Source organism: Piliocolobus tephrosceles, chromosome X (assembly GCF_002776525.5).
Source record: "Piliocolobus tephrosceles isolate RC106 chromosome X, ASM277652v3, whole genome shotgun sequence".
NCBI lineage: Eukaryota > Metazoa > Chordata > Mammalia > Primates > Cercopithecidae > Piliocolobus > Piliocolobus tephrosceles.
In genome coordinates, this window is record NC_045455.1 from 85725764 (window position 1) to 85869942 (window position 144179).

Genomic DNA, 144179 nt, shown 5'->3' on the forward strand with positions numbered 1-144179 from the left:
TCTATAAATAGTGTGTAGGTTTTCTCTGACTGTTTTAATAATTTTGGGGGGCTGTTTTTAGTTCTTATCAGTTTGATTAGAATGTGTTTGGGCATAGGTTCCTCTGGGTTTGTCCTGTATGGAGTTCACTGAATTTCTATAGGTTTGTGCTTTTTGCCACACTTGGGAAGTTTCCAGTCTTTATTTTTTGAGTATTTTTATGTACCACACTTTTTCCTGTCCTTTTGGGGCTCTGATGACACAAATATTAGGCTTTTGGGGAATTGTTTCACAGGACCCTGAAGTTCTGGGTGTTTTTTTTTTTTTTTTAATCAATCTTTATTCTCTTTGCTAAAGCTTTCTAGAGTATTGGTTCTTACTTCTCAGAGCATTTTTATAATAGGTGCTTTAATTTCTTGTCAAATAACTGTCACATTTGTGTTTTCTTCATATTGACATCCATTGATTCTTTTCTTTCATGAGTTGAGATTTTCCTGGTTCATATGCAGAGTACTTTTGGAGCATATCATGAACATTTAAAATATATTATGAGACACTAGGTCTTGTTTAAATCCTGTACAGGTTTGTTCATTTACTTTTTTAGCAGGCAACTGACACAATTGGTTTAGACTCCAAGTTCTGATCAGCTTTCTGTGGTTGTGGTTGCAATGTCAGTTCTATTTTCAAAGTCACTGTGTCCTCTTCACAGTTCTCCTGGGTGCCTATTATTTCACAGTCAGGATGGGACCTAGATAGTGATGTAGCTGTTAATTCAGTTCTCAAAGTCTCTGTTATGATGTTTGTGATCAAATCCAAGCATGCATAGGTCAAGGGTGTGCCCAAAAGCCAGCAAGTAACTGTCTAGGTTTGTTTTCCCAAGCTCCTTTCTCTCTACCATCTCCCTTGCACTTTCTAGTTTCCCAGGATTCACCTTTTTGGTTATCCATCCAGAAAGCTGGAGCCTTATCACCCTGCTCTTCTGTGCACTTCTTGTGACTCTGCCCCTGTCCAGGACCAAGTGGTGGGAGCCCAGAGAAAAGAAAAAGCATGCTCTTGGGGCCATGGTTCCTTTGATTGAAGAGGAAGGTCCCGCTTTGACAACAAATTCTGTGCTGCAGGCCTTCCATGCTGTGGCTGCCACTGCCAGAAGACTCTTCTCTCACCTTGAGCCTGGACTAGAAGGTTTATGTTGGAACTCTCCCTGTCACACTGATGCTGACTTCTGGGTTTCAGGCTGCCTTGAGTCCTGTCCAGGGAATACAGAGGGTAAACATGGTAAATCCACAGTCAATTGGTGATACTTTTGAATTCTGGTTTTCTTCCACAATCTACGTGCTACTGTTTACTTTTTCAAGAGTTGTCAAGCAGCTGCCCTAAGCATTCTGTCCAGGTGTTATAGATATATTCAATGGGAGAACCAGAACCAAAACCCATTCCTGGATTTTTGCAGAGCCATTTCCCCAGTATCTCCTTGGTCTGAGATTTGGCGACATTTTCCAGGCTACAAAGGTAGAATGGATACATCACCTTGAGAGTTTATGATGGCAATGGTTAAATATGTGAGTTTGTATGTTTATGTGTATATGAAAAACAGACATTGCAGGTGAATTCAGGCACTATGAAAGCTACAAGGGGGAACCAAATCCTTGTTCCCAAACTGGAGTGGTGGTCACCTCCTCATATTCCTAAACCACTGCAGAGGGGAAGAGAGCTTTTTCTACCTGTTCAGCAGATACCGTATTGTAGGTAACAGCTTGCCAGCTGACCTATTGTCCTATTGGGCAAATATAATATTCTAGACATGGAGCTGTTGGCCCTGCATCAACTTGCAGGTACCATCTAAACCTTTTTTTCTTTTCCTTTTATTCATTTCTTCTTCCTGCCCCTTGTTATGGAGTTATGTGACAGTAGGACATACATGATTTGATCTAGATAACAGAAGGGGATGGGTGGAGTGCTGATGAAAAGGAATGAGGTTCTCACATGTTGTAACTATTGTGATCCAGACTGGGTCAATCATTACGGGGAAAAAAAGTTGTAGTGCAGAAAACCCTTGATTGATTAAGATATAGAAGTGCTCGCCAACGCCACCATCACCCAAGGGATAAACAGCTTGCCTGCCATAAAATCTCATTAGTCCCGCCAGGAGAATGGAGAAATGTAAAGATTTGTGGCCCCAGTCTAACTAAAGCCATTATCTCAAGAATATCTCAGCAATGTGTTACTGGTCTGTTTGAAGATTTCAATTTACCTGTAGTAGGTTTGCTTTCTTTGCTTCCACTAGAGGAAAACATTCAGCTTGTTTTATTGTTTTGGATTCATTTTCAGAGGACCAAAAATATCATAGCCCTCTCTCCAAAAAAAAAAAAAAAAAAGTAAAAATACCAACCGTTTGGCTGTCCTCCCCCAGCACACACAATCTTAAAGGACATTTCAGTTTGTGCAACAATGGGTCACTTTTGTGGGTGTACAAATTGAATGATATAGTTGACACAGTTGTGAATTCATTTGTGGTGGAAAAACATGCTGAGAATCTAAAAATGTCTCTGAAAAAGGACATTGTATTATATTTTCCTTTTTGACATATTTGACATCGTCAGTTCTTTCAACAAACGTTTACTAGGAACCTCTGAATGCACGGTCAGGGTTAGGAGCTGCAAGAGATGTAGAGGATACACCAAGAGCAAGGGCCTTGCTCTCTCAGAGCTTGCAATCTGCTTGTGAAGATGATACACGCGTAGGTGGTGTTGTCTGAGCGTTCACTCAGTTGCCAGGTCAGAAAGCTTGGCCAAGCTTCAGCTTCACTGGTTCCTCACTTCCCACATTCAACTGGTTGCCAAGTCATCTTGATCCTATTTCCAAAATGCTTCTCAAATTTACTTGGTTTTCCTCCTCCTACTGTGGCTGCAACTCTATCAGGCTTTCACTTACTGCAATTGCCCAGATCACAGCAAATTCCTTCTAACCAATCTCCAATCAAGTCACGTATCTGGTCATGTCTCTTCCCTACTCAAAATTGTTTCGTGATTCTTTATTATGTCCAGAATAAGGCCCACAGCTCCTCAGCACATACATTACTCTGGTGCAAATGTCCTCTTTCATGTCTGTCTTCCACTGGACCTGTAACATGAGGTGCTCTCTGAGAAGACCACGGATTTGCCCACTCCTATGCCTTTGTTATTCTTCTGCTTATAGCCTTCTCCTTTTTGTTTTTCTGCCAAGCAAAATCAAACTTGTTCTTCAATACGAGGTCAAATGTTGCTTCTTCAGTGTGGCCAGTCACTGGTTATAGTTCCCATTTCTAGGCTCCTGTGGAACTTTGTTTGGGTATCATTTATTCATACATTCATTCATTTGATGTATTCATTGAGTAATACTTTATTACTGGACAACAGACTAGCTGCTGAGAATGCAAAGGTAAGAAATCATTCCTGGCCTCAAGGGACTCAGTCTAGTGGGGAGATGAATTTGAGCATAATAAGCATATGCAGTGAGAGAAGATAGTGGTTATAATGGATGTGTGTACAAAGTTGTGTGTGTGTCTATGGGAGGTCCAGGAGAAGAAGCCATTAAATCTGCCTGGAGGAGCTTCCATAGGATACAGCATTTGAGCTGAGACTTGGTGGTCGGGTAGGGTTTTCCTGGTAGATAAGTAGAGGCAGGAAATTTCAAGTAGAAGAGCACATTTGAAGGCACTGAACCATGCAGAGCAAGGCACCCAAAGAAGGAGAGTCCCCACTGACAGATGCAAAGCATGAGAGTGGCTGTAAGGTTTGTAAGGCAGCACACAGGACGCCGAAGCAGAGGCTGTGTGACTCCTTCCGGAGACAATGACCAGGGGTTCCTGCAATGTGTGGGAGGTTAGACTAACCGCTGGGATTAGATTCCAGGAACAAATGCACTTCAGAAATATGTGTGCTTACAAAAATGTAGATAAGGGCTGGGCGCCATGGCTCACACCTGTAATCCCAGCACTTTGAGAGGCCAAGGTGGGAGGATCACCTGAAGTCAGGAGTTCAAGACCAGCCTGGCCAACATGGTGAAACCCCATCTCTACAAAAATTAACAGGGCATGGTGGCAAGCGCCTGTAATCCCAGCTACTTGGGAGGCTGAGGCAGGGAGAATTGCTTGAACCTGGGAGATGGAGGTTGCAGTGAGCTGAGATTGCACCACTGCATTCCAGCCTGGGTGTCAGAGAGAGACTCCATCTCAGAGAGAGAAAAAAAAAGTCGATAAGTCTGTTGGAACCATTTTTAATTTAAAGGGTACTCTCACTCCCCCAAATGATAGCAGTATTAATCATAGAGTAACATATTTGTTTCTGAGTGCTTAGACCAATATGTCAATTAAATTAATTCTTCCCACTCTTTTTCACTACCTTCTCTTTATCTTCTTTCTTCCTTTCCCGGGAATTACTGTAAGACAGTACTTATGGTATATATTTAACTGTTGTTGGATTTCGACTGGAAATAGTAAGTCTAAAACCTAAAAATAATTAGAGGAATATTCCATACCTATTACTATAAAAATCAACTAAATCTATCTTATTTTTAGCCATGTGACTCTTCATTATGTTTCTGCTTCCCACCCCGTGTGGACTATGGCTCACACACAGGCGTGCACACACAGAGCTTCCCCACTGCTGATATAAAACACAATTGCTAGATTCGTAGCCCCATCCCCACTGATTTGGGAGGAGGCAGGTGAAGCTGAAGACTGTCTAACACAGGCTCCCAGGTGACGCCCACGCTGCCGATATGGAGACCACTCTTTAAATCACATTTCTCTGCGTGCTGCTATCTCCATTATTAAACTCTAAACATATGGATTAGAGAACACTAATCCATATGTTACTTGCTGAGTTGAAAAGCATTTTAAGAGGTTATCTAGACTAATCATCACTTTGAGCTACCATCCAAGGCTACTCCAATGAGGTGCCAAGTAAAAGCAGTTATATGTAGTTTCAAGTCCCCGTCCTCATAAAAATAGAACTTGGTTGTTCTGGGTATTACATTTTGTTAATCTTGCATAAGAAACGATCCCGTGACACAGAATATGTTATCACGCATGTAACAAATGAACTTCCAAACCACAGTAGTTAATGCCTGGGGACGAAGGTAACTGGCTAATGGAGCTTCTTTAACTTGACTTTCAAATAATTGCCACCTGTCTGTATCCTCAATCATTAAACCTATTTTTTTCTCATGAACTTTACTGAGGACTGATTTAGGTACAATAAGCTGCACCCAGTTAAAGTGTACACCAGTCTAACTTTTAAAACTACATTACTAATGACTTATTAATTTAAAATTATTCATCACTATGAATACAAATATTTTTAGAAAGCCTACACAACTGGAAAGTCCTACATGCTTTTAGAAGGAGAGAGACATATGATTTTCTATTTTTGGAATCTATTGGGTACACATGATAGAAAGGCAAGCGGGAGTAAATGGGAATCAGGATGAGACTGTCCACAAGGACGCTGGAAAACCTTGGAGGTGCATCTGGCATCTGGCGCTCCTGAACTTGGCTTGGTGTGCTCAGATAGCAATGCTGCTCTGGGAGGATTTGGGCTGTGAGAATGGAATGAAGGGGATGAGTCTCTGTCATGCTTTCACAGCTGTCTGTCACTTCCTTTGTATTCTCAATGTCCCCACCCTGGTAGGCTGTGTCTGAGTTATACCTAGATTGTTGTTAAAAACCATCAGCGTGTCTGCTTGCTTCCTGTCTCTCCCCATATAAACCTATCTTGCACGCATCTGGGTTTATGCCACTTTCCAACTAACAAAACTTCAGAGACTCTCAGGGTGAAGTCAGAATCTTCCCTCTGACATTGGAAGCCCTCAACCTGTGTCATCCACCGATCTCACCTAATTTCAGAGGCAAATCACCTGTGGTCAATGAACGGCTCTGTTGACTTGCTCTTACCTTCATGTCTTCCTGCCTGCTGGAAAATCCCTTCATTTTCCTTACCTTTATTTCATGGTCCAAATGTAGTTCTCTATCAACTTCATGCACACAATGGAGACTTGACTCCCTCAGAATTCCCTCTCCCTATGTTTGTAGTTTTTACAATCTGAACTACTCATTTTATACATAATCATGAACTGCTTTGGATTTGTGTTTAATAGTTCATGGGCATATGTTCTGTCTCTCAAGTGGAATATAAACTGCTTGAGGTCAGGGACCATGCTGTGGAATACTTCTTGGATTTTAGGATTGTAAGTAATTATAGTAATAAAAAAGATACCTTAATGTATAACTAAATGTCTTATTGAGACTTTCCACATAAATCCATGCATCTGAAAACCATCTTTTGTTAGACCAGGTATCTTGTTTTTTATTTTAAAAATAGGCTATTTTTATAGGCACTAAGGAAATGCAGAGCAGTGATAATAAAGACGAACATTTATTGTGTTTTTACTGTGTGTTGTGTACTTTCCTCAGTGCCATGCTGTGTAGTAACTGCCTTAATCCTCCTGACAACATACAGAGACTGGTGCTATTATAATCCCCATTCTACAGCCACAGAAACTAAGGCACAAAGAGGTGAAGTCACTGGCAAGGTCAGAAAGCCAGACTTGAGGGGAGCTGGGCCTGGTGCCCACCAGCTTAACCACAGCACACACTGCAACTCATTCATACGAGAAACACATGAAATGTAGGCTGTGTTGAGAAATACATAGCAGGATCGTAATTAGAGGCCAGAGGAAAAGGTTGTGACGACCACGTCAAGATTTATGCCTGCAAGATGGTGAGTAAGAACGTGTCCTCTGCGTAACGAAGGTGTTAATTCTAACAAATGCAGGAGAAAGAAGAGCTCATTATCTGTAGGATCTATTTCTAGATCCTTTTTCTTAGGTCATTATAAGGAAAATGTAAAGCCTCCAGTTTGATTGCTCTGTATATGATAGGTCCAGTCTTATTATTATTTTTTAAGATGCTCTATCTAAACTGTATTTTGCTGAGTTTTTCCATTAAAAATCTCCTTTTCAAGCCCAGCAAATGTTTAATCTTTTCTACTTTAATAGTTGGAAATTCTCCCTTGGGGGTCGTAAGCTCTTTAAATATTTTTAGGTTGCCAGATTTCTTCTGTCGGCTCTCCAGGAAGCCAATTTTGTTCCTAAGAGTAGTCCGGCTCTGTCTTTTGCACACTCACTGCATCACAATAAAATGCTGCCTAATTACCACCTTTGTGGGATCCCAGAGGTGTGAGTATTTGTCTCCAGGCTATTGCTGTGGACTATAAACTCTTCTCAGATGAGAGATAAACCTCTTCATTATTTAAGCCTCCAGGTCTGGTAACAGGAGTTTACTCCATTCAAATTGTTTCCAGTCTTGTAAAAGAAGTGATCAAATGAGACATGCAATTCACCTTGAGATAATTTCTAAAGGGAGTAGTTAAGGGAATGTTCCTTCTGGGTGGTGCCCAGTTCGAAAGGGGATACTGAAAAGTCAAATCCTTTTATTCTCTTGTGTCTTCATTTCTGGTTGGAGAAGGGAGTTCCGAGGTAAACAGATGAGGACAGATGAGGAAGTGTTACTTCCGCGAAGACACAAAGTCTAGTGTACTCTAGCGGAAATTTTCTTCTGACAATGGCTTCTTTAAGAAATTTGAGTCAAACAGCTAAACCTATGTTTTCACTAGAAACTATTTCAATAGATATTTATATTTATAAAATAAATGTATGCTTATTTGGGTTAACCCTAAAGTGAAACATCATATGAAACACGTATAATTTGTAAACACATCGGAATTCAATGGAAAAATACATTATTAAATAATGTATGATTGTTTCCTTATTATCCATGGGGAAAATTAAAGAATCGGCCACTCATCGGCTATGTGCTTATCCTCTGAGATTTTTTTCTTTTAAAATAGGAGGTATTCAATTTTCTAACCACTGTGAATAGGAAGTCCTGTGGAATGTTTTCAAGGGGAGCTTAGTGGAGGAACAGTGATGGGGCTGGGAGGCTCTGGGCTGCTCAGATTCTCTCGCTGTGTGCACCATTTTATCTGTCAACAGTGGCAGTGCAGGAAAAAAGCCAGCTACCTACGTGATGGTGGCATTTAGAATCTTTGTGGTTTGAGCTCTCTTGGATTTCTTTCCCAAGTGACCTCAGACCTATTTGACTTACGTACTTCATTTCTGGAACTAGCAGATGGATTTTTCCAGAACCATAAGCTGTGTTCTTTTAAAGCTGTGATCACTTTCAGCAGCCACTGAGATGTACAAATAGTCTCAAATAGCAGTGGTTCCCAACCTTGGCTGCATATAAGAATCACTTGGAAAACTTTAAAAGAATACTGGTGCCCAGTTCCTCCCCACCAGATTCAGTTTTAATTGGTCAGGGTGGGACCTAGACACCTGCATGTGTGAGGCTCCCCAGGGGATTCCAGTGCGCTACAATTTAGAGAATCAGCGCTCTAAAGACATGCTGAGAAGAAAGAGCTTCCCCTTCCCTCACTGGCTGGCTGCTTGTGTACCTGTAGACATGGCAGCAACAGGGGTGTTATATAGGTGATAATAAGCTGCAAAATTACTGAATGGCTGCAATGAAAGGCACTGTCAAAGTAAAGAGGTTATGACAAATATTACTCTTATTATTTTATTAGAAAACATTGCTAATACCAGACATCTATGGATTACCAGCTCAGTTATGAAGCACTTTCACACATACCACCTGTTTTGTCCTCATAGGCACCCTGTGAGGCAGAGAGGCAAGGAATGATTATGTACTTTTTTTTTTTTTTTTGAGACGGAGTCTTGCCCTGTCACCAGGCTGGAATGCAGTGGCCTGATTCTGGCTCACTGCAACCTCCGCCTCCTGGGTTCAAGCGATTCTCCTGCCTCAGCCTCCTAAGTAGCTGAGACTACAGGCATGAGCCACCATGCCCAGCTATTTTTTTTTTTTTGTATGTTTAGTAGAGACAGGGTTTCACCATGTTGGCCAGGATGGTCTCAATCTCCTGACCTCGTGATCCGCCCTCCTCGGCCTCCCAAAGTGCTGGGATTACAGGCGTGAGTCACCACACCCAGCTGATAATGTACATTTTTTATAAGTGAGGAAATGAAGGTCAGAAGGTTGAATGGGGCCAAATGTGGTGGCTCATGCCTGTAATCCCAGCACTTTGGGAGGATCCCCTCAGCCTAGGTGTTGAAGACCAGTCTGGGCAACACCGCAAGACCCCTCTCTCTACAGTAAATTAAAAAATCTAGCCAGGTGTGGTTGGCACATACCTATGTAGTCCCAGCTATTCAAGAGGCTAAGGCTGGAGGATCGCTTCAGCCCAGGAGTTCAAGGCTGCAGTGAGCTATGATTGTACCACTGCACTCGAAACTGGGTGACAGAGTGAGACCCTGTCTTTTTTTCCCTTTTTTTCAAAGAAAAAAAAAAAGGTAAACGACAGGTCCAAGATCATACATCTTAATAGCTGGCAGCCTTGGGGTTAGAGTCCAAGTGTTTTTGTTGCTATTCTCTTGCAACAGTTGGTACTCTTATACCTTAGAATCCTGAGCAGTTCTACTCAGTTGCTGCGTGACCTACGGTTGTATAACCTCTGTGAACTTCAGTTTCCTCACCTACAAAATGGTTATAATACTTGTACCTACTTCACAGGGCTGCTCTTACCTCAAACAAGCTGAAAAAAGATAAAGCATGTCACAGACTACAAAAAATAGGTACAAATATAAGCTGTTGCTATTATTATAACTAGCAGGAGAAGGCAATAGTTTGAGAGAGGTAAGGTTATTTATAATGCTGTCATCCTGCTCTTAGGATTTTAAGTTAAGCCCAAAACAAGGAGGACATATCATATTCTTTTTAATACAGTCTGCATTTGTTTTTGACCTAGTTTGTTTTTTCATTAATTCAACATCCAGGGTTGCAGAATTGACCTGAGCAGACCAGGCTTCCGAGGGTCAAAAAAAGCGCCTGAAGGAGAGACACTGAGTACATTCTGGGTTCACATTCCCCTCCTCTACTGCATTCCTGAATTTTCTGCCTCATAGCGGCATCTGAAGCTGTGGCTGTATGTGTGCTTAACCACCCTTCAAATCCACAGCATGTCATATTACCTTGTTTTTGGCTCCCTGGGACTATTTTGGAGGACCTGAATTAGTCATGTGGGATACTTGATTAAAAACCACTTGAACGGCCCTTTTCTTCTGCTCAACACTGGGCCTCTCTGTTTGAGAACAGACCTGGGCCAGGAGAGCAATGTCTGAGGTTTCTCTCCTAAGACATGAAAATAGGGAATCAGTTAAGAAAAAGAGATGAAAGAAATGGGTTCTTTAATTCTCACTTTCATCATTCAATCCACTGTCAGTGAGACATCTGATGGTACTTAGTTGTAGATACAAAGAATCCTCATTTATAAGTACAGGTCATTTTATACCTATCTTTTTTCATTTAGCACTGTCAAGTTCCACTATTTTTTTCATAATTTTCTCCAGCACAGTGCTCTATGTATAATAGATTTTCAATAAATGTTGTCAGGAACTTCTTTCTCTATCCTTAATCTCTACGACATTCATTCAATCGTTCATATAAGAAACATCTATTAGGTTTTGATTTTATGTCAGGCACTATGCTAGGGCTGGGGATACGAAACTGTAGAGACCTACTCCCCATTCTCAAGGAACTTGTCTAGTGGGAAAACAGAGAAGTGAACAGATGATTCAATTCAGAGTAAGTGCGGTCGTGGTGGCGGCACAGGGTTCTATGGGGCACACGGAAAGAAGACCAGGGTCAGGGAATGGGTTCCAGAGGCAATGCCTGAGCTGATTCCTGAGAGGCAAAGAGGAGCTGGGAAGGTGACAGGTACAGTAGGGGAAGGTAAGTATAGGCAGAAGGAGGACATGTGCGGGCACAGAGGTCTGGGAGCATGAGGAGGCAGACAATGAGGAAGAGCGAGCAGGCCAGGTCACCATGTACTCTGCACTGCATCCTGCACGCTGTGTTTGCTACACCTACCAGTAGTTCATGAATTAAATGTAAATGAAATAGGATAGAGAACATGAGAGCACAGGACAGTAACCGAGGCCCTCAGTCCGACCACCTGCAAGGAACTGAATTCTGGCAACCACCACGAGAGCCTGGAAACAGATCCTTCCCATGTCAAGTCTTCAGAAGAGATCCCAGCCCTGGAGGATACCTTGAATGCAGCCTCATGAGACACCCTGGAGCAGAGAACCCACTAAGCTGTGGCTGGATTCCCGACCCACAGAAACTGTGAAATAAATATGCGTTGTTTTGAGCAAGTTTGGGGTAATTTGTTATGCAGCAACAGAGAACTAATAATAGGCTGCCTAATTTATATCTGATTTCCTCTGCTTCCTTAGCTCCAGCCTCACATTCCTGACATGACAACCCTCATGCAGTGACACCTACATCAAACCCAAATCCACTTTCAAACATTCACACTCATCAGACCAGCAAAAACAGAAATGTCAGATAATTCCAAGATGGGATGAAGTGGGAATTCTCTTACATTGCTGTTCTGAGAGTACATGAATACAGTCACTTTAGGGAACACTGGTGAAATCTAGGAAAACTGAAGATGAACCGCCTTTGCTATCTATCATTCTGCTTCTTGGATGAATTCTCCAAAACCTTTCACACATACGTATATGGAAATATTCAAGAATGTTTATTGTACAACCTTTAGTATTAGTGAAGGATAAACTAGTCATCCATAGGAAATAGATGAATGGTATTACATGGTTACAGCAATTAAAATGAGTGAACTAAATCTATTAACATGTATAAATCTCAGAAATACATTGTTGAATTTAAAAAGGCAACCTCAAGAAAGCATAGTATAACGACATTTATAGAAAGCTTGAAAATATGCAAAATGGTATTATGTAATGCCTATAATATACAGATATGTAATAATAGTAAAAGAACATGAATCCAAAAATAACATCAAAATCAGGATGTGGTGAGTACCAGGGTTTCTTTTTTGTTATGCAACTCTATAATTTTTTTGTGTTTTAAATTTAAAAAAACTAAAATGCTTTTCTGTCATGAAGGTGTAAATCCTAGAACAGATCAAGAAGGAAGAAACATATGTTTCTTCCCAATCTTATGTAATTGCCATACTTACTTTATTTCATCTTAACTTCACTTTCAGACAGTAAGAACAGGTAGCCAGTAATTTGGGAAAAAGGGATCGAGATGAGGTTGAGTAAGTGCTGTTAGAATCCTTGTCAGTGAGGATTTTTTGGAAATGTGAAAATTGAGGTGAGACTTGAGAAAGGAGTGAGGCAGGCCAGCGAACATAAGGAGAGAATATCAGGGAGAATAAGATGATGAACAGTTTGCTTGAATCGTTAACCATTTAGGAACGATTCATGTAAGCCAACGTTTATGATTTTGTATCATTTGTGCACATAAATCACAAAAACTACCTAAAATGCATGAGAAACAGGAGGGAAGAAAGGAAATGGAATTTTCCTCCAAAACTCATCACTCTCAATTCTCTATAGTGGAAGTAAACAGACTTAAGAAAAATAGGAAAAGAAAGGATTTCAGACATGGGAGGGGCCCTGGAGAGGGTTTGCATCTCCTTAGAAGGGGAAACGGGATCCCAGCTGTACTGCTCCTTTTTCATTCATACTTGAAATGTTCTGTGGTTGGGGTTGCCTGGCACAACACTGTATTCCATGAATAGAAAACCTGATCACAAGCTGCTCTTTCTCGGTGACATGCCACCTACATTGTAACATACTTCAGTGGGTAAATCAGAAGGTGACATGCTTTTCAATTCACTAGAAGATTCTTTGCATGGCACAAATGAAGTAACTCTTGCCAACATTTGCCTGAGTAATTCACTCTGAGTTATGTATTCTTCTATCAAATGCAAAGTCCTAAAACAGTTAGGTGAAAAAAGTGCGGCTAATGTATTAGTATCTAGCACGGTATCTGCAATGACTTACTGCAGTGCTCAATGAAAATACTATTCCTCCAGCTATCACAGATGACTATATATTCATTCATTGAGTTATGTGCCCACAACACTCCAAGTGTTACAAATCCACTTAACAGCCACAAGTCCTGGGTTTTCTGTTCATATTTCTGAATTAGCATAAAGAAATGCAAAATCATAAGCAAGGAGAATCCTCATAAATTGCTGCCAAGAGGTTTTGTGTTTATCTTGGCATACGTAAGAAATATTTTGAGTTCCTGAAATGTGGAGCAGTTCTTCTTATTAGGAATATGTGATTAAGTGAGTCTCACTTCTAATGGGAGACTGAGGCATAAGTATAGTAAGTTCATGAATAAAATAGAGCAAAAACCTCATTTTGACTGGATAAGGCAGAAACATAGGTATTAGGTATTACTATAAGGTTCTTAATTTCCTCCTCTTGTCTACTGTCTCTTCGGATTACATGCGAGAAAAGGCAGCAACAGAGAAAATTCACACCTTGAAAATCTACCTTTTAAATCCTTCCCTTCCACTCAATCGAGTTCCATTTCACTGCATGAGGTCTATGGTACTAGTTCCTGGCTTTCTTCGTCATTAACTTTCTGCTTCCTCTCACTTGCTAATAACGAGTAAAACTGTAGCAAGTAAAGAAGCTGAGTTTCTGCATGTTTAAGAGAGGTCAAATTCCATATGGGTTCAGGCCAAACTCTGATGGACGACTGCAGGCTCACCGCTAGTGATCCCTACAGGCCAGGCTGGGCCTGGGGTCCGACGGTGACTACACCTGCTGTAGTGGAACAGGATCTTTGCTTTTCATGGACCTGAAATCCAGAGTACCTCTGCATGTTAGGACTGGCCCCTTAGCTGCATCTCAGGTCATCTGGCTATTTAAGAACTCCCAATCCTCTAAAGCAGTGTTTCTTAAACCCTTTTGATGGACACTTACGGCAGGAGGTACATTTTACTTAACAATCCATATAAGTCAGGGTCCAGTCAGGAAAAAAGAAACTTAAGTAGGTATTTTAAGAGCGAGAATTTAGCACAGGGAATTGCTTGGACAGATGTTCAAGGACTGAAAACTTGAAAAAGGAACACTGGTGTAACACATAGTTTGTAACTGCAAAAAGCCGCTCCTGGCTATAGGGCTGGAGATCAAAGGGAGGAGAGGAGGTTGGGGTTTGCAGGAAAGGCCCATTGAAGCTGGGCACAGGCTCCTGAAGAAGGACACTGGCTGGCTGCTGCTGCAGGTAATGCTCTGGGGCGCAGGAAGAAGACACACGATGAGGCTGGTTGAGATACAAGAAGAAGCTGGAGACAAGTAGAAATGCCACCGGGCTGAACGTCTGTGGCAGGAGTGATGCTGCCAAGCATAGCAGGCCATCAGGAAGAAGCAAGTTGCTTCCCTCTCCTCCAGCCTTGTGCTCTTCCTCTGGTCCTGCTGTGCTGCCCCCGCCTCTCCACGCAGATGACAAAGGAGGAATGTGGTTTGCACAATTCCAGCCCCACCTCCAAAAATCAGAGGACAGAGGGTAGGTTTGAAGCTGAAAGATGACAGCTCAGGAACTGCCATACAATACTTGACCCTAACCATGCACATCCCCTCTGGATTTCATTTTCTACTGCCTTCGACTTTACCCCACACTACCTTGCCTTATCACATTTTAAATATTACAAAGCTGGAAGAGACTCATCACACTGACTTCATGACCTACTGATAGGCTGTGACCCACAGTGAGGAAAACTCTGTTCCAGATCTTCACGGGTAAGAGGGCCTGAGCGTTGGAATTCAGTGCTACTTACATATTGCGTTCCTTCCACAGCAACAGCGACTTAAGGAATGACCTCCCAAGGTACTCTCCTCCACTGAACATGTATGGGGACCCACAGTTCTATAGGCTTCAGGGAAATTTATATCAAGAGGCTGTAAAAGTCCGGTATGGTAGTAGAAGAGGGACAGCTACCAGATAAAGGAGGTTTTGCTAAGGGGAAAGGTTAAAAGAACTACCAATCAAAAACATTTATTGTGCCCTTATTATATGTAGGGTATTATGAAGGTGTTTTTGAGAATACCCAGAAACGCACATTGGAGGAGCTTGAAATATAGTGAGGAAAGACAAAAAGCCAGTGAGTAAGTAATAGATGAGCAGCCACTCGGCAGTATGGTCAGCTGTCGAGGGAGTGAGATTGACAGGAAATATTCTGAGCACAGAGCAGGGTGATATGACTACTGAGCAGGAATGATCTAGAAAGGCTTCATGTGAAGGTCTGTTTTCAGAATACGTAGACCTTAGAGGGGTAAGGGGCTGGCATCTCAGGAGAAGAGAACAGAAGTAACAGAACAAGTTAAGGAAGAGTAGGCCTGCTTGTGCAGTGCTGGAACTTGTGGATCAGAACTAGCAAGAGAAATTGGAGCGTCAACCATGGCCGAGGCAGAAGCTTGCAAATGGAGAAGGTGTAATGACTGAACCTTGGCAACTATCCTCACATTTAAGGAGCAGGTAAAAGAGCTGGTGAGTAACACAGTGAAGTCTGGTTGGAAAGCTCTGGAGAGATCCAAGGTCAAGGACTACCAAGGAGGGTGGTCAGCAAAGTCAAATGCTAGAGAGGCCAAGAACTCCAAGAACTGAGGAAAGACCTCAACTGTAAACCAGATGCGCTGGAAATGAGGGTGGTGGCTCTTGATCACACTGCCTGTGTGGATTAATGTGCTACTACTTTCAGCTCCATCTTTTGGATTTGCATAGGGTGTTTAACTATGACTTGAACAGGTCCAAAGTCTCTGGTGAAAACAATAAACTATGGTTTACCATCGGTCCTTATTCCTTCCTACCTGTCCACAGCCATGTGAGGCATTTTAAGGCTGTGCTTCGGTGGCTTGTGGTCTTCCCTCCCGCGACTGCCCACCTCCAACTCACTGCAAAGCAACTTTTGTTTGTGCTGCTGTCATCCATTCTCAAGTGGCCTGTCCTGCTGAGCTGATTTTCTGGGATCCTGGCTTCACAAAACAAGGAGCGTTATGCACTGGGACCTTGCCTTTGGAGACTTCATCATGGCTACAGGCTGCACTACAACTCTGGCCCACTGCCTTGCAAAGAAAGACAAGCGACTGGTCACAAGGAAAACCAGATCAGGGATAGATGGATCCGGTGAACCTATTATCCCTACTACAAACATGTGTTCATCTGGTATAGCAGATCCGTAACATCTTCTCCAGGAGTAAAGGAGAATTTATTTACATGCTCATTACATGTGCAGAGTTGTGACCAAACTGCTGCAGGTGACAGGCTCAAGTTCCTATAAGGATGTCCTCTGGCTGAATACCCAGACTTTGTTCCGGACTTCATCTCTTAAGTGCTGTCATTTCTTCTGTACAAGCTATGGTTACTTTGGTTTCTTTTCTTCGACAGCAGATTCCAGCTATTATCACACAGCTTCCTCATTTATACTAAATAGAGTAAACCATCATTATGGATGTAAGAAAATGGGTTTCATAAGTGAACCCACTGTGAAGGTAGCAAGCACAGGTGTATTAGTCCGTTTTCATGCTGCTAATAAAGACATACACAAGACAGGGTAATTTATGAAGGAAAGAGGTTTAATGGACTCGCTTCCACATGGCTGGGGAGGCCTCACAATCATGGAAGAAGATGAAGAGCAAAGAGACTTCCCACACAGTGGTAGGCAAAAGAGCTTGTGCAGGGGAACTCCCATTTATAAAGCCATCAGCTCTCATGAGACTTATTCACTACCACGAGAATGGGAGGGGTGAAACCGCCCCCACGATTCAATTATCTCCACCTGGCCCTGCCCTTGACAGGTGGGAATTATTACAATACAAAGTGAGAGGTGGGTGGGGACACAGCCAAACCATATCAACAGGTCATGTACCTAAGCTGCTTAATATTGATTGAGCAGTGACACTGTGGACTGAATCAAATAGAGTATGAGGATACATATGTAAAAAAAATTATTTTAATAGCTGGCTCCAGAGTTTCTCTTGGGAAGTTACTTTATATAGGAAAATACTTTCGTAAACAGTTTAGGAATGGTAGGTAGCTATAAAGGCACAGATTAGGAGATAAAAATAAAAGTATTGTATAAACAGAGAAGAAAGGAGGGGAGAGATGGGACCAGAGAGATAGTACGATAGTGGGAGGTTACAGGTAATGATGAAAAAATGGGGGTAGGTGGTAGGTGGATAAAACTATCACGGGAGGAACTGAAGGACTTTTAAGAGCAGGAATTTCTAATTTTAGGTTTTTTACATCCTTAATTTAAAACCACTCATCTGCTCCAAACCTTCCAGAGTTGGCTATAGAAACAACCAAAGAAAAGGCGCTGATTTCGACATTATGTGTCAGTAGGAGTAGAGAGAAAAGAGTTATAAGAGGTGATATGTGGAGAAGTCTAAGTGTTCAGAAAAAGCAAGAACTGAGAGCCAGAAGTGACGGTGCAATCCTTGAGAGGACACTGTCCGTGGGGAACAACAAAAGGTGGATAAGCGACTCAGTTAAGTTCAAGAAAATCTCTGTGGTACGATGACTCAGCTGAATTACAGGCATAGTGCCTTGTTATTTTCAACCATAATTTTTCAGGAGATATTCATTACCAGAAAACGACAAGGTCACGAATTCACTCCCCTTCCTCTTTTTTTCTATTGAATCTCTGGGCTTCAGTTTTCTCATCTATAAAATCTAGAGATTGGGCTTAGAATATCTCTGTGGTTTCTATTACAGTCTATAGCTCTAATAATAATAATAACACATTTTTATGTTCTGTTTTGAGGTAAATTTACATGCAGTGAAATTGACAAATCTTAAATGTTCCATTCCAAGAGTTCTGACAAATGCATATACTTCTGTAACCGAAACCCTTAGCTATACAATGTTTTCATCACTACAAAAAATTCTCTCAAACGCCTCCCCGACGGCTACTATTCTGACTTTTATCACTATTGATTAAATAATTAATATTTAATAGCTATTGTTAAATGCTAAGCTTTGTTTTATAGAGCTTCATCAGTATTAATGCATGTATTTCTTACAAGAGTTGCAAGATGGATATCTCCATTTTTGCAGATCAAAGCGTTAAGAGGTGAGAAAGGCGCCCCTGGTCATCAGCTACCAAGTATAGGGGCAGGACGTGAACTAAGAATTTGTTTTAGAAGCCCACACTCTTAATCTGTATATCCTAGAGTACACAAACGATTGCCCAAGAAACAGCATAAATCCAAATTCAGTCGAAAGCAATGCCATTTGCAAGTTCTAAAACCTCCTGAATAATCCTAAAGGCCATATGCATTCCATCTTATCGAAGGATTCCTTTCCATCCCACTCCCCAGAGAATGGAAAAAGCGGGTGCGAAGGACTTCAATTCGGTTTGACTGCAGAAAAATACAGAGGTGGCGTAGGATCCACACATCCCATGGGGGCAGACCCAGCGGCGGAAGCTGGACAGACGGCGGGGGAAGGGCGCTGAGACGCCCCTGGGTGCCCCCACTCTCGACGCCACTGGCATCCCCTCCGAAAACAGCAGGCACGAAGGTGCCCCGCCACGGGGGCTGGACGCAGTGGAGGCGGGCTCATCAGGCACGACCAGAGCTCAGTCGGCCACACGTCCTCCTCAATGTCACCGTCTCCCTGCTCTCCCACCCCGCGCCGCTGCACCTCCCTCCCCCGGCAACCTGGGCTAGAGTCCCAAGCTCCGCCCCAGAGCGGACTCACAGCCCCCGCGCTCCCTTCCGCGCTGCACCCACCGCGCGGCCGGGGCTGCCATGGCAACCCTACGCCGCCGCCGCCTCTTCACGCACGTCGCGAACTAACGGACTCGGCGGCGGCGGCGGCCTGCGCCCCACCCCCAACCCATCTGGACCGCATCGCCGGCTGTGCCCGGACCTGCGCCTTCTAGGTAATGAATCCGAGGGACAGGGGCTCAAGCGATACAGCAGGTGGTGCGAGGCTCTAGCCGATAGCCCCTCCCAGGCCTCCCACCGCCGGAGACGCCAGAGAAGTGGGCTGCGGGGTTCCTCGGGCCCTGGCTCCCGTGCGGGGACTGGGAGGGGCGCGGGAGCGCCTGGCTCACGGTGCATCATGGGGATTGTAGTTCAGTGACTCCTCGGGCTCGCGGCCTTGGCGGGGTAGCTCGGACTGGCGAACTACAAAGCCCGGCGGCCCCAACCGCCGGGAAAGACTGATAAACTTTGAGCGGACCGGGACAGAAAAAAAAAATCTCTCTTTGTTTTGAGAGGGCTGTTGGGTGGTCGCGGACCAGGGCTCTGTGCATTGGGAAAGGGAAGTGGAGGTGAGCCTCGGGCTTCTAGCCCAGTCGTTGGGCCCGCCCCAGCTACAGCGCTCAGCCCCACCCCGGCTGGGCCACCGCCCTGCGCAGTCTCAGGGATGAGCAGCCGCCCAAGCTGCAGGGCCTCGGGTCTTCGGCGCCTCTGACCCTCGCAGGTTGCTGCCTCTCGGTGCAGAACCGTATGTATGTCATACATTAGATGTGAGACCCGAGAAACCGTGTTTTAACAGGCTTTTCTCCTTTCCTGGATACGTTTATTTCTGGGTTAGTCATGTTTGTTTTAAAGTAGCTCAGAGGTATTTGCATATTAAACCCATCAATTGGTAATTACTCAAAGGGCGTAATGTTTAAAGGTTAAGTGTGGAAATAGATAAAAAGATGTCATTGCTATTATATGGTGGGATCTGCCATTTTTAACTTTTAGCATTTTTGCATTTTATTTCTTGAGGTTCAAGGTTGTGAAATGGGTGCTCCACCTCACCCTCTCCTTGCCAGCCTGAACACTGCCTACACATACTTTGATTAGTTCAGTTTTAAATTACTAGTAACTTTTAAAAACATACTTTTTTTAGCAGTAGGAAGCAATAATTATTTTCTTTGATTATTCCAGTGTTATTCAGAATTTCTCAGCATGTTTTCGGAAGGAAAAATACCATGTTTTAATTATTTAATTATTTATATATTTTTTATGTTCAGGAGTACACTTGAGTCCTTAGAGTTGACTCAAGACTTGGTGGTAAAGGAAGCTGACACAGATTTAGAAAACCTTCCTTGACGACCCTTTAAAATTTTTCAATAGGTAGATAACCATCCTAGAAATGTGCTGCTTTATGGAGTAAGTTGGAGAATTGTTGCTATTATTGTGAGTTTGTGTGTGTGTGTGTTTAAAAACAAACAAAAAGACCACAAATCCTATAAAACTTTCTCAATTAAAATGAAGTTGACCTGTGTAAATTTTACTTGAGGTAGCAATTTTGTACAAGGAGGAGATGGAAAGTAGGTTTGTAAGACAGGTAGAAAACAAAGTTGAGGCCTTATGTGATACAGTATAAGGTTTGAAGTATTTTATTTATTCATTCAAAATTTGTGAAGAACCTATGTGCCAGGCATTATGCCAGGTGGTGAGAATAAAGAGATGAAAAAAGATAGTCTTTGTCCTGCATGGGCAGTCATGTCATCACAATAGCGTGGTAGAGATACGTGCAAGTAGCTATAGGAGCCCAGAGGAAATCATCACCTAACAGTAACATTTATTGAATATGTCAGGTGCTGTGCGGAGTATTTTGCATGCAGCCCGTTAGTAAATCCCCAAAACAGTTGGTGAAGTAGTTACTGATGTTTAGAGATAAGGAAACAGGCTTTAGAGGCCCTGCACAAAATCCTAGTCAGTCAAGTGTGAACCTGTGATTTCAGCCCAGGTGGGTCTGGTCATGATCTCAAGCACTGACCATTTTCTCTGTCAATTAGTAGAAAGATCCTGACTCTGTCTAAGGAGGTCAGGGGAGGCCTTCAGTATGATTTGACTTTTAACTTGTGTTAAAATAGCTGAATAAGCTTTCACTGGAGTGATGAAGAGGAAAGTCATTCTAGGACAAATGGATGGCACAACACGAACAAAGGATAGATTGAAGAATGAGTATTTTGTTTTTGGGGAACGCTAGGTAGTTCTGAATGACAGGATCCCAGAATGCTCACCATTAGTGGATGAGGCCAGATCTTAAAGTACTTGGCACCATATTCAGAGTTTAGAATTTTTCTTGACGTGGGGCAGCCATTGAAGAATTTTAGCTAGAGTGGTGGTGTCGTTAGGTTTGTATTTTAGAAAGATAATTCCAGCTCCAGTGTAGAGAATGGACCTGGGAGGGGAAAGATTATAGGCAGTGGAAAAGCCAGTTGTATAATAGAAAAAAACACCAAGTCCAGTAGAGAAATAAAGAGAGTCTGAACTAAGCCATTGGAGTTACAGAAAGACATGGATTCAAGGAATATTTAAGAGATAAAATTGTTATGACTTAATAGAGTTTGGATGTTGGGAGTTAGAGAGATTTGGAGCTCTCAGCTGATTGATTCCTCAGTTTCTGGCTAGCTCGACTGAGGTAATAGTGACCCACTGATTGAGATGAGCAGCAGCTGGGTTTTGTTAGGGTGAAAGAGATATTAGTTCAGTTTTAAGCATTTGTTTGAGGTTCCTGTGGGATATTCAGGTGGAGATGCATTTGAGTCTGGAGTTCAGAGAGAGCAGGCTGGAGTTAGAAGTTTGCGTATAGATAAGTAGTTAAAGCGACAGGGGAGAATGGACCAGCTCACATTGGAGTAATGAGTAGGAAAGAAAAAGGAAGAGGTTTGGATATGGATCTCTCACTTAAGAGATGTGTGTAGGCTGGGCGCAGTGGCTCACGCTTGTAATCCCAGCACATTGGAAGGCTGAGGCAGCAGATCAGGAGATCGAGAGATTGAGACCATCCTGGCCAACATGGTGAAACCCCATTTCTACTAAAAATACAAAAATTAGCTGGGCGTGGTGGCGCTCGCCTGTAGTCCCAGCTACTCAGGAGGCTGAGGCAGGAGAATCGCTTGAACCCAGGAGGCAGAGGTTGCAGTGAGCCAAGATCGTACCACTGCACTCCAGCCTGGCGACAGAGCAAGATTCCGGGTCAGAAAAAAACAAAACAAAACAAAACAACCAAACAGAGTTGTGTGTATGTGTTTGCGGGAAGAATCTACAAATGAGACCCTGGTTAGGAGGCAGAGAGGAAGAAGAACTGGGAGAGAGCATAACAAAGGAGGGGACAATAAGGAGAGCAAGTAAGTTGTCTAATTTTGTTTCTACAACTTATTTTCTGTATGATCATAGGCAGGTCTCCAAATCTGTACCCTTATTTCATATGAGGTGTTAATGCTATTTTATTTGATTTTGGGAAGTTGAAACAGTTTAGTGGAGGTAAACCCGAAAGTGCTCAACAACTGACAGCAGTTCTCCTTCTCCCGCTTCCTTACTAACAGTGGGGCAGGACTGCCAGTTCTATCTGATTGAAAGGCCCTGTTCCGTGACTTGACTTGACCATATTAAGCAGGTGGATCAGGTAGTAGTTATATTACAAAGTGATGATTTGAGTCTGAGGACTAATTGTGTTTTTTTTTTAAATAAAGCTTCCTTTAATGCTATAAAATGTTATTGTGTAGGGCATTAATACTAATGTGTTTTTGCCTTGTTTTCATCTTCAAAGAAACAGGAGGTTCCACTAGATAATTTGAGAGCCCAGTGGCTCTAAAATTCTTCAATTCTGACAATATTTCATGTCTGGACTGATTTGTGATTTCACTGATAGTTGAACATCAGTAAATGAAAATATGTTTATATTTTAATGTGCTCAAGAATATTTCATTTTATTGGATTTTTTTTAGAGACAGGATCTGACTCTTGTCACCTAGGCTGGAGTGCAGTGGTGCAGTCATAGCTCACGGCAGCCTTGAACTCCTGGGCTCAAGCAGCCTTCCTGTCTCAGCCTCCCCAGTGGCGGGGATTTCAGGCATGTGCCCACACCCGGCTCAACATTATTTTAAACGTTTTTCTCTTCAGTGATAACTATACTTATATATGGTAGTCCCAGGGAAATTGTGCCCTAGAATACCTGATAAAAGTGAGATATCGGCATTTGCCAGATGAACTCAAGGCGTAGATTGTGAGAGTAGTTTTTAAAAAAAAAATGAAATAGTTTTTCAAGGTGGTCTAATCTACACTGGATGTCTTTAGATATGTTTTTCCTGCTGGGGTATGGTTTGATTGTGGTCCTAATTGAACGGAGGGCAAGGGAGTAAATGACCTTCTGAGTCCTTTTGTAACTTTGTTCTGTCCATTAGTAATTGTAAAAGCTCCTATTAAGCAGTCTACTAAAAAGTGAGCTTTGGTTTGAAATCTTATTCTTTTTAATATTTTGCTATGATGCTGTTTTAGTAAACATTTTTTTATAATTTTTAATCATGTTTGAGTATTGTTTTGCATTTTGTAAAGAAGTTAATGCTCAGTTGCTGACCCCCAATTGTATTTCTTTCCAGGGTATCATAGAACTCTTTAGAAGGGTGATTTTACGGACATTTATCAAACACATGTGTCTTGCATTTCAGTTCAAGAAACATTATTGCGTGTCTTTATGTCAAACAGTGCACCAAACGATACACCATATATGACTAAGATCTGGCCCCTCTCTCAAAGGATGTTACATTTCAATCAGTGCTCAGACTAGTTTTGGTATACTCTTGTGTTTTTTAAGGAAATCGTCTCCAAAAAACAATGTATTTTATTTCTGATTTTCTTAGCTTTTATGTGTTTTGAGGGACAAACAATATAACTTCGTTTGCTGTATTTCAATAACTTGTTCCTTTATTCTCGTTTATTCCTGTGTCTCTGTGAGTGTCTTTATATGTTAGTATTCTGTTCTTTCTGATGTTTTCCTCTTTCCATTTTTCCTGGTGATTTTGGCAGTAGGAAGAGAAATGAACGAGAGAGAATCAGTAGTGACTGTTTTTTTTTTTCCTTACCTACTTATGTGAGAATATGCATGACTGGTATTTAACACATAATTCCTGGTATTTTTATACTAGTATTTTCTCTGCATTGTTAGATGTTTGAAGTCAAGCATTTTATGTTAGTAAACTCCACGTGGCCTCACATTGTTTCTTATGTATACATAGGTTATTTGCTTAATGTGGTAGGTGCCTACTATTTAGATTGGATAATGAATGGATGAGTAAGTAAATATGATAATAAAATTACTTGTTCAAAGACTACTTGAGTCTGGGTGTGGTGGCTCTTGCTTGTTATCCCAGCACTTTGGGAGACTGAGGGGGCAGAATGCTTGAGTCCAGGAGTTTGAGACAAGTTGCTTGAGCACCATGGCGAGACCTCATCTCTGCAAAAAATACGAAAATTAGCCAGGCATGGCTGCACACACCCATTGTCCCAGCTACTCAGGAGGCTGAGGTGGGAGGATTGGTTGAGACTAGGAGGTTGGGAGGTCGAGGTTGCAGTGAGCCAAGATTGAACCATTGCCCTCCAGCCTGGGTGACAGAGCAAGACCTTGTTTCAAAAATAAATAAGTACATACATACATACTTCATAAAATAACGTAATATGAAGCAGATGGCTTTGAAAGGTTTTATGGTTCAAAGCACTATGAAATTAAAAAACAAGTAGTATTTATATAGGCAACAGCAACAAAATATCTTTATTTCTGTTAATAAGCCTTTTATATTTTTAGATTAGTTGCGTAACTTTAAAGGAATTTGAGGCAGTAAATTGTAATGAGCTAGGAGGACAGGCTCTGAGTGAGACACATCTGGGTTCAAATCCAGCTCTATGGGCAAATTGTTTAAATTCTTTAAAGCCTCAGTCACCTGTTCTGTTAAATCGTGAGTAACTGTTATTGTTTTGTAGTGTTATAAGGATTAGATGAGATAATGCCTAGAAAAACATTTTTATCATATTACTTGGTGGGGAGTTAGCATTCAATAAACGTCGCTACTATTACTTTTGGTGCTAAAAAGGGTATTTACGCACTTAAGATAAAGTTTATAAAGGTTTTTTTTTTTTTTTTTTTTTGAGACAGAGTCTCACTCTTGTTACCCAGATTGAAGTGCAGTGGTGCCATCTCGGCTCACTGCAGCCTCCGCCTCCTGGGTTCAAGCTTCTCCCACCTCAGCCTCCTGAGAAGCTGGGACCACAGACGCTTATCACCACGCCTGGCTAATTTTTGTACTTTTTTTTTAGTGGAGACAGGGTTTCGCCATGTTGGCCAGGCTGGTCTCGAACTCCCGACCTCAGGAGATCCGCTGGTGTCTGCCTCCCAAAGTGCTGGGATTACAGGCCTGAAGCACCACACCTGGCCAAATTTATGGTTTAAGCTGTCATCTTGAGACACGGTAACAGATGATCCACATTTTCTGTCCTTTGTAATATTTTAAAGTTGCCAGTAGAATTTGGAACATGAGCAGAAATTACTGTAATGGTTACACTTCTGAGAAACATTTAAGCTCTTAGAATCCGATATTAATATATTAGATTCTTTTATGTTTGTGAACAGTATTTTTTGTTTCTAAATATTTGAGAAGTGATTTCTATATGTGTAAAACATAAATGAAAAGGCTTCATTACTACATACATTCTTCTGTAGTGTCTGCGTTTGTGATTAAGTTGTTTTCTCTATTATTCATGGCAAACTGTAGTCCTTGAGACTGTTACCCAACATAAAGAGATGGGAGCTATTGTGGTTTTCAAAATTAACTATTTTGTTGATTAGTACTCACATAGTAGCTTCATTTATTACCCTTGAAACGCACTTCAAGATGCATTAATTTGAGAAGTCGTGGTTTTGTGTTTGCTTAATTGCTTTTATTTATAGCAGCCATTGTATGACGTAAACTGAACTTCGGTGATTTGGAGAAGCATTTTTTTTTTCCCATTAAACATGTAAAGCCTAGACAGATTGATAAAATTCATTGTGGTACAAAATATTGAAAATAAAACTTGTTTTGTTGTTTTGCTTACCACTGTTCTAGTGTTATTTAGTTCACATTGCTATAGTTCAGGTTACTTAGGTGTTTCTGAAATAGGCATCTACTTTCAGGAATTTATAACTTTTAGGAGGAAAAGGAACAATATGAGAAAAATATGGAAGTGTCAGAATAAAAATAGTTTAAAGCAGACATTATTTTCTTAGTCTCATATGTATTGTAAGTATAACTGAATTAGATTGACATCATTCACATAAAATTAGTTTAAAAAATGTTTGTTTCCTCTTTAAAAACCATTACTGTGGAGACAAAAGAATGGTAAATATGATTCCATTTGTAATAGGAATTATGAGTGATGTCCCTGGTGGAGTTGGGTTCTGGATACAAGCTAGCTTTTCATTTTTTCAATTAGGTGTCTTAGTCTTGGCATGAGATAAAAAATTCAAGTGTGTTGGGAGAGAAGGTTTGCGTGTGTGTTGTGGGTGATGGTAGATTTAAAGGAGAGAACAGAAAGGTTGGAGATGTAGCTGAGGAGTTGACTTTATGTGTTCTGTTTAGATCTGAGTCATGAAACAGTTACAAAAATAATTGTCTGGGACCAGATAAAGCAGTATTCCTTCTTGGTCTGAGCGTGAACTTGGACTGAGCTCTTCTCAGTCTGAGCCTAGGACTCTCCTTGAAGATATTACCTGGAGCATTCTGTATAGGGCAGCATTGCTGCATCAGTTTAGCAGTAAATACTGTAAGAAGATGCCTAATTTATTTTTGAATATATAATAAACTCAAAATAAGAGACATATTGTCAAATATTAGACATTGCTAAAATATTTTGTCTTTAGATTTAACCTGACATTTTAAAAAGTCCTGGCCGGGCGCGGTGGCTCAAGCCTGTAATCCCAGCACTTTGGGAGGCCGAGACGGGCGGATCACGAGGTCAGGAGATCGAGACCATCCTGGCTGGCACTGTGAAACCCCGTCTCTACTGAAAATACAAAAAAACTGGCCGGGCGAGGTGGCGGGCACCTGTAGTCCCAGCTACTCGGGAGGCTGAGGCAGGAGAATGGCGTAAACCCGGGAGGCGGAGCTTGCAGGGAGCTGAGATCCGGCCACTGCACTCCAGTCCGGGTGACGGAGCGAGACTCCGCCTCAAAAAAAAAAAAAAAAAAATCTAAAGTCCTAGAAATTCTTCTAATTTATAGTAAAGGAGATTTAAAAAAACTGTGTATTTCAAGATTGTGACTAAAAGTAATTATAGTATAGCTTCTAGAAATTTATAATGAAAATTGAATCAGTTGATTTCTTTTTTCAGAGGAAAAATGAACTGCTTCAATTATCTGTATTGACGTTGAGTGGAGAGTAAAAATACTCCTTACATTGATTCAGTGTTGTATGTGAGGAGTGATGTTAACATATGATCACATTTGATTTTTAAAATAACCTTATGATCAATATTATTTTTCCTATTTTGTAGACAGAACTGAGGCCTATTGAAATTATATGATTTGTCTGAGGTCACAACTAAACATTTATGGTGCCTGGATTCATACCCAGGTTTTTCTGTGTGAAATTTTTATGTGGCCTTTATCAAACATAAACTTGAATGGTTTGGTAACAGTTCTAGATTGTCAACCCCCTACCCGCTTACCCCCTGGAACATATTATTTCACTGTCTCCAGCCTCCCGATGTTCCTCTTGAAAAGTTACCTACCAATATAATTTCTTTCCTTTGTATATAATTTGTCATTTCTTTCCATTTTAAATGTTCTTCAGTCTTACTACCTTGTCTCTAGGTGTGAACTTTGATTTGCTTTTAAACTGAAAATTACTGTCTTCTGCTAGTTTTGGAAAATTCTCAGCCATTATATTTTTGAATTTTGCCTTTTTTCTCCCTCTGGAATTCATAAGAGACATATATGATGGATCTTCTCTTTCTGCTCTGCTGCATTTCTTAATCTTATTGACTTATTCTCTCTGTATATACAGCATTCTGGTCAGTTTCTACAGCTCTGTCTTCTGGTTTATTGATTCTCCTTTCATCTGTGTCTAAGCTCTTGCTTCCTCAGTCCACTGAGGTTTTTTTTTTTTTATTTCAGTGACTATATATTTTAATGCCAGAAGTTCTTTTTGATTATTTTTCAAATAAGCTTATTTTAAGATCTCTTGTCCCTATGTCTTTAAATGTACTTATTTTACAGTAGCTATCTAATGGATTATCAAGGACTTTAGATAAAGGCCTTAGTTTTGCTCTATGTTGTATTCTCCCTCATAGTGGATTGTTTTCTTTGTATCTTGTAATTTTAGATGTAAACTCAGTGGAAATAAAGCCTGGGTAAATGATATGTCCTGTACTTTTGTGATTTGTTTCTGTGAAGTGCCCTATGGAGAAATGATAAGTGAATAAACAAATTTTAGTGTGTCTATATAATAGGATACTACTCAGCAATAAAAAGTAATTACGGATACATACAAGGGCGTAGTTGAATCTCAAAAGCATTATTCTAAATGAAGGAAATGAGAGTACATACTGTATGAGTTTATTTATTTTGCATTCTAGAACTGACAAAACTACAGGCATACTTTGGAGATGCTGTGGGCTTTGTTCCAGACCATTTTGGTAAAGCAAATATTGCGATAAAGCTAGTCACACAAACTTTCTGGTTTCCCAACGTGAATAAAAGTTACGTTTACACTATACTATAATTTATTAAGTATGTAATAGCAGTACATCTAAAAAATGTACATGTCTCAATTTAAAAAGACAAACGTTTTTTAACTTTTATTTTAGGTTTAGGGGGTACGTCTGCAGGTTTGTTACATGGCTATATTGCATGATGCTGAGGTTTGGGATATGAATGATCAAGTCACCCAGACGGTGGGTGTAGTAGCCAAAAGAGTTTTCCAACCCTTGCCTGCCTCCCTCCCACCTCTATTAGTTTCCAGTATCTGTTGTTTTCATCTTTATAACTAGGAGTACCCAATGTTTAGCTCCCACTTGTGTATAAGAATATGTAGGCCGGGCACGGTGGCTCAAGCCTGTAATCCCAGCACTTTGGGAGGCCGAGATGGGCGGATCACGAGGTCAGGAGATCGAGACCATCCTGGCTAACACGGTGAAACCCCGTCTCTACTAAAAAAAACACAAAAAACTAGCTGGGCGAGGTGGCGGGTGCCTGTAGTCTCAGCTACTCGGGAGGCTGAGGCAGGAGAATGGTGTAAACCCGGGAGGCGGAGCTTGCAGTGAGCTGAGATACGGCCACTGCACCCCAGCCTGGGCGACAGAGCAAGACTCCACCTCAAAAAAAAAAAGAATATGTAGTATTTGGTTTTCTCTTCCTGCATTAATTTGCTAAGGATAATGACCTCCAGCTACATCCGTGTTGCTGCGAAGGACGTGATTTTGTTCTTTTTTAAGAGCATGTAGTATTCCATGGTATATATGTACCACGTTTTCTTTATCCAATCCACTGTTGATGGATACCAAGATTGATTCCATGGCTTTGCTATTGTGAATAGCGCTGCAGTGAACATATGAGTGCATGTGTCTTTATGGTAGAATGATTGGTTTTCTTTTGGGTATATACCCAGTAATGGGACTGCTGGGTCAAATGGTAGTTCTGTTTTAAGTTCTTTGAGAAATCTCGAAACTGCTTTCCATACCATGTGCATAAGTATTCCCTTTTCGCTGCAGCCTTGCCAGCATCTGTTGTTAAAAAAGACTATATTGCTAAAAAATGCTAAAAATGCTAACAGTTATCTGAGCCTCAGGAAGTCTTAAAGTTTCTACTGGTGGGGGGTCTTTTGATGGCTGCTGACAGATGAGGGTAGTGGTTCCTGAAGGTTGAGGTGGCTGTGGCAATTTCTTCTTCCTCCTTGTTCTTCTTCTTCTCTCTTCTTCCTCTCTTCCTCCTCGTCCTTCTTCCTTCCTCCTCCTCCTTCCTCTTCTTTCTTTTTCTCCTTCTCCTCCTCCTTCCTTCCTCCTCCTTTTCTTTTCTTTTTTTTTTTTTTATTGACAGGGCCTTACTCTGTCACCCAGGCTGGAGGGCTGGAGTGTAGTGGTGCCATCATAACTTACTGCAGCCTCAAACTCTCAGACTCAGGTGATCTTCCTGCCCCAGCCTCTTGAGTAGCTAGGACCACATGTGACTAATTTTTTTTTCCCATCCCTATTGCTTCATTGGTCACCTCTAGTCCTGTGTGCGGTGGGCTCTGGGGAGGGCGTCACTATTCAGCTCCCAGGTGGAAGCATGAGAAGGCTTTGGCCTGGCCCTCCAGGGTCCCACTCTGTGGTGTTTGGAGGGGCAGGTCTGGCCTTTCCTGGGTCAGCACAGGGCACCTAGGTGGGGGCACAGGTGGGTACCCAGCACAGGCACCTAGGTAGGGGCACAAGCTCACTACCCATTGGCCAGCCTAATGGTGTTTGGAGAAATTATTCCTTGCTGTCATCCACGTTGGGCTTAATCTTGTCACTGCCAAGCTTCCAGCCAGCAGGACAAAGTTCCTTGTGTTCATCCATATATTGAATGGCCCGGATCAGCTGCAGAGCCTCGTCCAATGAGTGTCCCACAGGCAAATCATTAACGGTGATCTGGCGAAGGACACCCTTCCATCAATGTAAAAGAGGCCCCTGTAGGCAATGCCCTTATCTGTTTTCAGCACGCCGTATTCCTCAGACAAGCGTCTTGTCTCATCAACACGCAGGGGGATGTTCAGGGGGCCCAAGCGTACCTCCTTCTGGGGGGTATTGATCCAAGCCAGGTGGGTGAACTGAGAGTCCACCAAGATGCCCAGCGCTTCGCAGCCCAGCTTGCGGAAGTCCTCGGTGTGGTTGCTGAATGCGATGATCTCTGGGGCACACAAAAGTGAAGTCCAGAGGGTAGAAAAAGAGGACCATGTACTTCCCTCTGTAGTCTGACAGCTTCACCTCTTTGAAGGCGCCGTCCACCATGGCTGTGGCCTTGAAGTCAGGGGCGGGCTTTTCCACGTGCGCGTTACCGGAGGCCATGACTGAAAGCTGTGTGGGCAAAGGCTAGATGCACGGATGATCACACGCGTGGACCCGCGTTCTCTGCCCATGTGACTAATTTTTAATTTTAATTTTTTTTTGTAGAATTGGCATCTTCTCTGTTGCCCAGGCTGGTCTTGAACGTCTAGCCTCAAGTGATACTCCTGCCTCTGCCTCCCAAAGCGTTGGGATTACTGCCATGACCCAATGTGCCTGGCCCAGGGCAATTCTTAAAATAAGACAACAACAGTGTTTGGTGGATGTATTGACTCTTCTTTTCGTGAAAACTTTCTCCATAGCATGCAATTATACTGTTTGATAGCATTTTACCCACAGTAGCAGTTCTTTCACAGTTGGAGTCAATCCTCTCCAAATCCTGCTGCTGCTTTATCAACTAGGATAATGTAGTAATCTAAATTCTTCATTGTTATTTCAACAGTGTTCACAAGCATCTTCACCAGGAGTAGATTCCAGCTCAACAAACCGCTTTCTTTGCTTATACATAAGAAACAACTTCTCATCTGTTCCATTTTTTTTTTTTTAATTTTTTGTAGAGATGGGGTCTTGCTGTGTTACCCAGGCTGGTCTTCAACTCCTGGTCTTAAGCTGTCCTCTTGCCTTTGCCTCCCGAAATGTTGAGATTACAGGTGTGAGTCACTGTGCCCTACCCCGTTTATGGTTTATTATGAGATTGCAGCAATTCAGTCACATCTATAAGCTCCACTTCTAATTCTAGTTCTCTTGCTATTTCTACCACATCTGCAGTGACTTCCTCCACTAAAGTCTTGAAACTCTCAGAGTCATCCATGAGGATTGGAATCAATTTCTGTAACACTCCTGTTAGTGTTCATGTTTTGACATCCTCCCATGAATCACAAATGTTCTTCTTGGCATCTAGAAGGGTGAGTCTGTTCCAGAAAGTGTTCAGTTTACTTTGCCCAGTTTCATCAAAGGAGTTCACTATCTGTGGCACCTATAGCCTTACAAAATGTATTTCTTAAATAATAAGATTTGAAAGTTGAAATAACTCCTTTATCCATGGGCTGTGGAATGGATAAGCAAGCACGAAAACAGCATTTATCTCTTTGTACATCTCCATCAGAGCTCTTCGGTGACCAGGTGCATTGTCAGTGAGCAGCAGTATTTTTAAAGGAATCTTTTTTTCTGAGCCATAACTCTCAAAGTTGGGCTTAAAATATTCAATAAGCCATACTGTAAACAGATGTGCTGTCATCTAGACTTTGCTATTCCATTTACAGAGCACAGGCAGAGTAGATTTAGCATAATTCTTAACGGCCCTAGGATCTTCATACTAGTAAATGAGCATTGGCTTCAACTTCAACTCGTCAGCTAAATCAGCCCCTAGCAAGAGAGCCAGCCTGTCCTTTAAGGCTTTGAACCCAGGCGTTCACTCCTCCTCTCTAGATAAGAAAGTCTTAGATGAAATCTTTTTCCAATAGAAGGCTGTTTTGTCTGCATTGAAAATCTGTTGTTTAGTGTAGCCACCTTCATCAATGATCTTAGCTAGTTCTAGACAACTTGCTGCAGCCTCTGCATTAGCACTTGCTGCAGCTTCTGCATTAGCGTTTGCTGGTTCACCTTGCACTTTTGTGTTATGGAAAAGTCTTCTTTCCTTAAACCTCATAAACCAGTCTCTACTTGCTTCGTACTTCTGCAGCATCCTCACCTCTCTCAGCCTTCATAGAATTGAAGACAATTAGGGTCTTGTTCTGGATTTGGCTTTGGCTTAAGGGAATAGTGTGGCTGGTTTGATCTTCTGTTCAGACCACTCACACTTTCTCCGTATCAGCAATAAGGCTGTTTTGCTTTCTCATCATTCATATGTTCACTGGAATAGCACTTTTAATTTCTTTCAGGAACTTTTTCTTTGCGTTTACAGCTTGGCTCTTCGGCACGAGGGATCTACATTTCGGCCTGTCTTAGCTTTCAACATGCCTTGCTCGCTAAGCTTAGTCATTTCTAGCTCTTGATTTCAAGTGAGAGACATGCAACTATTCCCTTTCACTTGAACACTTAGAGGCTATTGTAGGGTTCTTCACTGGCCTAATTTCAGTATTGTGTCTCCCGGAAAAGGGAGGCCCGAGGAGAAGAGAGACAGGACAACAGCCTATTGGCAGAGCAGTGAGAACACAGTATTTATCAGTGATACTCACCTTGCTATAGGGCATGGTTTCTGGTGCCCCAATACAATTACCACGGTAACATTGTGTATTAACAGATATAATAAAAATGGAGAAGTTTGGAATATTGTGAGAATTACCAAAATGTGACATAGAGACAAAAGTGAACACATGCTGTTAGAAAAATGGCACCGGTAGACTTGCTGGATGCACGGTTGCCACGAATCTTCAAATTGTAAAATGCAGTGTCTGCGAAGTGCAGTAAAATGAGGCGCGGTAAAGTGAGGTGGGCCTGTGTAGGGAGAAGGAAACAGGAGAGGACATGGTGAGAGTTGGAGGTCGAGTGTAAAGTTTTCTGGGGTGATAGAAATGTTCTTTACGTTTGTTGTGGTGGTTATGTGGTTTATAAAGTTTTCAAAACTCATCAACTTGTACACTTAAAATTAGTGGATTTAATTTTATGAAAATTACACCTCAAAGCTGATTTTTAAAAAGCAGGCAAAACTCATCTGTGGTATCAGAATAGTGATTAAAGTACTGACTGGGAGGGGTGAAGGATCCTTCTGGGGAGTTAGAAGTGTTCTGTATTTTGAAGTGGGTGTTGCCTGGGTGTACACAGTGTATGTGCACAGTGTAAAAGGTCATTGAGCTGCACACTTAAGACTTGTGCACTTTATATACGTCAGCAAAAATGGAGAAGGTTCTAAAGAAGGATTATAATATGAGGTTGAGAAAATCTCCAAGAAAGTAGAGCAAAAGGACAGAGAGATGGAAAAAAGGAGAGAAAAACTAAGAAAATTAGAGGACCAGCCTAGGAAGTCTAATTCCTGGATAAAAGGCATTTCATAACAGGAAAAAAAAAAAAAAAAAATGGAAAGAAATTTTCAGTGAAATAATTCAGAATATTTCCTAAAATGGAAACACATTAATTTCTACATTGAAAGAACCCCAAATAGACCCATTTCAAAGCGCATCATCAAAAATTTTAGAAAACTCATGTCAAAGAGAAGATCCTACCAGTTTCCAGAAAAGGGGAAAAACAAGTGATATATAACAGATTAGGAATTTAAATGACTTCAGTCTTCTTAACCTAATATTGAAATCTAAAAGGTATTAGGGAAATGCCATAAAAATCCTCAAGGAAAATTATTTCCAAGCTAAGCTTCAGTAGCCAGGCAAATTCTCATGGAAGTATGAGGGTAGAATAAAGGTATTTACAGATATGCACAGTTGCAAAAATTTTATCTCCCATCTGTAGAAAATGTGCTCCATAAAGGTAAGAGAGTGAACCAAGAAAGACAAAGACATGTGATACGTGAAAAAAGGACAACATAGGAGAGGCCGAAGGGCTCCCTAGGATGAAGGGAGGTACCAAGTTGAACAGCCTTGGAGGGTAGAAAGAGATAGTGTCTTTCTCCAGAGCAAAGGTCAGGTTTGCTTATAGCCTTGGAAGATACAGTATCTCCCTTTGGAACAAGGGATAGAGAAGCATAAAACTTAATAGATGCAGGTTCTCTAAGCTTAGGCCTCCTCTCCTGTAATTCAGACTACTTCATTTGCAGATGTTACATGGCCCTTTTCAAATTGCCCCATGGGAATTGGGGCTTGGGGAACTGGTGGGAAAAAAAAATACCTTGGGTTAGGTTGTCTTCTGGAAGCTTTATAGTTTTAACTCTTACATGTAGGTCAGTAATCCATTTGAGTCAGTAATAGTTTTAACTCTTACATTTAGATCAGTCATCCATTAATCTATAATTCATTTTTGTGTGTGATGTGAAAGAAGGGTTGAGATTCAGTTTTTGTTTTGCATATGGATAGCCCATTTCTTTCAGGACCTTTTTGCTGGAAAAAATTGTCCTTCCCTCGTTGAATTTTTTTGGGCACTTTGGTTGAAATTTAGTTGGCTTTGTATGTATGAATCTGTTTCTTGACTCTCTAGTTTCTTTCACTGATCTTTGTGTCTGTCTTTATGTCAATTCCATACTGTCTTGATTACCGTAGCTTTATTATTAATTTTTTTTTGAGGTGGAATTTCACTCTTGTTGCCTAGGCTGGAGTGCAGTGGCGGGATCTCGGCTCACCCCAGCCTTCACCTCCCAGGTCAAAGTGATTCTCCTGCCTCAGCCTCCCAAGTAACTGGGATTACGGGCATGCCCCACTGCGCCTGGCTAATTTTGTATTTTTAGTAGGGACGGGGTTTCTTCATGTTGGTCAGGCTGGTCTCAAACTCTCAACCTCAGGTGATCCACCCACCTCGGCCTCCCAAAGTGCTGGGATTACAGGCATGAACTACTTGCACCCGGCCATGATTACTGTAGCTTTATAGTAAATTCTAAAATCATGTAGTTGACATCGACCCCCAACAGGCATTTTTCCCCTCAGCCCCTTAGAAGTACCCCACCTGAATATATCTGTGTTAGTAAGTCCTCCTACTTTACCGTTTTTCAGAACTTTTGTCTGTTTTGTGTTCTTTCATTTCCATTGAAGTTTTAGAATCAACTTGTCAGTTTTCCCAAAAAAGGCTTCTGGGGTTTTGATTGGGATTCCATTGACTCTATGGGTTACTTTCAAGATAATTTGACATCTTATCCATATTGAGTGTTTTTATTCATAAACAAATACACACGTATCTATTAATTTAGGTCATGTTTAATTCTCTTAGGTTTTCATAGTTCTCAGGTTACAAGTCTTGCACATATTTTGTTAAATTTATCCCAGAATATTTAATAGTTTTGGATAATTTGACTGTTTTTAGATTCTGGTTATTTCTTGTATGTGGAAATAAGATTGGTTTTTGTATACTGACTTTGTGTGCTGCAACCTTACACAACTCATTTATTAGTTCTGGAGCTATTTGCAGAGTCCCTAGGATTTTCTCCACTGACAGTCATGTTTTCTGTAAATAAAAGCAGCTTTACTTCTTTTCCAATTTGCATGCCTTTTATTTTTGTATTGCCTTATTGCACTGGCTAGAACCTCAGTTCTAATATGGAATAGAAGGGGTGAGAGCAAATATCCTTGTCTTGTTCTTGATCTTGGAGAGCATTTAGTCCTTCACAATACATACGCCTGCTGTACGTATTTCACAGATGTCCATTACTTGGTTGAGGAAATTGTCTTTTATTCTTAGTTTGCTAAGTGTTCTTATGAATTATGTTGAATTCTGTCAAATACATTTTCTGTATCTATTGAGATGATTTATAGTATTTCATTTTTATTTTCTTAAAATTATATTGATTGGTTTTGAAATGAACCATCTTGTATTCTTAGGATAAACCTCACTGGGTCATAATACATTATCCATTTTACATATTGCTGGATTTGATTAGCTAAAATTTAAAGATATTTTTGTATCTGTGTTTGTGAGGGATACTGATAAGTAATTTTCTGATAAGATCTTTGTCTGATTTTGGTGTAAGGCTAACACTGGCTTTAAAATATGAGTTGGCTACCCAAAAGAACTCTGGCAAAAAAGAAAAAACAAATTGGAAATATTTCTACCTCTTCTGTATTCAATTTCATTAATTGATATAGGACTTTTCAGATTAAGTACTCTTATCTCTTCTTGGGCAAAGTTTGCTTTGTGACCACCATAGAATTTGTCCATTTCATTAAACCCTCTTTTGTCTTTCAGTAGCTCCAAGGTTTGTAGTGATAACCCTCCTTCATTTTTTGTTTTGGTAATATATGTTTTCTTTTCTCCCTTTCCTGGTCAATCTTACTAGAGGTTTTTTCATTTTATTGATCTTTGTGAAGAACCTGCTTTTGGCTGCGTTGAAATTTTCTCTTGTTTTTCTGTTTTCTATCTCATTGATTTCTTCCCTTAACTTTATTATATTGTTCCTTCTGCTTCTTTTGGTTTAATTTGCTTCCCCTGCTAGATTCTTAAGATAGAAGCTGAAAGCAACAGTCAGCAAACTGCAGTCCAGGGGCCAAATCCAGCTTGCCACTTGTTCTTGAATGGCTCATGAATCAGGAATGATTTTTGCATTTTTATAAGGTTGAAGAAAAATCAAAAGAAGAATACTGTTTTGTGACATGTGGAAATTAAATGAAATTCAGATTTCATTGTCCACATATAAGGTTTTATTGGAACACAACCACACGTAGTTGTTTACAAATTGTGTCTGGCTGCTTTTGTGCTGGAATGGCAAAGTTGAGGGGTTGTGACAGAAACCATGTGGCATTCTCATTGCGTTTGCACTGCTGTTTCTGATCTGTAATCACTGTTTTAAGTGCCATGTATATCACTGTGCTGTGACGTTTTACTTTATTATCAATGCATACACATCATGTCAAAACAAGAAAAGATGAAAAAAATAGACTTGGAATGTTATACTTTTAAAGCACACTGAAGCGTAGATTATTGAATTATGACAAGGCATTGTATTATGCAGTGACACTATAGCTGTGTTAAGTACAGTATACACTGATATTATCAGACTCTGCATTCATCACAATATTCACAACTCACAGGAAATTAATGGTCAGAAAAATGAGAAAAACATAAAAAGGAATATCTTATTCCAGTAGAATTTCTTCACAAAATTAGAAAATAAAAATCAGGCTGCACCCAGAGTAAACTTCCAAGTGGCTCATTTGTTAGGCAGGCAAGGAAGTCATTTCTCAGTAGTGAAGTGACTAAATTGTGTATGGTTACAACAGACGCAGAATTATATCCGGAGAAGGTAAACTTAGACTATTAGTCTTTTGGCAAGAAGAATTACTCAAAGAATTGAGGACATCAATAATCAATTAAAAAACAAGGCTAATGATTTTGAGTGGATTTCCTTGGCTTTTGATGAGTTGACAGATGTTACTAATACTGCTCAGTTGTTTATTTGAAAAGTCAAGGCTGAGTTTGAAGTTATTAAGTAATCCTAATGAATAGTGTGTGTAGAATAGCTAAAGATATTTCAAAAAGTTAGGAAAACACTAATGGCATGCAACCTGAGTGAAGTGTAGTCTGCTAAGATGAAATTTTTCTGGATGTGACAAACTGCTGTCAATCTGAATATTGAATGCTGAATGGCTTTAGAAATCCATTTGTGATGCAGACTCAATAGTGTTTCTTAATGAATTCAACCCAGAATTACAAGACAAAACAGTTTTTGTATCAAAACTAATACTGCAGTAAAGTTATTTCAATGGCAACCACTATTCTTTAAATCACAAGTAATATCAAGTCATTTTATATAGCTTTCCATGCTGTTATAAGTTAAAACAAAGAAGTAAGGTCTCCATTCCTACCCAGTTTGCAATAGGTATGTTTTCTGAGTTCAAACTAAAGCTTCAGCAGCATGTTTTTTTTTTTTTTTTTTGAGACGGAGTCTCGCTCTGTCGCCCAGGTTGGAGTGCAGTGGCCGGATCTCAGCTCACTGCAAGCTCCGCCTCCCGGGTTCACGCCATTCTCCTGCCTCAGCCTCCCGAGTAGCTGGGACTACAGGCGCCCGCCACCTCGCCCGGCTAGTTTTTGTGTTTTTTTAGTAGAGACGGGGTTTCACCGTGTTAGCCAGGATGGTCTCGATCTCCTGACCTCGTGATCCGCCCGTCTCGGCCTCCCAAAGTGCTGGGATTACAGGCTTGAGCCACCGCGCCCGCCCCTCAGCAGCATGTTTTAGAACTTGATGTAAGTGCCAAGGAAATTTCCATTTAACTATGCAGCTGAGGCACTTTTTATTTAACCTTTAATTAGAATGATTAATCTGCAAATAATGACATGCTAAAAGGTAAATACTAAGAGAAGAGTAAATCCTTTAAATGCCTTCCAAACAATGATTATGCTGAATTGAAATCACATACTTGTGATTTACTATCAGTATAAAGTAGCACCTAATTGGTACTTTTGAAAAAAGACATTTTCAAACATGAAATTTATTGTATTCAAGGTAAACATTAGAATGTGTGAACATTTGTGATTGATTCTCGTGATAGGGAACACTAACTTTGAATCCCAACTAAGTGAAATATTGTCCCCAGAGTTTCATTCTTCTCCTTAGTCAACCGGTCTTACAGAAAGTTGTACTCTGTTATTGTTTCTATAATATTTTGAATTGCATCGATAAGAATTATGGAATTTTTTGTCTCATTATATAAGTAGTTATATAATATCCTTCATTTTGTTTGTTAGCTCTCAAAACCTAAAGTATTTACTTGTCAGGTCTTTTACAGGAAAAGTTTGCCAACCCCTCCTTTGTATCAGGATATTTTTATCTTTCATAAGTTTGTGTCTGTACTTGTGAGCAGGATTAATGCTTTTGTTTCACAATGACTTTAAAGAGAAATAATTTGTAGAGCATCTTTCTTTCTACTGGATTTATTAATTACATATTACTCATTATAGTAAGACCATATTGTTTTGTGTTAATATTCTAAATTTGATGATGAGACATTCCATGGTTGTCCTGTATTCTGTGGATAAATCCACTGGACATTGAAATTAAAAGTAGTTGTATTAGTCCATTGTCATGCTGCTATGAAGAAATACCTGAGACTGGGTAATTTATAAATAAAAGAGGTTTAAGTGACTCACAGTTCTACATGGTTGGGGGGAGACCTCAGGAAACTTACAATCATGGCAGAAGGCACCTCTTCACAGGGCTGCAGGAGAGAGAATGAATGCCAGCAGGGGAAATGCCAGATTCTTATAAACCCATCAGATCTCATGAGACTGACACATTATCATGAGAAGAGCATGGGGGGAACTGCCCCCGTGATCCAATCCCTCCACCTGCTCCTGCCCTTGACATGTGATGATTACAGTTCAAGGTGAGATTTGGTTGGGGACACAGAGCCAAACCATATCATTCTGCCTGTGGCCCTTCCCAAATCTTATGTCCTCACATTTCAAAACACAATCATGCCTTTCGTACTGTCCCCCAAAGTCTTAACTCATTCCAGACTCAGAAGTCCAAGTCCAAAGTCTCATTTGAGACAAGTCAAGTTCCTCCCACCTATGAGCCTGTATCAAAAACAAGTTACTTACTTTTTAGGTATATTGGGAGTACAAGCGTTGGGTAAATACACTTGTTCCAAATGGGAGAAATTGGCTAAAACAAAGGGATATAGGTCCCATGCAATTCTGAAATCCGGTAGGGCAGTCATTAAACCTTAAACTTCCAAAATTACCTCCTTTGACTCCATATCTGACATCCAGGTCACACTGATGTCAGAGGTAGGTTCCATGGCCTCGGGCAGCTCCCCCCCCCCCCCCCCCCCCCCCCCACCCCGTGGCTTTGCAGGGTACATCCCCACCTCCTGGCTGCTTTCACAGCTGACCTCGAGTGTCTGTGGCTTTTCCATGTGCATAGTGCAAGCTGTTAGTGGATCTACCATTCTGGGATCTGGAGGGTGGTGGCCCTCTTCTTACAACTCCACTAGGCAGTGCCCTAGTGGGGACTCAGTGGGAGCTCCAGCCACACATTTCCCTTCAGCACTTCCCTAGCAGAGGTTCTCCATGAGGGCCCTGCCCCTGCAGCAGACTTCTGCCTGGACATTCAGGCATTTCCATACATCCTCTGAAATCTAGAGGGAGGTTCCCAAACCTCAGTTCTCATCTTCTGTGCACGCACAGGCCCAACACTATGTGGAAGCTGCCAAAACTTGGGGCTTATACCCACTGAAGCCATGGTCTGAGTTGTACCTTGGCCCTTTTTAGCCATGACTGGAGTGGCTGGGTGCGGAGAACCAAGCCCCAAGGCTGCACACAATAGGGCCCCAGACCCAGCCTAGGAAACCCATTTTTCCCTCCTAGGCCTCTGGGTTTGTGTTGGGAGGGGCTGCCAACATCTCTGACGTGCCCTGGAGGCATTTTCCCCATTGTCTTGGTGATTAGCTTTTGATTCCTTGTTACTTATGCAAATTTCTGCAGCTAGCTTGAAATTCTCCCCAGAAAATGGGTTTTTCTTTTCTATTGCATTGTCAGGCTACGCATTTTCTAAACCTCTATTCACTGCTTCCCTTTTAAACATAAATTCTAATTCCAAACCATATCTTTGTGAATGGATAAAGCTGAATGCTTTTAAGAGCAAACCCCCCCCCCCATCACCTCTTGAACACTTTGCTGCTTAGAAATTTCTTCCGCCAGGTACCATAAATCACCTCTCTCAAGTTCAAAGTTCCACATTTCTCTAGAGCAGGGACAAAATGCTGCCAGTCTCTTTGCCAAAGCATAGCAAGGGTCCCATTTATTCCAGTTCCCAAACAAGTTCATCTTCATCTGCAGGCACTTCAGCTTGAACTTCATTGTCCATATCACTATTACCATTTTGGTCAAAAACATTCAGCAAGTCTCTAGGAAGTTCCAAACTTTCCCACATTTTTCTGTGTTCTTTTGAGCCCTCCAAACTGTTCCAACCTCTGCCTGTTGCCCAGTTCCAAAGTCACTTCCACATTTTCAGGTATCCTTGTAGCAGCACCCCACTCCTGGTACTGGTCTACTGTATTAGTCCTTTCCCACAGTGCTATGAAGAAAAACCTGAAACTGGGTAATTTATAAAGAAAAGAGGTTTAATTGACCCAGTTCTGCGTGGCTCGGGAGTCCTCAGAAAACTTATAATCGTGGTGCCTCTTCACAGGGGGGCAGGAGAGAGAATGCATACCACCTGGGGGAATACCAGACGCTTATAAAACCATCAGATCTCGGCCGGCCGCGGTGGCTCACGCCTGTAATCCCAGCACTTTGGGAGGCCGAGGAGGGCGGATCACAAGGTGAGGAGATTGAGACCATCCTGGCTGACATGGTGAAACCCCGTCTCTACTAAAAATACAAAAAAATCAGCTGGGCATGGTGGCGGGCACATGTAGTCCCAGCTACTCGGGAGGCTGAGGCAGGAGAATGGCATGAACCCAGGAGGCAGAGCTTGCAGTGAGCCAAGATAGCGCCACTGCACTCCAGCCTGGGTGACAGAGCAAGACTCCATCTAAAAAACAAACAAAAAAAAACCAAACAAAAAAAACCATCAGCTCTCTCAGGAGACTTAGTCATTATCACAAGAACAGCATGGAGGAAACTGCCCCCTTGAGCCATTTACCACCACCTGGTTCCGCTCTTGACGCATGGGGATTATTACAATTTAAGTGAGATTTAGGTGAGGGCACAGAGCCAAACCATAGTAGTAGTGTACTATTTGCTGCAGTGTGATTCTCAAGTAATATAACTCTGCCTTCATGGAACCTGTAAGGGGAAAATAACATGCCAAACACATAAACATTTATTTTCAAAATGTTTTGGAGTCAGTTGAAATGCCTAGAACTAGTGATGGTTAATTTTCAGGAAGAATTTTTGAATTCCTGAAGAACAGATAAGAGATTGAGAGTCAGAGTGGAAGAGTCAGGCTCCCCAAACTAAAGTTTAATTCCCTGAATAAGGCATAGAGTAGTAGTTTGATTTTCTTCTTTATGTGTATTCATTGGTTTACTGTTCCTGGAAATCAGAAGGCAATTTTGACTCTTTCTCAGGATATCATTCTCCTGTATCTCTGGACTTCTATTCTTCTTTGTCTTGGGAGGAAAGTGTCTTTGCATAGAAGCCTTGGATGGTTCTAGGAGACTTTTGGAAAGCCTGGAAGAAAAGCCAGAATTACTGGACTGGAGAGCTTTAGTGGAAGCCAGAAATTTAGAGGGTATTCTGACTAACATCTTATAGAAAGGAAAATAATGATAGTTATTTGCATGGCCAGAGAGCTATAGAGAATCATGGGGTCTTAGAAGATTACAAATTGGGGTTCAAAGAGTTTAATTTATAGGTGTTTGCTTAGATTTAAGTTTAAGGCAATTACATGAGTATAAATGGTACATGGACAACTATAGACTGTCTTTAAAATCTATTCTTTAAGTATAACTTTTTATTCTTGGGGCCAAGAAGTTTTAGTGAGAACTAGTTCTTACAGTTTCAACTGACTTCAGTAGAAAATATATTCATATATTTATGTGATATTCATATTTTTTATGTTGTCAAGAATAAATTGAATAAAACAAGTTCATCTATTATTGCAGCCTATGGTAATTATAAAGGAATAAGGAAAACTAGTGTCCAATTTTATGTACCTGTAAGTAAATCAGTAGTTCAGAGCTGTGTAACCTCTCTCCCTATTATTTCCATGGGTGTTCTTTTGTAATCTCCTTTGTACTTCCAAAGTTGAGAACTATGTTTCGTATTATAAGATGCATACAGATAACCTAAAAGAACAGTAACTGTTTTGACTTTCAAAGTAGTTCTAGGCTGGGCACAGTGGCTCACGCCTGTAATCCCAGCACTTTTGGAGACCGAGGTGGGTGGATCACCTGAGGTCAGGAGTTTGAGACCAGCCTGGCCAACATGATGAAACCCATCTCTACTAAAAATGCAAAAATTAGCCGGGCATGGTGGTGCACCCCTGTAGTCGCAGCTGCTCAGGAATCGCTTGAGCCTGGGAGGTGGAGGTTGCAGTGAGTCAAGATCACGCCACTACGCTCCAATCTGGGCAACAAAGTGAGACTCTGACTCAAAAAATAGTAGTTTTAAACATATTTTAAAGAACAATAAATGTTTTAAAGTCAGTGCTGAAAACTTTAAAAAGTCATATTTTATGTTTAGGTCTCTGAAAGAAGATGAATTTGGCTGAGATTTGTGATAATGCAAAGAAAGGAAGAGAATATGCCCTTCTTGGAAATTACGACTCATCAATGGTTTATTACCAGGGGGTGATACAGCAAATTCAGAGACATTGCCAGTCAGTCAGAGATCCAGCTATCAAAGGCAAATGGCAACAGGTAAGATGATATTAAAGTATTAGATGTGTTGGGACAGCAGTACCCTATTATACTTGAGAGATTAGAGTTGGAAAATGAGTTTGAGATGGAAATAGTTCCTATTTATCTGAATACTGAACTATGTTTAAAATATACTCTTGAATAATTTTCTAGTATCTTACCTAGTTAATGTTTTGTTTTTTGATCATATATTTCATTAGGTATGTTTTGAAGATATTTAATTCCCATTGAATCTACTTTTACTTTTTTCTGTTTTCATGATCAGTTACCTAATTGTGTGACTACAAACTTTTGAAATAAAGTATTTCATTCATTCATTTTTTTTTTTTTTTTTGAGACAGAGTCTCGTTCTGTTGCCCGGGCTGGAGTGCAGTGGCACGATCTTGGCTCACTGCAACCTCTGCCTGCCAGGTTCAAGCAGTTCTCCTGCCTCATCCTCCCAAGTTGCTGGGACTACGGGCATGCACCACCATGCCCAGTTAATTTTTGTACTTTTAGTGGAAACGGAGTTTCACCATGTTGGCCAGGCTGGTCTTGAATTTCTGACCTAGTGATCCACTCACCTCAGCCTCCCAAAGTGCTGGGATTACAGGTGTGAGTCACCGCACCTGGCCCTTTCTTTCTTTCTTTCTTTCTTTTTTTCTTTCCTTTCCTTTCCTTTCCTTTCTTTTCTTTTTCTTTTCCTTTTCCTTTTCCTTTTCCTTTTCCTTTTCCCTTTCCTTTCCTTTCCTTTCCTTTCCTTTTCCTGTGTCACCCAGGCTGGAGTGCAGTGGTGCCATCACAGCTCACTGCAGCCTCAAACTCCTGAGCTCAAGTGATCCTCCCACCTCAGCTTCCCAAGTAGCTAGGGGGACAGGTTCACACCACATGTCCAGCTAGTTTTTAGATTTTTTGTAAGGACTGAGTATTGCTATGTTTGAGTCCAGGGGTGGACTCAAACCCCTGGCCTCAAGTGATTCTCCTGCCTTGGCCCCTCAAAGCACAGGTATTACATATGTGAGCCACTGTGCTGGACCTGAAATAAAGTATTCAGTATTCATGTTGTTTTGACCCATTTTGCAAAACTCTTTTGAAAGACTCCTTAAAAATACAAACGAGTCAGTAATCTAATAAAAAACATTACTATATTTGTTGTCTTTTGACTATATAATTTGATTAATAAGACAGTTTATAAAAACTTGAATTTTAATTTACCCACCTACTGTTTTTTAAATGTAATGTTTTAATCAGTATCTTTTAGCATAGTTCTTGCTTTGCTGCTCCAATTTCAAATTAATTGTAACTTTTAAAAACGATTTTTTTTTTTTTTAACAAATCATAAGCAATAGATCTTTAAGGAAATAAATAAAAGCGTCTTCAGTGATGTTTAAACAAAATTGGCTTTTGTTTTATAAGGGTTTATTATTTAAGCTTGTATTTTCACCTGTTATACTGAAACAACATAACATCCTTTTTAGAAAATGTTAAGTAAAAAAATACGTAACAGTCCAGGAGTTTGTGTGCATCCCATGCAGGGGACGTGCTGGTCTTGTCTGTGTTATTCCAATGTTAGTATCTGTGCTGCCGACGCAGACCACTCCCTACTTGGTGTTAAAATTTAAAATCTTTTAAAAATTAAAAGTAGTAAGTCAAGTATTTCTTTGAAGTTTCCATTTTATGTACTAATGCCTTTCAAGTGTTTCTTCTAGTTTTCCTTTAGTCAGAAATTGATGTTTTCCTAAGTTTTGAGTGTAAATTTGACTTATTTTCCAACTTAAATGTTACCAAATTATATTGATTGAGAACAATATACTTGCTCCAACTCAGGCTCAAATGTTTAGTTGTTTTCTTCTATCCTTCCTGTTAGCTACAGGCAAGGTATTTTATTAATCTATTATGGAAGTATTTTTGACATGTTCTGAATTGTGTACGTTAAATAGTGACCGTTTCTACTCAGACGTTTCTACTATGTTTCTTTCCATTGGGTTCTGAAATTACATTTCTTCCAGTGTAGCATGTTGTATAATTGCATGTATTAGCAGTTGAATTTTACCTCGCTTTTTCTTTGGATCTGTAACTCCTTTTAATATATTATTCAATATAAAGATGAGGGAAATTTTTTTATACTCGGCTTTACAGTATGACATGCTTTCTGGTTAAAGAAAAAACAATTGTTAAAATGATTTTTAATTGTAATTTTCTTTTCTTTTTTTTTTTTTGACTTGGAGTCTTGCTCTGTTGCCCAGACTGGAGTGCAGTAGCGTGATTGTAGTCTCGGACTCCTGGGCTCAAATGATCCTTCTGCCTCAGCCTCCTGAGTAGCTAGGACTGTAGACTCGCGCTGTCCTGCCTGGGCTAATGTTTTTGTTTCCCTAGGCTGGTCTTGAATTTAATTTTTAATCTTTATCTGTTTTACTTTTGAAAATGAGTTTGTGCTCAAAGTTTGAAAATAAGAATTTCCTCATAGTATGTGTTCAGTTAAATTTTTTAAATACAGGAAAAACCTTGTCTTTGAAATCAAAATAAACTTTACTCAGAACTCAAAATAATTTAAATAAGACAAAAATAATTCAGATTTCAGGTGAAGGAGAATTTAAATAAAAACTGGAAGTTTGTAATTCGTAGTATAATACCACTTCTAGCTTTCAGACACTCATGACAGGCATTTTATATTTAGAGATACTGGGAATAGGAAATGCTGTTGAAAATTTTGGGTTACAGTTTTTTGGAATCTATTTACAAATATATTAAAGTATTTAGCACAGTATTTTAGATTTCTTGGAATGTTTAACTTGTTACCTACTTAATGGATTGTTTTAAATTGCATTAATGATCATCACGTTCTTTGGTAGAAATGGGATTCCATTATGAAAGAGATGTAACTACTTATTAAAAGGTATAGAATTATGGTTTTTTCAAACTAATTTCTGCCCTTTTCTCAATATTACTTGAAATAGTTCTTTGTGTTTATGAATGTTTTAATGGTTCATTTTTCATACTTCGACATGAAGAAAACATGCACTCTGTAGCAATTTATTATGTACAATTTATGAAGTCTTTGAACAGCTTCTAGCATAAAGCCTTTTTTTTTTTTTAAGGTTCGGCAGGAATTATTGGAAGAATATGAACAAGTGAAAAGTATTGTCAGCACTTTAGAAAGTTTTAAAATCGACAAGCCTCCAGATTTCCCTGTGTCCTGTCAAGATGAACCATTTAGAGATCCTGCTGTTTGGCCACCCCCTGTTCCTGCAGAACACAGGTGAGTAGAACTTTATATTCTCTTTGGGTTCTTCTAGTTAATTGATGTTCACAGTGAAGCATGCTTTGAACAAAGTGTGAAAAATCATTTTTGGGGACATGTAAATTCAGTATCTGTTTTTAATATTCACATTTATAGGTTTACAGTTTTGTATTTGATAAAGTACAGAAGTAAATGTCTTGTTATATATCTTGCTTTTAGAATGCTTTATTACGCTAATAATAATAGATGCCTATTGCTAGTCCTAAAATTTATCAGTTGAGAGAGGTCTTTTAGGTTTCATAATGGCAGCATCAAAACTTGGATAGTTTTGCTTTTTTGCTTGAAGAGACTCTAACAACTTCAGATGAAGTGGTGGAGAAATTGAATGTTCCTGGTTGGGCCTACAGTCAATTTCCAGAGTTTTAGTGTAGAAGGAACCTTACTGATAATGTTTAAGTGGCTTAGTGCTTAAAGTCAGATTCCTCAGTGTGGCATCTCCCACCAGTTTTCTCTAATACCCAGCCTGTGCATCATTTACATTAAACCTCTCTCTGTTTTTGCCCTCTTTTGTCATCTTGTCTGTGTAGTCTCTTCTTTCTGCAAGGAATACCCACAATCCCCATCTCTAAACAACTCATGTTCATTCAAGTCTCAGCCCAACTGACTATCCCCTCTGCAGCCTCTTTCGATTTGCCCAGACATAGCATTTTGTTCATAGTGGTTATCATGTTGCATTTATTTGTCACTTCACAAGATTTGCAAGGACAAGGACCATGGTTTTATTTAAAACAAAAATTAAATAATAAACTTTAATTGCTAACGCAGGGTTTGGCACGTAGTAGGCATTCAACCAACATTGAATGAGTTAACTCCATTGTTTCACAAGTGAGGAAACTGAAACCTGAGAGACCCTAATCATGCTAGATCAGGATGTGAGTTTAGGTCTTTCTGGCTTTCTGTCTGCTTTATTGTGAGGTGGTATTGTGGCCAGAGTATTACACCATAGAAAATATGTTTTCCTTTGGCTGGTAGCTATAATAATCTGTTGAAATTTTCTGAAAACATTTTAAGAACTATGAAAAATGGTTAATTCCTTTGGATTTTTTCCACTGAATTACAGATAATTTTGTGATTTTCATTGTGAAAGCAGTAGGTGAAGATTCTTTTTTAAGCTCTACAACAATGTAGTTTTCCTCTGATGTAACCACCTTCAGGTGTTTTATACTAAGGTAACCCATATCCCTTGAAAGGCAGTGTTTTAAGAGTCATATCATTGTTACCATGGGAGTTCCAAAATACTGAACGAATGACATTTTAACCTACTATAACTTGAAATTTTCCTGTATGTATGTATAATGAAATACCTTGTTTTTTTACTGAAAGTCATTAATTCTGAAATATACTTCTAGTTTAAAGCTAAAAGCTGACAATAACTTTAAATATAGGCATATATGCTCTGAATTGCTCGAGTACCATGATTCATTTCAAGCAGCAGTGTCTGCAGATAATAAATAATATTGATGGCTCAAACTGAATAAAAAGTTGTGGATGCCATTTTCCCGTTGATGAATACTAATCTCGAAACTTATCACTAGAATGACACTAGTCCAGTTATTTTCTTTGTCCTTTCTTAACTGTTCATAACACAGATCTGACTTATTTTTGTGCTTGTTTTTAAATCCTTTTTCTAAATGAAAGTGAAAGATGAATGGACCAGAATGTATTTCTCTGATTCTCCTTTCTTGGTACTAAATTTTTAAAAAAAGTTTTCTCTGTGCATAGCCATTGTATGTGGGGTTTTTTTTTTCTTTTTTTTTCCTCTGTGGATCAGAAACCCTGAATAAAAGCAAATCTCAGATTGTATAATTGTCTGGGGAAAAAACAGATTTTCATTCCCATGTATATCATCAACAACAATAAGAAAACACCTTACAACTCCACAAGGTTCTACTGGAGAAGGAAATATAAGACATTGAGTAATAGCATGGGATTAATAGTTTAAAACTTTATGAATAAAATTTTTATGTAAGCAAAAACAGTGGGTCCTTCATCAATTAACATTGTAAGGCGAATGTTAATGAACTAAATCTTATGCTGGTTTGTGGCACAGAATGTATGCAAGGGCTGATAAAATAAATACTCAGATTGCAAATTTAGATTTAAAGGTTATGGAGGATTAGAGTTGTATAATATTTTTCTTGTTTTACAAACTTTGTTTCTTGTCCAGGTCATGTAAAACAAATATAATAAGATTTTCACCTAGTGATAGTGAATGGTAGATAGTCATGGGATATTCTTGGTTTAATGGAAAGACATTTGACTTCAGTTGATGAGATTGTGGATTCTGCTTCTGAAACCTACTTGCTTTATGACCTTGAGCAAGCTATTTACCCTCCCTAAACATTAATTTCACTATCTGTAAAATGGGGATCTCTACTTCATGGAATTAAAAAAAAAAATTAAGACAGCAACTGGCATGTAATAAGTAATTCAAATTAATGGTCATCTCTGAAATAAAGGACTACAGCATTCAGAGAAACAGCAAGAATAACAATTAAAAGTGATAGCCTCATTCGTAAAACAAGTCCTTTTATTTCTCCCTGCAGATTCTACCTAATTCCTTAGTTTCCTGAAACATTTCAAGAACTCTGACAGAGAGGGTATGACTTTTTAAATGTCCAAGTCTTAAGCAGTTGGTGATTATTTCCAGGGGAAGGATGATAGCTAATAATTATTAGTCACTTACTGTATATGTTATATGCATTATTTTATTTAAAACCCAAGTGATCCCATGAAGTTTAGGTACTGTTACTGTGTATCCATATTATCATCTCTAATTTATTATTATGAACCCCATTTACAGTTGAGGAAACTGAAGCTTATAGTTTGTAATTTTTCCAAAGTCATCTGAACAAGAAAGTAGCAGAGCCAGGATTTGAACCCAAGTGTCTTCATCTTCAGGAGTCTTATTTGTATGCACTCTGCTCTATTACTTTTGCATATATACTCAGTGGGTATATTATGAGTATATTTTGATACACTGTATATCCTGGTGTTATCTAGTTGTTAACATTCTTACTAGCAGTAGTGGAAGAATAAACAAACTGAAAATGCTTAATGAAATTTTGATATTTCAAGGGTAACTTAAAAGAACTTGCCAAGCGAGCACCACACTGAAATTACAATTTAAGTCAATAGGAAAATATGGTATTTACTTGTTTTTTTTTTCTTTTCTTTTTTTTTCTTTTTTCTTTTTCTTTCTTTCTTTCTTTCTTTTTTTTTTTTTTTTGCCATCTATCACCTATCATCTATCACCTTTGCCATCTATCACCTATAAAACAAGGTAATTTACCTTGTTTTATACAAAGCATTTCAGAGATGCTTCTGGTGTGATTGGCAATAGCCACTAATTTGGTAGCCCTGTTTATGGTTCTGTTCTTTTCACTTCATTGACATTTAACAGACACTTCTCCATCCCTGTTGCTGCATACCAAGGTAATCTGTGTACTGTGGTTTTCCATCAGTGGTGTTGCCACATTGTTTGAAGTTCTATTTCTCTGTCATGCATCTGCTGAATTTAATCATAATTAAGGTTTCAATCATCAGCAGTTGCTTGGATAAATCAAAATAATATTTTAAAATTTTGATTCATTGCTTTAAATGTGAGTAAACTGAGCTACAAAAGTAGGATCATGATGGTAGGTAGTGGCAATTTTAGAATTAAACTCCAAAGAGATGGAGTCTCTAGCTCACTCTTAGTGTCCTAAGTTAAAATATTTCTTGTATTAATGAAATGGTTTTATAATAGTTTACATGTAGGCTTATTAACTACATTTTCTTTAATGAGTTGGTTTCTTCCAGTGATACCTAAAGCCATGAAAGTAGTATTTTCTATATTGCAGCAGTATTCAACATGGTATATATTCAATAAACTATTCAACTATTCTTCATTTAGCTTAAAAAATAAGTATGGCAGGTCCTTTTTTCCCCCCAACTTTATTGAGGTATAAATGACAATTAAAAATTGTACATATTTAAGGTATACAGGTTGATTATTTGATATATATATGTGGTTTGAAGTACTTATCACAGTAAGCTAATTAGCATATCAGTTACCTCACATTTCTTTTGTTTTTCGTTTTCATTTTATGGTGAGAACACTTAAGATCTACCTTCTTAGCAGATTCAGGTATACAGTATTGTTAACTATGGTCACCTTGCTGTACATTAGATATCCAGAACTTACCGTGCATAACTGAAACTTTGTATTCTTTGACCAATATCACCTCATTTTCTTCTCCCCTAGCCCCTGGTAATAACCACTCTACTCTCATTTCTGTGAGTTTGACTCTTTTTATATTCCACATATAAGTGAGTAATATGGTTTGGATGCTTGTCCCATTCAAATCCCTTGTTGAAATGTGACCTCCATTGTTGGAGATGGGGCCTGGTGGGAGATACAGGATCATAGGGACAGATTCCTCATGAATAGCTTAGTACCATTTCCTTGGTAATGAGTGAGTTCTTGCTCAGTTCACATGAGATCTGATTGTTTACAAGAGTGTAGCACTGCCCCCTGCAACCCTTCTTGCTCACTCTTTTGCCATGTGACATGCTGGCTTCCCCCTTTGCCTTCTGCCATGATTGTAAGCTTCCTGAGGTCTCACCATAAGCCAGGCAGATGTTGGTGTCATGCTTGTACAGCCTGCAGAACCATGAGTCAAGTAAACCTCTATTTATAAATTACCCATCCTCAAGTATTTCTTTAAAGCAATGCAAAACAAAAACAAAAACAAAAAAACAGACTAACACAGTCAGATCATATTGTATTTGTCTTTCTGCATCTGGCCTATTTCACCTGCCACAAGGAAATGGTAGGATTTCCCTCTCTTAAGGTCGAATAATATTCCTCTTTGTGTGTGTGTGTGTGTATGTGTGTATATGTACACACACCCCGCCCCCAACATATATGTACACATTTTCTTCATTCATCTGTCAATGTGTTTTTAGTTTGTTTCCATATCTTAGCTATTACCAGTAATGCTGAAATGAACATGAGAGTGCAGAGATCTGACACACTGATTTCATTTTCTTTGGCTGTATGCTCAGAAGTGGGATTGCTGGATCGTAAGTTAGTTCTATTTAATTTTTTGAAGACTCTCCATACTGTTCTTTATAATGGCTATATAGTACCAATTTATTCCAAGTGGTAGGTCTTTCAAAGTTGCATCTTTTGGGAGAGATAGCAGTAAGAATAGGATACACAAGCCAGAAATTAATCATTTTATTTCTTCTATATAGACGCACTAAAACTTTAATAGGCCTTCTCAAGAACCAAGGGGAATGGTATACTGTGTTTCTGTAAACATATAGATAGGAAGATTGATTTTTTGGGGGATCAGATTAGTGCTATTCAGTAGAAAATCAGCAAAGAGGAAATTTGTATTGACTTGGTATTAAAGTTGTTGTCTTATGTTTCTTTGGGTACTCAGAGAGATTAAGTAACTGACAGTATTTTATATCCCAATTTGCAGTGAAAAAGATCAGTTAAGGTCAAAGTCAAGTACTGATAGAGAATAAACTATCATTCCTGCATACAGGTATTTCACCCAGGCTCTGGCTCAGTTACTTTCCTGGGATTAGAAGGTTGGGGAGCAAGTTTTTCTATCAGTTCCACTACTAATTGAGTGATCCTGCAAGTTCCTTTCCCTATACCTCATTTTCCCTTCTGTAAAACGTATAGTGAAGTGAGATTGCTTTGTAGGATGCTAGCTTCTAATATGCCTAGTCCTGTGCCTGGTGCTGTCCCACATATGGTGGGATGCCGAAGCAGACATGTTCCCTGCTCTCTTAGGCTTATGATTTTGTAGATGGGTGTGAAAGCCATTACAGAGTTAGAATGGACTGGATTTGGTGGTTAATGAGATACAGAGAATGAGAGAAAAATTGGAGCAGATAATATCTAGATCAAACTGTTGAATAGGAGTTAGAAATGAGAACCAGACTTTGAGAGAGATTGGGATTTCAGAATCATCAGCAACTAATGACAAAGAAATTTTAAGGTCATGCTTTGTATGATGAGGAATAGGTTATTTGCCTAATACTATTGGCAGATTGAGATTATACTCATTTTCTTACAATTCTGGACTCTTATTATCTTCTAAAATTCTGTTTCTGAGGTATGGGATGGACTCTATTTTTAAGCTGAGTGGAACGTAGGTAGCAGGGCTGATTAAGCACACTAATAACTGACATTTAGTGAGTTCTTAACTGTGAACCAGGTATTGTGCTTTTACATGGTTACTTTTTAAATCTTCATAACCATCCTTAAAATAGGTACTATTATCATCATCCCTGTTTTTCAGAAGAAGACAGCGAGGCTTAAAGATTCTAAGTTACGTTATCAAATGCGTAAAGGTCAGATAGAATAAGGATTGAGAACTGGCATTGATGTAACAGCAGGAGATCACTGGTGGCCTTGATGCACAGTTTTGGTGAAATGGTAGAGAACGATGGAATGGGTTCAGAGAATGCAGAGAGAGGAGCCGAAGACGATAAGTATGCACAGTTCCCTCAATGAGTCTTGCTGAAAAAGGGAGCCAGGAAAGTGAGTGCCCATTGGGGAAGACAAGTCGTTGAGGTTTGTTGTTTTAGAGAGAAAGGAATAACAGGAGGTTTGTATGCTGGTGGAAATGCTGCAGTAGAAAGAGGAAAGTTGATGATGCGTGGGCTAGATGGACAACTACTGGAGCAGTGCCGTTAGGTGACCGGAGGAGATGAGATCTTATGCACGTGTACAGGGAGTGCATGGGCAGCTGGCTCAGTCACAGCAGGGAGGCAGGGGCATGTAAGGGTGTGGTTGTAGAGAAGTGGGCAGATAGAGATGTGAGCGCTTGTGTCATCATTTCAGCAAGGAGAAAAATGCAAGCAAGACTATCTGAGATTGAGAACAGAGGGTGTTTTTCAGGGTCTAAATTCTGATCTAATGTGTTCCAAGGGTGGGAGGACATTCCATTTGGTTATTTATTTTTTGTTCCTTTTATGTAAGTTTTCTCTAGGGAGCATTTATGTTATTTTGTAAAACTCAGTGGTCACTCTTAAATTTCCATCCTCCAATTCTAGGTATGTAATACAATAAGTGCTTAAAAACTTGGCATTTCTATCTTTTTTTAATGTTACAGAAAAGGCAACTGAAAGATAGAAATTATAATTCATTAAAGATTAAGTAGTGGGAGCAAGATAGTGGTAAGTCAGAATGGAGCCGTAACACATTACTTTTACATTTTTGTTGAAAAGATCTTTGCCTTGCTGCATGTTAGTGACTGTCATTTCCCCTCCTCTGTGCAAACTGCTGTTTAATGTGTCGTATACATCTGTCATCCTTCAGTGCCCCTGTTTTCTTTTCCTTTTTCTTTTTTTTGAGTCCAAGTCTTGCTCTGTCGCCCAGGCTGGAGTGCAGTGGCAGGATCTCAGCTCATTGCAACCTCTGCCTCCTGGGTTCAAGCGATTCTCCTGCCTCAACCTCCTGAGTAGCTGGAATTAGAGACGTGAGCCACCACGCCTGGCTAATTTTTGTAGTTTTAATAGAGACAGGGTTTCACCATGTTGGTCAGGCTGATCTCAAACTCCTGACCTCGTGATCTGCCTGCCTTGGCCTCCCAAAGTGCTGGGATTAAAGACCTGAGCCACCACGCCCAGCCCCTTTTTTCTTAATTATAAGAAATCCTGCTGCTCTTCAGTCATTGCAGTATTGGGACTGAATTCTTGAAAATAGCAAATAACTTCCTCACTTAATAATGAAAATGTATGTTCTCTGGACTAACATTGTTTTACTTTCATAATACTTGATATCATGTTGACCATCTTCTCTGAAACTGTCTTTTCCCTCCTAAGGCTTCTGTGACGTTACACAATTCTGTTTTTATCCTCTTTTATTCTGACTGTAGCCTCTTTCTCTTATCTCTTCCACTGTTGCTCCCTACTCCTTAACTTTGTGAGCCCTATGGAGCCAAAGAGCAGTAGAAAGAAGGTCCTTACCCGCCAGGAGCTCATGTTTCCTTTGCACAGAACTTGACAATTCACCAGGCTAGATACAGTTTGGATCTATGTCCCTGCCCACATCTCATGTTGAATTGTAATCCCTAATGTTGGTGGAGGGGCCTGGTGGAAGGTGGTTACATCATGGGGGTGGATTTCCCCCTTTGGTGCTGTTCTCATGATAGAGCTATCAAGAGATCTGGTTGTTAAAAAGTGTGTAGCACTGCCCCTTCCACCTCCCCTCCCTGCCCCCCCGCCCCCCGGCCATGTGATGTGTCTGCTCCCCTTTCACCTTCTGCCATGATTGTAAGTTTCCTGAGGCCTCTCCAGAAGGTGAGCAGATGCCAGCTTCCTATACAGCCTGCTGAACTGTGAACCAATTTACACCTCTTTTCTTTGTAAATTACCCTTCTCAGGTATTTCTTTATAGCAGTGCAAGAACAGGTCCTTCTCCTAGCCCTACCACATGGCTTCTCTGAGGACAGATCATTCAACCTGTCCCTCATTTTCCTCTTCTGTAAGTTGGGGATCAGTATGAAAATTACTTCATAGGGTTATTACGAGAATTAAATGATTTAACGCATGTAAAGTGTGAAGAACATCCGGACACATAGGAAGAGCTCAAGATGTGTTTGCCATTTTCATTGCCTGTCCCTTACTTCCACCCACTTGATGTTCACATGGCAAATGCCCTCACCTCATTTGTTCAAATGGCACATAGAGAGTCCTACCCTGACCACCCTATTTTAAATATTTACCCTTCACTGTCACCACTCTTGTTCCCTTACTCAGCTTTATTTTTCTTTATAGTACTCATTGTCATCTGATATTATTATATCATATATTATATTATATTATGTGTGTGTTACCGTCCCTGCTAGATTGTAAGCTTTGTAAGGTCAGGGCCTTTTATTGGTTTGCTGCTTTACCCTCCGCACCAAGAATATTGCCTGCCACAGTGTAAGTATTCAGTAAATATTTGTTGAAAGAATGAGTAAATAAAATACTTATTTAGGTTCGTCCACGCGTTTGCCAATGATTTTGTTTACCATTTCTTGCATTTCACTATTTCTAGATTCAGTTTCATCTTTGCTGAAGAATATTTAGTAGTTTTTACAGCCAAGGTCTCTATTAGGGGTAAACTGACAGTTCTTTTCTCAAAATATCTGTATTTTCCTATCACTCTTTCATGATGTTTTAATATAAAATACTAGTTTGGTAGTTAGTCTCTGTGGTTTGAAGATGACATTAGTAAAGTTTTTTGTCTTCTGGTTTGTATTACCAGTCTGTGGTTTGTTTATAGGTAACTTTTTTCTCGTTGGTTTTAAGGTTTTTTTTTTTTTTTTTTTTTTTGTCTTTGTGTTAAACAGTGTCACTGTCAATTATTTAAGTGTAGATTTATTTTTATTTATACTTAAGATTTGTGCATCTTTTGCTCAAATTTTTAAACGCTTCTAATCATATTAAACATACTTATTTTGTAGGCTATAGCTGGCAGTTCTCTTATCAAAGTTATTGAGCGTCATCTTGCTTTACATTACTTCTGGTGAGCCTTGTTTGTGGTAAAGTTGAGAACTTTTCTTCAGCAAGGGTTTAACAAGTCATTTCAATATGTGGCTTGTTTGGAAGAAGGTGTCACTCCTGAGACATCTGTGTCTGCTTCAGCCAGGTACCTTAGGGATGTTACCTGCCTAGGCCCACCTTTAGGCCCACTTTCTCTGCTTAAGGTAGTGTAAAGTTGAGTCACAAATCACATGAGGATGGGCCCTTTGCTGCCATATCTAGGGGGTACTTTTGCTTCACTCCACAAATGTAGAACATAGATCCAAGTAGAAAAATGTACTCATTTCTTCTGTCTTTAAAATTCTACCCTTTTACCAAAGTGATTGTCCTTTGAGGGTCCTGGCTTTATGTGGTAGTCTCAATTCAACTTCTTTGACTTGTGTGGGGCTGTGACCCTGTCTCAGATCTCACTTGTGGTCAATAAATCTCAAGCCCTCAGATATCTGAGGCCCAGAACACTGATGGACTGCCATGTCTTCAGCTCATGTGCTTCTGTTTCTCTCTCTCTGTTTCTTGGCTATTAGGTATTTCACTTACCTTATGGTAAGGTCAGCTATGTATATAAAAGGATATTGGTTACATTTTACCTGGAATTCCTATGTGTTATATTGTGGGAAGGTTTTCAGCTGATTTGTTTTTGTCGTCACTACATATTATTTTTGTAGTTCTATCATCAGTTCTTGAGGGGCTTATCTTACAGTTTGTTGGGTTTTTTTGTGACTTGTTTATATTTGAGTTGAGGACTCTTCTTCAGCAAGAGTGAACAGAAAGTTCACTGTGATGTGAACAGAAAGTGATGTCTAGTATAATTATAAAATATGTATGTACATTCAGCTAAATTATAGGCTTAGTGAATGCTGGTAGTGTGTCACATGCTTTTAATATCCACTTGGTTTTATAAATCAGTAGAATAATCTCAGGAGTTGATAATAGACTGGACAAAGACCTGTGAAAATTTTTCTGAACTTCACCTGATACTATTATCTGTAGAGTAGAAGTTGTATAGTCCTGATAATATGAAAAAATACCATTGTTCGTCAAGTCTTAAAGTCTTTAGAGTTAGGCAAAAAATAAATTAAATACCTTAGGTTTTTCAAGTTCAAAGATTTTTAGAAGTTAATGGTAAAGGCAATGACCTATCTGTAGAGCCAAAGAAAACCAAGATACAAGCAGTGATGAACTTGCCTGGGAGTGATGGAATTCCATCATTAGTGAAAGGTTTAGTAGTTTTCACACCCCTTGCCTCACTCTTGAAATGATTGAATGAATGGCCTAGCAACTTTAAATAAGATTTTAGTATGGCTCATCAGAAACACTGACAAGAATCCACTCAATATCCCAGCTTAAATTAACTGTTGTGGGTAACATCAAAATGCTAGGAATCCAACCCCCAACATATTAAATGGGATTGTATAATTTTTGGTGTGAGAAGTATGTCTGTAGCTCCAGATCTTAAACCAACTGAAATTTCTGGTTTACTATTACCTTGGTTAAGTTGGGTAAGTGTTTTCTGTAGTAGTTAAGCAGAGCTTTTAACTCCAGGAAGATTTAAAATTAAGACTAGACATGTCTAAGAGGATGAAAACTATGGTAATAATGTTTTTCTGTTTAAGGATATGTATATATTTGCATATTTATTTTTTATGTACTTGGAATATTTAAGAAAATAGGCTAATGAGGGTGACATGTATGCAATTCTACTTTAAATGTATTATGGAATAATTTAGACTTGTGATTTTTTTTCGTACATGAAAGTGTATGTTAAGTACTTTATTGGAACTCTCAGGAGAAATTTAATATTTTATTTGTAAACTTGATTTATTATAAGTTTATAAAGGTAATTATATGCAAATTATGCTTTACTAAGACAAGAACTAAGAAGAAAATATATTAAATTTATAAATGTTGGTTACAAAATTCTGGTGGCATTTTATTAGCGAGGTTTGTAAAGACCAAGCATTATTTTAAACTCTCTTAAAAGTGGGCCAGGTGCAGTGGCTCACCTCTGTGATCCCAGCACTTTGGGAGGCCGAGGTGGGCAGATCACTTGAGGACAGGAGTTCAAGACCCACCTGGCCCACATGGTGAAACCCAGTCTCCACAAAAATACAAAAAGTAGCTGGGCATGGTGGCATATTCCTGTAATCCCAGCTGAGGCAGAAGAATCGCTTGAACCTGGGAGGTAGAGGTTGCAGTGAGCTGAGATTGTGCCACAGGACTCCAGCCTGGGCAGCAGAGTAAGTGAGACTTTTTTTTTTTTTTGAGATAGAGTTTCGCTCATGTTGCCCAGGCTGGAGTGCAGTGGTGCGATCTCGGCTCACGGCAACCTCCGCCTCCTGGGTTCAAGCGATTCTCCTGCCCCAGCTTCCCAAGTAGCTGGGATTACAGGCGCTTACCACCATGCCTGGCTAATTTTTTGTATTTTTAGTGGAGATGGGGTTTTGCCATGTTGGGCAGGCTGGTCTCGAACTCCTGACCTCAGGTGATCTGCCCGTCTCAGCCTCCCAAAGTGCCGGGATTACAGGTGTGAGCCACCACTCCTGGCCGAGAGACTGATTTAAAAAAAAAAAAAAAAAGTCTCTTAAAAGTGACTTCTAAAATCTGCTAGACTCATACATAGAAAAAAATTGTAGCTGAATCTCAAAGCTTTAAGGAAAAACTTTTTGCATTTTTAAATTTAATAAATTGAATATTTTAAAAATCAAAGTAAGCCTCTGAAGACTATTCTCTGCACAAAAAGCACCCTTGATAAAAAACAACTCATATCAACTTGTATCATAGCATTGTCTGTGGTGCTCCATAAATTTCTGAATGTAATTGATTTGCTTAGATAATGAGGGCATACTGTTTTTTTTCTTTGAGATGGAGCCTTGCTCTGTGGTCCAGGCTGAAATGCAGTGGCACAATCTCAACTCACTGCAACCTTCGCCTCTCAGGTTCAAGTGATTCTCCTGCCTCAGCCTCCCGAGTAGCTGGGATTACAGGTGCCCACCACCATGTACAACTGATTTTTGTATTTTTAGTAGAGAAAGAGTTTCGCCATGTTGGCCTGACTGGTCTGGAACTCCTAAGTTGAAGTGATCTGCCTGTCTCAGCCTCCCAGAGTGCTGGGATTACAAGTGTGAGCCACTGCGTCCAACCCTTAATACAGCCTTTTACATTGTATAGCATAGTGCCTTACATTCAGTAAGATTTAGCTATTTGTAGAAAGAATTAATAATATTTTAAAGGTTCCTACTTAACAATATTTGTTTATAATCTGATAGCAAATAATTTAAAACTTCTAAAGTCCTTTTTAGAACCAGAAGGTATCCTTAATGATTAAATTCTGAAAAGTCACTTGGTTTGTGAAGACACCTCTGAAATTTAGTAGAAAAAGGTGGGTCACATCAGTAAATGCTTCTGGGGTAATTGATTATCCATTTGGGCAATAAAAAATCAAGATGCTTTTCTTCCCCACCTCACATCATACAAAAATTAATATAAAATAATCAATACCTAAAATATTAAAAGTAATAAAACTTCTAGAAGGAAATATGGGAGGGATATCATCATGATCTGGAGGTAGGCAAAGATTTATTAAACTGGCCACTAAAACATTAAATATAAAATACTGATAAATTGGACTCCTAGAATTATGACCTTCTCTTTATCAAGAAATATACCAGTAAGAGAGGTAAAATACCTTTGTAATAGACTTGCACCTGTACATGTGTCCCTGAATCGATAAAATAAAAGTTGAAAATAAAATGCAAAAATAAAGAAAAAAGCAAATCACACACTGGGAGAAGATACTTGCAAAGCATGTATGTGACAGAGGACTTGTATCTGGACTATATAAAGCAGTACCAATAAGAACATGTACATATAATATCGATACTTAATATAGCTTAGAAAGAGGAAGTACTGGATTTCAAAGGAGATGAGGCTTATTTGCATGTGATAGAATAAGGCATCTTTCTTATTCCTATAGGGAAATCTCAAATAGGAGAATTGAGCCCAGTATAGATACTTTTGTCTTTCACCTGTTATTCTGTAAATATGAAGTGCTATAAGCTAGTACAGTGTCAGTCTGTTTGACCATTAGGGCAGCGGTCAAGGACGCTATGTAATCCTACCAAAGTCTCTTTTTAAAGAAAGACTAGTAAAAGAAGCCTTGAGACCTTTATTGTTTACACAGCCTGGAAGCTGTCACTGAGTCCTTAAATTGAAGCATGACATTGTGCAGTGATGCACTAGTGGACAAAGAAGTACAGAACAGAATCCTTTGGGAAGTCCACAGAGTCTGTTACAAATGTAATATCCCATTGCAGTGAGATGGAACTGAAGACTCACAAAGCAGAGGCACACTTCCTGTGAGATAGGGGCCTTGCCACAAACAACACATCTGGCTTCTTGAGCAGTTTCACTCAGACCATTTAGGAGCCCATCAGAATATTGAGTGGCAGGACAAGGTCAGTAATGGCAAACACCCAGAATGCAGGCGGTGTAAGAGCTTTGAACCAATTCTTCCACAATACGGCTTTACTGAGCGGGATGTGTGTGGAGAATGGACTACAGCAGGACTCCTAGGCCGTCGTTGAATTGCAAGCTGAGGAGGGGAAAGCACACGCTGAGGAGGCAGAAGGAATGTTGTCTGAGACCTGCTGCAGTGCACCCCAGCAATGAGGTCCGGCAGAGCAGGCCCAGCCGCCGGCGAGCAGCCGGCCATCCCGCCGGGAGGGCTGGGCTTGCTGTTGGTGAGCGGAGGCTCTGGCTAGCTGTTGAGTCTGAAAAGCAGGACCACAAAGAAAACAGACTGTTTAAACAGCAGGTGAAGCCGCTCACAGAAGAGCAGACTTGATGCAAATCCTGTGTGGAAAAGATTGTTGGTCTCATTTTACTGTCTTTGGCCATACCCATTTTATGATTCAAGAAAGACATTTACGTGTACACAAGTATATACAAATAAAAGTAAAGTTGTACTCTAGTACTTTCCACCCCTTCATCAAAAACAAAAACAAAAACAAAAAAACAGTGGTCACATCGAAATACTAGAAATAGAGCAATTTAACAATAACAATTTTTTATTATTTACCAGACTCACCACATTTTTATTTTATAGGCAGAATGCTTAAAAGACTGCTAATGTCTTAAAGACAAGAATGTAATAATACTTTACATTTCAAAATGCCTCATAGCCGTGACTATGCACTATTCTGTAGTTCCTTTCCTGTGGATTTCTTTCACAAAGTTCCTTGTCTTTGTCTCCTCCTAGGGTCAGAGTGGTAGAGGCCATATACCTCCTGATGGGTGCCTTAGTAAATACTTGTTTAACTGCACTGAACTCTAAGGATTAAGATGTCAGTGTATGGTAACCTCATAGATGGACACGATTTGCACCAGCCTTATAGCAATTTCATGATGTAGTCTAATTCCAGCATCTAAATATGCTGTGTCAGGTTTGCAACATGTTAACACATTTTTTTCCTTTTTCTTACCATTTTGGCCTTTCGTTTGCAACCTTCATGGCTTTTTATCCATTTTCCTATCTTTGAATTATGCATATGTGTCACCTTTTCTGATAGGAGGAACGGAACTCCATGATGAGTTAGGTGAATTGTAAGTGTGAGGCTGGAAAGGGGATAATAATAGATATGGCATGTGGTTAAAAATGGAATACACATATGGGATCTGGAGGGCTACAGATACATACATAGCTATAGAGAGAGAAAAGGTAGGAAAACAGAGGTAGAGACATTTCAAGAGAGAACTAAGATTAGACACAAAGTGATAGAGTCCCTTTCCCAGGAATCAAAAAGAGACAAAAACTGTGCTGAGAAGCCTCAAAACTTCACTGTTTGCAGGAGACAAATTCCATAGTAGGTGAAACAAAATATGCTATTTTGAATGCATACTTATATGTATTAAAATTTTTAATCACATTTGGAGGACTGTATAATTTGATTCTTTGATTTTTAGACATTCTCAAAACATGAATATTTTTAAACATAAATTACTTAAAGATTTCATTGTTAGCTCTGCCATTTGTAATTTGATGAATAAAATGTTTCATTTTCCATTAGAGAAGCAGAGAAAATCATCTTGGTCGTCAAACAGAAATTAGTAAACTGTACAAATAGACTTATTTAGACTTCCTATCCTTACAGCTTTTAATGCTTTTTTCTAAAAAAAGTTACTTATTCTTGGTTTAGGACAGTAATGAATAAAATTACTGCCTTTCCATTATGTTGTTAAGATTGTTAGATGGGAATAGTCTGTGTTGCCCTCTATTGGTGATTAATAGTTAACTTTTGACAGAATAATTGCTGCTGTGTGTGTCATTTGTGTATTTAATAATTGTATCAGCCAGTGTATTTTAGAAAAAAGAATTTGGGAAAACCAGCCTATAGTTGTGGCCGTGAATTGGCTAAAGGTGAAAAAATTAGATTTCGGATTTTTTGATTTAACAATTTTATTGACTAAGGTAGTACTGAGATACTTTTGCCTTTGATTAATTTTAATTTTAATTTTTTTTTTTTTTTTTTTGTCAGAGCTCCACCTCAGATCAGGCGTCCCAATCGAGAAGTAAGACCTCTGAGGAAAGAAATGGCAGGAGTAGGAGCCCGGGGACCCGTAGGCCGAGCACATCCTATATCAAAGAGTGAAAAGCCTTCTACAAGTAGGGACAAGGACTGTAGAGCAAGAGGGAGAGATGACAAGGCAAGACGCTGTCTTTCTGTAATTCACTCGCTTGAAGCCCAGGACTTTTGGTGGATGTTACGATCTGTGTTGGCTTTTCAAGATCCTCTGGTTTTGATGGGGAAGAGTTAGAAACAAGTCTCATTCAAAGCCTAAGTAGTCTTTGTATTTTGAAGGCCATGCTGCAATGCAAATGATCTCAGAGGCATAGTAAATATATATATACACATACATGTATAAAAATATTTAGTGAATTGGATCCCTTGTAAGAAAAAATACGGCTTTAAAACTTTTTTGAAAAATATTTTAATAAGTATTCTGAAAAGAAATGAGCAATAAGTGAAAACAGTTATGGGGAAAGACAAGAAAGTAGCTATATATGTTCACAGAATAAGATGAGGGATATGATTTACTACTGCCAAAAATGAGTATCTTTGATTTATCTGTAGATTATCGTAGAACAAGATTTTTTTTTTTTTTTTTTTTTTTTTGCCTTGAGAAAATTCCCCTTGCTTAGGGTTCATTGTGCACATTTAGTTATTTAGGAAATTGATTGGTGAATAAACATAGTACTGGGTGGAAATTGTGTACTTCCCTTAAAATGGACTTAGGACAGTGGGTTGAAGATAATCTTACAGAGGAAGGAGGTAGCCAGGATGATCTGATGTGTCTCTTAGGCCTTAATTTTAATAAAAAGAGAAAAAAAATTTAGGTGATAGTATTTCCCATTTCTACTGTGATGTCATAAATGAATGATAATGTAATTGAATTGCCGCAAAGAAGTTTTTTACTAGTTAGAGATTCAGGATCTGTCACCACATTCAGGCCATGACATGTATAATAAAGACATACCTAGTAAAAAGTGGTTATCCATCGAAAGTGTATTTGGATATTTTTCTTACATGTAATTTTGATCTGTAGATAAGGACTCTAGACCAACTTCTTAGGTCTTATATCCATAATACATAGACCATGATAGAATAAAATTGGTGTTTTCTGAGTATTTCTGAGATAATTCAAAGACGTATTCTACCTCCCTGCCTCAACAGGACACTGAAAATGGAATTAGATTTTTTTTAATGTTTGTAATTTGTGGGAGCTTTTATGCCATGAAACAGCAAGTGATTCTATTTCAGATCCTTTTTGGGATTAGCAAAGGGTAGTAGATAAATACATTAACTTTGAATTTGTTCTCCCCATTATCAAAAGCCACATAAATGGATACTTGAAACTCTGTATCTTAAATGTTGTTTTTGTTTCTTTTCTTCATTTTTATGCATTGCATAAAAATGCATTGGTTTGCATTATAGAGAATACAGTAAGGGCTGAAATCCAACCCCGTTTGCTAGCAGCTTTTAGATAAACCTTTAGAACAGGATAAGGAACTTCCAGTTTTGAATTTGCATAAGAGAGGAACCATGGTCATGGTTTACTGGATGCTGCTTTGCTAGGCACCGTTCAGAGTGATTAAAAAGTAATTTATGAAACAATCCTGTGAAGTAGGTGTCTTACTATCCCCACTTTACTGATGAAGAAGCTGTGGTACAAAGGGCTAAAACTTGCTAAGCTCTCACAGTAAGAGATGAAGACCGGAAGAATGGAATTTGTGAAGTCACGCTTCTTTTTCCTGTTTAACCTTAAGATTTTTCACGTTATGTAGTATCCCCACTTACCGAGCTAGATGAAAAGTCTGGATTGGATTTAACAAAAGAGATCCAGAACAATTAAATGTTGGTTTTTAAATGTGACTCTTAAGCAAAGAACAAAATAATCAAGCAGCATTTTTTGAATGTCAAATACATTTTTTTTCTGGAAATTATAAATTGTCTTTCATTTATAATGTTATCAAATGATTTTCTAAGTCTTATTCTTTCATTGACATGTAAGTACTCAGAATGTCACTAGAAAGTAACCCTTTTATGTAAGAAAAGAAAAGAACTCTGCAGTTGTTTGGAGATAAAAGATATTTTCTGAGTCACTGTGGAAACAGAGGGGACTACAGTTTTTCAAAACAAACTCATGCAAACTTCATTAGCCTTTGAAAGTTATATTTGATGCAGTTACAATTTTCGTAACCATGCAAATATTCATTAGGATACTGAAGTTCCTAAAACTCACTGAAGCCTGTGAAAGGATTTGAAGTAGCTTATGTGAAACTATAAAGGATTTGAAGTAGCTTATGTGAAACTTATGCTATCTACTTCTGCTAAAAGCTGGTTTGCAAATGAGTGTTGGGGCCAGTGGCAGTGGCTCACGCCTGTAATCCCAGCACTTTGGGAGGCTGAGGCAGGTGAATCGCTTGGGCCCAGGAGTTCAAGACCAGCCTGGGCAACATAGTGTAAACCCGTCTCTACTAAAAACACAAAAATTAGCTGGGTGTGGTGGTGCATACCTGTAATTCCAGCCACTTGGGAGGCTGAGGCACGAGAATCGCTTGAACCTGGGAGGCAGAGGTTGCATTGAGCTGAGATCCTGCCACTGCACTCCAGCCCGGGCGACAGAGCGAAACTCGGTCTCAGAAAAAAAAAGGAAAATTAGTGTTGTTGGGAAGTACCCTCAGCGGTATGGGAGTCCCCAGTGTTTATTGTATTTGTTTTTGTTAAGATCAGTTTTGTGTGTTGCTACCAGCTTTAAAATTGAACTAGGAAAGAACAGAAATTTAGAGTTTATTGCCAATAAGTACGGTATTATTTTGATAAAAATTTATTTATAAATATATACAAATTTATTCATACACGTTTATGTACACCAGCTCATGATCCAGAATGCATTTATTACTTTATGTCCGGGTCAGAATTTTGAAAGCTGCTGTAGCACTCTATGTACTTAACTTTATAGATGTAAAAAAAGTGAGGATAAGAGAAGTTAGACATCTTGCTTAAGGTCCCTGGTATATTTTTGGATTTTTAATTTGGTGTTGGGAACTGTATGATGGAACAACTAATAATAGCAGTAGTAGCAAATGTTAGTCTTTCTTGAGCACACTTATCCTTTTTGAAGCTTTCTACCAAAAAAGCCCTCTTTGAAGCTTTTTACATTTATTGGTTTATTTGATCCCTGCATAATCCTGTGAGCTCAGCATTACTTTTCCTGTTTTATGTGTAAAGAAATTGAGACACTGAAGTCTTAACTGCAGATAGATGGCGAACTAGCATTTGAACCTTGTCTAATTGTAGTACCTGAGTTTTTTAATCATTATGCTATACAGCCTCTTATTTGAAAATGCTTACTATCTTCTTATAAGAGTACGAGTTTGTTTTCTGAGAGTGATTATGCCTTTTTTTCTTTTTCTTTTTTAAAATTACTGACAGGCTTCAGGTTAGGTCCCAGCTTAGTAACAGTCATTTTGCATAGTGATCTGTTGTTGAGGCTTTATCATTTTTCCCCCTGAGGTCTGCAGGGTCAGCCATAAGTCTAACTAATACTCTGTTTGTTGAACACATCTTTATTAAGTGCACATTTTGTGTCAGTAATAATTCTAGGTGCTAGAAATACAAATGTTAATGAAACGTAGCTCCTGGCCTGAACGAATTAACTTTTAAGTTATATTTTTTTCAGTTTTATTTCAATGTATCTGGTCTCTTCTTCCTGCTATAGCAAAATAGCTTAGACTGGGTAATTGAGAAGGAATAGAAATTTATTTCTCACAGTTTTGGAGGCTGAGAAGTCTAAGATCAAGCCACTAGCAGATGTATCTGCTGAGGGTCTGTTCCTTCTAGATGGCACCTTCTTACGTGTCCTTACAGGATGCTCCCAAGGCCAACAGGCTGCCTTGGGAATCGTTTGTTAGGGCGCTAATTCTGTTCATGAGGGCAGGAACCTCATTGACCTAACCACCTTCCGAAAACCCCATCTCCTAATACTGTCACATTCGGGCTTAGATACCAACATCAGTTTTGGAAGGACACAAACGTTTAGACCATAGCACCTGGGAAAATCGGATTTATTATTATTTTGCTGTTTAAACTTAGAGTCAAATAGAAATATACATAGAAGTAGCAAAAGGATTTGTTTATTTAAGAAGGATAATCTAAAAGTCAAATGTCAGGTAGTAGAAGAAATGTTTTTGTTTTATAACCTTAATTTATAAAACTCTGATTCTCAAGTATTTTTAAGATTATAGTTTTATGGTTAATTAACTCAGTGAAATGAGCAGTACTTCCATTATCTCATGATTAAAGCTATATATACTTTGAAATAGAATTCAGATTAAAGGACGGTAAATTATATTCTCTGAATTCATTTTGACGTTGTTAAAGGACTTTATTTCATTGAATTATACATAACAAATGGCCATTTATCATGAGAAGGCTTTCCTTCTCATGAGTAAGTCTAGGGATATCCGATATGGAGAGATGTTGCAAACTAGATTGACGTATTCTTTTGAGAGCTATTGATTGATTATACAAATGAACAGTGACTTCATAAAAAATATTTTTATTGAAGAAAAGTGCACAAATTTTAATGGTGCTTTTTTGATGAATTATGATAATCTAGCCAGTCATGTATATTAATAACTACTTTTATGAAAAAAGGTGTATGTGTGTATACACAGTAAAGAATAAGATGATAGTGAAACAAAAACATGCTAGAGCTTCACTCATCGATCAATGACTTGAGCAGTTTTCAAATACTGGAAGAATAATCAGATTTTTTGTGCTATTTACAGTGTAACAGCAAAAATGACACGCTTTTAAGTTTAGTCTGCATTATTAACATATTCCCCATTACTTTTCTAAGTCTAGGCAGTCAAGAAGACAATAAATCAAGCCCTGATTTATAGCATTTGCTAATTCTGTGATGTAAATACCACCTGTGTGATGGATTTCAACATCATGTCACTGAACTCATAGTTGAGATGAGTTTGGGTAGCAGCCTACCATTGTATGGTGTTTCCACCATAGAGATACAATAAACTATGGAACCTCAAGAGAATAGGTAATAGTGAAATAATTAGGATGTGAGGAGTTTTGAGTATTTATTTCCTTTTTTAAAAATATAACCTATTCAAAGTTTGTGTAATTTAATATTTATTAGTGGCTGCATTTCACAGCTGGCTCACAAAATTTCTGAAAATTTAGTAGCTGAATCTTAAAAACTAGTAAGAAACAGCTTCAACATCTCACTGCATGTAAGCCTTGTAATTCAATGTAACCATCAGCTCTGGGGTCAAGAAATCGAACATTTGGCACCCCAGAAGCCATGTTCATGATCCCTCCCAATCCTTGCCACTTACCTCTTTCCCAAAGGTAACCATTATTCTGATTTCTAATGCCATAAATTAATTACGCCTATTTTGGAACTTTATGTACAGTAAGTATTCTTTTGTGTCCAGCTTTTTTCAACATGTATTTGTGAGATTATTTCCTGGTGTTGTGTATATTTGTAGTTTATTTTCATTGTCATATAGTAGTATATCACAGTTAAAATCTGTTTCTTACTAATGGATATTTGGGTTGCTTTTAGCTTGAGACTCCTGTGAGTAATGCTGCTTTGGATGGTTTTCTGCTTATCCTTTGACATATATATGCATATGCTGTGAGCCTATACCTGGGAGTGGAACTGCTGGGTCATAGGCTGTGCATAAGTTAAACTAATGAATAACACCAGTTTCCAAAGTGGTTATACAAGTTTTCCCTCTTACTTACGGGGGTGAAGTTTCAGTTATTCCACATCCTTGGCAACACTTGATGTTGTCTGTCTTTTTTAGGCATAATCATATCTCATTGTGATTTTCCCAGGATATTTACCAAGTGTTGTATATTTACCTGATAATTTGTGAGGTTGAAAGCCTTTTCATATGTTCATTGGCTATTTGTATCATTATGACTTGTTTTTAAGAAATATCTTGTTCTGTCCTTTGAATATTAAGTTGCTCCACACATTTTGTCTGTGGTGGTAGCTAATTTATAGTGCTCGGTTTGTTTTTATTTATTTTTTTACCTTGTTGTACTAGATTATAGTAAAGTAGTTTTAATATCTAAGTAACTATTTGACCAAACTTGTGATTTAGAATTCTAAACCCATTTGTGGAAATGTGTGGTATTCTGGTTTTTTACTCACCCGCTGTTGATTTTCTTTTCCTGTGCAAATGTCAGCTTAGTCTTTGACGGGGATGAGGTCTTAGGTCATAGGAAGAGTTGCGTTCAAATATTTTAACCTCTTATTCAGAAGACTAATACACATATTTTTCTTAGACTGAGCAGTCTTACTGTATTTCAGCCTTGCCAAGTGAGAGTGCTTTAGCTTCTTGGTTTTAGAATTTGTATATCCTTATTGAGCTATCTTAAGTTTTCCACTTTCAAGGCTATCTTAATAGGAGTGCATGAGCTCTTACTTAATGTGGTATTTGGTATTTCTTATATAGTAAGATTAAATGTGGGGCCTTAATAGCCATGTGTGTTTTTTCTTATCCTCTCTCAGACTCTACCACTCATTTTAACCATTCTATATACTACAGAAAGTGTAAAATAAAACATGAGAGAACACACCATCCCTGGCTTGTTGGCATCAGAGGAGCCAGAGAGTTCCTCTTAAACATAGGTCAGATTGTGTCTTTCTTCTGCTCATAACTTTCAGTGGCTTCCTATCTTAGATTAAATGCCAAGTTCTTATAATGGCCTCCAAGGCTCTGCATAGTCTGGCATCCATTTCTTCTTTGACCTCATCTTCTTTCTCCCCTCATCTCATTTCTTTCTGTTGATTTCTGTGTTGTTCTTCAGACTTGTGAAGTATATGCTGACTGTGACACATTTGAACTTGGTATTCTGTCTCTGTTTTACTATATATTTTACTTATTAATATATTGTGCCTCCTAAGTTGGATAATATATGCCTCATGAGGGCAGGGGTTCTGTTTGGTTCACTGCAGTATCCCCAGTGCCTAGAATAGTGCTTGGCACATAGTACTGGCAAATATTGTTGAAATAACATGTATATTGATAGGTGTGCAGAATGCTATGGATTCATAATTTCAATTTAAATGTATTAACACTCAAATGCAGGGCATGATACTGAAATTAGTAGGCACTGTTTGCATTTATTAACTTATCTTACTCTGTAAAATAATAAAGTCTTAGAGTGGGATGCAATTTAGAAACCTCGTGTAACTTTTCCTGTGTTGCTTCTCACACTGGGGTAAGAGTAGTCCAGGGGTGTGCAGCAGTTTGCTAGAGTACAAAGTGGCTGAAAGCACTGATTCTGGAGCTGTATTCCCTAGGATCTAGCTGCGTGTCCTTGGGCAATTTACTTACCCTCTCTGTGCCTTGGTTTTCTCATCTGTGAGATGGAAATAATAAGAGTACCTACGTCATAGGACTTTCAGGATTAATAAGAGAGTTAATATATATCCAGTGCTTAGAACAGTACCTGGCACATTGAGTAGGCAATATATGGGTTTTAGTTATCAATTGTAACATGAAAGTGGGGGACTAACACAGATATGAAATAGAATACAAAATCACTTTTTTAAAAAAAAGAAATAATTGCCATTCTAATTGGTGTGAGATGGTATCTCATTTTGGTTTTCATTTGCATTTCTCTAATGACCAGTGATGATAGCTTTTTTCTTTGTTGGCCACATAAATATCTTCTTTTGAGAAGTGTCTGTTCATATCCTTTGCCTGTTTTTTGATGGGGTTATTTGTTTTTTTTTTTTCTTGTAAATTTGTTTCAGTTCCTTCTGGATTGTGGATATCATTAGCCCTTTGTCAGATGGATAGATTGCAAAAATTTTCTCCCATTCTGTAGGTTGAGTGTTCACTCTGATGATAGTTTATTTTGCTGTGCAGAAGCTCTTTAGTTTAATTAGATCCTGTTTGTCAATTTCGGCTTTTGTTGCCATTGCTTTTGGTGTTTTAGTCATGAAGTCTTTACCCAAGCCTATGTCCTGAATACTATTGCCTAGATTTTCTTCTAGGGTTTTTATGGTTTTAGGTGTTACGTTTAAGTCTTTAATCCATCTTAATTTTTGTATAAGGTGTAAGAAAGGGGTCCAGTTTCAGTTTTCTGCATATGGCTAGCCAGTTTTCCCAACACCATTTATTAAATAGGGAATCCTTTCCCCATTTCTTGTTTTTGTCAGGTTTGTCAAAGATCAGATGGTTGTAGATGTGTGGCATTATTTCTGAGGCCTCTATTCTGTTCCATTGGTCTATATATCTGTTTTGGTACCAGTACCATGCTGTTTTGGTTACTGTAGCCTTGTAGTATAGTTTGAAGCTAGGTAGTGTGATGCCTCCAGATTTGTTCTTTTTGCTTAGGATCATCTTGGCATATGGGCTTTTTTTGGTTCCATATTAAATTTAAAGTGTGTGTGTGTGTTTTTTTCTTCTAATTCTGTGAAGAAAGTCAATGGTAGCTTGATGAGGATAGCATTGAATCTATAAAAAACCTTGGGCAGTATTGCCATTTTCATGATACTGATTCTTCTATCCATGAGCATGGAATGTTTTTTCCATTAATTTGTGTCCTGTGTTGTATCCTTGAGCAGTGGTTTGTAGTTCTCCTTGAAGAGGTCCTTCACATCCCTTGTAAGTTGTATTCCTAGGTATTTTATTCTCTTTGTAGCAGTTGTGAATGGGAGTTCACTCATGATTTGGCTCTCTTATTATTGGTGTATAGGAATGCTTGTGATTTTTGCACGTTGATTTTGTATCCTGAGACTTTGCTGAAGTTGCTTATCAGCTTAAGGAGATTTTGGGCTGAGACAATAGGGTTTTCTAAATATACAATCGTGTCATCTGCAAACAGAGACAATTTGACTTCCTCTCTTCCTATTTGAATCCCATTTATTTCTTTCTCTTTCCTGATTGCCCTGGCCAGAACTTCCAATACTGTGTTGAATAGGAGTGGTGAGAGAGGGCATCCTTGTCTTGTGCCAGTATTCAAAGGGAATGCTACTAGCTTTCGCCCATTCAGTGTGATATTGGCTGTGGGTTTGTCATGAATAGCTCTTATTATTTTGAGATATGTTCCATCGATACCTGATTTATTGGGAGTTTTTAGCATGAAGGGGTGTTGAATTTTATCGAAGGCCTTTTCTGCATGTATTGAGATCATCCTGTGGTTTTTGTCATTGATTCTGTTTATGTGATGGATTACATTTATTGATTTCAGTATGTTGAACTAGCGTTGCATCCCAGGGATGAAGCCACCTTGATCATTGTGGATAAGCTTTTTGATGTACTGCTGGATTTGGTTTGCCAGTATTGAGAATTTTTGCATTGATGTTCATCAGGGGTATTGGCCTGAAATTTTCTTTTTTTGTTGTGTCTCTCCCAGATTTTGGTATCAGGATGATGCTGGCTTCATAAAATCAGCTAGGGAGGAGTCCCTTTTAAAAAATTGTTTGGAATAGTTTCAGAAGGAATTATACCAGCTCCTCTTTGTACCTCTGGTAGAATTTGTCTGTGAATCCATCTGGTCCTTGGCTTTTTTTTTTTTTTTTTTTTTTTGGTTGGTAGGCTATTAATTACTGCCTTGATTTCAGAACTTGTTATTGGTCCATTCAGGGATTTGACTTCTTCCTGGTTTAGTCTTGAGAGGGTGTAGATGTCCAGGAATTTATCCATTTCTTCTAGATTTTCTAGTTTATTTGCGTAGAGGTGTTTATAGTATTCTCTGATGGTAGTTTGTATTTCTGTGGAATCAGTGGTGATATCCCTTTTATCATTTTTTATTATGTCTGTTTGATTCTTCTGTCTTTTCTTCTTTATTAGTGTGGCTAGCGATCTCTTTTGTTAATCTTTTCAAAAAACCAGCTCCTTGATTCATTGGTTTTTTGAAGGGTTTGCTGGAAAGGATATGGAGAAATAGGAACGCTTTTACACTGTTGGTGGGAGTGTAAATTAGTTCAACCATTGTGGAAGACTGTGTGGCGATTCCTCAAGGATCTAGAACCAGAAATACCATTTGACCTAGCAATTCCATCACTGGGTATATACCCAAGGGATTATAAATCATTCTATAAAGACACATGCACACGTGTGTTTATTGCAGCACTATTCACAATAGCAAAGACTTGGAACCAACCCAAATGCCCATCAGTGGTAGACTGGATGAAGAAAATGTGTCACATATACCACGGAATACTGTGCAGCCATAAAAAAGGATGAGTTCATGTCCTTTGCAGGGACATGAATGAAGCTGGAAACCATAATTCTCAGCAAACTAACACAGGAACAGAAAACCAAAGACCGCGTATTCTCACTCATATGTGGGAGTTGAACAATGAGAACATGTGGACACAGGGAGGGAAACATCACACACTGGGACCTGTTGGGGGCTGGAGGATGAGGCGAAGGATAGCATGAGGAGAAATACCTAATGTAGATGATTGGTTGATGGTTGCGGCAAACCACCATGGCACTTGTATACCTATGTAACAAACCTTCACGTTCCGCACATGTATCCTAGAACTTACAATTTAAAAAAAAAAAAAAGAAAGAAAGAAAAATAATGAGATTTCCAAGAAACTTTGTACTTTCTTTGGGCCTTTGAAATCAGGCAACAGATGAATAAATGAGGCAAGTGAGAGGCAGTGGCTTTACAGGAAAAAGATGAGCTATAATTCAGCTTAGACATCCGTGTGACTATGACCCAGTGATTTTTATCACTAATTGGCCAGTAATTTCTGATGCATGGTAGCTTACTACCTAATGAGTTGATTCGTCTGTTGGACAGAATCCATTGTTAGAAAATTCTTTCTTTTGCTGATCTGAAATCTATATCTTTTGTTACTGGCCCTTGCTTTGGTTTTTTTTTTTTTTTTTTTTGAGCATAATACTTAGTAGGCTTGTTGGTTGTGTTGCCCCATTAGGATTTACTTCTTCAGCTTATATATCTCTAGTTTCCTTGGTCTTCCTCCATATGACATGGGTTTTGAATCCTTTATCATCTTGATTATCCTTCCCTGGGTGTAATTTATCAGCATTTCTCTTAAAATGCAAGACCCAGAGCTAGTAACTGATCATGTTTCACTTAATCTGCCAGTGTGAGAGATTGCATAGTAAAATGTAAAAAAATTTGCATTTTAGGGCAGACTATATCATTAATTGTTAGTCACTTTGAGCCTAGTTTTCCTCAAATAGAAGATTATCCAACACTAATAAAAAGATGAGTAACAAGGCTTTCTCGATGTGGGAAATTTTGATGTTAGTAAAAAGAAGCTAAAATATTTTGCTTTCATGAGAAAAAAAGTATATCAACCTTCATGCTAAAAATCAAATTCTTGCTAATGTTAACGTTAGTCAACTCATATGAAAATCTAAGGAAAGAATTGTAAGATCATTTCAGTGACATTGTACTTAGTATTATTTATGTACACTTAATAATATCTTGGGGGAGGTTAGCTTTATTGCCTTTAACTAATAGTTTCCTTTAGGTATTGCATTTAATCTAGCTGTTTATATTTGATGTCTATGTTCTAATTTAAGTATTTGTTATGAAGAATAACTGTCACCCATTTTACTGATTTCCTGGTATGAACAAATTAATCTTAGTTTTCCTAAGTCTCTTTTTTATAACCTCACCATTTTGATTTGAAAATGTTTCCAGAATCTTATTTGTGGTACTCGATCTGTATTCAAGTCTCATGTGTACCGCTGAGAAACCTTGGGTTCTCGGGCAGGTCATTTAACTGGCCTATACACACACTTCTCCTTCTGCGTAGCGAGAGGCTTTTATTTCTTAGATTCTCCTCCTCTACCCCATCCTCTATAGGAGCCAGAAGAAATCCAAACTCACCTCTGCCCATATCTTCAACCTCTTTCTTCTGCGCAATACCTTTTATCTATCCTGGCTGCTCAGGTTTTTTCACAGCACGTCACAGTTTATGTGTGTTTTTGCTTTATTTACTTGTTATTTGTTTCCCCCTCTGAACTAGATGCTTGATGGGGGCAGAAAATGTATTTTCATTCACTGCTCTAAAACCTAATGCGCAATAACATGTGTTGCACAGAAAAGATGCGCAAAAAATCCTGTGATACTGCTATTACTTTCATATAGGCATGCAGCTTTTTCTTTCTCCTGATGGAGTGTTTATTAAGTTCTTTCCGGCCACTTGGACATTCATATTAAAATGAAATTTTAATTTTAACTTGGTAAATATAAATTACAATGCTATATGAAGGCTCAAGCTCCAGATATGTCAGTTTCTGTTGTATTCTTTGTTGATACATTTCTAGAATAGTTTTAGAATGATAACAGAATGTTCCTAGCTGTTTGTTGTTTGAATATGACTTGGTAACCTTGGCCTATCCGTACTATAAAATGTGACTCTAGCCTAAGCTTAAGTATGTTGATGTTGTATTTGTTGTGTAGGTGCCAAAAATTTACTCCTTTCAATAGTGTCAGTATTGATACCTGTCATCTGGAATGCAAGAATCTTCCTGAAAATTTACTAATAAATGTAATACTGCTGCCATACTGCCCAGAAATAATTTGTGTTTTTTTTGGGTGAAGTACCAGAATACCATTTGGTCACTTACCTAGTGGCTTAAAGGAACCAGAGCATATATCCAAAGGAGCCATTTAGTTTCCTCCCAGCACTTATGATTGAGCCTTTTGACTATTTCAGAAATGGGATTAGAGAAGTTTATCTTGTTCTTTTGTCTCTTTTGAGGTTGAAGTTTAGGAGATTGACTCATTTTGGCCATTTTCTTGTTTCATTTTTACTCTAGGCAGTAACTGGGGCTAAAGCTCTGGGGAGGCACTTGGCTATGCTTGCTGAAGTGGTTCCGTAGTTGGACTGTCTCTGGCAAATAAGTAAATTTCATTTCAAGCTTTTCAAAGCTGTGTAAATCTTGGCAGAACCCCATAGAAATCATAGCATATAGTTCCTTTTAAAACAACGATATTATTAAATGAAGAATTTGGGGTAAAGCATATTGCTTTAATGGTCTTAATACCATTTAAAAAGATTCTTCTACATTAATATTCAAAATGTTTTCTAGTAGTGGTGGAAATCTTCTGCATCTACCAGTTCAAAGGTAGCTTTCCCAGTCTTTTGGGATCTAGCAAGGATGTTTAGTCTTACTTGCAACTGTCCCTGCAAGAATGTAGATTTGAAGTTTTTAATAAAGTTGACCAGTTCATGTATTTCTGATGAATTAAATAGAGGAGAATGGCATTTGAGTAATCAGAAAATACTACCTTAAAATAATAAACATTATTTAGAAAGTGATGGCATTATAATGTTTTCAAAGCGTAATGATGTTAACTAAATTATCCAGTTATTGACTAGTACTTTTTTTTGTACCTTTCCCAGGGAAGGAAGAATATGCAAGATGGTGCAAGTGATGGTGAAATGCCAAAATTTGATGGTGCTGGTTATGATAAGGATCTGGTGGAAGCCCTTGAAAGAGACATTGTGTCCAGGAATCCTAGCATTCATTGGTTAGAGTCTTTGAAATTATTGAATTAAAGTAGAGGAGAACACAAGTTATAGGTCGGCTTGGTGTGAGTTTTCTCTTGTTATTCATTAATCTGATTATGACCACCTCTGTAATATGAAATATTATTCATATGTAATATGTAATATTCTATTACCTCTGTAATAGAATTGACGGGAGAGTTCTGTCGAATGTAACCAGGACATTTTACATGTTAATTTGAAGTTGATATTATAACTGACAAAAGTTGTTAATTCAGTGACACGTCCTCATTAATAACTAATGTTTTCACTGATGTTTTTATGCAGTAAGAATTAGAATAATGTTCTTAATAAGAGAATAATTCCGTAAGTAAAAACAATTAGAAGAATTAGGTTTGACCATAAATCTAAGATCCCTGAATAAACATTATGAAACTTTGCTGTTCTTTCAAAGGGATGACATAGCAGATCTGGAAGAAGCTAAGAAGTTGCTGAGGGAAGCTGTTGTTCTTCCAATGTGGATGCCTGACTTTTTCAAAGGGATTAGAAGGCCATGGAAGGTGAGACTTTATTAAATTGGTTTTGGTATAAGAATGCTGCTTGCATCAGAATGAAAGGCAGCATTGCTGTAGTTTTTGATGTATTTAACCCATTTTGAAAAGGTTGGGAGAAGTTTATATACACCCAAAACACCTGGATTTGAATTTGTAGTTGTGATGTGTTACATCTGCATAGTAGGGGAGATGGGCTTGGAGTGTTGAAACTATATAGTCTTTAGGTCACTTCCCTCAGGGATGCTGAGCTAGAGATTAGCTTTTAGATCTAGATATATGGTTCTGTAAATAAAAAGTTAAGCAGATTAAGCAGAAATAATGCATAGTCTTATAGAAGAAAGGTGTGATCAAACAGTTATTTTTCAGAAGTTGGAATATTTCTCATTGATGGTTATTTTGTTTTACTTGTCACTGACTTGAAGCTCATTGTTAACTATTTTATAGACTACATTTGCTATATTTTGAGTTTTCACAAATGTTTTTTCTAAAGAGAGGTCTTTAGCTGTATTTTAAAAAACTACTTCTTGACCGGGTACCAGGTACCATGGATTACCCCTGTAATCCCAGCACTTTGGGAGGCTGAGGAGGGTAGATCACGAGGTCAGGAGATCGAGACCATCCTGCCCAATGTGGTGAAATCTCATCTGTACTAAAAATACAAAAATTATCTGGGCATGGTGGTACGTGCCTGTAATCCCAGCTACTCGGGAGGCTGAGGCAGGAGAATCGTTTGAACCCGTGAATTGGAGGTTGCAGTGAACCAAGATCGTGCAGCTGCACTCCAGCCTGGCAACAGAGCCAGGCTCCGTCTCAAAAAAAAAAAAAAAAAAAAAACCACTTCTTATGTCATTACAAAATATCTGACTTTATGAATTAATTTTGTCCTTGCTGTGCTTTTTTAGTATTTATTGGCAAACTGGCTTAAGAAAATAAGATATATTTCTAAACAATCTTTTTCCTGACCAAATAATTTTTTTCTGCAATAGCAGAATAAAATTTTTGACTAGAACTATAATTATTTTTTAAAAGATCGTGTTTGAAATTTTTTAGGGATTTATGAGAATAGATTATTTTGACAATAAATTTATTTTATTTATTTTTTGAGACTGAGTCTCACTTTGTTGCCCAGGCTGGTGTGCAATGGCATGATCTTGGCTCACTGCAACCTCTGCCTCCTGAGTTCAAGTGATTCTTGTGTCTCAGCCTCCTGAGTGGCTGCAATTACAGGTGCGTGCCACCACGCCCAGCTAAATTTTGTATTTTTGGTAGAGACTGGATTTTGCCATGTTGGCCAGGCTGGTCTTGAACTCCTGGCCTCCAGTGATCCGCCCACCTTGGCCTCCCAAAGTGCTGAGATTACAAGCATGAGCCACTGTTTCAAGCCTGATAAATGTATTTTAAAGAATACATGAAAATAAGGAGACCTCAGAAATTTTTCAGGTTTATAAAATTAGTCTCAAAATGTAAATCCCAGAATTTCAGAACTGGAATGAGTCTTGGAGATCATCTTAAATCCCCATTATTTGACAGACTAGAAAATTGAAGTTCAAATAGGTTGTGACAACCATAACAGACCTTTAGAAAATTTAAAATTCAATGTGTCTCAGCTTCTTATATGTATATGTGCCTTTCCCTCCACAGCACACTTTCTTCTTCATTGTGTGATACCATTCCTTTATCCTTCAGGCACTTACTTAGCCCTGTTATATGTAAGGTTCCTTGTTTTTCAAGTCATAGTCCCTGAGCTGTGAGACATCCCAAATAGAGAGTTGGGCAGTTACAGATAGCTTTCAGTGTTAGGCACTAGCAGAGCCTAATGGGTGGTACAGTCCACATGTGCTTGGAAAGCTCAGCAAAGCACAAACATGACATGATTAGAGAAGGCTTTATGCTTGAGGACGTGGGATTCAAGCTGCAATTTGTAGGGTTGTGAGGATTTCACTGTGTTGGAGGAGACGTTTTGGAGATGTAGGAACTTGAGGGGGATGAATGACGTGAGCAGTGGAATATAGTGAGAAAGTGTAAGTGTGTTTGGGAATAGATGCGTTGAAGTTTTGCAAGGAAGACAGCATAGAATATTGGTAAGGGGCACAGATCCTGGATCCAGACTGGGTGCATACAAATTCTAACCATTTCCACTTACTCTGTGATCTTGAGCAAGTTATGGAACTTCTCCATGCCTCAGTTTCCTTAGCTATAAAATGGGAATAATAATAGTTATCTCATAGGATATAGTGAGGTTAAAATGAGTTAATGAGGCCGTAGAATTATGTAAATGTTGAAAAAATAAATTAGTGGAAGATTCCAATGGGAAGGTAGGTTGAGGCTAGATTGTATTTCCCAGGAGTTTGATTCTTTTTCTATAGATGTTTGGGAGACCTCTTTGAGCAGGTAGGTAGCATAATTAAACTGGTGAGTTGGAAAAAAAAATCTGGTTGCAATGAACACAGAAAGATGGGAGGCACAGAGCATGTGCAGAAGTGATTGGCAGTAGTTTAGGCTTAAAATTCAAAGAGCCTGAATTGGGATGGTGATTATGAATTAGGAATGGAAGGACGGATGCTAGTGATATTTACTGAAGGAAGTTGGTAACCTTTTGGATGTAATATATATGTCAAGAAGAAGGCAGGGGCAAAGATAATTGGGTTTTGCCTGTGGCAGAATAGTGATGATAACATAAATATGGAGCTCAGGAAGGAGAAAGACGCTGGTTTATTGTTCTTGATGTTGAAAGTTCAGTAGGAGCAGGGGGTGCTTCTGGGGAAAAAGATATGGAATTATTTTTGAGTTTTAAATTTTGGTATAATATTAATGTGGAAATGCACCAAGTTAGAAATACAGGGCTGGCCGGGTGTGGTGGCTCACGCCTGTAATTCCAGCACTTTGGGAGGCTGAGGCGGGCAGATCACGAGGTCAGGAGATCGAGACCATCCTGGCTAACACGGTGAAACCCCGTCTCTACTAAACATAAAAAATTAGCCGGATGTGGTGGCGGGCGCCTATAGTCCCAGCTACTCGGGAGGCTGAGGCAGGAGAATGGTATGAACCCAGGAGGTGGAGCTTGTAGTGAGCCGAGATCGCGCCACTGCACTCCAGCCTGGGTGACAGAGCAAGACTCCGTCTCAAAAAAAAAAGAAATACAGGGCTGAAGCTTGTGAGAGAGGTAAAAGACGGAGATATTAAGTGCCTTTTCAAAAATACGTATCTCTGGGATGAACTTTTCTGTAACAGAATAATAGCGAGGTCCTTCTTTATAAGTTTTAAATTCAGATTATATGATTTTTATAAAGGCAACATTTAAAATTGTACTTAGAAAATAAGGAGATGCCCAAGAAATAGACTACTGTATTTTCAGTGGCTGAAGTATATAAACATATGCTTGAATCGCTCTTACATTGAGACTCCAGTCATCTATCCATTTATCATCCAGCCTATCTTAGCACTTGTCAGACTGCGTCATAATTTATCTATATTTTCTAATAGATTAAAAGTCTCTTGAGGATTTATGTGTGATTCCTGACAAATTCAGTTTTTTTTTCCTCAGGGCCTAGTACTTAGTAAGCATTGGATACATTTACACTGGGGAAATACATATTTATTGAATATTTACCTTATGTCACGTGATAGGCTAAGTGCGGAGGATACCAAAATGAGTGAATAATAATAGCCCCCAAGAAGCTCATGGTCTTTGGGTGAATAAGCGTGTATTTAATGGAGGCCATGTGTTAAGTGCAGTATTTGTTGAGGACAGTGTGACTAGTGTCTGAAAGAGTAATGAACTCACTGCTATGGCAGGAGAGAGGAAGAGGGACTTAGTCTGCTGTGGAGAATAATATCAGGGATGGCCTCCCAGAGCAGGTGACTCTGAGCTGAGACTTGAAAGATGAATAGAAGTTAAACAGGTAGATGTGATGAAGAAAGGCTCTAAGGCAGAGTGGATATCATGTACAAACACATGGAAAATGTAAGAGAACATAGTGTATGTGAGGAATCTTCTGTAGTTCAGTGTGGCTGGAAATATAGAGTGTTTATATGGGACATAGTAACAAAAGACACTGCTGGAGTGGTTGGTGTGACTTACTCCTCACAAAGAGCCCTGCAATGCCATGCTAAAGATGTCAGTGAGCCATTGAAGAGTTTTTAGTAGAAGGGTATTTGCAAGTGTAGGAAGATATCTTTTCTGTAGCAGTACGGAGGATAGGTTGGGGATGGACATAGATGGACATGAAAAAGTAATCTCATCAGGAGGCTGTTGAAATAATCTAGCCAAACAGTGAGGACAGATAGCTGTAGAAAGGCATGGGCTTTTTGATTAGTGAAAAATCAATGGATTTGTGAGAGATGTTTAGAAGGTACAAGTGACTGATTGTTGACAGGGATGTGGGAGAGAGACAAGCTGTATGACTCCCAGATTCCAGGCTTGAATTGAATGACGTCTGACATGACCTACGTAGAGTTGGGCCAAACTTCACAGGTTGAGAGCACAGTTTTCTGCAAGACTGCCCTCACTTCAGACACTAGCTGCTAACCTGGGGATCCCTAGGTCACTCTTACAACCAGCTGGCTACAAGTTCAGGGGTTCCCACTACCCTCTCAGGTTTGATAATTCTCTAGAACAACTCACAGAACTTAGGGAGGCCTTACAGTCGAGCCCAGGACAACATAGTCATGAACATCGTGGATCCCCTTACACATGGCTTTTCTTCTGCCTCTGCCACGCCAGAGACAACAAGGCCAACCCCTCCTTTTCCTCCTCCTCTTTAGCCTATCCAAGCTGAAGACCTTTAAGGTGACACACTTCCATTTAATGAATAATAAATATATTTTTCTCATAATTTTCTTAATAATGTTTTCTTTTTTCTAGGTTTATTGTAAGAATACAATATACAATACATATACAAAATATGTGTTTACAGTTTTTGTTATCAGCAAGACTTCAAGTCAACAATAGGCTATTCATTGTTATGTTTTTTTTGGGAATCAAAAATTATATGCAGATTTTTGACTGTATAGGGGACTGGTGCCCCAACCCCCGAGTCGTTCAGGGAGCAGCTGTACTTACAATGATATTGTTGTTATAGCCAAAGGATATAAATCGGAACCAGCCAAAAGGAGAAACTTACAGGGCGAGGTCTAGAAGGATGCGCAAGGTGACGCTTCTTTCACCCTCTCTTCCTGGAGTCAGGATGCTTTACTCTCCCGGAAGTGTGACAATAGGGGGATTATGGCATCACATGGAGGTGTGATAGTACTGCTATAGTTTGGATATGGTTTGGTTATTTGTCCCACCAAATCTCATGTTGAAATTTGATTCTTGATGTGGTGGTGTTGGGAGGTGGTGCCTAATGGGAGGAGTTTGGGCCATGGGGGCAGATCCCTCGTGAATGGCTTGGTGCCGACCTCATGGTAATGAGTATGTCCTCACTGTTCATTCTCATGAGAAGTGGCTGTTGCCCCTCTGTCTTGCTTCTGCTCTTGCCATGTAAGTTCTGCATGCTGCTGGCTCCCTTTCACCTTTCTCTGTAAGTGGAAGCAGCATGAGGCCATCGCTAGAAGCTGAACGGGTGCAGGCACGATGCTTCCTGTGCAGCCCGCAGAACTGTGAGCCAAATAAACCTTTTTTTCTTTGGAATTACCCAGCCTCAGGTATTTCTCTGTAGCAACACAAATGGACTAAGAGAAATACATAGAGTATTGCCAATTAGGGAAGCTCACGTGGTCCATTGAATCATTGCCCGTGGTTCTTAATCTCTTGTTCTCTTCCTCTCCCCAAAGGTTGAGTTGATATCACATGGCTCAAAGCCCCAGCTCTCTAATCACATGGTTGGTTTTCCTGGCATGGTCACCCCCCATTCTGAGTTGTCTTGTTGGCGTTAACTATATAGGGGCCCACCATGAGTCACCTCATTAGCATAAAATTTCAGGGCCTGTTGTGATAACAAAAATAATCCTGTCATTAGGGTATTTCCAAGGTTTTAGAGGCTATTTTCCAGGGACCCGGGACAAAGGCCAGCTAAATTCTTTATTATACAGGGTGCAGGGAACTGATATTGGAAATAGAGAAAGGAGCAGGTTTAAATAGAAACAAAATGTGTTTCAGTAAATACTCAGCAGCTAATTCAAAATAGAGGCCGGGAGCTTCAGATAGAGTGTGAGTGTAAAATTGTGAGATAGAAAGGTTGGTTGGTGATATGGGTGTGGATGAGTTTGTTCAGGAGTTTTTAAAGGGAAAGATTTAGAATTGCTTTGGGAATGTAAAGGGCAGAGGAAAGAGGAGATCTGAGGCGGTGAATGTAGCCAGAGAGCAGAAGTGTCAGGAAAAGGGCAGTGTCAGGGTTTCAAGAAGAGGGGGATTAATACCATGTATATCAGCAGCGTCAAAGGTCAGAGAGAAGTCAGGGAGGCCCGACTGAAGAGTGGTCATTAGGTTAGTAAATGAAGTATTTTTAGTGAATTGGTGAAGACTAAAGTCATGTTGTAGCTTATGAAGAAGAAATAGCATAAACCATTGAAGGCTGACTGTGAGAGGAAGGAGAGGTTGATAGTAGCTAGAGGATTTGTAGAGTCAAGTGAAGGAATTTTTTTTTTTTGGTGTCAATTTTATCTATCTTTTTAAAACATTTGTGTTTTTGAATTGATACATAATAAATGTACATACTTTTGGGGTTCATGTGATAATACATTCGCATAATTTGTAAAGATCCAATCAGTGTAAATGGGATATCCACCACCTTTAACATTTGTCTTCGTGCTAAGAACATTCAAATTATTAAATTATTCTCTTCTAGTTATTTTGAAATAGACAATAGACTATTGTAAACTGTGGTCACACTACTGATTTATCAAGTTGTACTCATTAATCAACCTCTCTTAATTCCCCCTTGACCCCTACCCTTCCCAGCCTCTGGTAACCATCAGTCTGTTCTGTCTTTATGAGATGCTTTTTTAACTCCCACAAATGAATGAAAACATGTGATATGTGTCTTTTTGTGTTTGGTGTATTTCACTTAACATAATGACTTCCACCTCCATCCATGTTGCTATAAATGACAAGATTTTATTCTTTTTTATGGCTGAATAGTATTCCATTATATATATATACCACATTTTCTTTCTCCATTCATCCATTGTTGGGCACTTAGGTTGATTTCATATTTTGGCTGTTGTGAACAGTGCTGTGATAAACACAGGAGTGCAAATAACTCTTCGATATATTGATTCCCTTTTTTTTTCTCTTTTTTTGGATGTATACCCAGTAGTGGAATTACTGGATCATATGGTAGATCTACTTTTAGTGTTTTGAGGAACGTCCACACAGTTTTCCACAGTGGCTCCCACCAACAGTATAGGAGCATTCCCCTTTTTCCATATCCTCACCATCATCTATTATTAGCTATCTTTTTGATGAAAGCCATTTTAATTGGAGTGAGATGATCTCATTTTGGTTTGGACTTGAATTTCTCTAATGATGAGTGATGTTGAGCATTTTATATCTGTTGGACATTTGTATGTCTTTTGAGAAATGTCTATTCAGACCTTTTGCCCATTTTAAAATTGGATTATTTGTCTTTTTGCTGTTGAGTTGCTTGAGCTGCTTATGTGTTCTGGTTACTAATCCCTTGTCAGATGGATATTTTGCAAATATTTTCTCCCATTGTGGGAGTGTCTCTTTGTTGTTTCCTTTGCTGTGCAGAAGCTTTTTAGTTTTATATAATCTGTTTATCTGTTTTTGCTTTGGTTGCCTGTGCTTTTGAGGTCTTACACAAAAAATCTGCCTGGACTGATGTCCTGTAGCATTTCCCCAGTGTTTTCTTCTAGTAGTTTCATAGTTTCAGGTTTTTAACCTATTTTGATTTGATTTTCGTATATGGTCTTTAATCCATTTTGATTTTTGTATATGGTGAGAGATCGGCATCTAGTTTCATTCTTCTGTATATGTTTATCCAGTTTTTCCAGCAACATTTATTGAAGAGACTGTTCTTTCCTTAAGGGCTTTTTGTAGTGTGACAGATTAAAGTGTATTTATATACCGAGGGGAAAGAGCCAGTAGACAGAGATACAGGAAAGAGAGAAATTAATTAAAGGAGTAATGTCATGAGAAGGTGAAGTTTATAAATATCGTACAGTAGCTATGAACAGATGCTAATGTTAGAAATGATCGTCTATAGGAGGTGGCCACATTAATGGCATTACAGGATGGCCCTCTCAGAGAGAATGGAAAAAGGCATCGCAGAAATAAGAACTTTGCTCTGGCTCTGCCTATAGCATCAATTGGTCGTTTTCATGGTTTTTAAAATCTCAACCTCATGCAAAGTTGAGGGCTCCCTAACAAAACAAAAAAATATTTTTGTAAAACTAATGTTTCAAATCTTAGTGATTCCTGGCTGATCTGTGTATCAAAATTCTATAGCTAGAAAAGCATTTGGACAGTTTCTGAATTTGGAGTTTATGGAACTTTGACATACACATACATAGTTTTCAAAGCTTAAATCCCCAGAAGCTTGTCAAACCAAAGTAGCAAATGGATCAGAATTCCTCTTAAGGAATCACCAAATATTATGCACAAAAATTTAGTGTGAGCTATGTATTTAAACTCTATTAAAAGTACTGGAAGAAAATAATTATTTAAGAACCCATTAGTTTTTTAAGACTAGAGGATTGGTTTCCTTGAATAATTTTTATTCTTCACTGATTTGTTTTTATAGAATACTTTTATGTTTGTTTTCAAAACTAAGAAGGAACTAAAGTTTGGTTTTTATTCTGCATTTACTGGCTCTTTCATCACTATCACTGTTTTATATAAACTGTCTTAACACTATAAAATGATACAAATCTTGCTAATTTGATTATGTTTGAATCACCACTGGATTTTTTACTGTTACCTTATTAACTCATAAATGGGTCTTTATTTTTTACTGAAAGCTGTATATTATAAATGCACTGTGGAAGATAGGTTCTGTCCCTTATAGAGGGTAAGGAATGTGTAATTCTGCCACATGTGATAGAAAATGTCTTATTTTTAATATGTGTAAACAGAACAGTTGCTTTTAAGCAGTGCTCAGTATTATATATATATATATCATATGCCAGGTTCAGGAAACTGAGATTCTATCTAAATATATGAGAAAACTGTTTGTTGTCTAGGCTTTTTGTTAGATTATCTCTGACTACCTCTGACTTGAGACATTTTGTGAAATTTCTTCATTTTTTTCTAGCTATAAAATGATACTCTTGCTAAATGCATCATGATTTTACTGTGATAATTTTGAGTTTATCTTTTGATGGAAAAATCTTAATGTACATTAATAGCTGATGATAATTTATAAAACTTTTTAAATCTGATAAATCATTGAATTCATCTTTTGAATGTCAGGGTGTACTGATGGTTGGACCCCCAGGCACTGGTAAAACTATGCTAGCTAAAGCTGTTGCCACTGAATGTGGTACAACATTCTTCAACGTTTCCTCTTCTACGCTGACATCTAAATATAGAGGTGAATCTGAGAAGTTAGTTCGTCTGTTGTTTGAGATGGTGAGTGACGATAAATTCAGATTGCAAAGTAGTGTGTGTAGGCCTGTGATGCTCGCATAAATCAGTTCTGTCCACCTGGAATCTTTTTTGAAAAGGGCAGTGTAGTTCTATTTTAGTAGTTCTTGACACACTGACGAGAAATGGGATGATGAGTTTTGTGGGGTAGTTGGTGTGTCTTCAGTGTATCTTTTTCTTTAAGGTACAACAAGGCCTTTTGGCACCCTGTCCACTGAGGGTGGAAGAAGAGACTTTGGTGGTGTGTGTGGGTTGACTAGTATTTCTGCATCTCTAGTGAGCTGATGGAAGAGAAGAATATTTTAATATGTATTTTAAAAATCAGAGCCTGACCTGTCCTTAAAGTTTATTCCTTTTTCATATGGGATTTGGAGTAACTTAAGAATGTATATTTGAGGATTGAGATTGACTTATTTTTGAAAAATTTTTCATTATGGAAATTTTCAGACATGAATGTAGAAAGCATAGTACAATGAACCCCTATGTATCTATCACCCAACTTCACCAGCCATATAACCTTTATTATTAGAAATTTCTTTTTTCTCATGGGAATGATTGATTTAGCCTTTGCCATAACCAGGTGATGGCATTAAAACAGTGAGAAGTTTCTGCTCTCTTTTGCCATTGTTTTAAAAGATTTTTTTAACTACTCTGATTGTTTTATGAGATTATTGAATGATTTCTTTAAAATATTTTCATAAAGGCTAGATTTTATGCCCCTACCACGATCTTCATTGACGAGATAGATTCTATCTGCAGTCGAAGAGGAACCTCTGATGAACATGAGGCAAGTCGCAGGGTCAAGTCTGAACTGCTCATTCAGATGGATGGTAATTGATATTTAATTATTGTTTCGAAACTCTTATTTTTCAATATTTTGTGTAAACTCATAATCAATGGATGGATTAGAAGGCAACCTAAGTTTAATTATTTGTTCATTCACCCGTTTGTACATTTGTTCATGCACTCAGAAAGCATTGCTTGCATACTTGTTAGAGATCATGCACCATTTCAGGTTCCGAGGTTACAAAGAAAAAGGCTGCTATGGCCTTCAAGGAGCTTACTATTTGGAGCAAAGGTTCTAGAGGCATGATCTGGAGTCCTAGGGATCCTTGAGACCCTTTAAAGAATCTGCAAGGTCAAAACTATTTTCATAGGAATATCAAGTCATTGTTTGCCTTTTCTTTTTCACTCTCACGAGTGTACAGTAGAGTTTTCTAGAGGCTGTAAGATGTAGGGTATCATAAAAGGTAGAAAGCAGAAGCAGATATGAGAATCCAGCTTTTCTCTAGTTAGACATTAAAGAGATTTGCAAAAATGTAAAAATAAAAGCCCCTCTTTTTTTAAATATTTTGGAAAACATACTTTTCATTAAAATATGTAAACAAGTAATGAATTTATCATTTTTTAAGTGAACTAATATTTTTAAATTTCAATTTTAGGTTTTTTCTTTTTTTTCTTACAATTTCCCCATGCACCATCTATTTTAAGTTTTAAAGATATTGATAGATACACTCCACACACAAAAAAGCTGTTGGGGGTTCTCAATAATTTTTTTTTTTTTAAGATTCAGAGTCTTGCTCTGTTGCCCAGGCTGGAGTACAGTGGTGTGAACACAGCTCGCTGCAGCCTCGACCTCCTGGTCTCAAGCAATCCTCCTGCCTCAGCCTCCTAAGTAGCTGGGACCATAGGCCCATGCCACCACATCTGGTTAAGTTTTATTTTTCTGTAAAGACAGGGTCTCACCATGTTTCCCAGGCTGTAGTTGAACTGTTGAGCTGAGGTGATCCTCTGGACTCAGCCTCTCTAAGTGCTAGGATTATAGACATGAGCTACTGCATGCAGCCTCAGTACTTTTTAAGAGTATAAAAGGGTCACACACAGTATAAGAACCACTGATCTGGATGAGAAGCAGGCAACTGATCAGATGAGTATAATACATTATGGTACATTCTGGGGTAGAAGTAAAGTCTGGGTGCAGTAGAAACATAGGAGAGGCACCACCAAGACTCAGGGGGAGTCTTGGAAACGGATAGCCGAGTTGGACTTTGAAGCATTGGTAGGAGTTATCCAGACAGAGAAAAAAGGCCCTGAGGAGCCATAGAAGGAAGAGGGTTATGGGCTCAGAGCTGCTGTTTAGAGGTAAGTTACGCTGGTAGTTAGTTGTGTGGTAGACAAGAGGCTGTTCAAGCAAAACATTAGAACAGATAAAATATGTTTAAAAATATCCAGGGTGAGGAACTGAGTGCAGTGGCTCATGCCTGTAGTCCCAGCACTTTGGGAGGCTGAAGTGGGAGGATCACTTGAGGCCAGGAGTTCAAAACCAGCCTGGTTAACATAGCAAGACTTTAAGCAACAACTGTAGAAAGTAGCTGGGTGTGGTGGCATGTGCCTGTAGTCCCAGCTACTCAGGAGGCTAAGGTGGGAGGATAGCTTGAGCGCAGGAGTTTGAGGCCACAGTGAGCTGTAATTGTGCCATAGCACTCCAGCCTGGGCAGCAGAGCAAGAACCTGTCTCATAACAACAACAACAAAACACCAGTAATATCCAAGTTGTATTGTTTCAAAACAGTCATGGTAATTCATCAACTGTGGATACTTACTGAATACTTATAACGTACTATGAGACCCTTCCCTCAATGAGTTTACCATTTTAACTTTTGCTAAAATATGAGAGAAAGGAATAAGTACGTTTTATTTTTGAGGTGGGGTATAGGGGAAAACATTAGGTGTTTAAAATTGGAAAAGGAAATTACTGAATACAAATTTAGTCAGCTGAATTTCATTGAAGGATATTTGTGATGATTGTTGATTACTAGTTTGACAGCTTGATTCTTTGTCATAATGATTGGAGTTTAGTAATAAGAAAATATTACAAGTTTCAGTGAGCCAACATCATGCCAGAGCACTCCAGCCTGAACAACGGAACCAGACCTTGTTTTTTAAAAAAATAACTATATTGAACTAGTTTGCTTTAAATCCACTAGTACTTTATTATGCCAGACTAGAAAGTCTTATCAGTAAAGTTTATGGGTTTTTTATCTTTTATTTTTCACTACATATTTTCTAGAGTTTCTGTTGTGTGACCTGAAATTTTTTATTCTAGAAATTTTATTCTAAAAAGGAGACACTGTGTGTGTACATGTAGTTGGTTTGGTTATTTTTATCTGTGATTACTGGGTTCATTCTTAAATGTCTTGTTTATTTTTTATAAGTCACTTAAAAGTTTAAAGGACAACATCATGGAAATATAACCTGTCTTTCAAAATTATAATTGCATGCTTAGAATATTAAGTAAATGTGAACCCTCTGTTTTCACTTCTTGAGAAAATAGACTAAAAACTAAAGTAAAATTTTTGCAGAACTTTGTGATTTCAAGGAAATAAGAGGAATAAAACAGAGCCTAATCTCCCATGCCTTTTCTTTTCAGGGAAATATGCATTCATTTTCTTACAGAAAAATGGATATTTTTATTGGATTAAAATCCTGCAGTGGGTTACACAAAAAAAAAAAAGAAAAAGAAAAATCCCACACTAGGTTATGTGAATTCTTCTACTTCTTTGTTTTGAGTGTGGTTTTGCCACCACACAGAGGTCAGGACTACACTGTCTTCTTCATCATTGATTCTGCCCTTTGGCTAACAGAAATGTTAACTGAATGAAAGAATAAAGGGTTGTAAGGAAAACACTATCTTTTCCTCCCTTACTGTGTGTAGGAGTTGGAGGAGCTTTAGAAAATGATGATCCTTCCAAGATGGTTATGGTATTGGCTGCTACTAATTTCCCGTGGGACATTGATGAAGCCTTGCGAAGAAGGTTAGAAAAAAGGATATATATACCTCTCCCAACAGGTATGATGCCTTCTCTATTTTGAGCTTTCTGTTACTTTCTGTTACCTTTCCCATGTGTCTGAATCTTTTTTTCCATGGCCATTCTGCTTAAAGAAGTTTATAGCATCACAAAACTAATTTGTAGTAGATGTGAACACAGGCCACGGTACTCTATTGAAATTTCTTACATTTCAGAGAAATTCTTAAATTTGGAACAATATTCATGTTAATAAATATGGTAGCACTTTTAAGTTTTCACTTTTAAACTTGAAGATTTTTTAAAATCTTTTTCAAAATATGCTGTCTTGGAGTGAGTGTGTGTGTGTGTGTATTTTTATTTTTTTATATCTGAGACAGAGTCTTACTCTGTTGCCCAGGCTGGAGTGCGGTGGCATGATCTGAGGTCACTGCAACCTCCACCTCCTAAGTTCGAGTGATTCTTGTGCCTTAGCCTTCCGAATAGCTGGGATTACAGGTGTGTGCCACTACACCCAGCTAATTTTTGTGTTTTTAGTAGAGACAGGGTTTTGCCATGTTTTCTAGGCTGGTCTCGAACTCCTGGCCTCAAGTGATTTCCTGTCTCGGCCTCACAAAGTGCTGGGATTACAGGTGTGAACCACCACACCTGGCCTGGAAAATATAATTTCATCCTGTTAATGAATGCTAAAATTTCCGTACATGAGTTTTTTCTTTTTATTTTGAGGTAAAGTGTGCATAGAATGAAATGTACTTAAGTATATAATTTGAAAGAGTACAAATCAGTTACTCCTGTTTAATCAATACCCTAATCAAGATGTAGGGCATTTCTATCATCCTATAAAGTTCCTGTGTGCTCCTACCAGCTAACCCTCCAATAGGCATTCACTGTATGTGATTTTTATCACCATAGATTAGTTCTTTCTCTTGTTAAACTTCATATAAATGGAATCGTAACAGCATATACGCACTGTGTCTGGCTCCTTTCACTTGAGGTTCATCCATGTGATCACATGTATAAGCAGCTTATTCCTGGTTTGATTATACCACAATTTCTTTATTCTCCTTTTGATTGATATTTAAGTTATTTCTAGTTTTTTGGCTATTATGAATAAAGCTGTAAACTTTCTTGTACACATCTTTTTTATGGATGAATGTTTTCAATTCTTTTGGATAATATAAGAAAAGAAAGGATGGGTCATAGGGTAGGCATATGTTTAGCTTTTATAGGAAATACCCAAATTATTTTTCAGAATGGTTGTACCATTTTGTATTCCATCATCAACAAATGGGAATTCAAATACTTCCGTATCCTTGCCGACATGTGGTGTTGTCAGTATTTTAATTTCAGTCATTCTAGTAAGTATGAAATGCTATCTCATGATTTTAATTGGTATTTCTCTGATGAGTTACATAGAGTACCTTTTTATGTGCTTTTTATGGTCATGGTATACTTTTTGTGTAGTGTCATTTCTTTTTCCCAGTTTTTAATTGGATTATTTGTTGCTGTATTAATGCTTTTTATGTTATTAGATCTGTGCATTGTGAATATTTTCTTCCAGTTTGTGGTTTGCCTTTTGATTTTCTTTATGGTATCTCTTAATAAGTAGACATTTTAAATTTTGATGAAGTCCTGTTGACAGTTTTTTTAAATGAATAGTACTTTTAGTGTCTTAAGAAATCTTATCTATCCCAAAGCTGCAAAGTTTTTCTCCTGTTTCCTTTTGGAAACTGTATTTATGTCTGTGATTCCTCTTGAATGAATGTGTATGTGTGCGCGCGCGCGTGTGTGTGTGTGTGTAGATGAGTAATGTTTTTCATATATACAGTTGTAGCATCACGTACTGAAAGTTTTCTTTTTTCATTGAATTACTTCGGCACCTTCATTGAAAATTATTTTGTTGTGTATGTGTGGGTCTATTTCTGAATACTATTCTGTTCCATCGTTTTTTAAATTCATACACATGGTTATCTAAGTTATTTGTGTTTTTCTTGAGCAAGCTTTGGTAACTTGTGTCTTTCAAAGAATTTGTCTGTTTTTTGTAAGTTGTGAGATTGTTTTGAATTTGACCTAATGTGAATGTGGAAGCTGATTAAATAGTTATGGGAGATGGTGGGTTTCATGTCTGGTTCTGGAACTTGAAGTCAATAAGGAGGGCACTTAGGAAGAGATGATGAATGTGAAGTGGTAGAAGTAAGGACAGACTCTACCTGTGGAGGTGGAGTCCATGAGGATACATTGAAATCTATGTCGAACTCTTTTTTTTTTTTTCCACTGAGACTCCTAAGCTTGATGAATGGACTTTCCGACAGAAGAAGCTAGCTAAATGTATACCTGGCTCAAGAGTCAAGAAAGCTGAAGGGGCCGGGTGTGGTGGCTCATGCCTGTAATTCCAGCACTATGGGAGGCTGAGGCGGGTGGATCATGAGGTCAGGAGATCGAGACCATCCTGGCTAACAGAGTGAAACCCCGTCTCTACTAAAAATATAAAAAATTAGCCAGGCGTGGTGGCGGGCACCTGTAGTCCCAGCTACTCGGGAGGCTGAGGCAGGAGAATGGCGTGAACCCGGGAGGCGGAGCTTGCAGTGAGCTGAGATCGTGCCACTGCACTCCAGCCTGGGTGACAGAGCGAGACTCCGTCTCAAAAAAAAAAAAGCTGAAGGAAGAAATGTGGCAGAAACTACAAAGAGCTGAAGGTACAAGTGCTGCCTCACACTAACAAGGAGAACGGAGAACCAAGAAATAAGTGACAGTATGTGCCAGCTTTCTGAGATGATTCATTTTTGCCTTTCACGTCTCAGACATAACTCATGTGGTCCACAATAACCTGGAACTATGCAATAAAGAGAATTCTGGGAAATGAAATTCCACCTTCACTTAAGTTGGCATAATACAAATCCACACACCTTATTTTCCTTTTTTTGGCCATAGGATCTATAGTGATGGCTCATTTTTCATTCCTAGTATTAGTGATTTGTCTCTATTGTTCTTCATAATTTTTGGTTGAGATTTATCAATATTGTTAATCTTTTCAAAGAACCAAATTTTTGCTTTGTTAATTTTCTATTTTCTATTTCAGTGATTTCTTCTCTCTTTAAAACAATTTTTTTTGCTTTATACTTTGAGTATAATTTTTTCATTCTGAAACTAAGATTATTGATTTTAGGGACAGCCCTCTCCCACTTTTTTTTAAAGAGACAGAATATTGCTCTGTTACCCAGGCTGGAGTGCAGTGGCATGATCGTAGCTCACTGCAGCCTCAAACTTTTGGGATCAACAGATCCTCCTACCTCAGCCTCTTGAGTAGGGACTGTAAACACATGCCACTGTGCCTGGCTCATTTTTTTTAATTTTTATTTTTTGTAGAGACAGAGGCTTGCTGTGTTTCCCAGGCTGGTCTCAAACTCCTGGCCTCAAGCAATCCTCCTGATAGCACTGGGATTGCACATGTGAGCCACTGCACCTGGCCTTTTTTTCTTTTTTTAATGTGTACATTTTAAAGCTATAAATTTCTCATTAAGTACTGCTTTGCTTTTATCTCACAAATTTTGCTATATCATTTTTTTTTCTATTAAGTTAGAACCATTTTCTTTTTTTTTTCTTTTTTTTTTTTTTTGAGACGGAGTCTCGCTCTGTCGCCCAGGCTGGAGTGCAGTGGCCGGATCTCAGCTCACTGCAAGCTCCGCCTCCCGGGTTTATGCCATTCTCCTGCCTCAGCTTCCTGAGTAGCTGGGACCACAGGCGCCCTCCACCTCGCCCGGCTAGTTTTTTTTTTTTTTTTTTTTTTGTGTTTTTTTTAGTAGAGACGGGGTTTCACCCGTTAGCCAGGATGGTCTCGATCTCCTGACCTCGTGATCCGCCCGTCTCGGCCTCCCAAAGTGCTGGGATTACAGGCTTGAGCCACCGTGCCCGGCCAGAACTATTTTCTAATTTTCCTTTTTTTCCCTCTTTGGTCCTTGAGTTATTTAGCATTTAAATTGGTTTGGGAGCCAAATAACTGGGGTATTTTCTAGGTATCTTTTTGTTGATTTTTAATTTAATTCCATTGCAGTCAGGAACATACTCTGAATGATGTCAATTTTTAAACTTCTTGAGATTTGCCCTTCAGCCTATAGTCTGTCTTGGTGAATGCTCCAGATGCAATTGAATAGATTGTTTATTCTGAGCTTGTTATAACATTCTATAAATGTCAGCTAGATGAAGTTGGTGTGATAGTATTATTCCAATAATAAGATCCTTGCTGACTTTTTAATCTAGTTTTTCTCTCAGTTACTGAGAGTGGCTTATGGAAATCTTCATCTGTGACTGGGAACTTGTTCATTTCTCCCTTTAGTTCTTTCAGTTTCTGCATTATGTTTTGCTTCATGTGTTTTGATGTTCTGTTGTTAAGTAAATAAATTATCATTGTTATGTCTTCTTGGTCCTATTACCACTATGAAATGCCTCTCTATCTCTGAGAATACACTTTGACTTGGTATCTGCTTTGACTGCTATTAAATTAGCCTCAGTGTCTTTCTTTTCCTATTGTTGGTGTGCTAATATGCTTTTCATCTTTAATTTTTACCCTAACCTGTCTTTGTATTTACAGTGCAGTTTTTATAGACAGCATATAATTGAGTCTTGCTGTTTGTCCAGTCTATCTCTCTTTTTTTGTTTGTTTGTTTGAGTTGGAGCCTCACTCCATTGCCCAGGCGGGAGTGTAGTGGTGCGATCTCAGCTTACTGCAACCTCTGCCTCCCAGGTTCAAGCGATTCTCCTGCCTCAGCCTCCCAAGTAGCTGGGACTACAGGCATGTGCCACCATGCCTAGCTAATTTTTTTCTATTTGTAGTAGAGACAGGGTTTTGCCATGTTGTCCAGGCTGGTCTTGAACTCCTGAGGTCAGGTGGTTTGCTCACCTTGCCTCCCAAAGTGCTGAGATTATTATGGGCGTGAGCCACTGTGCCTGGCTGTCTCTGCTTTTTAATAGAAGTATTTAGTCCATTTAAATTTAATGTAATTAGTGATATAACTGTGTTTAAGTCTGCCATCTTGCTATTTGTAGTGTTTGTTTCTCTGTACCCCCCTTGCTAATTTCTTTTGGGCTAATTGACTGTTTTTACTGTTCATTTTAATGCCATTAGTGGATTTTTAGCTGTACCTGACTATATTTATTTTAGTAGTTGTTCTAGCAATTACAGTATGCATAATTTTATATAGTTGTATGTGCTTTTATCTTTTAAATTGTATACCTAAATCAAAAGTGATTTATATACCACCACCATTATAGTACTACAGGATTCTGTACCTATCTTATATATACCTTTATTAGAGAACTTTATATTTTCATTTGCTTTTGTGTTGCAGTCTAGTATCCTTTTGTTTCAATTCGAAGGACTCCATTCAGCAATTTTTGCAAGGCAGGTCTATTCGTGATAAACTACCTAAGTTTTTGTTGATCTAGAAAGGTCTCCTTCATTTATTTCACCTTCATTTTTGAAGAGCAGTTTTGCCAAAATAGTATTCCTGGTTGGCAGACTTTTTCTTTTAGTACTTTGAATATATAATGTCACTCCTTTCTGACTTGTGATGTTTCTGCTAAGAAATATGTTGATATTTTATGAGTGCTCCCTTATAGATGACAAATAACTTTTCTTTTGTTGCTTTCATGATTCTGTCTTTGAATTTTGACAATTTGATTATGTGTTTCTATGGTCTTCCTTAGGTCATCCTACTTGGAGTCCCTTTAAGCCTCATGAATTTGTTCATTTCTTTTCTTATACGAGCATACCTTGTTTTATTATGCTCCTCTTTATTGCACTTTGCAGATACTGTGTTTTTCACAAATGGAAGGTTTGTAACAACCCTGAATCAAGCAGGTCTGTGAGGGCCATGTTTTCAACAGCATGTGCTCACTTTGTGTCTCTGTCACATTTTCGAAATTCTCACAATATTTCAGACTTTTCATTATTATTTATCTGTTACAGTGATCTGTGATCAGTGATCTTTAATGTTAGTGTTGTAATTGTTTTGGGGTACCACAAACTATGCCCACATAAGATGGCAAACTTAATTGATAAATGTGTGTTTTATGACTCTTCCTTTCCTCAGGCCTCCCCATACCCTCAGACACAAAAATACTGGAATTAAGCCAGTTAAGAACTCTACAGTGGTCTCTAAGTGTTCAAGTGAAAAGGAAGATGCAACTCAAGTGAAGGAAGAATTACATCTTCCTTTCCATGTAAAGGAAGACATTATGTGAAATCAGAAGCTAGACACGAATAAGCTTAGTGAGGAAAGCATGATGCAAGCTGAGATACACCAAAGCTAGACCTCTTATGCCAAACAGCCAAGTTATGAATGAAAAGGAAGAGTTCTTGAAGGAAATTAAAAGTGTTACTCCAGTAAATACATGAATGATAAGAAAGTGAAACAGCCTTATTGCTGATATGGATAGAGTGATCTGGATAGAAGATCAAACCAGCCACAACATTTCCTTAAGCCACAGCCTAATCCAGAGCAAGCCCCAACTCTTCAATTCTATAAAAGTTGAGAGAGGTGAGGAAGCTGCAAGAAAAAAAAATTGGAATCTCAGAGGTTGTTTCATGAGGTTTAAAGAAAGAAGCCATCTCCATAACATAAAAGTTCAAGGTAAAGCAGCAAGCAGCAAGTACTGACACAGAAGCTGTAGCAAGTTATCCAGAAGAACTAGCTAAGATTCCTTTTGAAATGCTACTGCTTACTGACAGTGCACCTGGGATATGTCTCTTTGATGGAGATATATAAGGAAATTCATGTTGTTTTCATGCCTGCTTACACAACATTCATTCTGCAGCCCGTGGATCAAGGAATCATTTTGACTTTCAAGTCCTACTTTTAAGGAATACATTTCGTAAAGTTATGGTTGCCATAGATGGTGATTTGTCTGATAAATCTGGGCAAAGTAAATTGAAAACCTTCTAGAAAAGAATCGTCATTCTAGATGCCATTAAGAACATTTTTGATTCATGCAAGGATGTCAAAACATCAGTCTTAACAGGAGTTTGGAGGAAATTAATTCCAACCCTCATGAATGACCTTGAGGGATTCAAGACTTTGGGTGGAGGACGTCACCACAGATGTAATGGAAAAGCAAGATAACTAGCATTAGAAGTGGTACTTGTAGTTGGGACTGGATTGCTGCAATCTCATGATAAAACTTGAACAGACAAGGGGTTGCTTCTTACAGATGAACAAAGAAAATATTTCTTGAGGTAGAATCTCCCGTGAAGATGCTGTGAACATTGTTGAAATAACAACAAATAATTTAGAATATTTTATAAACTTAGTTGATAAAACAGCAGCAGATTTGAAGAGAATCAACTCCAATTTCAAAATAAGTGCTGTTATGGGTAAAATGCTATCAGACAGCATTGCATGCTACAGAGAAATCTTTCATGCAGGGAAGAGACAACTGATACAGCAGAGTTGACTGTTTTCTTATTTAAGAAGTGGATACTGCCACCCCAACCTTCAGCAGCCACCACCCTAATTCATCAGCATACATCGACATTGAGGCAAGACCATCCACGAGCCAAAATATTACAGCTTGCTGAAGGCGGACATGATTGTTAGCATTTTTTTCTTTTTTTTAGCAATGAAGTATTTTTACATGAAGATATCCATTTTGTAGATGTAATGCTATTGTACACTTAATAGACTACAGTATAGTGTAAACATAGCTTTTCTATGCATTGGGAAACCAAGAAAATTGTGTGACTCACTTTATTGTGGTGGTCTGCAACCAAACCTGCAATATCTTCGCATTTAGGAGGTTTTTCGCTATTATTTCTTCAAATAAGCTCTTTGTTTCTCACTCGATTCCTTCTGGAGCTTCCATAGTATGTATATTGATCTATTTTATGGTATCTAAGTCCCTTAGGCTTTCTTCACTTTTCTTCATTCCTTTTCTTTTTTTTGTTTCTGACTTGATTATTTCAAATGACCTGTCTTTGGGTTCACTAAGTGTTCTGCTTGATCAAGACTGCTGTTGATGCTCTTTAGTGAATGTTTCAGTTCAGTTACTGTATATTTTAGCTCCATAATATCTTTTTGGTTCTTTATATAGCTTCTGTCTGTTAAATTCTTATTTTGCTCATGCATTGTTCTCTTGATTACATTTAGTTGTTTTTCTGGGTTATTGTGTATAGTGCTGAGGTTCTTTAAGATGATTATATTGAATTTTTTGTCAGATTAATTCTTAGATCTTTGTTTTTTTAGGATTGATTCCTAGAAATTAATTTTTTCCCTTTATTGATACATGTTTCTCTGTAACACGTGCCTTGTTTTTTGTTGTTGTGATTTGTGCATTTGAAAGAACAGCCAGCCCTTTCCATCTTTATGAACTCGCTTTGTACAGAGGAAGACCTTCACCAATCATCCTGGCTGGAGATTCCAAGATCTCTCAAACCTTTTGTGGGGCTATTGCCTCTCTGGGCTTGTGCATGTAATTTCCCAATTAGAGAGGTTTTCTGATTTCTTTTTCAGGAGCTTGTAGTCTCTCTTGCTCCTTCTGTTATCTATCTTTGGTATTGTAGCTTTCTGGAATGCAACAAATCTCTTAACTCTCTTTTGTTCTTTGTGGCCCCCGGGTCTCCAAGGTCTCCCAGTTCCATCAGTCCTTCAAGTCAGGTGAAATAGAAATCAGTCCCTTGGAAAGTCCTCTGAAAAACTGAAACATTAGACACATATTCCACTCTTCTCTTTCCCTCCCAAGTAAGGAGCCACAAGCTGGTTGCTTTCTCCCAACCATACGGAGCTGTGTTGGCTTTTGTCTACTGTATTACAAGTTGCTAGCGCTGCAACAACTTGCTGAGTTCTCTCTTTGTGCCTGCTGCAAGTGTGGCAAGACAGAAACCAGTCCCTTGGGCAGTCCACTGAAAAGCTGGAATGCTGGATGTACATTCCACTTTTCTCTTTTTCTCCCGAGGGAGACATTGTGAGGTAAACATTTCCTCTTGATTGCATAGAGCTGTGCTAGCTTGAGGAAGGAGCTGACTCAGTTAACATGAAATGGCTTTTCTTGGCCGGGCGCGGTGACTCACGCCTGTAATCCTAGCACTTTAGGAGGCCGAGGCAGGCGGATCACCTGAGGTTGGGAGTTTGAGACCAGCCTGACCAACATGGAGAAACCCCGTCTCTACTAAAAATACAAAATTAGCCGGGTGTGGTGGTGCATGCCTGTAATCCCAGCTACTCGGGAGGCTGAGGCAGGAGAATCACTTGAACCCAGGAGGTAGAGGTTGCAGTGAGCCGAGATGGCACCATTGCACCCCAGCCTGGGCACCAAGAGTGAAACTCCGTCTCAAAGAAAAGCAAAAAAAAAGAAAAAGAAAGAAAGAAAAGAAATGCCTTTTCTTACTCATTTCAGTGCAGTCCTAGGCTTTGAGCTTGCCTGTAGGGATGTGAATTCCTAACTGGTGTTTGAAGTTCTTATAAAGGCTTTTTGAACTATATTGTTAAGTTATCGTTTCTATGGGGGAACTGCTATAGGAAGTCTGAACATCCTCTTCTACTACCTTGCTGATGTCACTTGTGGCCTCCATTGTTTTTTGATACAGGTCAGCTGCTATTCATATCATTGTTCCCTTGTGTGTGATGTGTCTTTCTCCCTCTAGCCACTTTTTTTTAAAATCGACTTTATTGAGGAATAATTTATATACAATAAATTTTACTTATTTAAAATTTAATGAGTTTGACAGTTAAACAGCTGTGAAACCATACTACAATCAGTCTTTTATCCTCAAAAGATTCCTTGTGCCTCTTGTAATCCATCCTTCCCTCTTCCTTCTACACCTCCCCCTCAGGAAACCACTGGTCTAATTTTTGTCCATATAAAGCATTTTGAAGTTCATATTAATAGAATCCTACAGTAGGTATCATTTTGTGACTAGCTTCTTTCACTCAGCATGGTGATTTTGAATTTCATCCATGTTTGTTGTTTTTATTGGTGAGTAGTGTTTGTTCCGTTTACATGGACATACCACAGATTGTTTATCCATTCTCTTATTGATGAATATTTGCATTGTTTATGGTTTGGGGCTATTGTGAATAAAGTTGCTATGAATATTCATGTTCAAGTCTATGTAGACATAGACTTTTTGTCTTAGATAAATACCTGTACGTGAAATGACGGGGGTATGTGGTGTGGTATATGTCTACTGTAGAAAATAAGTTGGCAGTTTCTTTAGTGATTGTCTTCTGTGGTTGTTTTTTAAAGATACTCTATTTATCTTTGTGTTTCAGCAGGTTGACTGTGATGTGTTCCTTTTGTCCTGCATGTATGTTGGACTTCTTGATACTATCTCACAGGTCATTAAAACTCTGTTAAATGCTATTTACCAAAATGTTTTCTTTATATTTTTAAGATTGGATAATTTCTAAATCGATCTTCATGTACATCCCTAGTCCACTTTTAAACCTGTCTAGTGAATTTTTTAATTTAGATACTGTATTCTCCAAATCTAGCATTTCCATTTGTTTACCTTTTTTTTTTTTTTTTTTGTGAGATGGAGTTGCGCTCTTGTCACCCAGGCTGGGGTGCAGTGGCGCGATCTTGGCTCACCGCAACCTCAGCCTCCCGGGTTCAAGCGATTCTCCTGCCTCAGTCTCCTGAGTAGCTGGGATTACCAGCATGTGCCACCATGCTCAGCTATTTTTTGTATTTTAAGTAGAGACAGGGTTTCTCCATGTTTGTCAGGTTGGTCTTGAACTCCTGACCTCAGGTGGTTAGCCTGCCTTGGCCTCCTAAAGTGCTGGGATTACAGGTGTGAGCCACCTCACCTGGCCTCCATTTGGTTACTTTTTATAGTTTTTATTACTTTGCTGGGATTCCTCATTTGCTTATTTTTGTCTCTTTTTAAAAATTCTTTGGCATTCTTCCCTTCAAAAAGTAGAGCTTAGTTCCCTTCCATCTGAATGTGGATTAGACTTAGTGATTTTCTTCTAAGAAATAGGATATGGCAGAAGTGATGCTAAATGATTTCTGAGGCTAGATCATGAAAAGGATAGTTTCTGCCTGACTCTCCCTCACTTGGATTGCATGGGATCATTTACTCTTGAGGAGGCCACCTGTCATGCCTGGAACCATGTGGAGAAGCCCAAATGGGAAAGAACTGAAGTTTTCCACCAGCAATCAGCACCATCGTGCCAGCCATGTGAGAGCTACCTTTGGATGACTGTAGTTCTGGTCCATGTATTAACTGTGACTTCCTGAGAGACCTTGTGTTAGTCAGGGTCCTACAGAGAGACAGAACCAACAGGACATGTATATATAGACAGGTTTATTTTAGGCAGTTGGCTCACGATTATGGGGGCTGGTAAATCCAAAATCTGTACCCCAAGCTGGCAGGTTAGAGACCCAGGAAGAGCTGATATTGCAGTTCGGGTCCAAAGGCTATCAGGCCGGAGACCCAGGGAGAGCCATTGTTGGAGTTGAAATCTGAAGGCCATTTGCTGAATTTCCTCTTCCCGGGGTGGGGGTGGGTCACCGTTCAGTGTTGTGTTTTATTCAGACCTTCTGTTGATGAGACGAGGACCACCCATGTTAGGAAGGGCAGTCTGCTTTACTCAAAGTCCACTAATTTAAATGTTAATCTCATTGAAAAACATGTTCACAGACACATTCAGAATAATTTTTCTTTTTCTTTTTTCTTCTAAGATGGAGTTTCACTCTTGTTGCCTGGACTGGAGAGCACTGGTACAATCTCACCTCACTGCAACCTCCGCCTCCTGGGTTCAAGGGATTCTCCTGCCTCAGGCTCCCGAGTAGCTGGGATTACAGGCGTGTTCCACCACACCTGGCTAATTTTGTACTTTTAATAGAGACAAGGTTTCACCATGTTGGTCAGGCTGGTCTTGAACTGCTGACCTCAAGTGATCTACCCACCTCCACCTCTCAAAGTGCTGGGATTACAAACGTGAGCCACTGTGCCAGTCCCAGAATGATTTTTCATCCACTCTTTGAGCACCATTGCCCAGTCAAGTTGACATATAAAATTAACCATCACAGACCCCAAGCTAGAACTTTCTAGCTACACCACTCTTAAATTCTTGACACACAGAAACTTGGAGGATAATAGTTATGTAAAATCTCTACGTTTTAGTAAAATTTTTTATTCAGAAATGGATAATCTACCACTTTATAGCTTTTGTCAGCTAATTTTAGCATTTGATTCATTTGTTTCTGTTAGCTACTTTTTAATTCTCTTGAGTGTGGGCCATATTTTTCTGCTTTTTCACATATCCAATAATTTTATTGTATGTGCTACATTGTAGGGATTACAGATTATGTATTTTCCTTGAAATGGTGTTCTGGCAGGCATTCAGATTACTGGCAGAACTAAGAAAAGTCAGTATTCAGTTCTTTACTGCCTGTTGGCTAATACATGCAAACAGTTTTCTTTATATTCTGTCTCATGTTATAGTTGTTTACCATAGGAGGGCAAGTTTGGTAACAGTTATTTCATCATGACTAACAGTGGAAACTTCACCTATGAATTTTGAAACTTAATTTCTGTAACATATTCCTTGGTCACTTTTTTGACTAGACCCCAAGGCTATATAACATAGTTACTTGATAGATTTTTAGCTCACAGATTCCATCTTGTATTATCTTTTCTGGCTGTGACTCTGTATTCTAATAATTTAATAATGTCATTACTTAAAAAGAAAACTTTTCTTTTTCTTAAAATAGTGCTTAATTTGGCTGGGTGTGGTTGCTCACACCTGTAATCTCTGCACTCTGGGAGGCCAAGGTGGGCGGATCACCTGAGGTCAGGAGTTCGAGACCAGCCTGACCAATACGATAAAACCCTGTCTCTACTAAACATGAAAAAGTTAGCCAGATGTGGTAGCAAGTGCCTGTAATTCCAGCTACTCAGGAGGCTGAGGCAGGAGAGTCACTTGAACCCTGGAGGTGGAGGTTGCAGTGAGCTGAGATCATGCCACAGCACGCCAGCCTGGGTGACAGAGCGAGACTCCATCTCAAAAAAAAAAAAAAAATCAAAAAAACTTAATTTACTGATTAAGCTCATAAAATAATAAGCTTATTTAAGGCAACAACAGAAGCAATTAGATTTAGAACCTATAAGCCATGCTGGAATATTGCACCTCTGAGAATTAACTCCTTAATACCTGGCTCTCTGATACATCAGTCATACACAAGTTGAAATTTGAGTGTTTTTTTCCTTATTTGTGATTTTAAAAGTTTCTTTCTATTCTTTTTCTCTTCATCCATGTTTTTGTTTGTTTGTTTGTTTGAGATGGAGTCTCACTCTATTGCCCAGGTTGGGGTGCAGTGGCCTAATTTCGGCTCGCTGCAGTCTCCACCTCCCACATTCAAGCAATTCTCCTGCCTCAGCCTCCCAGGTAGTCAGGATTACAGGTGCACACCACCACGCCTGGCTAACTTTAGTATTTTTAGTAGAGATGGGATTTCACGATGTTGGCCAGGCTGGTCTCCAACTCCTGACCTCAAGTGATCCACCTGCCTCCACCTCCCAAAGTGTTGGGATTGCAAGCATGAGCCACTGTGCCCAGCCCATGTTTTGTTTTCTAAACAAAATATGTGTATGATATCTAATATATTTGAAAGTTTAGTTTTACTGCCATATTACAGTGATTATAAATAAAAATTGATACCAGTGGAGAAAATAAAATTTTTGCTGCTTGAACTGTCAGTCTTATTTCAACTTTTGTTTTTTGAACTTTAATGCTTCACTGTAATATAGGGAGAAAAAATATAATTAGAAAATAGTTGATGACAGCAAGTTTCTGAACTGCTAAGGAAAGCTTAGGTATTAGGGGAGAGACATACTTTGTATTGGTATAAAGGCAGGAACTCAGTTTCCTTTGGAATTATACAAGAAGAAAGTAAATATGGCTGAGAGGCTTCCTTCTAACCTTGTTTTTCTGTATGAAAAGTTTGCGACAGTTAATGACTTTGGGTTGCTTCTCTTTGTTTATTGTGGCTCTGAAAGTGCGTATGATCATGAAACCTGGAAAATGCTTTTTCCTCAAGGGGCTCCCAAACCAATCATTAGAACTCTACTCTTTCTTTCATCTGTATTAATTCATCAACAAGTGTTCATTTAGCTCTTTGCTATCTGAAAGACATTTGTTAGGAAATGTGGGAATATAAATAATGTGCATTCCTTGTTAGAGAACTGTCTTGGAAGCCAGACATGTACTTACCCTATCTGCAGTAAAACAGTGGAATGCATGAGCCGAGAGCTCTGCACAGTATTTTTGGAACGGAGATGGAGAAATCCTAAATTCTGACTGGTGTACTTAGGGGAGACTTCATGGAGGAAGTTGCATTTTAACTGAATTTTCATAGAGAAAAGTAGAATTGAAGCCATGGGTGCTTGAAAATGAATAGATAGATAGGTGTTGGCTGGAGCCACCTGATAGGATAAAAAGACCTGGAAGAGATTGAACAATAAATAAAATTTAAGAAGATGAGAGATCTGAAAATAATGATTTTGGAAATTCAGGGTAAAATTAGTGGAAATAAAAGTAAAATGTATTAAAATTTTAAAAATTGGACAATTTATGAACAAAACCAGCTGTGAATAAGAATTTTTATTTGAAAAAGGCAAGGATTATAAGAATCAGGATAGATGAAATCAGAAAGCCATCTAACGTAATTAGATGTAATGCCTCTTTATATAATTTCCAAAAAGAAATATCCGTATTTCTTTAAGAATTAGAAATTGGTGGCAAGAAAAGCCAATATATCACTTATTCTTGTGGTTTAACAAACCACTCCAAAATTTAATGAGACAAAATAATCATATTATTCTCACATCGGATGGGGCATAGTTGGGATGGTTTGTGTCTGTTCCATGATGCTTGGGTCATGGTTGGTGGCGACTCCACAGCTGGGGCCTGGGATCCTCTGGAATGTCTTTGTTCACATGCCTAGATCCCTGCTGGGACTGGTTTTCTGGAGCACCTACCTGTTACCTGTGGCCTCGAGATACTTGGATCTCACAGATGGTAGCTCAGGGCTTCAGAGCTGATTGTTCCACTGGATAAGGTGGAAATGGCATCGAATTTTATGAATTAGCCTTGGAGGTGATGTAATGTCCCTTCTGCTCATACTTGTGACATTCTCAGGCCCACACTGATTCCAGGGGAGGGAAATTAGACTGCCTCTGGTTTGGGGGGTCACATTGTAGAAATGGGTGTGGGATGAGAGAGAACTGTTACTGCTGTCTTGGTAAATACAATCTGCTGTAGTCAACAGAACGCAAAATAATAGGCACAAGTGAGTTCTAATGTCCTTACCTTAAGGCTCTTTTCATTTTAAGCATCTAAATTATGGCAGCAACTACCTGGTGAGCCCAACGTACTCCTTTCTCAACTTTCCTTCATTTAGTTCTGTTTTGCTTTTAGGCTGATCTCCTGAACACCAAGGCATTAATAGTCCTTTCGACTCAGAGTGACTGTGACTTCCTATTACATCAGGGTCAGAGTCCTTTTTTTTTTTTTAAATATGTTCCTTTTACTGCAAGTTCACATCTTTGTATCCTATCTGTGTCTGTTTGCATCTATCAGTATTGTATTTTTCTATGTTTCCCCCATTCTGCTGCACGCATGCTTCTTCCTACTTCTGTGTTGTTATCTGTGGTACTCCCATTTCCCAGGTTCTCTCTTCCCTTCTCTTTAAATTTTACTGATTTTTCAAAGCTGACGTTACAGCATGTGGACATCATGCAGTCTGCTCGCCCTGGCCTGTCTCGTGTCCCCAGGAGTTTCATCTGGGTTGGTGATTTCCCAGATGTCCCTCAGGAAAAGGACACTTGTGTCTCCCCAGAGTCCTGTTTGTTGATTGACTGGTGGTGGGGGCTGTGAACATTTATTGAGTACTTACCATGGGACAGGCTTTGCATGTATCGACTCACGTAACCCTCATGACAGCTTTGTAAGGTAGATTCTGTTCTTATTTACTTAGGAAACTGAGGACCCAGAGGCTAAGTGAGAGCGGGCATGTGAGTCCAGAGCCCAGACAGGCAGGCCCAGCATGTAGTTGTTATCTCCTGCACTGGTCTGCAAGAAAAGTTGTATAAGGAGTGTATGATTCTTCTAACAACATTTATTTGAATTTAGAATGTGTATTAACTTTTTGATACAGGATCGGCAGTTCATTACACTACGGTTAACAACACGTTAATCCCTTGTTAAATCTTTTCATAAGCTTATTGAATATCAATTCAGTTTTATAGAGCCAGGAAATCTTAAGAATATTCTAAAATATTACTGACATAACCAGTTTTCAGTTGCTTGTCCCCCCCGCCAATCACAGTTACTAGAGAAATGGAGTATGCTTCCTGCTAAGCTTCAGTAGCACCAGGTCCTCACTTATGAACAGGTTTATGTAGGTTCATTTTAAGTTGGCTGTCTGGAACTTTGTTTCAGTGGGAGAATATATTAAACTTAGTGTTAAGGATCTTAGGACAGGCACAGTGAAATGTTTGATTTACACATACAGTGGTATTCTAATATTGGGCCTGTAAGAATGGAAAGGGGTATTTGTTCATTGGCATTCGCTGGCTCTATATGGAACATTGTGTAACGATGCTCTTATGTTAACATCAGCTCTTACCTGGACATAAGGCGCACATCAGCCTTCTGCCGTAGTAGACACAGGAGCTTCCTCCCCTCACCCCTTTCTGTCCCTACCCCTCTTGCCACCAGCCTGACTGGAGGACTTCTTTGGCTCTGAACCACTTGTTGAGCAGGTGTACTCCCTGTGAGCCTGTTGGCTGGGATCAAGGATAGGGGCTCCTGGGATTAGGGAATTGTGGAGGTAGAGGTTTTCCAGTCCTGCCCTTTCTGTTTTCTGGTAATCCCAAATCACACCTGCTTGCTGCTTTTGGCACTGCTTTGCTTGGTCTTACTGTGTGTTTGTGGTGTGTGAAACATAACTCAATACAGAAACAGTTCCTGAAGTGTTTAGTGTATCCAGTAGCTGGTGAAGCAGACAGCCCTGTTACCCACTCCAGGAGAAGTGGAGCCTCCCTGGAACTCAGGAGCTCCCAGCATGCTCCCTCCCAGCATGGCTCCTTCCTGCCCTCTGCTGGAGGTCACCACCTTTCCCTTACAGTGATTTCCTTTTATGGAGATAATGTCTTGCTTTTCTGTATAATTTTATCACCTAACAGTATATCCCCAAAGTTTTACCTCCTTGTAAACTTTACATAAATGAAATCACACTGATTGTGTTCATTTGTATCTTGCCTCTTTTGTTCAATGTATTTTAAGATTCATTCATGTTACCACATATAGATGCCACCTCATTCATTTTTGTTGCTGTGTGGTTGGTATTCTGTCATATTCGTTTGCTATGGCTGCCATAACAAATACCAAAGATTGGGTGGCTTAAACAACAGAAGTTAATTTTCTCACAGTACTGGAAGCTAGAAGCATAAGACGAAGCTGTAGGCAGGGTGGTTGCACTCTGGGGTCTCTCTCCTTGGCCTGTAGGTGGCCGTCTTGTCCCGTAGTCTTCATGTGGTCTTCCTCTTTGGGGTGTTTGTGTCCTAATAGGTTCTTCTTATAAGGACGCCAGTTGTGTTGGGTTAGAGCCCACCCATATGACCTCATTTTACCTTAAGTACCTCTCCTGTCTCTAAATACAGTCACATTCTGAAGTACCGGGGGTTAGGAGTTGCCTAAAAATTTTGAGGGACATGGTTTAACCCATACCATCTATTATGTGATTATATCAAAATGTATCCATCATATTATTTGGTGGACATTTTAATTATTTCTTGCTTTAGGCTATTATGAGCAGTACTATTGTGAACACTTTCATACATGTATAGTGGTAAGAATGCCAGAATGGAGCATTCCATCCTAGGAGTGAATTGCTAGGTAGTGCTGCACGGCTGCAGTATTAGATGAATTCAATGTGTCTTCCAAAGTGCTTGTGTTGCAGGATCCTTGGTGGCACCTTTGCTGGTGTTTTGCTTGAGCCCAGCGTTCCGCCCACTTGTCCTGGCAGGCTGTGCTTGGCTAGAGCTACCGGCCCTGATCCCATGCTGGCCAAGGGCAAGCCAGGCACAGAGCGGTGAGGGGTACGTGAGCACACAAGCACCGGGGTCTGCCCACTGTGCATAGCCAGGCACTCTGGCTCTTGGGTAGTCTTTTTCTTGCTGATTTTTAGGAATTCCTGAAATATTCTTGATACAAGTCTTTGGTTGCTTATATATGTGACAGATACCTTCTCAAACTCTGGAACATCGGTTTTCACTGTGTTGACAGTATCTTTTTGATGAATAGGAGTTCCTCATTTTAATGTGGTCAGTTTATCAATCTTTTTCTAGTTGATTTTTTGAAATCTATGTCTTGAGAATACTACCCTGAGGTCATTCAGATATTCTTCTATGTTATCTTATAAAATACTTACAACTTTGCATTTAGATGTAATATATCTGGCACTGCTTTTTGTGTACAGTATGATGTAGGACCCAATTTCATTTTTTTCCCTGTGGATAGTCAGCTGTTCTTGCATCATTAATTGAAAAGGCACTCCTTCCACTTGCGGGCTGAACCGCTTCTGTCATAAATTAAGTGTCTATAGTTATGCTTCGGTCTGCTGCTGGGCACCCTGTTCTGTGCTATTGATCTATTTGTCTATTTCCAGAAGAGCGTCACTCTGCTTTGAGTCCTATACTTTTGTAGTAAGTCTTGAAATCTGGTAGAGCAATTCTTTTCACTTTGCTGTTGCTCTTCCAGAGCATCTTGGCTGTTCTTGGTTCTTTCTATTTCTGTGGACATTTTGGTATCAGCCCGTTAGTTTCTACAGATAGACCTTTTGGGAGGATCTTTATTGGAATGCATTGGCTGTATAAGATAAATTGGGGGAGAGTTGTCAATTTCATGAAAGACAAAACAAAATGAACCAAAAAGTAAACACTGGGAAACTGTTTTAGATGAAAGAAGATGAATGAGACGTGGTAACTGAATGCAATGTGTTATGGTTTGTGAACGTTATAAAGGCTTGGGACAAATGGGGAAACTTTGCTTTGAATTGTGTATTACACACTAATGTTCCAGTATTAAATCTCCTGATAAGGGTGGGAAATGTTATGTCTACCTTTTTTCTTAGGAGGTACATGTTGGGGAATTTAAGGTGAAGTGTTGTGATGCCTACAGCTAGCGCTCAATTCAAAAAGTTGAGGGAGGAGAGATGAGGCAGCTAGAGTGATAATGGCAAAATGTTAGCAATTGGTGAATCTCAGTGAAAGGCAAATGGGTATTCATTGATTTTCTGTAGATTTAGCATTTTTCAAAATTAGAAGAGAATTAAATTTCATTTTGTATCTCAGGAAATAGTAGAGTGCCAGATAAACTAGTAATGCATTATCTTAGTGTGCTGTGCTAAGCAGATTTGCCATTAAAAGCACTAGTGAAATGGCAAGCGTGATTGGTTATTTTAAAAATTCTCTAGTATGTTTGAACTTACTCAGTTCACATTTAAATCATACTGGAACAGCACATGTCTGTGGGCTGGCTCTCCAAGTAAAAAATACATTAATGAGCTTTTTGTGCCAATTACTGATTTTCAGGAAATGTTCTTTAAACTACTGATAAGAGTTCTGGAGATCCGTGTCATACTAACAGGTGAGCAAAGTAATTCATAGGAGTTACACTTGATGCAGTCTAATTTTCTAACACCAGGCTAAGTATTTTATTTTTCATGAAGGATCTCAGATTCTTTGTTCCCATAGTAGATATCTTCATAGTCTATAAAGAAAACCCAGGTGGTTTTTGTTTTTGATTTTTGTTTTTTGTTTTTTTCCATTTTTAGTTACTGCTACAGAGGCACATAGGAATTTAAATGATTCCATGAGTCATGCAGTGAATTGGTAATAATACTAATGGACACACAGTTATTGATTCTTCTTTGCATTGGCCTCATTTTTCCCCCTGAATGTTAATATGTCATTTCTCAGCAAAATTATTTGTAAAGTAAAACATCTAACAACACCACCAAAATCTTGTAACAGCAAAAGGAAGAGCCGAGCTTCTGAAGATCAGCCTTCGTGAGGTCGAATTAGATCCTGATATTCAACTGGAAGATATAGCCGAGAAGATTGAGGGCTATTCTGGTGCTGACATCACTAATGTTTGCAGGTATTTTTTTAATGATCTGTGATATTAGACATTAGTTATAGACTTGGCAGGAGGACTGGTCTTAAAGTCAGTGTAGTTAGCCCAGTGTAGTTAGACATGAAAGTCGCTACCCATTTCTTTGAAATGGTTTCCCATTTGTCCTTTTTATTTTTCCATATAACTTCATTCTTCATTGTGAGATGAAAATTATGTAGCATTGGTCACTGATGTTTTTGATCTTTGGATTTTTAAGAAATTGTTGTGTCAGTGGCTCGCGCCTGTAAGCCCAGCACTTTGGGAGGCTGAGGCAGGCAGATCACGAGGTCAGGAGGTCGAGACCATCCTGGCTAACACAGTGAAATCCCATCTCTACTAAAAATACAAAATATTAGCTGGGCGTGGTGGTGGGCGCCTGTAGTCCCAGCTACTCGGGAGGCTGAGGCAGGAGAATGGTGTGAACCCGGGAGGCGGAGCTTGCAGTGAGCTGCGATCGCGCCACTGCACTCCAGCCTGGGAGACAGTGAGACTCCGTCGCAAAAAATAACAATAAAATACTGTTTTGTCTAACTTGATGATAATGACTTTGACAACCTAAGATTAGTTTAGCTTTGTGTTGGAGCCTTTCTACATCAACATAAAGTAATATTATTTAGTTTTGGTTGGCGTTATTTAAACACATGCAGATGAGCAAAAATGATCAGTGTAAGCTGGGGAAGATACACATTTAAAATTTTTTCAGTTTAGCGACATCATAATTTTTAGACAGCTCCTGTCACTCTGTGCAGTTATTTTTTTCCTTATTTTTCTAACTGTACTTAAATTGACTTTAGTAGCCTTTCTTTAAAGCCGTAGCATCTGTTTTTCTCATCTTTTCTGCTTGCATTTTTCCCATGTGCATCCAAGCTTAGTGGCATACAATAAGGTCGCAATAGTTTCTACTGCTACTATAGTAAAATATTTAAGAACTTGACATTTTTGTTGGCTTGGCCTTCCTAATAGCTTTTTTGTGTTTATGAATTACCCTTTTCTTCCGTACCTTCATATTTATTTATAGTTGGTCAAAGAGAGCTGCACATGGGATCCAGAGAAGCCAGAGTTTATGCCTTTAGTTGCCTGCAAATACTCCATGTAGGGAATTCCATGTCCACTGTATGTGGATATTCATGTTTCAGAGAGAGTGATTTGTGGCTTTATTCTTCTGTTTAGGCTGTAGACAAACTGGTCTGTGATTTGAATTATCTTAACATTAGCCATGTGTTCATTTCCAAGTGTACAATTCAGTATTTCAAAATTCGACTTTGGTTTCCTAAACTTCTTGGCTGTCTTTGAGGAGCAAGTGGGGAAAATAAAATTCAGTACTGTTTGAGCTTAACTTAGACTTTTAGGGTTCATTAACTGTACATTTCATGTTTCTGGTTATTTGCATCCTGTTTTAACTTCTGCTGAACCCCCAGGATGTTTCTTAAGTGGAAAATTCTGAGAAGCCTCATAGAAAACATATAATCTTTTGATTGTTTTTTCTTAACTTTGTTACAATTGAAAGTGTTTAAAACGTGCAAAAATTACTGTTGACTGATTTTGGTGTGTTTTTAGGGATGCCTCTTTAATGGCAATGAGACGGCGTATCAATGGCTTAGGTCCAGAAGAGATCCGTGCACTTTCTAAAGAGGAACTTCAGATGCCTGTTACCAAAGGAGACTTTGAATTGGCCCTAAAGAAAATTGCTAAGTCTGTCTCTGCTGCAGACTTGGAGAAGTATGAAAAATGGATGGTTGAATTTGGATCTGCTTGAATTTCTGTCAACTCTTTAATTTCTGGTATTTTTGTTTATAAAATATGAAGAAATTCCTGCAATTTTTAAAAAACGGATTTGGAATTTTTTTCAGTGGAGTGATTTTCACTTAAAGGAAAAAAAAACATCTAAAACTGTGAAGAATACTAAATGTAGTTGAGAAATAATTCAGGGCGAGAGTTTGCTGGTCTCCCTTCCTGGCTTTGTACTGGTATTCCATGTATTCCTGCATTAATATTGCACACCCAAACCAGTCTATCAGGAAGGCTGAAGAGAGGGAGCAGTGTGCTATTTTAGGAACTTGTTTACAGAAGATTTAGAAATACTCCTATTTCTCATTTGCAGTTGTTTTTCTTTGTTTTTGTTTTTGTTTTTTTCCCACCACTTTGCTCTGTCAACATGAGGGACCTATTTATATAGGTTGACTTTTAACATCAAAATTGGATTTGTGTCAAACTCTGTATTTATTGTTAAGAGAAGAATGACAGTGTATTTTGGAGGAAATAATGAATTTACTGATTAAACCTTTAGAATTTATGACTTACTGTTAGGAGTCTGTCATATGGTTAGAATTCTTACTTCCCCTCCCGCTGCCATTTCTTCTACTAGCTACTTAATAACGTCTTGCGCTTTATTGAGGAATATTCTCACGCTCTGTGGTATTTGAATCATTTTGCCAGGTCATTTCTCTGTCTTTAGTGTCTTTAGTGTTTTTTTGCTGGTGCTTCTTATACTTAATATGGAAAGGTGGGAAGAATATTGCATTAGATGTAATTCTTCATTCTAGACTTCCAAGTTTTTTTTCACTTTTCTTGTGTGTGTGAAGGAGTCTCCCTCCCTCTGTCACCTGGGCTGTGTAGGGCAGTGGCATGATCTTGGCGCACTGCACCCTCCGCCTCCTAGATTCAAGCAATTCTCCTGTCTCAGCCTCCCAAGTTGCTGGGATTATAGGTGCGCACCAGCGTGCCTGGCTGTGTTTTCACTTTTCTTTCAATATGTTCAAACAAATGTATACCATTATTTTTCTCAGCTCCAATATTGTTTGATTTTTGTTGAATTCGATTTTAGTATTTGAGATAAATACTTTTGCGTTCTAAACAAATCCACTTTCTGTGGCTAACACAAAACAAATGAAATCTTTATAGTATTCCAGACAGCTAGTTTAACGAAACAGCATTGCACATAATGAATGATGTTCATTTGAAAACTCTAAAATTTGTCCTTGTCTAGGTTGAGAACTTTTACACACAGTAAGATAAGGAGAGAAATCTGACATGCTCACTCAATGCAGCAGGAATTACACCTTAGAAAGAAGCCAGAAAAAGTGAATGGCATATATCCAAACACAAGTAAATGATCCTGGCGTTAATTTTTATGATTACATGTGTCTTATTAGGCAATTTATGCTTTAATGGTTAAGCTTTTAAAACTTTGTATTTGATAACATCCTGAATTCTCAGTTTTGAATAGCACCTACTGGTTTAAAACTAAAAATAATACAGCTTTTTGGACACTTAATCAAGATACTAAGAAGGTTTTTTTTTTTTAAAAAAAGAGATTGATTATTTTTCCCCACTAAAAACTATAAATGCCTTATGTTCTTTTCAGATAACTTAAGTCTGACTCTAAACTCCAGTATTCCTCTGATGCTGTAACTTGCCCTTCTTTCTGAGACACAGATTATAAGATGCCAGATCATATGACAACATGATTTTATTGTAATTGAATTCTTCCTAAAAACTGAGAGAAGTTTCCTTTTATTAACTTTTAAAATAAATAAATAAGTAGTTTCATTGAGATTATTTTGCAAACTGTTGCCATTCAGAAATGTACTTTTTTTCCCCTGAAGTTGTGGGAGCCGTCACTAAAACATTAGTCTTGTGATTGTTAAAACTTGTCTGTATTGGGTTGGTGCAAAAGTAATTGTGGTTTTTCCATTACTTTCTATGGCAAAGACCGCAATTACTTTTGCACCAGCCTAATGGTTGATTAGTGAGACCTTTTCTGGGTTTTGTATTAATTATGTTGGTGTGCATTTAATTATTTTTCTGAATTCATGGATAATGACATAGTAATTGTGATTCTTTTAATACCAGTTAATCAGTATTTGGCAACTCAAACTTCCTAGGAGCTGATCTTTACCATGTTCAGTGAGTCAGCTGTGCTTTGTATTTCCCTTGTTTCTCATCTTGCCCTGTCAGTGGATGGTAAATGCTTTGTACGTCTTAAATCCCTTAAAGGATCTTAAAGACATCCCTCAGGTGTTCTATTTCACTTTTATTTTATTTTTATTTTATTTTATTTTGAGACAGAGTCTTGCTCTGTCCCCTAGGATGGAGTGCAGTGATGTGATCTCGGCTCGCTGCAACCTCTGCCTCCCAGGTTCAATCCATTCTCCTGCCTCGGCCTCCTGAGTAGCTGGGATTACAGGTGCCACCACGCCCGGCTTATTTTTTTGTACTTTTAGTAGAGACAGAGTTTCACCATGTTGGCCAGGCTAGTCTCGAACTCCTGACCTCAGGTGATCCACCCACATCGGCCTCCCAAAGTGCTGGGATTACAGGCGTGAGCCACTGCTCCCAGCCCCAACTTCCAATGTACAACACACACACACACACACACACACACACACACACACACAGTCTTTACTGCAGAAGACAGTGCATTGCCTTACCCAGAATGAGTGCTTGGATTACAGGTGTGAGCCACTGTGCCCAGCCCTTTTAATGTACATCACACACACACACACACTCTGACTGTCTTTATTGCAGAAGACAGTGTGTTGCCTTACCCAGAATGAGATTGAATTGTTTTGCTTTGTTTTGTTTTGTTATTCTGTGTTGTGGTAGCAGATGCATTATCAAAGGAAAAATATTTGGCTCCTTTGATTCCTCTGAAAACATGAGTATTTTGAGTTCTGCAGCACAGTGACTGTAGGACTAAGCTAAGTCTGCTTTGCAGATATCTGATCAGATAGTCCCGTCATTCTGTAGACGTATATTGGTTGGTCCAAGACACAGCGGGTGGGAGCTCTGTGGAGACCAAGACAAAGCTGAACTAGTGAGTACAGTTCCAACTTGGCAGTTTCTCTAACGGCTCTATATAGCTTTGGCTTCTGCTACTGAAACAAGATCACTGATGGAGAGGCATAGTAATCTGTTTGCGCTTTGGAAAAATAATATATAAAAGGTTTTTTCCCCTCCTTTTAGCACTTTAAATCTGTTTTGAAATTAGAACTGATATCCATTTGTTTGAATAGTGTGTAACTATTATGGATCTATTTTAATGAACAATTTTTACCATTTCCCAAGCTGCCTATTATAAGCATAATGTGTTTACTATAAACCTTTTGTCTCATAATTTCTTTTTTTAAAGGAAATTAATATTAGTGAAATATATCAAACACCTCTTTCATGGAAGCTGCAACCTTCTAGTGATCCAAGTAGACAATAGATGGTGGCATCACAGACTGTACCTACACACTTTCGGGTCTGACCACTACCTCCCACAATACCGAGCCATTTTGGAAGGGGAAAACGTGGTGGTCTAGCTCTATAGCTTGGGGCTTAATGTCAGCTTCTGAGCGCACAGTTTTTGGGATGTCATGTTTCACTCTCAAAACATAGGCTTAGAGCACAAATTGCTCAAAAAGTAAGCAAATCAGTACCTGGTGAATCTATGGTCATACACATACATCAGGCGAAAATGTGTGTGTACAACCCAAATTTACAATATGATTGTCATTATTTGACTTTGCTTTATGTAGCCTGACTCTGTTGAACATAAAATTGTTAGTACTCTAGGTTTTGGATAGCCTGAGTTCATTTGAATTCCTTCCTTAGGAATAAGTTTTTATATACACTGCTAAATCTGTGATGAGAATCAAAACAGTAACCAGCTGAGGTAGCTATGATTCACTTTCTCCCCACCCTAACTTGAGATAAAATGAAGGACCTAGGCAAGTATTTCATGTTGTGTGAGTGGACTTTGGTTCCTTCAATATTGCCTAGGTTATTGAGTCTTTCTCTGCCTAATAGTGGATTCCCACTCTTAAGATAAGTTTTATCTTATTAATGATAAATCACTTTAGGGTATATTCTGTATGACAGGCATAAAATGTTAAGGGTGAATGCTGGCCTTTTCCAAGAAAAGGCCACCTTAACTGATATGAAGAAAAAGTCCTAACTATTCTCTTTTATGTATCTTTTTTTTCTTTAACTGTTTTGATTGTATATTTTTAAGAAACCGCTTAATTTGTGATGCACATAATATTTATGTGAACCTAAGAATATGTCGCAATAGAAAAAAGAAATTATAGTTGAGGGACATGTTAGGGGGATAAAAATATTTAAGCTTCAAATGTTTTACTCTCATCTCCACTATTTTTACAGAAAGCTAAAAACTCTGTTGTAATTATTGTAAGTTTACTTATTTATACTTTTAAATTTGGCTTTTTGTACTTATTTAATTATTTCGACATTAGGTTTTAATATTTGTGTCTTAATGTGGAAATTGTGTATTTTAATAATCAAATTCTTAGGATAGTAGGTATATTTTTAAACACTCACCTCATTAACAAATAGATCTTTGAATTTTTATTGGGTTTTTTGGCTCCAGACAACTCTTTAGCTTTAATGATATTTCTGAATCCCAGTGACTTATTAATAAAAACAGGAAAGATATTTAGGTAATGTCATAAAATTTATTTTACCTTTGTCATTTCCTGAGAAATCAAATGAAAAAAACCTGGATATTGCTTTATTACCAGCAGTGTGTAGGTTTTTGTACATTTGGAAATCTGGCACAAAAAAATAGGGAATTAGTATAGAGAAGTTTCCCTCTTGTAAAAGGACTCCCATTTGATTATTTGAAACTATAAAATGCACTTTTACTTTACCATATCTGAAATGACAAAATATTGCCCTTTGGAAAACCTGATCTTTGCACGTGTAATTCCCAGAGTCTACCTCAGTTAACCAGGCTTAGTTTTAGGCACGAATGAATTGAATTAAATTCAGTTCATCATCTATGCAGATTTGTTTCTTTTAAGCACGTCCTTCTCTCCTGCTGTTGCCCTCCTCCCATTAACTTTTCTTTTTAGTCTTGAAATTGTTTTAAATATTTCGTCTTTCTTTCCCTAGCAAAGCGTTTATATTCCAAATAAGGCCTCTGTGAAATGTCTGAATTACTTTTCCCTTCTTTGTTGTGGTCAGCTTCATTATTTGGAAGTACTGCATTCAAAGCAGCAGTGTCAAACATGACACACATCTGTTTTCTTATAGTTTCATAAATACAAACTAATGTGATGACCTTAAAAATTGTGGATCCTACATGTTCCTATGTTCATTCTCTGAAAAGCTGAGTAACTTTATGAAAACACACAAACCTGGACAAACGTCACATTTTTGTGACATTTTCACTGACAAATGTATATTCATATGATGGTACGGCAGCAGGGAGTGGCCCCCGTTAGCATGGTTGTGAGTGGACAGCGTCCAGCAGGATCACTGCACGTTATGACGGCTTGTAAGTGCGTTGTTAAGACTTTTGTTTCAGTGTTTGTCTCCCAGTATCTGAACCTAATTTAAAGAAAAAGACGTTTCCAAGTTGTATTTATTAAATATGTTTTTCCTTACATTTTGTGCTGCTACTTTGCCAATCTCATTAGCTTAGTTGTGTATGTGCATAGGTTATATTTGGTAATAAACTTATAGAGTGTTGGTTGTCGTCGCTTTCTTTGTGGTTCATTTTGATCTAGAGTCACAGACACACTTCTTGGCACCAGTGGGAACAACAAACCCCTCACTAGTAAGGAATGGCTTTCCCCAGATTTTTGTTCTCCTGACATTTTGTATTGGCTATGCTTATGCCAATAATTTCAAGGTCGATTCGGGTAAGATGTGTGTTTTTTCAATTAATTCCAACTGGCATAATCAATACACTTGTCTTACTTGTATAGCACCATTGCAAAGTGGATATTCCATATGGTGAATTTTCTAGATGACTAAGTCTTACTTCATGACCTCCTCCAAACAATTTTTTTTAGTTAATAGACTTTATTTTTTTAAAGCGGTTTTAGGTTTACAGAAAAATTGAGCAGAAAATTTGGAGCTCCCATTTACTCACAACCCCCGCCCCAGTTTCTCCTCTTACTAACATCTTACGTTACATTAGTGTAGTATGTTTGTTATAATCGATGAACTGATGTTGATGCGTTATTATTATTCAAGTCCATAGTTGACATTAGGGTTCACTTTGTGTTATACACTTTTATGGGTTTTGACAAAAGCATAATGTCATGTATCCATCTTTACGACAGCAGACAAAATCGTTTCACTGCTCAAAAATTCCCTGTGCTCCACCTCTTCATCGTTCCCTCGCCTCCCAATTCCTGGCAACACTGAGCTTTTTACCGACTCTCTAGTTTTGTCTTTTCCAGAATGTCATATAGTTGGAATCGTATAGGATGTAGCCATTTTAGACAGGCTGCTTTTACTTAGCAGTATGCATTTAAGGTTCCTCCATGTCTTCCTCTAGCACGATAGTTCATTTCTTTTTAGCACTGAATAGTACTCCATCGTCTGGATGTACCACAATTTGTTTATCCATCCACCTACTCAAGAACATCTTGTTTGCATCCAAATTTTAGCAATTATGAGTAAAGCTGCTCTAAACGTTCATGTACAGATTTTTGCAAGCACATAAATTTTCAATTTACTGGAGTAATTATGGATGTGATTGCCGGAACGTATGGTAAGAGTACGTATAGTTTTATAAGAAACTACCAGGCTGTCTTCCAAAGTGGCTGTACTGTTATATATTCCCACTTGCAGTGAATAAAGGTTTCTGTTGCTCCACATCCTCACCAGCATTTGGTGTTGTCGGTAGTTTGGGTTTTGCCATTCTAATAGCAATAATGATGCTAGCAAGCCTAACAGCTGGTTCACTAGGTTCACTGATAGGTGTGTAACAGTACCTTGTTGTTTCCATTGCAGTTTCCAGATGACGTGGAACATTTTTTCATATGCTTATCAATTTGAAACTTTCCTAAACCGTATCACATTTGTTCCTTGAGTTTGTAAACTGAAGAATTGGAACTTACCCTTTTCTTTAGGATTCAGAGTTATGAGGTCAGTCCCTTGTTTTATGCCACTCTCTGCAATTAGTGAAGGGGTAGGAGGGCTTTTTTTTTTTTTTTTTTTTTTTTTAAATCTCTCTCACTGACTGGTCTTTGAGTTTTGATGTTTGCTTTTATAACATTTCCACTGGTCTCTTACCAGCCTTTCTTCCTCTTCCAGTGTCCTGTTTCCAGTCTTGAGTGAACCTAGAGAAACAGTTGTTAGGCTTGTTAGCATCATGTGTAAATGAGTACTGCAGTTTAGGGATGAGGAGTGGTGCGGAGGTCTATTCTTGGGCTCTAATGCTGTGTGTTGTTTCTCTGGGCTCTCCGTGGCCATTTTAGCTTTATCTTTGGATCCCAGAAGTGCTCCTGATGGACCAAGTGTGAAGGAGATATTTTTGCATAATTACGGTGCCATGCAGCTGTGTAATGTTTACAACTGGGAGGGAGCTAGCAACAATTTAATTCCATGGCCCCAGCCGGTTTTCTTCCTATGACCATCAGGGAGGTTTCGATCTCTTGGGAGGTATAAAGAAAAAGAATTAGGTTAAGTGGGACCAGGACAGGAGACATGTGTGGCTAGAGCCCTCCCACTCTCCCTGCAGTCCTTTCTCCAGTGCGTAGGACCAGTGCCACCTGTGACTGACCTGGCTCCCGTGGCAGAGCATGGCGCAGTGTTGGAGTGTTTGCCCAGAGATGCCAGGAGTTTAAGTAGAAATCGTGAGGGAAGATAGAAGCATTGCCTGGCTCCGTCCCTTCCCAGCATCAGCTGCTACCTTTCTAATGATAAGCAGAAAGGCAGGGTGGGCTCAAGTCTCATCTGGCTGGTTCCAACAACAGATGCCCCAAGGCTGGAGGCCGGTCTCAGGTGCTCCTCCCCCTCCCTGGCTGGATGTCACCACTTCAACAGCACCTGGCCAGGCAGACGTGGGGCTTTACCTGGGCATTCCTCTGGCCCCTGCTACACCCAGAACAGGGCAGAAAGGGATCAGGGGAGAGAGCCCATGTGCTCGGTGGTTACTTCTTATCTTTTTTACAATCAGAAAAGCTTGATGGGCAACTCTTTCCTAGTTTTACCTATTCTAATTTCTTCTTAAGACCTCCCCTGTAAGTTTTGAGAGACTCACCAGCAACCTACAGCATTGAGAGCTGAAATTAAGAGCAAATGACTTGGTCCCCTCATCTTAGAGGTGAAGAGTTGAACCCATGAAAATTTAAAAATATTATGTTCAAGATCATATTCTGACCTGGAAGCAGAACTTATATCTGTTTCTGATCTTGAAGAGTGCTGCAGACAAGGCGTAAAGAAAGCAGGTCGGATGGCAAAACATTTATTAAGGACCTTTAAGATTGTAGCAGGTACCAATACAGACAGTTACCCGAGCTGATGATGGTTAAAAGTAAGAAATGTAAGATAAGTTGACATCATAGGATTGGAACTAACATAATATTTACTGTGTGCTAGATACTTTGATTTACTAAAGTCATACATTAGCCCTAAAAGATATATTTATTCTTATTCTTTTTCTTCAGAAGAGAAAACTGAAGCTTATAGAGTGGCTTGTTCTAGTTGAATGGCTCCTAAGAAGTGAAGGAGGATAGGAACCTAGGTCAATTTTGTATCAGAACCCATTCCTTTGCCATATTCTAAGCTTACTCTCAACAATGTTAAAAACACACAAAAAGCACTCAATTTTTTAAATGTTGCATTCACCCATTTTTCTGAGGTTATGAATCACTTTTTAATCTTCCCTTTCTCTTAATGCTTTTTTGGTCAGATTTTAGGTAGACTACTGTGATAGGTTCTGTTTCAGCATCTATGTTGATAAGGCAAGAAAAGAGGGCTCTTGTGGGATTTAAATGAATTTGAGACTATTGACTGCCGTTTGCTCTATCAGAGTGCAAATATATACCTATTGTTTTTAAGGGCAACACTTAATGAAATGAACTGATCATTCTAAGAAGTCCCACTAATCATATTTGGGCCAACAACTTAGGTGGCATAGAGCTGTAACAGTTACTTTTATTCCTGGGACCTCCAGCAGTCCTCTGCTGACTGGGTGACAGCTTCAGAGTCCTTAGCTGGACGTGTACTTGTCATCCGAGCATCACCAAGTCATGGAGGGGGCTCATTGGCCAACTTTGAAGCACCAGAACAGAGTTTATTCTGAATGTTCAAATTACTGACCATGGCCACACCTGAATGCCCCTAATCTCGTCTGAATATTCAAAACGTCTGTCACCACATCTTAAATAATTTTTTAAACAAATAACCATGGTATGACTACTGTATTCCATAACAAAAATCCTAAACTATAGTGTTAGTAATTATTACGTAATTAGAGGTGGATGAATTGAACTTCGTTTGGAGTTTGTAAAATACCTCAAGCTATTTTTCAAACATTTCGAAATATGTTTTGTAACATTTCTCAAATATACTTTACTAAACATATTTCCTTTAATTTTTAAATCCTTTTTAAAGTGTTTGTTTAAGGGGAAATTTAATCCATGTGTTTCTGATTCATTTACAATGAACTCATCAAAGTTGTTTCTTAAGAATTAGGTTTCTAAGAAGCCTGTGGAACTCTTCTCATGAATTTTGTCAGCCCTTAAAAGCCTTTTTCCAATCAAAACTTTTTTTCCCCAAAGATAAATAAATGTGGATGAAATGTTTTAGTTTGATTTACAATACAAAGCCCATATTTCAAAATCTAACCTAGTTGTGAATTTAGGATAATAAACTATTCTGCCTTTACCGTAAGAGTTCACTTCGCTTGTTGCTCTTCAAAGCAACTAACTGCAAAGGGTTTGCAGTAGCTGTGCTCCTCTGAAAACACAGAGCATTGACATTCCATACTGTCCTCTCAGATTCACAGCAAAGGTGACGTAGGTGGGCTGAGCAAAAATTAAACTGAGTCAGCTAGTTACTGGGGATCTACCATGTATGCTAAATATGTATACGGTACATAGTCACACATATACGTACATGTGAAAATATTTAAGTCATTTTTCTGTGTGTTTACCTGTACTTACAAATTTTAACAAAGTTTTTTATTTTATATTAATAATTTATTGTGTGAAGTGGCTACAATCGTTCTCATCTCCATTTAGAAATGTTTTTCGCCTGAGATTTAGTTCAACAGGTTTCTGTTGCCTAGCAGTAGGTTTTTGAGAACAGCTTTTTGTATAGCTTTAATTGAACAGGTTGATTGCATGAAATCATAGCAAAAGTAAGGTCATTGCCGTGAAGGTAAAAGGAACTATGCTGACAACTAATTGGATAGAATGTCATAAACCACAGTGGATCTGGAAGAGATCTGCAGAAACGTAGCAACAAAAGAAGGGAGTTTGTTCAAGGCAGCTAGAAACTGCATTCAGCAATATTCATGTTAAAGGCACCATTTCCTTGGTTCTCATTAGGGAATTGTGTAAAATACATATTTGTTCATCACAAGAAATAATCAGTTCCTACTTTTAGTGGAAACTTTTTCCCTGAGTTGTTTAGTATGGGATTATTAGACAATAAAAACATCTTTTCTGTACTTTTCAAAATATAAACTAATGTCTTACATATATCATTAGTTTGTGCCATGGATGAACTCTTAATATTTTAGGAAAAAACTTTCATGATCATTCCTTTCTAAAACCAACACTTAAAATTGTCTTTATTTAAATCAAAATGTAAAACCTCTTGCATTGAGGGACACTTACATTTTACTTTGTATTTTTTCATATGATAATTATTTACTTTGTAAAAGAAATATAAAATTATAAAGATTTTTTAAAGCAATATTTGTAGAAATCAAATCAGTGTCTGCCCTTCTGTCTTCCAAAAGCCCTTGGCCTAAATAAGAGTCAGTCATAGCTCTTGACCCCATTTCATTTGACCCAGAGGGAAGGAGTGTGTTGACCACGGCCACTCTCTCTCTCGCTAGGACAGTGCTCTCTAGGCTTCATTAACAATGTCTCTCCAGCAATAAATGTGTGAGTTACACACTCTTACTACGTTGGTAGTTTAAGGATACTTGTAAATTATAGTAGTATTTGTATATAATTTATAAAAATCCATAAAAGGTAGAAATATGAAAGTCTATACTATGAAGACACTGAAAAGTAATCCTTACTGCTACAAAATCCTTCCAAAAAACATGAGTAATATTTTCATTGAGAGCCACGACATTAAATATACTTTCTTTTTAAAATCTTAGGATAACAATTTAGGGACAGTGATTTTATTTTTTATTTCAGTGCTTAGTTATAATGACCCTTACAGCTAAAAATGTAACTTCACAAAGGTGTGTAGATCCTAATGGAAGAAGCAGATCATTGGCTGCAATCTCAAGTAATGAGCTTCATTTTAAAACCATGCCCACTATGCAGAAGTTTTTATTTGGCTATTTGCATCTTTCTTGATGTCAGTTATTGTAAATTAATTGAAAGATTGCATTGTATGTTGAATGTGCAGAACCTACTGTACCTCTTCATTTGGAAGATTTTAAAACTGGAAAATTATTTTAAGTTGCACATATTAGAGTTCTTAAAAAAGAGACTAAGTGTTTTTGGCAACAAAATCATGTAACAATGGAAAAATATTTCCCAACATCAATGTTGTTCATGTAACATGGATTTCTTTCATATAGTAATTATTTTCTCATCCCCCGAATAAAGTTGTAGAGTATAGGAAATGAGCATTTCATTTTATCTAGATATGTATATGAGCCTGTTACTGTGCATACAGCAAAAATTTAATAAAAACAATAGCTTTGCCTTTATTATATCTGATACATTCTGATATTTTCTAATTGGTTTCATGTTGTAAAATTCCTGGACCTGCCCCAGGAAATTGATTTCATTACTTGTTCATGGTGGACAGCTTGCAATTTCAGACCTCCTCCTGGACTGCAGGGTGCCACTGGCTGCAGCCCTGGCCCTCTCCCAGCTTCCTCTGTGCGGATTACTCAGTGACACATTTGATAAGTGGCCTGGTGAGCAGCAGTGGCCGTGCCTGGTTTCCTGGCCACCCGGGGGCTCATCCTTCACCATGCTGTTCCTGACAGGCCATTGCAAGTCTCTTTATCGTTTGAACCTGACCAGTCAGGTTCTCAGGGTCAGGCACGGGGCATCTGCCCTCTCTCTGCCTGCCTTCCTGAACCTCAAATGCCCGGGGATTCTAACTGTCCCAGTGGTGGTTTTCTTGATTTTGATCAGTCTAGACATGATAGTTCTGGAAAGATTTAAGACACGCTTAATTTCTGTTGAGTTTTCATTTCTCCTCAGTCTTAAGATTATTCCTGACTTCTAGATATGATATGAATATGTCACTGTTCATTCCTTCTTTTTCAAAAAAAGCCAGCAGTGATCCCTGTGTCAGTGTCGAAAACAGTTTCTCCATCTGATGTTAAAAACATCCCCTGGGGAAGGACCAGGGCACTGTGGTTCTTGTACTAGTATAGGACATTTAGATAGCTGCCAGCTCCCCAGGGCAGCACAGCTGCTTGGTGACCTCTCCTTGTTCCTGGAAGAGGAATAGGGCTCTTCAGTTACAGGACATGGGACTGGAATCATTCAAGGGAGGACCAAGAGAGGAACAGAGACTCTTAGTCACTAACAGGAAAGTGATAAGGTTTAAGAGTCAGACTGCAAGGAAGAATCAAGGAAGGAGAGGATCGAGTTTTCAAGGGAAAGGAGTGCTTATGTGTTCTGCTGTGACCGCCTGAAGAAGGTTGACAGAAGCTACAAATAGTTGGTCTTATTTGCACTGTGCCTCCTGTGGCCAAAGCGCTGTTCCTGCTATTTGACTAGATATTTAAAACAAGGCCTCATTTGGATCATGAGACGTATTTGGGTAGTGTGAGCACTTCAACTCTGCAGTCAGAAAACGATTTTATCCTCAGCTCTACCACTTCTAAGCTGTGTGACTTTGGGCAAGTTACTTATCCTCTCTGTGGCTGTGTTATCTGTCTCACCTCAGAATGGAGATAACAGGACCTTCCTTTGTAGGACTGTTGGGAAGATTAAATGACATACTGAATTTAAAGTGCTTATCACGGCACCATACAAACCCTTAATGTTAGCTGCAGTGATGTGCGAGGGCTGGTACGTACCAGGCTGTCCCAAAGCCAGTTGTGGAACGTTAAGGAATATTGCAAACCTTTCCACCATTGATAGCCAAAAGTGTAGCCGCGGTGAGAGGATCCACACGTGGAAATTGGCAAACACTACACCAGGAGTTTACTCATCCCCCATCCCCCTGGAAGAGTTAGTCTACCAGCGTATCACAGGTTAGCTCTTTTTATTTTTGTGGGGTTTTTTTCTCCCACTGCAAGTAATATGGGTCCAGGTGTATGGCCTGGCTCTTTGTCACTCCCTCTGGGTAATACTCCTGAGCTTGCCAGTCGTCACGAACAGGTTTGTCTGACTTCCAGTGAGCCATTTTGGACTCGGCGAATGGCTGTTTTGGTGTCTGCCAAAATTAGGGGCCCCTCTCTTTCCTGAACTAGACTATATACACTGATATTTTTATTGCAATGTTACAGAAGGCTTAGGACACTAGTCGTGGACAGGCATATTCCACTTCCCTTTTAATTCCTGAGAAAGACAGTCTGAGCTGTATCTAGGCAATATCCACTCTGCCTTGAGACTTTTTCCGGAAGTGGAATTCATCAGTCATCCAGGAGGCTCTGAGTCCCATGATTGGCATGGCTTACCTAGCGGCTGTGGTAGACATGTGCGTATGGAGGTGTTTTGCTGAGGGCTTGTGAGAGCTATTTGGCACCTTTTCCAGCAAAGTTGGGAGAGGAAGGCAGAAGAGAGGTTCTGTTCTCACCTATTTTTAATACCCGAACCAAAAAATGGAAGTTGGTGGTAGCACCGAATTAGAACTCTTGCCTCATTTAGCACACTAATCATCAAATTTCTCTGTATTTTCAATAGAAGCAAAGCATAAATGCTCAATAAAGAGGCACTTCAAATAGGGAATTTATAAACATTACACATTGTCTTTCCTGTTGCAGCTGTGAAACATACCTTCTAGAGAAAATTACACAGATTGTTGTGTAATTTCGACACAACTTAAGACACAGAATGTTGTGTCTTAAGAATTGCAGACTAGAGTCACGATGTGTTAGTCCCATTTGCTCTTCACAGGAAAAAGCATTACATGATGTCCGAGGGTCTCAGGTTCCATAACGGGGACTTTCCCAAGGTCTTTCATACGAAAGTTTCTGTGCAGCTCATGGGAGATTACACAGGGAGGCAGTCTGGAGACTCACCAGGACTTATTTCAGGTTATTCTAATTTGAATCTTATATAAATATTTATATAGGCCTATTATTTACACCTGTATATCAGTCCAACTTACTGAATGCCAACAAATTTGAGACGCAACTCCTGCCCTCAAGGAACTCGTGTCCTGGTGGAGAAAGCCATGAGGCAGTCCTAGGATACTGTGTGTGGTTATAACAGCATGCACCTGAGAAATGGTCTGGAGGAGGAGGTGAGGTCAACCATGTGCTGAAGCAAGCAGAGGAGTCTGCCAGGTGGCTAAGGAGGGAATATTAACCCAGGGGTGGGTGACGGTCCCCACCTTCCGGATGATTTACTGTTAGTTACATTTGCCCCTTAGCATGATTTCTTTGACAGCTGTTGATGGACAGCTCTGTGAGGACGAGAAGCACTCTTGTTGCCTCCTCCATGGGGTTTTGCAAGTTGTAGGTGCTCAAATCCCCAATGGGAAATGCGAACCTCAGCCTACAAAAAAAAGAAAATCTCCCTTCTTCACTGGGACCCTGTAAGCAAAGCAGTTCCGAAGAGCACTGATAGGAAAAACTGAATTCACTGCAGATGACGCCGGAGCTGGGGTTCAAAATCAGCTCCTAAGCAGTAATCTGGAGCAAAGTCATTGTCTAGTCTGTGGACATGGTCAAGATGCGTACAAAGTTAAATTGTCTTTCAGAGTTTCTAGCTTGAAGGTGCCTTATATTGATTTCTGTTATTTTGTTTTGAGACGGAAACAAAACCTTGTTGCCCAGGCTGGAGTGCAGTGCTGCGATCTCAGCTCACTGCAACCTCTGCCTCCCTGGTTTGAGCGATTCTTCCGCCTCAGCCTCCCGAGTAGCTAGGATTACAGGCACCCACCATCACACCCGGCTGATTTTTGTATTTTTGTAGAGATGGGGTTTCACCGCGTTGGCCAGGCTGGTCTCGAACTCCTGACCTTGGGTGATCTGCATGCTTCGGCCTCCCAAAGTGCTGGGGTTACAGGCGTGAGCCACCACACCCGGCGGATTTCTGTTTATTGAGTCCCTGATAAAACTGCTTTGCTTGCTTTCTCAAGAGGGAGGGTGACTGCCCCACCGCAGCAGGTCCTGCAGCCATGCTGACTTTGCAAAAGCATTCCTCTCAGTGCTTTATTATTTACCTGCCGTGGATGATGATACAGCTGCCAGTCACAATATCTTTTCAGTGCTACAACATTTCCCTCCATTTTTCCAGGCCCACATCTGGTCTTAGCCCATCCTGAAGTTGTCTATGATGTAGAATTTGTTCCACTTGGGAACTGAGCCTATTTTGAAACTCAAAAGGTGCTTCCTAATTTGCAATTGTGTATTACATTCACACATCTCAGATTGAAATTCGCACAATCTGTTTTGCATTACTCAGGCTTAATAGTAATTTCTTTTGGCTATTGCCCTCAGGCTATGTAAGAAAAAAATAGATTTGAGCTTTGTATTTTGACTGTGTTCACAGACTGTAAATCTAATTAGTTTTCTGGGATTTTTTCTCTTAAAGTCGCATGCACATTGCTCTCTGGGCAAAGACTGATAAGCAGGGGCAGGTTTACCTTCTAACCATGTTCATTTTACCTGAATTGTCCTGGCACTTCACTTGGAAATACATCTTTTTTTTTTTTTTTTTTTTTCTGCCCTAATTTGCTGCATCCGGTTGATGTGTGTCGCCGGTAGATATGGTACCCACCTGTGAAATGGTGAGGAAAATTATGTCCAGATTAGGTCATGCTTTCAGATTCCTCTATTACAGACCATTGACTCCAGTGTTTCTCACACTGAGCTAGAGCGTTCATTTGTTCTAGGAGAAATTTTTAAGTAGCTGTGTTTTCATTCAGAGCAGCAAGCACAAGAAATATGAACACAATCTGGCCCATGAGGATGACCTCTCTTGAATTGAGATTCAAGGTCACATGACTCCAGGGATAGGACCAAAGCCTGCAACCGAGAGGGATTCAGCAATTAAGGAGTGGCCTGGGTGTTCCAGATGATGAGTCCAGAGTCCTCCTTTGGCCAATTGAATTCTAACTGGAGATACGGTGCATGGGGGGCATGGCCATGACGACTGTGTCATGCCAGCCCCAAATGCCTGTGGGAAGCAGCTGGCACTACATATTTGTGTAGTTGTGTATCATTGGTTCTTTTATAGTTGTGTATCCATGGTTCTTTTGAAATGGCAAAGCTGCTGCTGCCAGGAGCTCTCATTCTAAGGGTGTGTGTCGGTCAAGCCATCCCTGTCATTCTTTGTATGTATCACATATATGTCCACTGAAGGGTGATGAGCCAGCCAGCTTCCTCTGAGTAAGGTGGAGCTAATCAGATAACCCCAAGATCCCAGCAGTTTGCAGTGATAAAGGTATTTCTTGTTCACATACATACGTCACCTGCCTTTTTGCCATAGCTGTGATTTTGCCCTGTGCATCATCTCATTTTGAGAGCCAGGATGTCTTCAGTAGCCTCTATTACTGTGGCACAGGGAAAAGAGCAAGAGGGCTCAGCAACATTCAGGGGCTCTAAAGACTTCGATGTGGCATATGTCACTTCTGCTTGGGTTCCGCTGACCAAGTCATACATCCAAACTTCCTGTCATCAGAACCAGGAAATGTTATTCTCTTTGCAAGGCTTCCCATGGCAGCGGGTGGAGATGTGCCATCCTCTACCAGAGAGGGAGACTGTGGTTGAGAACAATAACACGCTCTACTCCGGGGCATCCAGCTCCCATGCACCTCACTGGCAGCCAGTTGCCCACCACTCTGGCTGACTGGGCTATTCAGTTTGAATTTCTGTTTTTCATTTGCATTTTTTCTTATTTGGAAGTTTCAGAATTAGAAAGTCAGAAAGCTTTAGGGTTGGGACATTTAGAGATCTTATCTAGTGCTCTGACTTTTCTTTTTTTCCGTTTCCTTTTTTTTTAGACGGAGCCTAGCTCTGTTGCCCAGGCTGAAGTGCAATGGCATGATCTCGGCTCACCGCAACCTCCGCCCCCTGGGCTCAAGCGATTCTCCTGCCTCAGTCTCCCGAGTAGCTGGGATTACAGGCACCCACCACCACACCTGGCTCCTTTTTGTATTTTTAGTAGAGGCGGGGCTTAACCATGTTGGTCAGGCTGGACTCAAACTCCTGACTTCATGTGATCCACCGGCCTCAGCCTCCCAAAGTGCTGGGATTACAGGTGTGAGCCACTGCACCTGGCCTGCTCTGGCTTTTCTAGTAGGGGAACTGAGGCCTAGTGAGGTGATTGGCCCAAGATCACACAACAGGACTTCACTGCAGTACTTTCTTCATAACATCAGCTTGGAAAATGTTAGAGAAGAGTTGCTACTTTCCTAATTGGAAAATAAAATGCTCAGTTGTTGCTGAAATCGTACCCCTTCTGGGAGAGAAATAAAACACAACCTGAGTGGTCAGTTTTGGAAGGAAAACTTGCTCACCTTTTCCCTAAGTGATGGGTGTTAGGAAAGCAATCTGATTAAACTTTATTATGCATTTTGAGATTCTAGCATTTTATGGATCCTACTTTTTCATTTTGACTTCCCCAGTCTTTCCTCTCTCTGGTTGCGGTTTCTAACTATCTCTGTGTACAAAATCTGTACACATAATGGTTTTCAACCAGGGGGATTATTAGAACACCTTAGGGAGCTTTAAAAAATATACATGCTTGGCTGGGTGCGGTGGCTCACGCCTGTAATCCCAGCACTTTGGGAGGCCGAGGTGGGTGGATCGCAAGGTCAGGTGATCGAGACCATCCTGGCTAACAGGGTGAAACACTGTCTCTACTAAAAAAAATACAAAAAATTAGCAGGATATGGTGGCACACTCCTGTAGTCCCAGCTACTCCAGAGGCTGAGGCAAGAGAATCACTTGAACCCGGGAGGCAGAGGTTGCAGTGAGCCAAGATCGCGCCACCACATTCCAGCCTGGGCAACAGAGTGAAACTCCGTCTCAAAAAAATGGCCGGGCGCGGTGGCTGACGCCTGTAATCCCAGCACTTGGGAGGCTGAGGCGGGTGGATCACGAGGTCAGGAGATTGAGACCATCCTGGCTAACACGGTGAAACCCCGTCTCTACTAAAAATACAAAAAAAGTAGCCAGGCATGGTGGCGAGCGCCTGTAGTCCCAGCTACTCGGGGGGGCTGAGGCAGGAGAATGGCATGAACCCGGGAGGTGGCGCTTGCAGTGAGCTGAGATCGCGCCACTGCACTCCAGCCTGGGCGACAGAGCGAGACTCCGTCTCAAAAAAAATTATATATACACACACGCTTAAACCCCTTTCCTTGAGATTGATTTGGTAGGTTTGGGGGCGTCTGAAGTTTTGAAGATCTTCCTGGGTAATATGAATGGACATACCTGGCAAAGAACTCTTGCACAGGAAAGCCTGCTTTTGTTGCTTGCCTTAATAGATGGAGGTACTTACTTTTCATGTTAGTTTCTTCATAATACTAGAATCGGCTTCCCAGGAGCTAATTCTTTAGTTTATTTTCTCTTAGATTGAACAAGTATTCTTAATATTCTATTCTCCCTGCCCAAATTTCTAGCTTGTAAATTCAGCCACTTCCAGAGATTGGAAACACTTGGACAAAGATACACTAAAATCCTTGGAATTTCTTGGTTTAAAACAGGGAAGAAGCTACCCCTAAACCTGACCTTATACATGGCCCTAGTTCCCTCCCCTGTGTGCCATCTTCCTTCTTCTCAGACCTCTCTTTACTCAAATCTACTCCAGGGATTTTTGTCTGTGTAGGGAAATTATTTCAATTTTTGTGAATGTCTCATCATTCCTATTTAATTTCCATGTAGCACTACCATGACAGTGCATATCATTAAAATGTATTAGATTCACTCTGCTGTACATTTTATTTAATTCTAATGCTGAACTCTGTGTGTTGCCCTGATACTATGTCTGTCTGCCCACAAATTAAGAAAACAAAAGGGGACAGTTGTCTGCTAGCATTTTATTTGTGTTTGACAGTTTGGCACCATGCAATAAAGCCCAAGCGTAAACAAGAGCTCTGAGTTTGTTGGCATGGCCAGAGCCAGGTGGTTGGGTAGTCTCACTTCACATTTTGATTTCAAATCAATTTCCATCTTCCCAGCCTTCTACCGAAGAAGTATGTGTGTCTTTGGGGACAGAAGAAAGCTCTTTGCCAAGGCACTTGGTAACACCTCCAGTGATGTCTTTGTGGACAGGTAGAGAAATGCAACCTAGAAGATAGGCGGGTTCTTGACTGGTTGAATGACGGCATCAAAGGGGTGTTAGTTAATGGACCTATTCTGGACTAGGAAAAAAGGCTTTAATTCCATGTTATGGAGCGTTGTATTTGACCCTGTTCTCCAAGTGTTTTAATTGAAAGTGAAGATGAAGGTGTCAGACTTCCACATGACCCAAAGTTGGAAAGTATAGATCTACATTTAGGATAAGAACTCAGTAGGATGGAAGAGAGCGCTGAAATGAGCAAAATGAAATGAGTTAGGAACAAATGTAAAATCCTACGCTTGCTTGATGCATAAGATAGGGAGACCCAGTGCACTAGCCACTATGTGCTAAAGGCCGGCTCCTAAATGCGTCACTGGGAGGATTCCAGCTTGTCAGAAGTTGGTCAGGAGGATCCCAGAGGACTTGTAGGACCTTTCGAGATCTCTTGTAGGCTCTAATCATCTAAAAGGCGAACAAGAAGAACCCTGGAACACCCAGGCCCACCCAGTAACCCACACTCACAGCACTTTATACTTTCCCTGAGTCCAGCCCTTGCCACAGGGCAGTACAGTTAGGTTACTTGTGTGCCTGTCTTGGCCCCTAAATGGAAACCTTCTCTAGGATAAGGACCACATTTTACCCCTTTCCAAGTTCCCGGGGCCATGGTGCATGCACAGGCTCGGAGCAGGGAGTCCTCATGGGCGCAGATTTCTGTCTACTGCGTTTTCTTCACTGCTGTACCCACGGGACTTAGAACAACGTTTGGCATAAGTAGACCTCAATACATATTTGTTGAAAGAATGAGTGACACATACAGATGTGCTTAGTAAGTCTTAGCCATTCATCCTCAGCGTGGTGTGGCGTGTTGGTGAATACATCACTACCTGACTATTCTAAAGGCTTCAGGAACTTCATATCCTGTTTTTTTCTTATGCTTCTCAGTTCTTAGTCTGTTCCCATCTCTGATTTTAGTGTGAATTTAGTTATAAAAGCCGAAATAGGATAAAGAAAGCTGGGTGATCCTTTGTAAAGACATACTCCTGATGTGATGACCATCATCACCCATTAGCAGGAAGTGAATGCACAGGCTGAAGCCGGACAGGTCTGGGTTCAGGTTTTGGCCAGGACAGAGATTTGTGACTTTGGAAAAATCTCATTTTCCTGAAGTGCTGATTTTCTCATAAATGTGGATAAAACACTGACTCCAGAGGGTAGATGTGGTATGTATAACACAAAGTATCCCCTTAATAAATGTCACTATTATTATTTCAACAAGGCATTGGCTCACATAAGAGTTGTGAGTACAGAGGAAAGAACTCTAGGAAGGATCAGGGAAAAACAAATTGAAAATTGCTGAAGGCTTGCCTTCAAGGCTTAATTCTTTTGTATGTTAAAGCACCTGTTCCTATTAGACAAGCAGGCTCCTCAGGGGCGGGAAACAGAGGCCCTGCAGCGCTGAGGGAGCTCTGGTCTCCATGGTAACTGCACATTAGATCCTGATGCAGGCACACCTGGCATTCTCAGGTTGCTCCCGCATATGGTACCTCATATATTTCATTTCTTAAAAAACTTGCCTTGACCTCCCTGCTACCGCATACAAACTCCTTCACACACACACACACGCACGCACACACACACACACACACACACCTTTGTCTAATCCACGGCCACTGAAGCGATATAAGCCTGTCACAGAGATCGGAAATACAGTTCCCAAAGCCATTTAATCAAACAAAGGGCCAGAACAGTTATTCTTGCTTCAAAGTCGTGCCCAGAAGAGAAGTACCTGAAAGATGCCTTTTCTATGGGACTGACGTAGACTCTGGTGGCAGCACACCCGGCTTGCTGATAAAGCAGCCCCATTGATAACCTACTGAAGCAGAATCACATCCTTGACCATGACTCATGACACCGTTTGAAAAAGTGGCCTCTCAAATTCTCCCTACATATAAACGGCCATTAAATCCTGTGCTTTGAACTAGTTTAAAAGGAAAAAGATTTCCTGGTAGGATTAAACAAAAAAGTGCAGACAGCCTGTAGTTACCATGTTACACAACCAAAGAACTGTGTGGCTGCTTAGAGATTTCCAGCTCTGCTTCAGAAACAGATGTTTAAAAACTTCTTGTTAAAAAAATGTCAGAAATTGGGGACAAAAGTCACTGTTCCTTGAAACATATCACATTCACTCTTTCAATGGTCATCTTACTGATTTGGTTCCTTCACACTATATTTCCCAAAAATCCCATTTAAATTAACCATGCATGCTGCTCCAGCATGCTTGGCTGCAACCATAGCACCTTGTGTATGTTACACTTCCTAAGGGCCTTCAAAGACAGTGTCTCAAAAAGCCACCGTTGAGAAATGTTAGAACTTAGGATCTAGAAATGTTGGCTTACTTATGGTCCTCATGATGTTTTTCTTGTAAGCACCTTGGAAAGTCTAATGAGTAAGAAATCATAATAACCAAGTGTGTTCGCCCAACATGGGAAAGTGAGCTGTGCTCTATAAAGTTTGTAGTTTATGTTTTGAAACTGGCTCAATGTACAAGGTTCCTGGATCATTACTTAATTTTAATTTGTGGAAAAGGCATTATGTTTAAAGCAGTAAAAACTTTTTCTTCCATGTCACGGCAACCTTTGGCAAACTCACTGGCTCTTTCTCTCAGCTACTTTTCTACCCCATTTGGTTATGAGGAAGCATTGTGATTGCCTTGTAACCCCAAAGGGAACTGCAGGTCTCATGGGACATATCTGACCTCTCCTAAACATGCCAAGTATAATCAGACTTTTGATTCCAACCAAGGTGAAGTAGCCTTATTCCTCCCAGCTCCTTCCTCTTGCAACTCAAGACCCTGGACATGACACAACAAGGAAGCATAAAAAGACCCCGAAAGGGCGGAAAAAACATGGCCGACTTCTCAGGGCCCTCAGAACTGGAGGAGAAACACCGTGGCGGGTCCCCCAGGTTTTCTTATCGCCTCCTATGTATTCCAGACGGGGATCCAACATAAGGCTTCAACCCAGAGCTGCCAACAAAAATCCCCAAGAAAAGCCTGTGCCCCATACCCCAAACACTGAGAAATGGGTGACCTAACAGCGGAAAACCTTTCCGGCAATATCTGTCTCCCTTAAGCTAAATACCGATGGAAAAACTACATCCCCCCAGTATGGTTTGGCTCTGTGTCCCTACCCAAATCTCATCTTGAATTGTACTCCCATAATTCCCGTGAGTGTGGGACAGACCCGGTGGGAGATAATTGAATCAAGGGGGCAGTTTCTTCCATATTGTTCTCATGATAGTGAATAAGTCTCATGAGATCTGATGGTTTAAAAAATGGGAGTTTCCCTGCACAAGCTCTCTCTCTTTGCCTGCTGCCATCCATGTAAGATGTGACTTGTTCCTCCTTGACTTCCACCATGATTGTGAGGCCTCACCAGCCACGTGGAACCTTAAGTCCATTAAACCTTTTACTTTTGTAAATTGCCCAGTCTCAGGTATGTCTTTATCAGCAGCATGAAAAATGGACTAATACACCCCTTCACCTGGAATTTCATCAGGGCTGAACTGGGAGCTGATGTACTGCAGCCTTCCTGCCCTGCCAGAGTGGGTAATAGCACTCGAATTAACCTACTCAACAGGGCTAAGCAGATCTCGCATCTCTGACATGGTGCTGGGAGCACCTACTCGGTGCTGTCTGTGGGCTGAGTGGATAGTTAGATTTCCATCCTCTGCTCTGTGGAAGCAGATGGTGTGCTTATTTCCCCATTAGGATCATGTGAATGAAGTCCAGTGGCCAGCAGAGCCTCACACCTGGTATTAAAGAGGCAGAATGAAGTAGGAGGCGGGACTAGCTGATTCTCATTTCTTTTCCCCTTCCTTGGTGTCATTGGGGCCCAGGAGGGAAACTGAGCCCACACCCTTGGAGGTAAGGGGGCAAGGTGAGTTTATGTCCTGCCCTATTTTTGCTGGGAAGGTATCTGTGGGGTTGAGCCATAAATTTACAGATTTGAGAGACTGAGTGAAACCCAAAAGAGATAAACCAAAATGGTGTGAAACTCATACTAAGATACATCATAATTAAACTCTAAAAGACAGAAATTCTTGAAGGTGCTCAGAAAGAAACAGTCATTACTTATACTGGAACACCAGTTCAAATGACAGTGGATTTCTCATCTGGCCAGAAGGAACTGGCCAACATTTTGTAAGTATTAAAAGAGCTGCCAACTGCAAATTCTCTATCAAGGGAAAACATCTTTCAAGAATGAAGGGGAAATAAAGACATTATCAGACAAAAACTAAGAGAATTTGTTGTTAGCAGACCTATCTTTTAAGAATGACTAAAGGAAGTTTCATACATAAAGGAAATAACAGACGAAGGCCTGGAACTTCAAAAAGGAAAAAAGGATATCAGAGTGGTTAAAAATAGGAGAAAATAGGCTATCCTACTTCTCATGAGTTCCTTAAATCATATTTGATGGTTGAAGCAGAAATTTTAGCACCATCTAATGTGGTGTTCAGTGTAGGTGTAGAAAATACTTGAGACAGTTATATCTAAAAAGCAGGGAAATTAAAGGGACAAGAATGGAAGTAAGGTTTCTATTCTTCAGTCGAGTGGCAAACTTCAATACCAGTAGACTGTGATAAGCTATGTATGTATCTTGTAATATCTATAGCAACCACTAAGAAAATTGTGCAAAACAAGATACTTGAAAACACTGTAAATACAAGTCATGTGCCACATAATGATGTTTCAGTCAATGATGAATCACATCTACGATCGTGGCCCATAACATTATAATGGAGCTGAAAATCTTGTATTTCCTAGTAATGATGTAGCCACTGTAACATCATAGTGTGGTGCATTACTCATATATTTGTGGTGATGCTGCTGTGAACAAACCTATTGCGCTGCCAGTCATTTAAAAAGTATAAAGAATATATATATATAAATGTAAAAATAGAAAAATCTTATGGAATAAGATTTACATCTTATTCTATATATCTTCTAGAAAGAAAATATTTTATACTATTATACAATGGGTGTGTGTTTTAAGCTGTGATTATAAAAGTCAAAAAGTTAGAAACATTGAAGGATAAAGTTTAAAAGTTACATCAAGCTAAGGTTAATTTATTGTTGAAGGAAAAAAATTTTAAGTAAATTTAGTCCTGTCTGTGTCTAGCGTTTATAAAAACTGTACCATACTACAATAGTGTACAGTAATGTCCTAGGCCTTCACATTCACTCACCACTCACTCACTGACACCCACAGCAACTTTCAGTCCTACAGACCCCATTCATGGTAAGTGCCTGATACAGGTGTACCATTTTTTATCTTATATACTATATTTTTACTATACCTTTTTAATATTTGATCTGTTTAAATCCACAAATGCTTATCATTACGTTACGGTTGCCTATGATATTCAGTACAGTGCCATGCTGTACAGGTTTGTAGTCTAGGAGCAGTAGGCTCTACCATACAGCCTAGGTGTGTAGTAGGTGTATAGTACAGCCTACTACCTGGGGTCCTTACTAAACCCTAGGTTTATGTAAGGACACTTTCGATGTTCACAAAATGACAAAATTGCCTAATGTCACGTGTATCAGAATGTGTTCTCAATGTTAAGTGACACATGATTGTATGTCAGATGAAATGCTAAAAAATACTCAAGTAATCTATAGTAAGATAAGAGAAATGGAGGAATTAGAAACAAAAGAAACCGCAGAAAACAAATAATAAAATGGCAGATTTAAACCCTAACACATCAACAATTACCTTAGATATAAATGGTCTAAATATACCAATTAAAAGACAGAAATTGAGTGGATTAAGAAAGTATGATTCAACATATGCAGTCTACAAGAAACTCACTTCAAATACAACAACGTAGGTAAAGGGCTAGAAAAAGATATACCATGCAAACATGAATTTTAAAAAAGGCAAGAGTGGCTATTCTTATCTGATAAAGCAGACTTCAGAGCAAGTTACTAGAGACAAAGGAAGGACATTTGCTAATGCTGGCAGGCTCAAGCCGCCGGGAAGGTACCGAACAGTAACATAAAGACCAATCGCTGTTCTGGTTGGTGTTTCTTCCTTCTTCATGGGACTGAAGAGTTTTCGAGAGTAAAGATCACAGTGTCTGGTCTTGCTTCTCACCACACCTGCTCCAGGATGTGCGTTAGGAATGTTGTTAACTAACTTAACTAACTGTTGCGGAAGTCAAGTGCTCTTGCAGTCTGACTCACAGGTCTACACTCCTCTTCACGACAGGCTCCAGGAAGCAGGCCTAATGTGGACTGGCTCCCTCTTGAGGTGTGGTGGGGGCTTACTTTCCCAGCATACTGTCTTTGGGATTTTGCCAGAGTCTCCCTTTGGGCACCTGTGCCCTAAATGTAGGGAAAATGCCCGTAAGCTACTCTGCAGTCCCTTTTGTAGGTCCTCCCAAGAAACCTTGGGGTTCTTATGCAAATAACTTTCCAGCTCTTGAGACATATGCAGATTAGGCCCCACAGTGACCCCACGTAAGAAACCATATCCATAAACAATCCCAACTTGAAGACCCGCCGGGGTCAACCAGCGAACCATTTGATTAAGTAATGCATTGAAATGCAGCGAGGTCCCATGTCACGACGGGAATGTAAATCTGAGGGAGACTGGCCAGGAGTAAGTGGAAACGTCTCACGTTTGTATGATGATGATACTTGGTGGTCGGAAAGGAAATTATTTACTTGGGAAATCTCTGCAGTGGCGTTATGAGATCACCAGTATGTTGTTAATGGTTTCTGTGTGCTTGCTTTTTAGTTTAGCATTTGCTCTGTACCTAAAATGTATAGGACATGATATGGTGGCAGGTTTGCCTGGTGAGCCTAGTGAGGTGGGCCAGTGGGTGAGGCCAGAGCGAGCGGGGCTGTGGCCTCAGAGGGGAGGTTTGCCCCCAGGCCCTTTAGGGAGAAGGGCTGCATCCTGGCCTTCCGGACCAGAGAACTCAGAGATCCAGCCCAAACATTCCTGACCACATCCTCCTACTGAGTCCGTCCTTGTTTAGGTTTCTATGGTGGCACCTTTCTTGTACTTTTTTTTTTCAGACGGAGTCTCGCTCTGTCGCCCAGGCTGCAGTGCAGTGGTGAGATCTCGGCTCACCACAACCTCTGCCTCCTGGGTTCAAGCGATTCTCCTGCCTTGCCCTCCCGAGTAGCTGGGACTACAGGCTACTACAGGCGCACACCACCATGCCTAGCTAATTTTTTGTATTTTTAGTAGAGACGTGCTTTCATCACTTTAGCCAGGATGGTCTCGATCTCCTGACCTCGTGATCCGCCTGCCTCGGCCTCCCAAAGTGCTGGGATTACAGATGTGAGCCACCGTGCCTGGCCACTATGGTGGCATCTTTACTGTAGTACCCAGACTTCAAACTTCTGCTGTCCGTGACCCCTCTAACCCAGCCCTCCTCCTCACACCAGCCTGAACCCATGGGCTCAGGCAGCAGCATCAACCCCATACCACGCCTCTCTGCATAAGGGCTTGCCTCTCCTTCCTCATCCATTTCACTGGCTTCTGCATTTGTCCAGCACCTCACCTTTGGGATTCATCTAGTGGGCCTCTCTAGTGTTGAGCCCTGACATTCGCCCGGGCCCATCTGTACCAGCCCCTGGCTGCTCCTGGTCATCGCCCACCCTGGCAATAGCCTCTCTGAAATGAGCCCCCACTGGATGCTCCAGCACCTCCTCCCTTCATTGATTCCCCTCATCCATCCTCACCCATGAATAGTCACTGCAGGAATCCGCTTAGCATTTCCGTGACCCTACCTTGGCAGAGGCCTTTGCATCCTTTGCATCCTGTACACCTCACTATGTGCATGGCCTTCATGCTAAAGGGCAGGATGGCACTTTGGTTAATGGGGGGCTCTGCAGCCCAGCTGCTGCCCAGTTCAAATCCTGGCTTCACCCGTCCCTAGCTGTGTGACCCTGGGCAAGTTAGTGAGCCTTTCTCTGCCTCTGAGGTCCTTATCTATAAAATCTAGATCATAATTGTAGCTCCCCTACAAGGCTACTGGGAAGAGTAATGAATTAATCTATATGAAGTATTTAGAACAGGGCCTCGCACACAATAAGTGGTAGGTGTTTACTGTTTTGCTAAGTTAATCTTTAAGAGGTAAGCCAGCTTGTAAAAGCTCACCTCTGTCCCCTGTAGGAATACGCTGTTGCACCATGCTTAGCATGCTTTGGCCACCCAGCCTGAACACGAAGGCTAACATCAAAACCAGGTTGAATAGAGGTGAAGGGAATTCTGGATGCTTTTCTGTCTAATTTTTGAAGAGTGATGTCTTCCCTGAAAGAGTTAACGTTAATATTAGCTCCTGAAGCAGATGGCTCTTGAAGAGCAACCAATGGAAGAAATGCCTGCAAAGACTGGGTGCCGTTTTCTCAACTTCTCAATCTCCTTTGTCATTCAACTGGGGAATCTTCACTCCAGAGCTCTTCTGAGTGGGTCTTTCTGCAGCTGGCTCATCGCCACAGCACGGGGCTCCTTGTCTCTCAGGGTTGAGCTGTTGCCTCTCATTCTTCGCCACAGGTGGCCTCTCCACCCTGCTAAGGATGTTTGTGTTCCTTGCAGGAAAGACCTTAATTTATTTTGCAGTATTATTGTGCTTCCATTTAGTTTCCTTTCTCCAGTAGAAGAGGGAAGAAAGAAGTGCTTCAAAGCTGCATGTCACCACTGAGAACAGACAAATTCCTGAGACAGGCCCAAAAGCCACAGCCGGTGGCCTCATCACCTGGAGAGCCTGGCCTCTCTGACTGCCAGCCCACATGTGCGCCCACCCGTGCCCATACACTGGCCTTTGATCATCCACGCTCGGCAGGACCACACAACCCACCTTCCTGACACTGCTGTGCCAGGTGCTGCCTACTGCATCTGGGGCTAGTGGCTCAGGCTTCGGCCCGGGACTGTTTCTTGTGATAATGGGAGGACCTGGCGCTTTTTCTCTAATTGTCCCGGCCTCACAGCAGGAATCTCAGCAGACTGTGTCCCACAGCTAGGGTCATTATGGAGTGATGGTGACTAGGACAGAAAGGCTTGGAAGAGGGAGGGGTCAGTGCTTGCTAGGGGGTAGGAGTGGTGGGGGAGGATCCGAAAAGGCTTCCCCAGAAAGATGAGTGGGCGTTCACCAGCAGACTGCAGGGGAAGGGCATGGAGAATTACAGGTAAAGGAAGCACCTAGAGCAAAGATGCGACAGCACAGGGCTATGCACAGGGGGAAGGGTGCAGTGAGGGGTGAGCAGACAAGGGGTACCCTCCACTCTGGGGGTGACTCTGGATGGCACCCTGACCCTAAAGTGCAGAGCTGCACTAAAAATCATTCACTGTGGCTGGTCCAACAGGCCAGGTTTTGCCTGCAAAAGAACCAGAAGCGTCCTGTGACAGACCCAGGGGTGTGCTGGAACAAGGCCATCTTTCGGGTCCAGGAGGAGATTGGCTAGCATTGCTAGGCAGGCAAGCTCTGCACAGAGAAGGCAGCTGGAGGAGGCTCAGAGGAAAGCCTCAGGCTGAGAACAGGCAGGCCTTCTGGGGGGAGGTGTGCCATCGAGTCAGGCCTTTAGGATGAACCAGGTCAAGTGAAGCTAAGTTTACCCTCCCTCAAGGCAGGAATTTCCAAGAACCATCCTGGACAGGTCCTCTGTAGTGTTTAATTACCCATTATAATCAACTAGCTAGTTAGACATTGATATTTAATTAATTAATTAATTAATTAAGCATTTATTAAATGGCATCTATATGCCAGGCATTGCACATCCCATAGGGGATTAAAGAAGTTGTAAAACACGGTCCCTGTTCCCCAGGAGCTCAAGGCTGGGGAGATGGATCCATACACAAGTGCTACCAGTGCCATGTGATCGGTGCTGGAGCCACAGCTGTGGCCACAGAGAAAGGCTGACACTCTCTTTGCTGGCAAGAAGCTGGGGCTGGGAAGGGGATAAGAGATGCTTCTGAGAAAGAGTGTCATGGAGCTGAGTCTTGGAGGATGCGTGGGAATTTAATCAGTGGACAGGGTGTGAAACAACCTTCAAGTCAGCTACAACAGCATTGTCAAAGGCATGAAGTTATGCAAACCATAGTGTGTGGGGGGAGCATCTAGTAGAGGCTTGTTAATTCACAGCATGTCACATCACTCCCCACCTCCCAAAGCCATGGCTGATGAGCCGACCAACCACAGCAATCTCTCCTCTTCCTCCTCTGCAAAGGGTTCCAGACATGTATAGCAAATCTATAGCATCAGTGCTCTTGGCCATCCTGGGATTCAGATTTTTGTGTTGCTCGAGTAGGAGGTATTAGAGAAGAATGGCAGGAGATGATGTTGGGAGAGTCGGGGCCAGTACATACCGAGCCTGTGTCATTCTGAACTCCAGCCTTCTGCTGGTGACAGCCCCACCCACCTGCCCCTCACCTGCCAGGTAGCACAACCTTCAGTCTCCCCAGGATTGTCTCACCACTCGTTGTCTGTCTTCAGATCCATGCCTGCTTCTCTTGTACATCTGCAGTTTCTCCAGCATTGATTTTTGTGGGGAACATTGTCAATGTTCTTGTCAATAGACACCAGCTCTCTTCTTTGGAAACCACAGGCCTGAGCCTCTTGGTATTATATATGACATGAAAAGCAAGTACTCTAAGGCAGAATTATTTTACCATGAACTATTGCCACACTCAGCTTCATTTATTTAAGAAAATGTTTGCAATATTGAAACTCTGGAAACTTATTCATCAGCCACTGGTCTTTGATTCCCTACATAAAAGCTTCCCCCAGAATGGCCTATACAAGGGTGTGTCATCCACCTCTGGAGAATGCATAAAGAACCACCTCAAGGCACAGAAAGGTAAAAACTGCCCCTGAGAGGGCAAATCTCAACTCCAAGTGTCATAACACTAGATAATGTAATAGTCCTATCCTTCTCAACTTCTGGTTCGATAACATTAGAAAAATGGATGTTCTCTTCAGATGAGCACATGTTCTGCAGTGCCAAGTGACTTGTGATGACATGATCTTCCTCTCATATGCCAGTAACCTTCTCAGGAGGCAAGAAAACCTGCTGTCCAGTTATAATCAGAAAGTACTGCTTAATATTCATACCCAGTATACATTTTGCTAAATGCTACTGGTTTTGGCAATGCTCTTCAGCATCCAGGTGGACTGTTTAAATTCCAGTAAGCAGGTTAACTTTTCTGAAGGTGTATTTGATGACCAACCCATTTTAGCAGGTCACATGATGTGGCCATTCAAAACCACACATTTTAGAAACCGTGTTAAAGCTCTCCTAGGCCTTGTCTTGTCTCTACAGGGGAAGCCCTGGGGTTTCAGCCGTGCACTTCAGCACTTGGACATATTCAGGAAATCATTTCCTGAGAAAAGTCTTGGCCCTGCATCCATGTTCTCCTCTAATCCACCCTGGGTGGAGATGAGATGATCTTTTATCCAGTAATTGATTGAATTATATCAAAACGTAATTGACGCTTCAGATTTCACAAGAAATTCGTAATTTTGCCTCCTACAATCATTGCCAGCAAAACTTTGGGCCTTCTTTTCAGTCAGTTTCCCAGAATACCTGTCTGTCAAGCAAGTCACCTGTTGTTGTCATACTTTTTCTAACTCCTGTGTTGCATGAATAAACACAGCAATGAGGAAGATGAGTTTCAATAAAAAGCCAAAGGGCCTGCTAACCTTCCTTTCCTCTAAGTGGCTCTTGGAGATGAGGGGGCATACCCTTCCCCAACATTGGAGTCTGGGGGAGGTGGGCTTGGAAAAGGAATATTTCAATTTATATAATTTCATTTTCACAAAGTGAAAAATGACCTATCATTTAAAAAAATAAAAACCGCAGAATGTGAAGCTCTGTGGATTCTTCTGGCAGATAGAGGTAATGGAATGGCAAAGCTCATCCTTTGTGCATCCCCCATGAGTGGGCTGAGCTTCTTATGGTTATCAAAAAATAGGGCACAAATTTAAAGGATGGTGTGAGATGGCTCCAGACTCCCTAATTAAACTCTACTCTGGAATGGGGAGACCAGGCAACACGCGAATAACAGTGGAAACGTCTTTCTAGTTGGGCTGCATTAGTACCAAATAGTAAAGGAATAAAGCTTGGTGTGACTCACCATTCAGAAAGCTGTATTGGAGAGCATCAAGGAAGATGGTAGCAGAAGTTCAGAGGGAGGTGCAGCAAGGAAATTGCCTAAGCCAGACACCAGGGAGGGA

General features: G+C 39.6%; 1 protein-coding gene, 1 non-coding gene and 1 pseudogene across 9 annotated transcripts; 1 reads left to right on the forward strand and 2 right to left on the reverse strand.

Annotated features, from left to right (window-relative positions):
* Window positions 1-18641: 18641 nt before the first annotated feature.
* Window positions 18642-112867, forward strand: KATNAL1 (katanin catalytic subunit A1 like 1). 8 transcript variants are annotated; one of them, XM_023208758.1, is made up of 12 exons: window positions 18642-18824; window positions 41444-41576; window positions 43444-43619; window positions 46697-46857; window positions 62973-63141; window positions 76387-76514; window positions 76946-77051; window positions 86419-86577; window positions 87296-87422; window positions 90307-90441; window positions 110433-110559; window positions 112132-112867. In XM_023208758.1, the coding sequence occupies exons 3-12, from the start codon at window positions 43458-43460 to the stop codon at window positions 112328-112330; spliced, it is 1473 nt and encodes a 490-aa protein (XP_023064526.1). In that variant the 5' UTR covers window positions 18642-18824; window positions 41444-41576; window positions 43444-43457; the 3' UTR covers window positions 112331-112867. The 8 variants fall into 8 exon arrangements, with proteins under 8 accessions (XP_023064526.1, XP_023064524.1, XP_023064525.1 ...); XM_023208756.1 differs by lacking the exon at window positions 41444-41576; XM_023208757.1 differs by lacking the exons at window positions 18642-18824; window positions 41444-41576 and adding an exon at window positions 19053-19217.
* LOC111540463 lies at window positions 30151-30726 on the reverse strand (annotated as a pseudogene).
* LOC111540537 lies at window positions 45091-45193 on the reverse strand. The gene has a single exon (XR_002731015.1). It is a non-coding gene; the product is annotated as a U6 spliceosomal RNA (small nuclear RNA).
* Window positions 112868-144179: the final 31312 nt, after the last annotated feature.

What these genes read in the sequence shown, in the direction of transcription:
- KATNAL1 (XM_023208758.1), top strand. Translation starts at nt 43,458, where the DNA reads ATGAATTTGGCTGAGATTTGTGATAATGCAAAGAAAGGAAGAGAATAT. An exon ending in ACTGCTCATTCAGATGGATG is followed by an intron (nt 87,423 to 90,306) that starts GTAATTGATATT and finishes TACTGTGTGTAG; the next exon opens with GAGTTGGAGGAGCTTTAGAA. An exon ending in ATATATACCTCTCCCAACAG is followed by an intron (nt 90,442 to 110,432) that starts GTATGATGCCTT and finishes ATCTTGTAACAG; the next exon opens with CAAAAGGAAGAGCCGAGCTT.